The sequence below is a fragment of the Macaca mulatta genome, chromosome 3 (genome assembly GCF_049350105.2).
Source record: "Macaca mulatta isolate MMU2019108-1 chromosome 3, T2T-MMU8v2.0, whole genome shotgun sequence".
NCBI lineage: Eukaryota > Metazoa > Chordata > Mammalia > Primates > Cercopithecidae > Macaca > Macaca mulatta.
The window spans coordinates 183,781,004-183,925,182 of record NC_133408.1 but is presented as its reverse complement, the minus strand read 5'-3'; the positions used below and the strand labels follow the sequence as shown (position 1 = coordinate 183,925,182).

Genomic DNA, 144,179 nt, shown 5'->3' with positions numbered 1-144,179 from the left:
TAGGATGATGATCACGTTTTCAGCCACTGTCAGAATATAGGCCACAAGGAATATCAGAAACATGGCTGCCCGCACACTCAAGCTCCCGGGGAATCCCACCAGAATGAACTTGGTGACTCGTGTCTGGTTCTCCAGTTCCATATTGGAGACACAGGGCTTAGGTCTCCTGGGGAGGAAAAATCATTTGATCAGACTCCTTGGTCCAGCTATATTTTTCCACCCTTGCCTTCTCTATCAGTAACAGTAACAGTTATCATTTATTAATACATATTATAGTTCAGACCATGAACTGGGTACGTGAGGCACACAACGTAATTTAATTTCCACATAGCCGTGTGTGTGTGTGTGTGTGTGTGATAATATCTGCTTTAATAATGAAGAAATCGTGTCTTGGAAAGGAATTAAGTAACTGACCAAGCTGTCACTGGTAGCAGGGCAGGAATCACATCGAAGTCTCAGTCTAAAATCCATGCTCCTTCTACTATCTTGCACCGTCTGACACTTTACAATTGCCAATTCCAAAAGACACACCTGACCTTCCTGTCTCACCACCTACCCAGAGCTCTGGAAGTTCTTCCTTACAACTCCTTTATCCTTCACATACTATTATTTTCATCTACCATCCCTGGAGATAGAGAGTAGCTGTCATCACCTGTGAGGTACATGAGAAAGTGAGTAGCAGAGATTTGGGCTTTTCGGTATTAAAAATCCCCTGGACTTCATTCAAGTCAAAGGTCTGCCACGGATTTGCTATGACCTTGAAATCTTACCCTCTCTCAGATTCAGTTTCCTCTGTTGTCAATGTGAATATTAATATTTATTCAGCTTATGTCGTTGAGAATCAAAATCCAAATGAGTTAATGTAAATGAAATTGTATAAAAACTAATAACAATAATCATGAAAGGGGATTTTCCCCCATATTAGAGCAGTGATGAAGGTAAGAATATGCTAACAGGAGGGAGAGGAGGAGCTGCTGTGATCCAAAGCAAAGCCGTGAGCGAAGTAAACATGGGCCTCATTCAGGGAATGTGACGTTCTTGGGAGTAAAGGTGGGGATCACTGAGTGGAGATTTTTAAAGATAAGCAAACAAAGATGGAGATGCATTATAAAATTGGAAATATGTTCTATCAAGGTTAACAGACAGAACATAACACTAAAGTAATCAGGAAAGGTCCCTCTGACCTTTGAGGAGGTGATACTGAGGCTGGGAAAGATTCTAGGGCCCCAGCTCTTTGAAGGGCTGAGGTGGGAGGGAGCTGTGCTGAAGGAGGTGCAATTGCCGTGCTGTGATGGATGGGAAAGGAGCCAAGGAAGAAGGCAGGAAGGCAGGGTCAGAAGTGCAGGACCCCAGAGGTTATAATCGGGGATCTGAACAGCGGTCGAAAGCAGTGGGAAACAAGCAAAAGATCAAAGGTGGAATGGGACATGATATGATTTATGCAATGGAAAGATAACTCTGTCATTGCAAAATGGACTCCTTGGAGGCAAGAGTGTGAGCTGTGAGCTATGAAACTAGTTGGAGGCTACTCAGAATAGGTGACAGTGAACTTAGATACTGTGGTTCCAGAGAAGTGGATTTAAGATACACGTTAGAAGTAGAACCTTTAACAGTAATTGGTGGGTTGGATAGGGAAGGTAAGAGAAAGAAAGAAATCAAGGAGGAATCTCAAATATAGGGCTTATTACCTAGAGGTGATGCCATTTACTAAGGTAGTTAGTTAGATGGCATCATTTACTAACTATTTTACTATCTTTACTAACTGTCTTACTAACTATCACAGTTCAGAAAATCCTCTAGCAATAATTTATTGAGTATTTAATAGATGCCGGGAAGTTCTTTTCATGCAATATCCCATTTAATCCACAAAACAATGTTAATTATACATTGTTATTCTAATTTCAAAGAAGACACTGTGGTTTAGCTAGATTGAATAATATTTTCAAGTTAGACAGTGATAAAATCAGAATCGTAAAGCCCAGGGCTGACTACAAAGGCATGTCCTTAACCACTAGAGTGAAACACACTGATGAAGAATATCACATTTTGGACTCACCAGTGTATTTTACATTTAAAATTTCTGACTATTTTATGAAATGTTCTTTAATCCTGTTGAAATTTTATTATAAGCTGAGACTATTAGAGATGACCCCAAACGTTAAAAAGAAAGCAGTATGACACAAGTACATATTCAGTCAGACACACATAGCAGAAATGAATGTATAGAAATGCTTGGTAAATGTATCAGAGAATAGATAATGACTGGATATGTTTGAAATGTAAATTAGGAGGAGGAAAAGGCATTTTTGGCAGATGAACCAGAGTGAACAAAGGCACAGAGATCTGAAACAGCTTGAAATTTTCAGGAGAGCAATTCATAATTGCTACATGAGTGGGCAAATTGTGAGCGAGTGAATGAGCAGAAAAGAGATGGCTGGAGAGAGAAAGAGAGACTTTATTGTCACGGACCAGATCATGGAATAGTGAGGCATTTAAGAATCATCTTGAAGTATAGACCATTAGTAATCACTGTTTGTCAGCAGGATGACAATATCCTCTTATTATATTCTTGTTTTTGATGTGGGAGGGTGGGTTCGGATGGGACAAGGTTGCCAAACCAGAGATTCATAGACCCATTAAAAAGCACCCTCACAGCAGACACTTAAAGATACACACAAAGAAAAGAAAAGTCATTCTAGCTTATAACATTTGTCAAAGAAACAAAGATGGACATATTCAGCTATACTTCTTCACAAGTTACATAAGTTTTCACTTCTAGAGGAAGCTCTACAAGAAAAACAAAGAATTCCTTATTTCTCATTAACTAAGTAAAGGTGCACAGGCACTAATTATTGCATACTGGTATTTTTGTGTATCATCTTACTGCAAAATATGTAGAGCCTTTTTACTTATAATAGTTTTTACTCCATTAAGCATCCTCAAACTTGTTACCCCTCATAGCAGATTTACCCCTGGTCTAGAATCAAACATCTTTGTTTCTTATGCCTGCTGCTATGCACTTTTCCCCAATTTTGTCAGGGTTCCATACATACGTAGGTTCCAAGTAATTTGAATTTGATGGACTTTTAACCTCTGCCCCTGCCAAAACAGCAGTAGTTTTTGTAGCCACCACCACAAACAAGTTGCCAGGAAGATGCAGCGGTTGCAGTACGGGGATATCAGGTCATCGGGTCCATGGTAGGGATCTAAAGTTTGGGATCATAATCTGGGGCACTTATTTTTGATCCACACCAAGAGATGTCTCCAAAGTAGCAAGGGGAGCCTGCTCCCTCAGCTCACTGCATAACTGGCTGCACTTAGATTTCGGGAGACAAGAATATTATCCGGACTGATTGCTAGGAATTGAGAGTGGATAGAACAAAGAAGCATTAAACATTTTAGAGTTTAAATGTTGCTGCACTGTAGGAGCCTGAAACAGGGCTGCCTGCATAGTGAGAAAGTAATGCTCTGAGAGGGAGCACTTACCTCGGCACAGCAGCTTCTGATAGGATGATATGTGAAAACAAAGCCTTCACCGATTCTAAAATAGGAAGAAGTAGAAGAAAAAGATGCAGGTATTGAATAGATGTGAGGAACCCACTTTCTAAACCTAGAAAGAGTGACTGGGTACAGATTGCCCCACTGCTTTCAAGCTGAAAGCCAGGAAAAGATGACAGGAGAGCCCTAGGCACCAGGACTACATCTGATGTGCCTGATGTGGCACCAGGCTGGTTCTTCCAGCACCCTGGGACCGGGGTGCCCATCACCTTCCTGGTGAACACGGCAGTGATTTTAGGCACACTGAGCTGTGAAGACCTTTGGATTCTGAGGGCTTTATAGAGTACCAAGACTTTCCCTACATGTCTGTCCAGACCCAAGAGAAAATAACCTTGACAATGGCAGCTCAGTTCTCTTGTGGGATTCAAGAGAAATTTCCATTTGCCCATTGTGGTGATCTTAATTGTTTTATATGTTATTAGTTCCATAAGAAAAAAAAAAAAGTCCACTTGGGACCACACACTTTGGAAAGAGCCATATTTTTTTTTGACAGATGAAGAGAAAAATGTACTGCAGTTAAATCTCTATGTACAGACTTTCGAATATTCTTCCATCTTTGGCTTACTTGAAACAGGATGATGATGCAAGTGCTCCAAATGTGATATTGATATCCAAAGGAGACTGATATTACTATATTTTAATAAAAGTTTAAATGACAGTTTTTGTTTTAGATACTTATGTCAACTTGTTCACTAAGTAAATTTATCATGACAGAATTTATTGTTACTTTGTCAGCTGCCCGTGGGTACCATTTAACTAATAGTTCACATTCTGGTACAAAGCTCTAGTGTACTAAAAGTCACTTCTTCTGTAGCCAGCAGAACTCTTAAGTTGCCCCCTCACAAAGAAAAGCTATCAGATTCACTGTGATTTGATGCAATGGGAGATAAACATATTAAAAGTTATAAACAATTCAGTCTGGAGAGCCACACATGTTTATGGTAATTAAGCAAGCAGTCTTCAATACAATTTCTCTTATAGGACTGAAGTACGAAAACCAAATAGTAGCAAATAAAAATAAGGCATCTCTTTCAAATCTCTGGCCTCGATTTATCTCCAAGTCTCAGAAAAACTCTGACTTGTCTAAAATGTATTGTTTGATATTAATCACAATTTTTCAACATGGTTTTAAGCTGCTGTGATATGGTCGTCACTGAGGGGGACCACATTGCTCCTCCAAAGATAGAAAATGTCCATCTACTGTGAGAAGATTCTGTGAATTACTGTGACAATCATTTTTGACTCTTGGAGTCAACATTTTATACAAGCAATTCTAGAATGGAGATATTTAGTAGATAAAAATTGGCTGTATTCTAGGACATGTTGACACAATCTTATCCTAGAATTCAGCTGTACAGGCTTTCCTTGGAGTTTTTTGTTTTTCTTTTTTTTTTTTCCTATACCAATTAGTTTCAGGTTGAAATCTTCTGCAGTTCCCTGTTCAGTGTACATGGGAAGCAATAAGGAAACTCTGAGAACTTGTGTGTTGTGCCTGAGGTCCCTTGGCTATCTGCTTTCTTTTTCCAGAGTCCACATATATTTTTGTTATGTCCAGTTTTTTTTTTTGTTGTTGTTTTTATTGTAAGGAGCATTTGATTCTTTGTTATTGTTCTCTGTTCACCATTGGTTGACACTAGTTCTGTTTGGGGCACACCTCAACACTTTGGCCATTACAACTCGGTTTTAGCTGTCAATTGTTACTGGGCAGAGCCTGAAGGTCATTCAGAGGTGAAATGTCAGGGCCTTCACAGGCCTTTTCTGAGCATGCATTCTGCTCTGGATATGCACATGGCTTTCTTAGTTTTCTGGTATACACCTGAGTTATAAAAATCCCTTATTTTCCAATGTACCTTCTTCCCCAGCCTATTTTCTTCCCAATCTTTTCTGTCTGTTGCTTGTTCCCACTTTTATCCCTAGACCAAGACTGCTGCAACCAATACTTTTGCTTTTCACTGCATTCAGCAAATGGCACCTAGGAAGCTACCCCAGACCTGGGAAAACTCCAGTCAAGCAAAACAAAGGTAAACCCTTCCACCAGCCCTTTAGTTGGCTTCCAAATCGTTAGAAGATTGTCACCAATTTTCTTTGAGAATAAGGTTGATATTGCTGTCTCTCATGCACATTGTTAAATCTGCGCCAGAAGTGTGGGCTGTTATCTTCACAGCTGACACCGATCTGGGAAGTGAGAGAGGACAGGTGGGCAATTTAAATGCCCAAAACTCTGTTACTACGATGCGGCAGCTTCTGTTTTCATTAATCTTTCCGTTGTTTGTTTTAACTTTTGGCTAGAATCCATAGTTAAACAAAAGTTAATTCTGATAGTTTTTGCCATCTTATTAGTTGTTTTTTGTTGTTGTTGTGTTTTTGTTTTTGTTTTTGTTTTTATTTTTTTGAGACGGAGTCTTGCTCTGTCGCCCAGGCTGGAGTGCAGTGGTGCAATCTCTACTCACTGCAACCCCCGCCTCCCAGGTTCAAGTGATTCTCCTGCCTCAGCGTCCTGAGTAGCTGGGATTACAGGCACCTTACCACCATGGTGGCTAATTTTTGTATTTTTAGGAGAGATGGGATTTCACTATGTCGGTCAGGCTGGTCTCGAACTCCTGACCTCATGATCCACATGTCTCGGCCTCGCAAAGTCCTGAGATTACAGGCATGAGCCACTGTACCCAGCCTCATTAGTTGTTTTTATGGAGCTATGAAGAAATGGAATTCCTTAGTTCATTAATGATGGTTTTTTTATATTTATATGTGTATGTGTGTATATAAATTTACTTTATATATTGTCTTTGCCCCTTGCAACCTTGCCAAACTCTTTCATGTCTAATGCATGTATATATGTATGTAGAGTCTTTATGTTTTATGTATATAATAACATTGCCTGAAATTTAAAATTGTTTTATTTTGTTTCTTTCTCATTTGTATCCCTATTATTTATTTTTTCCGTACCCTATGATTTTGGCTAGGACTTACAGTTGAAGAGAAATGATGAGCATAAACATACAGGTCACATTTTCAGTCTTAGAGGAAAATTAGTCTTTCATCATGTTAGCTGTTGTTAGCTGCAAGTTATTCGCTAGACACCATCCTTGGTTAAGGAGTATCTTATGTAACTAGTCTTAGAGTCTTTGTCATTAATGAATATTGAATTATATTTACTGTCTTTTCTGCATCTATTAAGATGATCAATTGATTTTTCCTTTTAGTCTGTTGATAAACGAAGTACATTGATTTGAATTAGTTTTGGATATTTAATCAACACTGCATTTCCTGCATAAACTCCCCATGGTCATAATCTATTATATTTTTGTAACTTGATGGACTTGATTGGCTAATATTTTATTAAGAATGTTTGTGTGTCCATGAAGGTTATTGGACTGTTTTGCTTTTGTTTGTTTGTTTGCTTGTTTTGAGACAGGGTCTCGCTCTGTTGCCAGGCTGAAGTGCAGTGGCACAATCATGGCTCACTGCAGCCTCAAACTCCCAGGTTTAAGTGATCCTCCCATCTCAGCCTCCTAAGTAGCTGAAACTACGGGTGTACCCCACCACACTTGTCTAATTTTTTTTTTTTTTTTTTGTAGAGACAGGGTTTGCCATTTTGCCCAGGCTGGTCTTGAACTCCCAGGCTGAAGCAATCTGCCTTCTTTGGTCTCACAAAATGTTGAGATTACAGGTGTGAGCCGCTCTGGCCGGCCTCTTTTTTTTATATATGTGGTTTTGTCTTCAGGTAAATCTGGGTTCATAAAATAATATAGTCAGTATTCTTTTCTATTTTCTGAAAGACTTGTGTAGAAGTAGTACTATATTATCTTTTTGTATTTGGTAGACTTCATTAGTGGAGCCATCTGGACCTGGATTTTTCCACAAAAAGATTTTTAATCATAAAATCAATTGCCTTCATAGATAGGGAGTCAGACTACCTATTTTCTCTTATGTGGGCTTTGGCAGCTTTTGACTTTTCAGGAATTTCACTATTTCATTCAAGTTCTTTGAATTTTTGGTATAAAGCTATTAAACTATTACCTTAGTATTGTTTCTAACGTCTGCAGGATCTGTAGAGATGTGTTCTCTTTAATTGTGTGTGTCCTTATTTGTGTTTTCTCTCATTGTTTCTTGATCAGTCTAACTAGGGATTTTTCAATGTTATTGATCTTTTCAAAGCTTGCTCTTGGTTTCATTAAGCTTCTCTACTATTTTTCTGTTTTCCCTCATCATTTTTTATCTTATTTTGTTTCTTCTGCATCTTCTGTCTTTAGTTTTATCTTTTCAGTCTAGTTTCATAAGGCAAAACTCTGAGTCATTGATTTGAGACATTTCTAACAAAAGCATTTAGTGCTTCATATTTTTCTCTAAGCTGTTTTTTGTTCAATTTGAAATATCTTTTTCTAATTTTCTTTGTGATTTCTTTGACTTATTGATTAATTAGATGTATAGAGTTTAACTTTCATACATTTGGGGATTTTTCCATAGGTTTTGGTTTATTCTTTATTTCTTATTTAGTATCACTGCTCCTTATTTCTAATTTAATATCATTGTGTTAAAAGAAAATATTCTGTATAATTTCAATTTCAGATGTGTTGACATTTGTAGTCTTCTGTTGCTGAGTAGAATGTTACAAAAATGTCAATTAGGTTAACCTGGTTGATGGTATTGTTCAGGTCGTCCATATATTTGCTGACTTTCTTATTGTTTACTTGATCTATCAAATACTGAGAAAATTATGTTAACATCTCCACTAATAATGATGGGTTTGTCTATTTATTCTTTCTGTATTTTTAGTGCTATTATTAGATTATTAAAATTATTATATTGTCTTGAAAAATCAACTCCATTATTATACAATATGCTACTTTAATTCTGGTAATATACCTTCTTGTGGGAATTTATTAGAAATTATTATAGTCACTCCAGCTGCCTGACACAGTGTTGCATGGTAGACCTTCCTTATCTTTTTACATTTAATCAATTTATTCTTTTATATTAAAAATGAGTTGATTGATTGTAGAGAGCACATAGTTGGATCTTTCTATTCAATTCTACATGTTGTTCTCTGCTTTTTAATCATTGTCTTTTAGACTATTTACCTTTACTGCTATTAGGGGATGAAGTTGTATTTAAGTGTACCATTTTGCTATTTGTTTTTTGTTGCTGTTGTTGCTTTTGCTTTTGTTTTCTTTTTCTACACTTTTACCTTTTTATTAACTAATTTTATTAATTTCATCTTATACCTAATATTGGCTTATTAGTTATACCTTTGTTGAAATGCGTTTAGTGGTTGCTCTAAATTTTAAAACATAATTTTTTTTTTTTTTTGACGGAGTTTTGGTCTCGTTGCCCAGGCTGGAGTGCAATGGTGCGATCTCAGCTCACTGCAACCTCTGTCTCCCAAGTTTAAGTGATTCTTCTGCCTCAGCCTCCTGAGTAGCTGGGATTACAGGTGCCCACAACCATGCCCAGCTAATTTTTATATTTTTAGTAGAGACGGGGTTTTGCCATGTTGGCCAGGCTGGTCTCAAACTCCTGACTGCAGGTGATCCACCCACTTCAGACTCCCAAAGTTCTGGGATTACAGGCATGGGCCACCATGCCCAGCCTAAAACATAAATATTTAGTCTATCATAGTCCAATTTTAAATAATGTTATAGTCCTTTACAAAATGTATAAAAAGATTACAATGGTTCACTTCCATTTTTTTCCCTCTCATCTTTGTGCTACTGTTGTTGGCATTTATTTCTAAGTGTGTTATAAACTCCACAATACATTTACTTTTACTCTACAATACAGTTACTACTTTTACTTCATTCAGTCAGTTCTTATTTACGAATAATAAAAACAAATTTTTTTACCTTCATTATTTTTGCCATCTCTGGCACTCTTGATTTCTTTTGTAGGTTCAAATTTCCATTTGGAATCACATTTCTTCTTCCTGAAGAACTTCATTTAATATTTCTTGTAGTGCACTCACATGCGATAAAGTACATCAGTTTTGTTTATCTGAAAAAGTATTCCATGCTCATATTTGAAAGAAATTTTCACTGTGTATAGATTTCCAGATTAGATTTTTTGTTTTTCTTTTCAGCATTTTAAAGGTGTCCTCCTTTGTCTTATGCTGTGCCTCATCTCTGATGATAGGTGAGTTGTCATTTTATCTTTGTATGTGTGTATAATATTTCTTTTTCTATGCATAGCTTCAAGATTTTATTTGGTATCTGAGTTTTGGCAATTTGAATATGATTTTTTTTCTCTATCCTGCTTATGATTCTCTGAGCTTATTGAATCTGGGATTTCTTTCATTGATTTTGCAAAACTTTTAGACGTGATATCTGAAAATATTTCGTTTGCCTTGTTACTCTCTCTTCTTCCTAGACTCAAATTAAACATCTGTTAGATTGTTTTATGTTGTTGTACAGCTTGTTCTATTTTTATCCACTCACTCTTCTCTTTTTATTCCAGTTGGGATAATTTCTGTTTCCATAACCTCATGTTCACTTACTCTTCCCTGTGTGATAGTCAGTCTTAATCCCATCAAAGAAGTAATCTATTTTTTTGTTGTGTTTTTTGTTTCCAGAATTTCTATTTTGCTTTTTAAGAAACAGTTTTATTTCTGTTTCTTAAAAAAGTAAAATAAAAATTCTGTTTTATTTCTGTACTAAAATTTCTCATGTTCTCATGCACATTGCTCATGTTTTCTGCTATATCCTAATTATAGTTATGGTAAAATTCCTGTTTAATAGATAGATCCAGTCTAGATCATTCCTGGTTCTGATTCTTTTGAATGTTTTCACTTAACAAAGAGTAAGTGTTTTCTTGCTGCTTTTGAAACGTAATTTTTATTAAATGCTGGAAATTCTTGGTAAAAGAACAGTAGAGACTAGGCTATAGAGTATTTATACTTAAAAATGGGGTGCTGGTCCTTCTGTCAGACTATGTGTGTAAGTGGTTGAGGTGTTTTTGGATACTGTTACTATAATTACTTTCAGTGATCCACAGATTTCAAATTCTTCCAACCATGAACAATTGACGCTTTGTTGAACCTAAATAGGAGATTTTAATCAGTGTTCCTGTTCTACCCAAATTTTACCAAGCATAGCATTGCCTTTGTAATACAAGATATCTCCATACTTTGGCTTCTTTCCCAGAAATAGGTGCTGTTGATTTTTACCTGGTGCAAGGCTTGTGACAGGGACAAAGATATTCTTGTTTTCCCTGATCCAGCCTCCATCCTAGTCAGGCCCTATAAACCTGAGACTTGTGAACTGGTGTTCCTACCTCATCTCACCCGTCATGGCAGCCAGACTCTGCTTTTTATTTGTGACTGGTCATGGGTGGGAGTTTCTGCCGTTTTCCTAGTGGACTCCTAGTAGCAGGGCAGGATCTTAGCTTGAATGGATTTCTACCTCTTCCCTAAGAGCAAACTGCTTTTACTTCTACTTTTCCCTCAGTAGCAACTCACTTTTGTCTAGACAAGTGGCATGAAGGCTTTCTGACCTTTCCCTAGAGGTAAACAAATGTTGATTTTGTTTGCAAGGCTTATGGTAGGAGCAGAGAGATTTCCGATCCTCCTTTAGGGAAGAAAACATTTTGCTTCTATCTTGGTTCTTTAAAGATAAGTTTATTTCTTTCTATGAATACTTTAAAAAGAAAAACTGTGGTTGGGTGCGGCAGCTCACCCCTGTAATCCCAGCACTTTGGGAGGCTGAGGTGGGCGAGTTGCCTGAGGTCAGGTGTTCGAGACCAGTCTGGCCAACATGGTGAAACCCTGTCTCTGCTAAAAATACAAAAAAGTTAGCCAGGCGTGTTGGCATGCGCCTATAATCCCAGCTACTCGGGAGGCTGAGGCAGGGGAATTGCTTGAACCAGGGAGATGGAGGTTGCAGTGAGCTGAGATTGTGCCACTGTACTCTAGTTTGGGGGTCAGAGTGAGATTCTGTCCCACCCCTCCCCCCACCACACACAAAAATAAACAAATAAAAGAAAAAGAAAAATTGTGTTACCTTTGGTTCGCAGCAGTTTTATTCTGATATACCTAGGTATGCTTCTATTGTGTTTTTCTGGTTTGAGATTTGCATCTGTGTTTTGATGACTTTATTAAATTTTTGAAAATGTTTCACCATTATGTCTTACAAATTTCCTTTTTCCATTCTCTTTCTTCTTTCAGTTTGAGTCTGCAGTTACAAGTAGGTTAGACCTTTTCATCATGATCCAAATGTTAAACCTTTTTAGCATATCCCATAAATCACTAACACTGTTTTAAATTTTTCTTCTTTTTTTATTTCTCCCCTGAATCAGGTTATTTTCTACTGACTTATCTTCTACTTCACAAATCCCCTGCAGTTCTCTCTAGTCTGCTATTGAGACTGTTAATTTTATTTTTAAAAATTAAATTTAAAAACACTATTTGATTCCTTTTAGTAGACTCCAGATTTTTGATAATATTCTCCAGCATGGTTTCTCTTTTCTTAAACATGTTAATATGTTAATCAGTTATTTTATAGTTAAGTCTGATAGTGTCAATGTCTATATTTCTTTGGAATTGTTTTTATCATGAATCATAAAACTGAAAAATGCCTTAAAACCAATGTTACGGAGTAACAGTGGTCAAGAGACTAAGAAAATGGGCAGAACTTATGGTAGACTCAAAGAACTGAGAAAGCAACAGCTGCCTTTCCAGGCTTATTAAGGAACAGATCTTTTCTAAACATCTATATAGTCAGCTGGGATTTCTAAAGTAGTCTTCTCTAGGAGTAAGAAGAAATTACAAAAATAAAAACACTTCATAAAGTAGCTCCTAGATAATTGCCTGTTAGAAGTCAAATAAATCATTTCTTGAGGAGGATAACATTATGTAGAGCCTCAAATTACCCCTACAGTTTTCCAAATACAGTGTCCAACACTCAATCAAAACTTACCTGTCATGAAAGATGAGATTCAAACACTGAAAAATAGTTTTATTTTTACTTTTTTGCTTAGGAAGCTCTTTAATTTTTCATGGCAGGTGTTCTTTTCATAATTCTACACAGCTTCTAAAATCAATATTTTGAATGTGGAGACAAACAATTTGCTTATTATGGATTGAATATGTAATGAGGAAAATGGAGGAAACAAGGATATAAAAATTATGCCATATATTAAGATAATAAAGAGGAATATTTTGGTGGTGGGAGTAAAAGTAGAGACTTGCCTGGATATGTGAAAATCTAAATAGAGTTATCAAGTAGGCAGCTGGATACTGGAGCTGTGCTGGGTGTGTATAATTTGGGAGTCCTTAGTGTTTACCGATATTATAAAATTAGATGAGATCAGCTTGGGTATTAGTGTACTTGGATTTGAGATTGAATGTGAACCATCTAATATACAGACATCTAAAAGAGAATGTGGCTTCCGCATGGGAGTCTGAGAACTTTCTAATGAGGTAACAGGAATGCAAGGAGAATGTGGGATCCACTGTATCATATTCTGCTAGAGAGGCTGAGTGAGATGAGGACTGAAATTGACCATTGGTTTTAGCAATATGAAAAATTCTAGTGATTTATACACTAGTGATTTTGGGCAAATGGTAGGATCAAAACCTTAGTTTAGCAGGAATCAGGAGGACCAGAGAGACCACGGGGTGAATACCAGAGGATCTTTATTGAGTGCACTCAGACCCAGCAGACTTAACATCCAAACGCTGGGCCAAAAACAAAGACAGCACTTGACTTATATACATACCTTGGAAAGGGGGTGGGCTAGCTTGAAACAAGCTTACAGTGGCATGAAGCATAGAGGCATGAAAGCAAGGATACAGAGGCAGAACAAAGGCAGTTAATCAAATTGTGACAGGTGCATAACTCAGAATTACATATGACCTTTGCTATGCAGCCCAGATGGCTGTTATCTAGGGTTTGCTCTAGCATCTTGAATGGGCTTATCTCATAACCTTCGCTATGACGCCCAGGTGGCTGTTGCTCAGGCCTGCTCAGACAACTCATGACCTTCACTGTACCACTTAGATAAAACGGAAAATTTAAAGTTACTACTTACACAGAACAGAAATCTATAAACTCATACCATAAGAAAAAGGAAAATTTGTTTTTCTCCTTCCTATGTTGAGGGAGTGCTGGAAGAGTCTCCAGAGCACATTCCTTTGTGTCCTAGTTCCTCAAATAGTGTTTATTGAGGTTTTCCTAGGTCTGGGCTGTGCCTGTTGCTGCCTCTGGGATAAGTCAGCCCAATACAGGAAAGCTTGTTTCTTTTTCTTTTTAATTTTATTTTTTCTTTCTTTAATTTGCATCTCATGGGGAGTGATGGAAGGGGAGAACATGAGAGTGAAAGGTGCAGTTATTTCCTTCAGGGAATCTCTATGTAAAGGAGCATAGTGAAATGGGACCATGTCTGTAAGGTGATGCATAGTGTGGTCTATTTTTTTAAATCTAAAAATGATTTATTCTCAAGTGGTAGGCATGATGTGGTCTTAAGGAGTTTCTTTTTTCCTTCAGATGGCAAAGGCATATCGAATTTGTGCTTATGGAAATGATCCAGGAGAAAATGAAAAATTTATTATTTAAATAATTCAGGCAAAGATACATTCAGATTTTGCAGGGTATGAAAACAGATAATTTATGAGATACCCTTGAGGAAAAAGAACATAAAACAATAAACAAAGTTTGTATGAAAATAAACATTTATTTAGAGTATAAAATAATAGATAACTAAGTTTTACAAGGTTGAAAATACCTTAAACATCAATATTTTATAAAAATAAAAATATTTTTTTCTATTAAATATCTGATACAACTCTATAAATCTCTGCTCCCTACTGTTTTGGCTACATATTATCTGATCACATTTTCATGACGATAACTTTGTAATATCACTTTGGGGTTGATTTTGGAATCACAGGAGGTGAGTAATTTGCTCAGATGTGTAAGCCAAATGGAGATAAAAACCAAGATGAAGAAAGACCACCTGTAAAGTATAAACTTCCTGCTGTGCCTCAAATAAACAGGGTTGTGAAGCAGGAAGAAATGGTTTAGGATGGCCTCCTAGAGGGAAGTGCTTAATCAGACCTAATTAAAACTTACTTGTTGTCGCTGGGCTCTATCCAAGTCCTCCTCCCCTGTGGGTGGCAGCTTCATTTTTAAGTTATCACTCTGGCTTTTGTTTCTTTTCTTTCAACAGAGAGAAATGTACAACTTTTTTCCATAAAAGAAGTTTATTTGGAAAAGTCAGCCTCTTACACAAGGTTTTGTATCTAATATGTTCATTCTGTCAATTACAGGGGTACTTTAAATGCATTGAATGTAAGAAATATTTAGTTTTTGTTTTGGTCCATCCCCTTTTTATCCTGATGCAGAAGCCATTTCTGTACTTTTCAGGTAAGTGAAATGGGTCACACAATTTGTAGCTTTGTGTGGAGAGTAAGTATGTGTTCAACAATTCTAAGTATACCATAATTTCTTTAAGGCCTTCTCAGAAAAAAGAAGAAAATACTCAAAGCTAGGCACACTTAGCAATTTCTCTCATAGTCTTATCTTTATCTGCTTGCTTGATGCCACATTTTTCTGGCCCTCTTTAATTTGCAAAGATTGAAACTAAAAACAAAACAAAACAAAAACCCCCACCAAACACACACACAGCTCTAAGCTAGAATAAGATATAATTGAGACCTCTGTGAATCAAAGGAGAAAACTTTCAGAAAAAAAAAAATTCCAATAGTCTCATGATTTAACCAGGGTTTTGGGAAAACCTAAGCTGAATTCAACTGATGTTTGAAATGTGTTTACATTTGATTGGATGTGCTGTATTTACTAAGAAGGCACAAATATATAGTTTTGAAATTTTTAATACTAACCTTTACAGTGAGAAAAATAATACCAAGTGATTTCAGCAGGGGCAATAATTTATAACCATTCAAAATCTGTCTTTGAACAGGGGAGCAAAGTAGTAATTTAATGAAAACAACCCTCAAGTATTTACTTGGCTTCTGATAAGTATCCCAAGAAATGGTACCCAAGAAGCGTCAACAAGTACAGTCTGGCTAGAACATCGAAGATGTTTCCAAAGTTTTACGCTTCAAATTTCCTAAATATATAGATAGCAGAACCATATACCAGAAAACTACTGATGCTGGAAAAATATATTTATCAGCATTTTATAAAATCTCCAACTTTCAACCAACATTTCTATTCATAAATCTTCCAGTGACCATATCTGACAATACATTACAAATACCAAAGAAGCAAGATTACTTTTAAATTTTAAATTTATCTCAAGTTAGTTATTATTTTTCTTTTTAACACAACACTCAAAATACATGAATTCAGCAGAATTATTTTAAAAGTTAAGTTCTCTGAAGATTTCTAAAGACTAAAATGTAAGGCACATATTAAAATCTCCATGACACTGTTAAAAGCTAAGATGAAAACAAAACTAACTTCCTCCCCTCATCCTTTACCATCAACCACCCCCTCCTCAAAGCATATGGCATTTTAAACCTAAGCTATTGGTAAGGAGTGAAACAAAAATTCCATCAATGAACACCTGGTATGGTTTCCACACAAATGTCCATTATCTGCATTGAGCACCACTGGTAGATCCCAGGCCAGTAGAATATTTTCAGATATCTTGGGTAATGAACTGCTCCATTTACCCGTTAGTCGAATGGGTACAGGCTGGACTCTCCTCTTCTTTGCGGCCACTGTCTGTGCCTTTCTAGTTAGGGGAATTCCTCTGCATTAGTAACTTCTTCAGGCTCCTCAGCAAGATCTATGCTGCTCTTCTCCCTTTGCTTTCCTTTTCCTGCTTCTCCTCTGCTTTCTATTCTTTTACCAAAAGTTGATAATTGATACCTATCAGCAGTGAAGAGCTATACACCTGCAATAATTAAGATTATGCTGTATGTCCACATGTCTATTTGTAATTTCCATATGTCATTGAGATAACCTAAAAGTGGTGGCCCCAGAAGGACACAGCAGCATCCCACAATGGTAACCAAACCCATAGTGCTGGAGAACCTCTGGGTCCAATGAGGTCCATCAGTGTTCCAAATAATACGGAATTGAGTCACCAAGGTAAATTCAAAGAATCCCACAGAGCCACAGAACTCAATATAGCTGGTGGATAAAGGTGCTTGCAAATGGCACATTCCGTTCACAAAAATGGAAGCAGCAAACAAATACTGAACTTGAGAACCTGAGACCTTATCCGCTTTCTGTTGGCTGCAAGTCCCATAGAAGTCCTTGCTGTGTATCAACAAAAGCCAGAAGGGAAAGAAGGAAGGCAGAGTGCTCCTGGAATGATACCGACTCTTGTCATAATTATTAAGAAACGCCAAAGGTGTAAAGAGTCCAGAAAAATGTGAGCACATTTCCAGAGAGATACAGCAAAAAATCTCTCTGAGTAAACAGGGATAAGTACAGGAATGTATTAATTGTTTGGAAGATTAATCATTTCCCTTCTTTGGGGTGTCCTCTAATAATATCTGTATTTGTATCACCTGTACCTTTCTTTGCATCTGATTTTTCAGCTTCCTGAAGGAATTCTTTAGACCTCTTTCCCTGCCTTCGTTGGCTTGGACGTTATTGGTCACATCAGGTCTCTAGCTACACAGCAGTTTAGTAGGAAGCCCCCAAGAGTTAGGAAGCTTCCTCTCCATCCACAGATACCAAAGAAAGCCTGATTGAGGGGGCCAGCATAGAGAGGCTGCCCGCCATGGCCAGTCTGATGGCCAGTGGTCACTTCATATAGAAATGCTTGCCAATCATGGTCAAAGCTAGGTTCAAGTTAAAGGAAAGCCCAAGACCTCCAATGATTCCAATACACAAGTAAAGTTCCTGCATAATGTTACAGAAAGAAGCCACAATCAACCACAGCCTGACAAGCAACACCAACAGTCATGACTGAACAACTGTCGCATTATTCACCAAGATACTGCTGATGAGACCTCCACCTTACGTAACAGCCAGCATGACGGAGCACATCTGTAACACTTCGCTGGTGGTGGCATGGAATAGACCTTCCATCTCTTTGAAGAAAACAGTAATATATTTGAGAAATGCTGAGAGAAGTTGATGGAAATGAAAGCTTCCACTAAACTGCCCACCCCAACCTCCGTCTGAAGGGGTGTATCCAACTTAACTTCCAACTGCTGGTGGCATTTTAAGTGTAGGAAAATTCCGGCTTGTAGCACCAAGCATAGGAGTGAGGCAGTGGCAGGGGCTGGAGTTCTGCAGAGCCCGGAGTGAGGCTCGCAGGCTCGCATCCTTCTCTTGCTGCCTCATTGGGTGGTTGGAGCGCTCACGTGGCCAGTTAGTCGAGTCGCAGCTTGCTGCTTTTTCTGGTTGAGCTGGAGTGGCTGCCTTCTCATTTGCAGGCTTTTAAAAAACTCAGTTATCTACTTAAAAGGCTTTAGTTTGTTGCCTATCCTATCACAACTTTAATGCTTCCAAGCATTTTATTTTAAGCCATCCTAAGTTGTTTCTACAATTTTTTTTTTTTTTTTTTTTGAGACGGATTATTGCTCTGTCTCCCAGGCTGGAGTGCAATGGCGTAATATCGTCTCACTGCAATCTCTGCCTCCAGGGTTCAAGTGATTCTCCTGCCTCAGCCTCCCAAGTAGCTGGAATTACAGGCATCTGCCACCACGCCCAGCTAATTTTTGTATTTTTTAGTGGAGACGGGGTTTCACCATGTTGGCCAGGCTCCTCTCAAACTCCTGACCTCAGTTGATCCACCCACCTCGGCCTCCCAAAGTGCTGGGATTATAGGCGTGAGCCACCACGCCCAGCCTACATTTTTGTTAGAGTTTTTACAGTCATCATGAAGGGTATATGTGTAATAATTTTATTGAATTTTTGCATATGTAAATGTATATATCTATCGCCTTTAAAAACGGATGATGGCTTAACTAGGTATGCAATTTTTATTTAACAATATATATGTTCAGGATTCTATAGAAAGATGTTATTGTCCCTGTCGGCTAATATTTCAAAGACCAATTCTAGCTGTCATAGGCTGAATTCCAACCTGGCCCCCAAGAGTCTCACTTCTTGGTGTACATGTCCTGTACAATACTCTCTCCTTCAATATGAGCATGACTTGTGACATATGATGGGATTTCACCCCTGTGATAATGTTACACTATATGGAAAAACAGAATTTGAAGATGTAATTAATCAGCTGAATTGGATTTACACAAAAGGGAGATTATCCTGAGGGAGCCTGCTAATCAGGTGAGAACTTCAAAAGTGTCCAGACTTTCTTAGCCATCAGAGAGATTTGACACAATAGAGATTCTCCTGTCTTTCTCGACGAAGCAAGCTGCCATGTAGTGAGAGGAGTGGGCCATGTATTAAGGACTTGAGGGTGGCCTCCAGGAGCTGAGAGGAGTCACCAGCCAGCAACAAGCAAGATAATGGGTACCTCAGTCACACACATGCAAGAAAATGAATTCTTCCAATGACTGGTGGGTTTGAGAGAGGACCCTGAGTCCCAGATGAGATCACAACCCCAGCTGATACCTTGATTTGAGCCTTGTGAGACCCTGAGCTCAGAACCCAGCTATGCTTCTCACCAACAGGAATGTCAAGATAATAAATCTGTGTTCTTTTAGGCTTATAAATTTATTACAATTTGTTACACAGCACTAGAAAATTAATGCACTTGCTTAACATTTTTCTAAGTGACTTTTCTGTTTTGTTTTCTGAATCTTTATGATCCTTTCATTATACTTGAAATTCAGTCATTTTTACCAATGTATCTATAAATATTTTTACTTTTCTTTAATTTTCAGGTACATGGCAAGGCTCTTTCATCTAAACAAATTCTTCCTTTATTTAAATGATATTTTTATTAATTATAGTTAAAAGTAAAAAATATTTTTATTCAGTCTGTTCTTCAGAAATACCAATTATCCATATGTTGTTTCTTTCTTGTCTGTATCAGTTATCTTCTTGTGGATTCCAAACAGCAGATTAGCTTTTCTATAGTATTAATTTTTGCTGTTTACTGCTTTAATGTCCTTTTAAAATCTGAAATAGTTTGTGTGTGTGTGTGTGTGGACTTTACTTGTAATCCTTAGCTTCTTTTGTATCTCATTCTGCTGTCCCATCACCTCATCTTTCATTGAGCTGATGTGTTTAATTTTCTTGCAAGTACTATGGTCAGAAATTATTAGATCCGTCAATATTTATTCTCCCCTTCTTTCTTAATATCAGAAGCTCTGATTGTGCTTTAGACACATGATTACTAACAATTACACTTATCACCTTTGAGTATGTACCTGGCCAACTAACTGAGTTTAACTTAACCAGCAAAATTTATACAACAATTTTTTGCGTGTGAGTTTTTAAAAAGGTCTCTAAAGGAAGTGGGTATGCTCCTTCTTCTCTTCTTTATTTTTATGTATTTATTTATATTTTGAAACAGGGTCTCACTCTGTCACCCAGGCTGGAGTACAGTGGCATGATTTCAGCTCACTGCAACCTCTGCTTCCCGGGTTCAAGCAATTCTCCTGCCTCAGCCTCCTGAGTAGCTGGGACTACAGGCGCGTGCACCACCAAGCCTGGCTAATTTTTGTACTTTTAGTAGAGACAGGGTTTCACCACATTGGCCAGGTTGGTCTCAAACTCCTGGCCTCAAGTGATTTCCCCCACCTCGGCCTTCCAAAGTGCTAGGATTACAGGCATGAGTCACCCCACCTGGACTCTTCTTTATTTTTGATGGACAGCATGTGAGTGTGTTGGCTGAAATTCAAGCCATTTATTGAACTATGAGGTAGAAATTACATGCCTGGTGCATTAGAAACAGAAGAAGCTTCAATTCCTATAAGTTCAAGTTAGGCAGGCTTAAGTTACCTAAATCTCAGTTAATGTCTGTGTTATTTAAACCATGATTTCTCAATATTTTCTGCCTCTCACAGTTTGACTCCACTGAAATAAATGCATTAATAAGTGTTGAATATCCTTATTGTTTGTTTCATGAGGAAATTATTCCCATCAATATCACATTAAAAGTGGCTTCCACTCTGGAAGCTAAGTACAATTTTCTTATCTAACAAAAAAGAAAACTAAGGCATATATTATTTAAATAACTTGCCAGAGAGGACAGGTAGTGAGAGACAGAACAAAGAACAGGAGTCAGGTCTGCTTGATGAAGCTGGGGACCATTCTTTTTATGCACTGACAAACTGATAAAACCAAAAGTGGGCAGATGAAGCCCCCAAGTCTCTGGATATCTGAGAGAAGATGTCTACAAAGAAGCCATATTATTGAGCCCTGACATGTATATTTTCAGATATTGGTCTCTATAAAAAAAATCGTTAAGCATTTGGAGGAACACTTTGTTCAAATGCAAGGATTTGACCATCATAGTCTTCTTTTAGTGTAAGTGTGGGAGTCCTGTCTACAACGATCTTATCTCCTTTTTGGTTTTGATGATAGATAACAAGAGGTTCTTAGAGTCTTGACCTTTTATCTGCATCTTTCTAAAACTTTCTGGAGAGCAGCCATAACTTCCTTATTCCTCAAGCTGTAGATAAAGGGGTTCAACATGGGTGACACCAGCCCACAGAAGAGAGCAATCATCTTCTCTTCCTCTGCCGAGGAGGCTGACTGTGGCTCCAGGTAGGTGAAGATGGTAGCCCCAAAACAAATGCAAACCACAATGAGGTGAGAGGCACAGGTCCCAAAGGCTTTGCGGCGTCCCTGGGTAGAACAAATGCGCAAAATGTCAGCAACTATGCGAGCATAGGAGAATAGAACCAGGGTACAGGGAAGCAGGATGACCAGCAATCCAGAGATGGCCACCATGACTTTGTTGAAGGAGACGTCCACACAGGCTAGCCGTAGCACTGCTAAGGTCTCACAGACAAAGCGATTAATAACTGTGACACAGGGGAAGCTGGAAGGTGATAATTGTTTCCATCAGTGAATTTGAGAAGCCAGCCACCAGGCAGCCGGCCGCCAGCCCCAGGCACAGCCCTCCATGCATGATGAGTGTGTAGCGCAGTGGGTGACACACGGCCATGTAGTGGTCATAGGCCATGGCCCCCAGCAGGAAGAACTCATACCCACACAGTGCCAGGGAAACATAGAGCTGCAGCACACAACTGTGGAAGGGGATGGGCTTTCGGGCTGAGAGCAAGTGGACCAGCATTTGTGGAACAATACTCTTTGTATAACAAAGGTCCACAAATGACAGAACACTAAGGAATAAATATATGGGGGTATGAAGCCTGCTGTCCAGTCTGATCAGAAGAAGAATGAGGGTGTTTCCTACAATAGTCACCAAATACATGGCCAGGATCAGGGCGAAGAGGGAGACCTGAATGCCCCAGTCACTGGAAATCTCCAGCAGAATGAACTCACTCACCCATGTCTGGTTTTTATTTTCCTGACCCATGAGCTTCCAAGTGCCACACTAAAGATGTAGAAATAACCAGTCATGGAAATGAAGAATTGGAAGGTGATTCATAGGGCATATGGAGAGCCCACCCATCTGAACATAAACTCCCCCTAGAATGTCTCAGCCAAATCACCATCCAAACTCTGCTTGAACAATGCATCCAGGCATGAGGACCACAGTGGGACCCAGCTGTGCGGGGAAATCAAGGAAAAAAGAAATTACCTTCTTAAAATTCAGTTTATTGGAATATAATTTTGTCTCCCAAACATCTGCTCTCTTAAATAGGGGAAGGAAATTAATGCCATATTTAGGCTTAAAGTCTTATTCATTTTAGTAGTTGTTACAGAAGAAATGAGAAAGTTTTTTATTCACACGAAATATATGTCTGAGTTCTGACTGCTGTTCACTACCATCTAACTTCTTTTTGTTTACTGGGTTTTTCCTCTGGACCTCTCAGACACAACTCCACTCACCCCTCCTCAGTGGAATGCATCCATGAGACCTTGAACATTTTAAATAGTCTTTGTAGACATTTTATAACTAAACAGTTTTGAGTTCGTTTTCTGTAATTTGCCCTTTTACTTTTAGAGTGTCAAGTGGAAACACTTCCTCCCCACCTATCTCATGCAAGAGGCCCAGTAAGCCAAAACCAACCCAAGGTAACCAACTTCTAGGGATCAGGTGTTGCACGAAGAAAAGATACACATAACTGCTAAAATTAATCTCTTATCCCCCAAAAGGTGAAGTTAATGAAGTAGTTAGTGACATCAGATTATTACTTAATATTGATGTTTTCTCAGGGATAGTATAGTTTATTAATTTCTTGTAGAAAATGGATCAATTCTCACCAGTGAAGATAGAAAGATAGAAGATAAGGCTTTAATTCTAGAACGTAGTGACATAGGTAGTAATTTTTCTTTTTTTAAACTACTTTTTTGAGCTTCTGCACAGCAAAGGAAATAATCAACAAAATGAAAAGGCAACCTACAGAATGGGATAAAGTATTTTCAGACCATGTATCTGGTAAGAGATTAATATCCAAAATATACAGGAAATTCCTACAGGTCAATAGCCCAAAAAAGGTTAAAAGTGGGCAAAGGAACTGAATAAATGTTTTTCCAAGGAAGACATACGAATGGTCAACAGGTATATGAGAAAGTGTTCAGCATCACTAATTATCAGAGAAATGCAAAGAAAAGTCACGAGATCACCTCACATTAGCAGTTTTTTTGAACCCCAAAATAAAACTTTTTAAATATTTGCTTAGTTACTGAAGGAAGTGATGCATAACCAGGGAATTTAGACAGAGCGTGAGGTCTTGGAGAGAATCTTGCAAAAGTACATAAAGGATTTACACCAAAAATTGGTTGGTATTCCAATGGCTTTACCCTAGTCATGATGTAACTATAAGGGACAGCACACTACAGTTGAATTTATTGAAAGATTCTAGTCTCAGCCTAAAAACTATTGAAATGACTGTTAGAGATCACATGACTTATAACACAGGTGGTAGGGGTACTTTGAAGTTCATTATTATGCAGACTGCAATATTCAGATGGTTGCTCATAAAATATTCACGATTTAGTATTGTTTTATAAATAGGGTTCAAGACACCAAAGAATTTGCTAAAAACATAGAGCTTTCGGAAATTGGGTGTCAAATAAAAATTTGTGAAAATGATCACATCACATGAGGCACTGCATTCAATGCCTTGCACTGAGAATTTTCAGTCATCCATCCCAAAGTCATCAGACAATTAATGCTCAACTATAAGACTGGGGAAAAAATGCACAATGCTTAAAGGTGTAAGGTTGTTCACAGTGTGAAAAGATAAAAGGATTCAAAATCTTCATCACAAATAGGTCATTTATAATTAAGAGCAATATTTTGCTCAAACGTTCAAAGTTAACAGATTTTAATCCCCATAACTAAAAATAATGACGTTATTAATTATTTTGTTTCCTTTCTTGTAATTTTCTGTTGGGCTAGATCTATTTGTTCATCAATTTCTTTTTGTTCTGCCCCATTTTATACTAGCATAAAAAGTATTTGTTCTAGAGACATACGGGTTAGGAAACTTCCTAGTCATGAAAGGCCTGATACAAATATGCACTGGTGATGTTTACAATGTTCATCTATCCTGGTGTAAATGTATTTGTGGTACCCGCATGCTTTTTAGAGATTTACCAACAGCTGAAGAGACTACACTACATAATATACCACTAAGTGTAGGACCCATCCATTCTTCCTCTTCCTACTGCTTTGTTCCCAACCTAGGGCTTCCTACACTGTAGTTCTCAGAATACAGTTCAGATTGAGGGGGGTTGCTAGGTTCATTTTGACAGGCAAGGGAGTTCTCTAAAAAATTCATTGTAAGTACCTTCTCTGGGGGTGTTATTTTAAATCTGAAGATTTGAACTATATTTACTCCATATGGGGGCATTTGCTTTTTTCCTTCATTTTCTCCTTCCTACCTAACATCGTGATGGCTGCCGACATCTGAAAATCTTCAGGTTTAGAAGGGAATTATAACTCTCTATCATCTATCTATCTATTGATCTATCTATCTATCTATCTATCTATCTATCTATCTATCTAATCTATTGATCTATCTATCCACACACACACACACACTCTCTCTCTCTCTCTCCCCAAGAATTCTTTATTGCTGACAGTATGAATATCGAAGTTGTTTTATGTTTACTACTTTGTTATAGGATTTAAACAATGAACTAAACAACTATGTATATCACAAATAAACTTAAAATATACCAAAATGGGATGAAGAATTTCTCAGAAATGTTTCTATGGTGACCTGTTCTTTAAAGGAATACCAGTGATTTGTCCTACATTGTATGTAAGACTTACTTCAAATACCCTTTCTTTAGTGCTGCCTACCAAGAGCTCAAATGCAACTGTGATGTAGCAAGTTTTCCAGATATTATCAGTGGTGATGATGTGCACACAGGTGGCATTCATGTGGAAATTACCGTTAAGGTTGGATTCATTTACACTTGACACTTCTATAACAAAGGCTTAAAGAAAAAAGTGGACAAACATTGAACAATCAAAATGTGGTATTTTTCTACTTCTCTCCAAAAACCTATGCAAAAGGAGAGTATTTATACTTCAAGCCATGTCATTTTTGCTCAGAAACAGTGTAGTCAATTTGGGTTTTTTCTCCATACAAAATATATTTGACATTTTTAAAGGTGACAGGCATTAAACTCAAAGCAAAACCTGTTTCTTTGTAAAATTGTTCCAAATAACTTACCCGACTCAATTGCCCAGTAAATCATTGAATGGTTGGATTTGGTTTCAGAAAATTTTCTTCAGTCTTATCTACTATTTTTGTGGAAAGTGGTGGGAAGAAAACAAGCAAGCTCCTGAAGCACTCTTGGCTAGAAGAAGTCAAAAGTTCATGGGGTGGAAAGAATGTTAGGAGAAGAATTAAGTTGTGACTGCATTGATCTTTATATGACATTGGGATAAGCACTGATCTCTGTATGACATTGGGATAAGCATTGACCTCTATATGACATTGGGATAAGCACTGATCTCTATATGACATTGAGATAAGCATTGATCTCTATAAGACATTGCAATAAGCATTGATCTCTATATGACATTGGGATAAGCTTATTCTTACTGTTTTCTGAGAACGTACTCTGTGCCAGTCATTATGCTAAATATACATCTATTCACATAATACAGTAAATATAGTGTAATCACAACATCATTTCAAACTTTTGCTTGTTGTCTATATTTTACAGGTGAAAAAAGGAGGCGATGTGCCTAGATAGTGGGAGTCGGTAGAAAACGAAGGATTATCTGTGAATCTGGTGTGCATCCATTGTGCCACTCCTATCTATAGCATGACCTTGTGTCATGCACAATAATAGCCACTGTTTAGAGCAGGGTGTCCAATCTTTTGACTTCCCTGGGCCACAATGGAAGAAGAATTGTCTTGGGCCACACATAAAATACACTAACACTGATGATAGCTAATGAACTAAAAAAAATTGCAAAAATGATCTCATAATGTTTTAAGAAAGTTTATGATTTTGCGTTGGGCCACGTTCACAGCCGCCCTGGGCTCCATGCAGCCCATGGACTGTGGGTTGGACAAGCCTGGTTTAAAGGCCAAGGAGTAAATGAATGTAAAAATCAGGATATGTATCAAGAGGACTAATTGAGTTTCTACTTTTGATCTCATTCAGTTCAGAGACTGACTATTCCAAGAGTCACAGTGCACCAGAGTACACTTATCCCCACTTGCCCATAAAGGTGACATTTGGCTTTCAAGCCTCATGAGCAACAAGTCAAAAAGGAGAAATACCAGCATCTTCCTCATATAGGGATTCTTTTTGCTTTTATGATTAACTAGCCTCTTTTATGCACTTGAAAAGGTAATCATGCTTTATGTCTGATACAGTAATGAGCACAACAGCTTACAGTGGGTACATGTTGGAGAGACTGTTTTTCCCCTCTAGTAAAAATTAAAGAGATCTGATTATGGAAAATAATGAGAACACAATGGAGATGTTTGTCAAATAATACAAAATTTCAATTAGGCAGGAGGAATACATTCAAGAGCTCTATTGTACGTGATGGTGACTATAGTTAATAACAATACATGATATAATTGAAAATTGCTAACAGAGTGGATTTTAAGTATTCTCACCACAAAAGAATGATAAGTACGTGAGGCAATTCATATGTTAATTAGCTTGACTTATCCATTCCACAATGTATACAGGTATCAAAACATGTACACCGTAAATACATTATGTTGTACACCATAAATAGATACAATTTTAACTTGTTAATAACAAATGAGCTAACATCAGAAGTAGATACAGGTGAGTACTCATATTTAAAAATTAGCTTTCAGAAGAAAATTTGAACTTAAGCATAGTTTTGTGTAGGTGAAACAAGAAAAAGGTGAAGAATGATAAGAGATCCTGAAGTGACTGAAGAGATGATGAGTCTTATCCAGTTGGAAAGATTTGTTCCTTCTTAGCTGTTTCCCATTGGGAACTTAGAATCTATTCTTTGTAGTGATGAGAGCTTTTAGATCATGCCAACATATTTCCCACCATTTGCGTAGTTACTGTCACACTAGAATAAAAAAGGGGCTATATTTCCAGGTTACTTGCTAATCATGCCACAGGCAGAGGTATAATGCTGAGTGGCCACGTGGTTACCTCAAAATCCCCATACAGGTAGGAAAGAACCAGGGGTTCTTTGCATAGTCACAAGAATGCTCTCCATGTTGCCCCCTTTGGATTCCACATACAGACACACTCACGAGCTCAAGCTTTCCACACACTTCTTTTCATGCCTGCTTGCCTGTACACAGACAGACATGGAAATTTAATATTGTTAATGGACTAAACGTCTCTGAATTGTACACTTTAGTGTTGTTAATTTTATGTTGTGTAAATTTCACGTCAATTTAAAAAAATCTTCACATACTGTGATATATATATATACACATTAAATGCCTTTCTCAAAAAAAATTATGCCAGATTTAAATAAATAGATAGATACATAGATAGATGGATAAATACCTGAAAGAGAAAATTATACAAAATGAGATAATGGGGAAAGGTAAGTGGATATTGAAATGTAAATAAGAATCAACAAATGAAGAAACTTATTGTAAGCTATCTATGGGAGAAAGTAAAAACTCTAACTTTTCTCTTAAGAAAGAACTAATGGTCATAAAGGGAAAAGGACCTAGTGCTCACTCCTTAGGAAGCATAGGCCCATCCTAAAGGTTGGGAACCCTTAAATCACTTGAAAAGTTCTGGTTTTCTCATTTGAATACCCAGAACACATTTTCTTAGGACAGATTTCCACTGGTGGACAACTTCATCATGCCACCATACCCTCAGGCCTGAAGACTATGGGAGAAGGCCAGGGATTACAGGAACCAGGTTTCATCATTCATGTTGATAATTAAATGTTGAAGAATCAAGGAGAATTCCCGACTCACCTGTGGAGAGTTAAGAATGCCATCCTGTACCTTGGAAGGATGGCAGGGCTGGGAAAGTCATGGAATTTGAACAAAGTGCAGTTGTAACAGATAACTTTCTTTAACTTTAGGGATGAAATCTCAGGAGGCCAATTATATTTTGTTTATTGGATTTCTTTTATTTTCCCTCCCTCTCTGTATGGTCACGTATGCACCTAATATCCTAACCTACGTTCAACTTTGCAAATAAAAGTTTTATCCCCTTGTCCCTGGAGTATGAGGAGCTCACCAAACTAATTTCTCAAGGGTGTTACGTTTATGTCTTCAGTTATGCCACCTTTGGATGGAGAGAACTTTGAGCCCAGTTTATGGGCTTGTAGATGTAATTAAATCTCTACTTCCTCATTCCAATTGGCCCATTTCAACTTCTGTTTGAGCAATAGCTCCTGGTCCAGGCAACTTAGGAGACCATTGGAATTCTCTGTGTGCATCATCTGGTCTGAGCATGGGCAGGGAGACTTTTTTATACCAGTCCCCAGTGAGATGTTGCTTTAGAGTGGGCTGCTTGCTCTCCAGGTTTGGAATTCTACCACCACCTTCGGGAACCTTCTTAGAACTTTTCTCTTGTCTTTACTTAAAGGAAGACAGACCTTATCCTGGTTTTTAACTTAGATATTTTACTTCCTACAAGCGTTAATAATAGATCTTTAGTGAGGATGCTAAGCATTGTGCTGCAAAACCTGTAGAATTGCAATGCATTTCTCTCTCTCCCCTTACCCAAGGGTGAGAGTGGAGATTTCCATGCATGCATTGTTAATATGAAAGCCTCATATTACATAGTACTGTCTGCTCAGCTACCTGGCATCGCCCTGGGAAAACTACCTTGTGATTTCTACTCCCTGGCTTGTTCTGAAGCTGACGCAATGGTATCTTTTTCTGGCTAATGGTCTGAGAACCACTTTCTAAGTACAATGAACAATATACCTAAAGAGAGTTCCCCACCCCTGTGAGTGCTGGAATTGGAGAGAGAAATTCATTAGAGACGGAGGTAGCTCTGGATCTTAAAAACAAAAGAGATAAGGAGTGCAGGGCCGGGCAAAAGAAGAAATTTGCTTTCTAGCTCCCAAAATGTTGCTGATATCTCTCATTCAGTACTTTTTTTTCCTATTTGCTGTCTTCTTTACTTTGTGGATTTCTTATCTAATTTATTATTCTTTTTACCGTTATTTTTACAGTTCTAGGAGGAAACAAATAGAAACTCATTTGTAAAATACACGTCCTCACCTTCAGATTTTAAGAAATAATTTTTTTCTATGGTGTATAAGCAAAACAAAAATGACATTTCTTTGGACTTTTAGAGTAGACACTTGTGCCAACATCATTTTTTGTAGTATATATCTTCCTAAATTTATTTGAAATTATGAATATATGATATATTAGATTCCCACATATGAAAGTTTTTTTTTTTGGACTGCATCTTGATTCACTGATGCATTTGTCTTTCTCTACACCAGTACCATAGTTTTAATTGTAGTTACTTCATGATATGCTTTGATATGGCATGGAACAGGTACTTTCTCACTTTATTTCACTTCTTTCTCACAAACCTTTTATTACTCTTGCTTGATAGCTTTTCTTTCATGTGAGGTTTTAAATCAATCTATCAAGTACCATTTTTAACAGTGTCTTCTAGGTTTGGATTGCTATTTCCTTGAATTACATACTCTGAGAAAATTTGACTTTTATGATATTAATTGCTTTGCTGCCAGAAGTAGCTATCGCTTCATTTATTTTAGGACTTTTTAAAATGTATTTTAAAAAATCATTAGAGCTTTCTCACTAAAGGTCCTATATGTGTATCATTAGATTTATTTCATGTTTATTCTTTCATGGTTTATGTTGTTATTGCACACGGGATAGTTTCTGTTATTTTTTTTAGTTGTTGCTTGGGTATGGAAATGCTAATCTCCTTGCTGAGCTCTCAATGATTTCTAATAATTTGGTAATTGAATATCTTGGATCTTTTAAAGATATACAAATCATATCAACTGTCTTCTGTCCATCAATATCCAATTTCCACTTCTTTCTTCCAAGTTTTAATGCAATACATGACATTTCACAGCCCTCTTTATAGCCTTGGTGAGACTACTTGACTGTTTGGACAGCTAACATGCAGAAGATCCTTGAGAAGGAAAATAAATATTTCTTGTTGTAAGTTCTGTGCTTTACGGATTGGTCTTTACTTGGGATTATCTCTGCCCTATCTGATTCATATGACTGCTAATCTTGTTCTATGAACATGTATAGTATTTATTCTATAAAGCAATAAGAATGTGGCCAGGCAAGTGGATTATAAGCCCACTAGGGTTGATAATATAATATTATATAATTATAATGTGTAATATAATATATAATAATTATATATAATATGTGTAATATATTATATTTATACACAATATAAATATAATAAATATTATATAATGATATAATATAACATTATAAAATGTTAGCTAAGGCAATCCAATAGAGTATTTTTTAAAAATAATGTATCATAATAAAATATGGGTTTTCCCAAGGGATGCAAGGATGGCTCACCATAAAATAATTGACTAATGTAATGAACTACTTAATAGACTGACAGTGGAAAATTTATATGATTATTTCAATTAATGGATTAAAACCCATTCGATAAAGTATTTATCCATTGGTTTAATAAATCATTTAAAAATAGAGCTAGAAGGGAACTTCCTTAACTTGGTAGAGGTTAACTATTCCAAATCCACAGCAGTGTACTGGATGGAGAATCTCTGTATGCATTTCTTCAAATTAGAAATAAGAAAAGATACCTATTCTCACAGTTTACAATTAGACAGGACACTAGAGGTCCTGACCTATGCTATAGGAAAAGAAAATAATTAAGATTTACAAAGACTGTAAGCAAAACCATCATTATTTACAGATGATAAGATTATATATCTAGGAAATTTTTTGTAACACTCTATTAGCTTTAATAAGAGAACTGGACACAAGACCAACCTTACAGATATCAATGACTACTCCTGTAATTTCAGCACTTTGGGAGGCCAAGGCAGGAGGACTGCTTGTGGCCAAGAGTTCAAGACCAACCTGAACAACAAAGTAAGACCCTATTTCTACAAAAAATAAAAAATTTAGCAATGCTTGGTGATGCACACCTATAGTCCCAGCTACTTGGAAGGCTGAGCAGGGAGTATGGCTTGAGCCCAGGAGTTTGTGGCTATAGTGAGCTATAATTTCACCACTGCACTCTAGCCTAGGAGACAGGGTCAGATTTGTCTCTTAAAAAAATAAAGAAAGAAATCAATGGAATTTCTGTTCACCAGCAATAACCAACTAGAAAAATATAATAAAATGTCATTTATAACAGCAACACAAATTATAAAGTTGAAATTGTATAAAGTAGGGTTTTTTTTTTAACAGAGAATATACATGATTTCTATGGTACTCTTTGCCAGACCTTTCAGTCCTCTCAATCTTTCTTTCTTTCTTTTCTTTCTTTCTTTCTTTCTTTCTTTCTTTCTTTCTTTCTTTCTTTCTTTCTTTCTTTCTTTCCTTCTTTCTTTCGTTCATTCGTTCTTTCTTTCTTTCTTTCCTTCTTTTTCTTTTTCTTTTTTTCTGTGACAGAGTCTCACCCCAGTTGCACAGGCTAGAGTGCAGTGGCAAGATCTTGGCTCACTGCCACCTCCACTTCCCAGGCTCAAGTGATTCTTCTCCCTCAGCCTCCTGAGTAGCTGGGGTTACAGGAGTGCACCACCATGCCCACCTAATTTTTGTAGTTTTATTAGAGACAGGATTTCATCATGTTTGTCAGGCTCATCTTGAACTCCTGACCTCAGGTGATCCACCCACCTCGGCCTCCCAAAGTACTGGGATTACAGGCATGAGCCACTGGTCCCAGACAATATTTTTTATCTACCTTCCTTATTATTTTTCTCCCTAGCAATTAACACCATCCAACATAACATATATCTTAATTACTTCTTTTTTTTATTGTCTGTTTCCCTTAAGTTGAATGTAAACTCCATGGGGGCAGAGATTTTTGTTTGCCTAGAAAAGTGTCCAGCATGTAAAAAATATTTAACAAATATTTGTTGAACAAATGTGGAGAAAGTGTTAAAACTATAAATAGGACATTAAAGAGTTTCTGAATAACTGTAACAATATTTCATGCTTTGTTTTGGACAATTTAATATTATGAAGATCAGTTCTCCAGACAGAAGTAATCTAGAAACAATTAAAATTTCAGGTGAAATTTTTGGGAAACTTTTGACTAAAATTAGTCAAAATTTTATATGAAATATATCTCTCTATAAATAGCTGGATTAACTTTGAAAAAAGGACCAAATAAAATAGGCATGCTCATGTTATTTGATGTCTTATACACCCTGTAGGAAGACTTATTGAAAGCCAAAATAATTTAAAAAATAGAATACTAGAATTGCATGGTGTTAAGAGCAGATGAAATAACAAACAGGAATGAATAGAGAGTTTAAAGACAGAGCCAGACATAGGTAAACTTAGTACACACTAAAATTACTACAAATGAATGAGTGAAGAATTTATTGTCTAATAAATGGAACACTGGAAAAGTGTTGTGGGAAGTCAGGGACCCCAAACAGAGGGACTGGCTGGATTCGAGGCAGAAGAACATAAATTGTGAAGATTTCGTGGACATTTATCAGTTCCCAAAATTAATACTTTTATAATTTCTTACACCTGTCTTTACTGCAATTTCTGAACATAAATTGTGAAGACTTCATGGACATTTATCACTTCCCCAATCAATACTCTTATAATTTCTTATGCCTGTCTTTACTTTAATCTCTTAATCCTGTTATCTTTGTAAACTGAGAATGTACGTCACCTCAGGACCACTATTGTACAAACTGATTGTAAAATATGTGTGTTTGAACAATGTGAAATCAGAGAACCCTGAAAAAGAACAGAATAACAGCAATTTTCAGGGAACAAGGAAAGATAACCATAAGGTCTGACTGCTTGTGGGGTTGGGTAGAATAGAGTCATATTTTTCTTCTCACAGAAAACCTATAGATGGATGTGTGAGTGGGAGAAATATTGCTGAATTATTTTCCCAGCAAGGAATAGCCCTGGGGAAGGAATGCATTCCTGGGGGTAGGTCTATAGACGGCTGCTCTGGGAGTGTCTGTCTTATGCGGTTGAGATAAGGACTGAAATATGCCCTGATCTCCTGCAGTGCCCTCAGGCTTACTAGGATTGGGAAATTCCAGCCTGGTAAATTCTAGTCAGACTGGTTGTCTGCTCTCGAACCCTGTTTCCTGTTAAGATATTTATCAAGACAATGCATACACAGTGGGACACGGACCCTCATCAGAAATTCTAATTTTGCCTTTGCCTTGTGATCTTTTATTGCCCTTTGAAGCATGTGATCTTTGTGACTTACTCCCTGTTTGTACACTGCCTCCCCTTTTAGAATTCCTAATAAAAATTTGCTGGTTTTGCGGCTCAGGTGGGCATCACGGAACCTGCCGATATGTGATATCACCCCTGGGGGACCTACAGGTTGAAGAGACTTTGAAGACACACGAAGTGGAAATGTGCAGAACTAAACTAGATGGACTAGGGATGTTCGTTTGGGCACTAAAGCCATAAAGACGTGCAAGAAAGTGATTACTACAAAGATCAGCATAGTAGTTACTATTGGGAAAAGGGGTTGGGTGATTAGGATGGGGCATATGGAGGGGCTTCTGCAGTAGCTGGTAGTTCTATTTTTGATCTGAGCAGTGCTGACAAGCAGGTTGGCTAATAGTAATTCACTAAGTTACACAAGTGTTTAGTGTGGTTTTCTGCTTCCGTATTTTATTTTACATAAAAACAAACAGTAATTTTAAAAATTAAGCTATTGTGTAAAGAATAAAATGTAGAAAGTAGAGATGGAAACAGAGAAAGCAGATCAATCATATATAATTGTTGATAAAGCTAACAGAATTCATTGACAATTAGATGTAAAGGGAAGGAATCCAGAATTATTCTGAGTGTGTTCCTTTTATTGATATAGTGATGGTATACTGGGGCAAGAGACGAGCAGTTTGCCGTAGAGGAAGCAAGCACAATAGTACCAGTTTAGCTATGTTAAGAATGTGATTCATTTTCCATAACTGTTATTAAGCAAGCAATTGGACACACATGTTTGGAGCCCATGAGAAAGATCTTGCCTATCCTGGAACTAAGAAAATTAAGAACGTCATTATAGATGTGTGGATAGATAGGTGATAGATGCCACGAGTCTGGGTAAGATCACTTGGAGCAGACAGAGAACAGCAAGCCACTATATCCACAGCAATTTTATAAAGCCCATTTTGAATAACCATATGGGAGAGAGAGGATTGCATAATACTTAGGCCTATAATTTACCCTAAAAATCTTTTTTAAGTAGTTGAATATCTACTCTATGCCAGCCACTCTGCCAGGTATTTTAAAAAGATTATCTATAATCTTCAAAATCATCACACGTTAGGTATTATGGCTTCTTTTAATAGCTGAGGGAACTAGAGGTCAGAGATTGTTGAAAGCCACATTGTTGGTGAGAGGTAGGGTCAAGACACAAAGTGTGGCTGGTCTCACTCAGAAGCTCTTCGCCCTGTCCACATTATATTTCCTGAAACAAAGGAGGCGTGTGAAGTCTAGGAGGCTAGATTTCCAAGCGGACCCCAGTTTCACAATTGGAATTTTTTGCTTTTGCTTTCTTTTCACATATTTAACAGGGCTGTGATTCTTAGAGCTATAGTGCCAGAGCCAGTGTACAAAAACATGCTCCCCTTGGTCTACCTTGTCAGAAAATCTTAGGAGAAAGGACATAGCAATCATTTCTTCTTTGTAATGTCTTCCTTTGGACTGTTGGAAGGGAGGAGAAATTCATTGAATCTTCATCCTTTTTCACTAAATTTTTGCAACACTCTTTGTAAGACACTCCGCACGTCGTTGTTCCTCAGGCTGTAGATTAAGGGATTAAGCATTGGAGTCACGACAGCATAAAAGAGGGCAATCATCTTCTCCTGTTCCACGGAGGAGCCACCCACAGGTCTCATGTAGGGGAACATTGTAGCCCCAAAGCACATGCAAACCACAGTGAGGTGAGAGGCGCAGATCCCAAAGGCTTTGCGGCGCCCCTGAGCAGAAGGAATGCGAAGAATGGTAGCAACTATGCGAGCATAGGAGAATAGGACCAGTGAACAGGGAAGCAGGATCACCAGAAACCCTGAGATGGCCACCATGGCCTTGTTGAAGGAGACGTCCACACAGGCTAGCCATAGCACTGCTAAGTTCTCACAGCCAAAGTAATTAATAACACTGTGACACAGGGGAAGCTGGAAGGTGATCATTGTTTCCGTCAGTGAATTTGAGAAGCCAGCCACCAGGCAGCCGGCCACCAGCCCCAGGCACAGCCCTCCATGCATGATGAGCGTGTAGTGCAGTGGGTGGCACACGGCCACATAGCAGTCATAGGCCATGGCCCCCAGCCGGAAGAACTCCATGCTGCCCATTGCCAAGGAGACACACAGCTGGAGCACACAGCTGTGGCATGGTATGGACTTCCAGGCTGAAAGAAAGTGAACAAGCATCTGTGGGACAGTGCTATTGGTATAACAGATGTCCACAAATGACAGGACACCAAGGAAGAAGTACATGGGTGTATTGAGCCTGCTGTCCAGCCTGATAAGGAGGAGGATGAGGAAGTTCCCCAGCACAGTCACCAGATACATGGCCAGGAACAGGACAAAGAGGAAGACCTGAGTCTCCCAGGCACTGGACAATCTGAGCAGAATGAATTCACACATCCATGTCTGGTTTTCTCTACCCATGAGCCTCTGAGGACCAAACCCAAGTCATAAATCAGTAAGTCCCAGAACTTCAGGGTGGCAGAGGCTTTATGAGGTCATTTACACCAGGTAGCCCATCTAATATTAAGTGATGTTGTTTTCCAGATTATATACATCTCCTTGAATGTTCTGGCCACAATAGAACCTGTAGATGTTCGCATTCATTGAGGAAAAAAACCTCTTCTTCCTTAAGTGGGGAAGATTTTATTAAAATGAGTGGACACTTGACTTAAAAAGATCAACTGTGAAACTGGAATCTCTTCTTTTACATCCAATTGCTAATTATAAAGTTTGCTTACTTCTTTGTTGGATACCCGTTTTTCCCTCCTTACTGTCTCAGAATCCATAGTAAAGTAACCTAACAGTTACGAACACATTTTAAATTTTTTGATCTCTGAATTCTCTAACTACAAAACTATGTTGCCCCATTTTTATCCATTTATAATTAGAAACTTGGGGCTTCATCTTAGAAAGCAAACATAAAATAGATTTTTAAGTGATAAAAACTGTCAAAAGTCTCTTATCTGGATGATAAGGTAAGAGGAAAGAATGCCCAATGTCATTTTCATCCTCCTGCAGAAAAGTAGCAGAGTATGTGTTAACAGCAGGCAATGACTGTCCAGAAACTATATGTCAGTGATGCACCTACTATCTTCCCTAATAAATGATAAGAACTTACATATTTGCTAGAAGTATTAGCCTATTAACTGAGAGATAATGGTCATCTAGTTGCATATTCCCTCCGGGTCTATTTGTATTGTCCTGAATAGTGACAATTTGGAGACTACAGTGTGATGGAAAATAATTAACTGGAATTAACTCATTGAAATGAGTATTGATTATCTCTCACTCTCTTTCTCTCAATTCCCTTTATTCGTGTTCTCATCTCAAATACTTTGCTGTTCCACTCCCTTGGAAAACTTTGTCTTCTCTTATCTCTGTACTGTTCTCCTTCTATTGTGGCTCACAGAACCAAAAGGTAACACTCTAGCCTGCTCAATACCATCTCCACACTTTCTAATACTGATGATAAACAGTATTTTGGAAAGTTCAAGGGCTCTAGTATTCAAAAATGCTCTTTGAAACTCTTAGTAATCTGTGTTTGCACCTTATTCAAATCACAAATGATTTGGAAACATTTTATGGTCTTACCAAAGCCTACTCTAAATTTCCCACATACTCTATTTTTTAATTACTCTGTCTTGTGGCAAAAGAAAATGAAACTTAGACCCAGATGCTCCAACCAAATATTACCTACTTTCCATCTGTGGTCTGGTAGTGCCATTAACTGCAGATAAATAGGGTGTCCAGAGCACTTGGATAAGCTAGCAGACAAAAAGTCAATGGGCATTTGGATATGATAATCCTTTATTCACCTTTGAATAAATTAAGCTTCATAAACCATTCCTATCCCAAGAGATAATTTATGTAAGTTACAATGAGAGGAGGCAATAAAAGTACTAAATGTTTTTTAATTCTTTAAAATGTACTCTAAAGCTTCAAAAGATTAATAAATCACTTCATAATATTTCTATCAAAGAAAGAAGAAACCTACCCTTTTATAATCCCTAATGAATAAAATAGTCAAATTATGAAAGCGTAACTGGCAGGTACTGCAGGTAAAAAGAGAGAGATGCCTCATCTCAAAGGGGAAAATCAATGCCTGGGACCTGTCCATGTGACTTGGCCATAAACAGACAATATGTTATAAACTAGTTTTGAAAATTCAATGGAGTAGTAGTCAGTTCTACTATGACCTATGAAACAATTCATATAAAGGAATTTCATCAGCAAAGGGTTGAAACTAACAGAGAAGGGTACATTTGATGATGCCTTAATGGATCTCAGGTACCAAATAAGGAAACCTGGTTGAAAAAACCAACTGACATTAATCTCTTGGAGTTTTAAACCTTTTACTTCTTAAAAAAAAAAAAAATTAGTTAAAGGTTTGACAAACTTTAGTAATCCCTGATTTTTGGCCAGTAAGGCCCAAGAAGGTACTGATTAAAGATAAAATAAAAATACCTGTAGTTAGCGTGTCATATTTCTGCATCATCTTCGTTATTTTTTTTTACGGCCTCTTCCTGGGAGTGTATGAACTGCTTTGCCAATGAATTTGCATTTACCAGTTCATCTCTCATTAACTCATTTCTTGATCTGTCTAAAGGGAGCGTAAGTGCAAATCTTTCCTAATTCATTGGAGGACGGCAATATATGTATCCTTAATGAAATAAGAATATAATGCTAATGGTAAAAATAATGATTTCTTAAGAAAAAAACAAAGAATAAAATAATAAAGCTTAAAACATTTTTGAAAATGTGGTATGTAAATAAAAGTTAAGCAGATTTTCTAAAGTAAGGTGGCAATGTTATAATTGACAAAAATAGTGAAGGCGAACGGCATTCCTGTATCACCTTTTCTTCCTGAGTTTATGATTCAAGCTTCCTATGGTGATGAATTACAAGTATTCTTTTCAAAAAACAAAGCCACATGGAAAGCTTGAGTTTTTCCCAAAATGTCGATTGGCTGAGTTGCTCTCCCAATCCCAACTTCCTTAGGTATAGCCACAGTGCTGGCAGCAACATACGCTTTGGTTATTCTGATGAAGTTACCTTATGACCATCATCATTTATGAGCCAGTCAACACAAACCTGTCCTCTAGTCCACATTTCCAGGAGTTAGTGCTGCTGTGTGCTGCAGTGGGATGCAGGAAACATTACCAGCTAAGCCTGGCGATTCCTGTGAAAGCTGTCAAAGCCTTATGCTGGGTGCTTCTTTTCTCAGAGGTATCTGAAAATAACTTCCTCCTCAATTTGGCTATTCAAGCTATGGTTTCTTGGAACCAATTGCCAAAATGAGACTTTTATCATTCCACCAACCAAATTCATTCCTATTGTCACATAAGGCTTAAAAATCTAGGAAGCAGCTGTGTGTGTTAAGGAGGAAACCCTGGGTTCACGGCTCAAGGTTCCAATACAGCACTGGAGATGACAAGAGGTCAGCACTACCCCAGGAAGAGAGGGCTGGGCAAGAGGCAGGATTTAGAAGTTATTTTCTTTCCCCTCAGAGAGAAAATCTCTGCAGGCCAATTATGCTGTGTTTATTAGGCTTCTCTTTTTCTTCTTTTTTTTTTTTCTTTCATTTTTCCCCTTCATTTCTTTTTCCTTCATTCAGGAATTTCAATATGGTGACTTCTTCACCTAAAACTCTTACATATACATTTAAGAGAATTTACAAATAAGAATGTAGTGTTTCCTGAGCCCAAAACATGAGAAGAGAATTCAAAGTCCCAGTTCCCCAGGGGACATTCTTCTAAGCCTTTGTTGAAGTTTCACTTTGAGGAAGCTGTAACTTGCCCATGATGTTGTGTCCATACACTCATGATTTGGAATATTTGACCCAAGTGTCCAGTTATTCATGGATCATCTATATGACCTTTGAACATTATCTTCTTTAACATGACACTTAAGTTGTGCATTATTTATGATCAAATATCTTTTCACAACTGATGCAACTGTTTTGTGAAACCTTTCTCATTCTGACTGCTGAAAAAGTACTTCAATCTGTCAAATTATTTAACTATGTATATAGTGCTTAACCCTTATATTCTGCAAATACCACAGAAATTTACTGCATACTTTAAGCATCTCAAATTATATATCCATTGTGTTAGATATGTGCGTTGTTTCTAGTTTGTAGCTATTAAAAACAATACTGCTATTGACATTCATAGACACATACAACACACTCATCTTTCATCCCACATATGTACCCATTTCAGTTGCCTGGTAGTGTAATTGCTACATCACAAGTTAAATGCACGCCCAACATTAGCTAACATTGTCAGTTTGCCAAAACAGTTGTATAAATTAAATTTCCATCAACTACACATTAGGATTTTTATTTTTGCTTCATCCTTTCTCTACCCTTGTTATTGTCAGTTTTTTTCCTTTTTAACCATTCTCATAGGTACATAGTAGTATCTCACTGTGATTATATTTTACATTTCCCTAATGACTAACAGCGTTGTACCTATTTTCAAATATTTATTGGCCATTTGGATATTCCATTTTGTGAAATGTATATGCAATATTTTGCCCAGTTTTCTACTGGGCTATCTCTCTTTTTCTTATTGATTTTGGCTCGCTATATATTTTGAATGTAAGTCATCTGTCATAAAATATTTTCTTCCATGGTGTGGCTTGCCTTTTTACTTTCTTCATTGTGCTTCTGATGAATTGATTCTCTTAATTGTAATGTAGTTTTATATATCAATTGTTTTTCATATAGTTCTAACGTTCTGTGTCCTGAATGAGAAATCTTTGTCTACCACAATTCATCTTTGTCTATTCACAATTGCTTCTATACTACTCCCATGTGTTGCCATAAACCAAATTTCAATTTATTGTGTAGGTTTTTATTTCTAGGCTCTAGGCTCTTTTTTTCTGTCCCATTGGTCTGTTTATTTATTGCTATACCAATACTACATTTTCTTCATTACTATAGTTTTATAATAAATCTTGTTTTATCATAGTGTAAATCCTCCAACTAGATTCTAAATTTTTAAGTCGTCTTGACACTTCAGGCCATATAAATTTTTAATATGATTCTAAAATGTTCTCAAAAATTTCCAGGACAATAACTTGCTAAGATTTTAATTTGATTTTCATTGAATCTGAAAATCCATTTGGGGGGAAGTGACATTTTTATGGTATTGTGTCTTCCAATCCATGTAAAAGTTATATTCTTCCATGTATTTTGTATCTGTATTTTTAATCTATATATATGTGTTGTAGATCTCTCATTAGATTTGTTCCCAGATTTGAAGTTTTGAAATGTTGTTTTAAACAGTGTCTTTTAAATTACGTGAAAATATAATTAGCCTTTCTATATTGAATACATGAAATGGCTTTTGTGGATGACTGGTGTCATTTATATCTTATATATTTGGTAGAATTCCTTGAAGAAACACTTGATTTAAAATAATTATTTGAAGGAAAATTCTTAAACACAGATTCGAATTTCTTAAATATAAGACACACGATTTCTTCATGTGTCCATTTTGGTAAGGTTTTTTTTTTTTTTTTTTGAAATTTCTCTGTCCCATCAAACATTCAAATTTATGGGCCTAAATTTGTTAATATTTTCTTATATTTTCTAATTTATATAGAAACTGTGATAATGTGTCTTTTTCTTTTGCTGACATTGTTTTTTTCTTCCAGTTCTCTCTATCTCCTCTATTTTGATTAGTCTGGGCAATATATTATAAGTTTCACTAGAAAATAGTTTAAAATCATTTGATGCAAGGAGGACAACAAATAATCCAAATAGATTATGATACCAAAACACAGGCAACAAAAGGAAACATACGGAAGTGAGATTTCTTCAAACTAAATGTTTTCACACAAATGTTGATTGATGGAACAATCAACAGGATGAAAAAGTCACCTATGGAATGGGAGAAAAGAGTTGCAAACCATGTATCTGATAAGAAGTTTGTATCCAAAACATATAAAAAATGTAGACATCTTAATAGCAAAAAAACCCCACAAATAACCCAATTCAAAAACTGGCAAATAACTTGAATAGCTCTTTTTCCAGTGAAGACATAAAAATGACAAACAAGTATATGAAAAGGTGTTCAGTGACACCAATCATCAGAGAAATGCAAATCAAAAAACACAATAAGATATTACCTTACACCTGTTTGGATGACTATTATTAAAAAGATAACAGATAATAAGTGTTGGTGAAGGTGTGGAGAGAAGGAAGTCTTTGTATATTTGTGGGAATGTGTGTGGGAATTTGTGTGGAGAAAAGGAAATCTTTGTATATTTGTGGGAATGTGAACTGGTTATATCACTCCAGTATATATTGGATGATGATATTTTATATTGGAATATATATTATATATAGGAATATTATTCAGCCATAAAAAAGGAAATCCTGTCATTTGTTACAATGTAGATAAACCTGGAGGACATTATGGTAAGTGCAAAAATCTAGGCAAAATGTAAGATCTCACTTATATGTGGAATCTTAAAAAGTTAAACTCATAGAAGTAGAGAATAGAACCATAGTTTCTAGGGGATAGGATATGGGGAAATAGGGAGATGCTGGTAAAACGTTCCATTATCAGATGAACAAGTTCTGGGTATCTAAGGTACAGCATGGTGGTGATGGGTGTGTTAATTAATTTGATGTGGTAATCATTATGTAATGTATAAATATATCAAATCATGTCATACTTCTTGAATATATACAATTTTTATTTATCAATTAAATATGAGAAAAGAGAATACAAATAAGGGGTAGTCTCATCCTTGGAAAACACCATTTAATTTAGCAAGTAACAGAAAGAAGACAATTATTTCCTCCTTTAAGAAGAAAATTCTTAATACTATAAAAGAAAGCAAACATCATTTCAAAATTATCTTCAAATATATACGGAGAGAGCTTTTAAAATATGTCGCTCTTCTGAGCTTCTCTAGCCCAGTGTGGGACAAGTTGATAAATAGCTAGGACCTTGAAAAATCCATGGCTATTACTTCAGATCCACTTCGGAAAAAAAATACATGTGCTAGAAAAATAAATAAAATCTACCCGATCTTCTCTTTGAGAAGGAATTGCTGATCTATTAAAAAGATTTGATTGCAACAATGTAGCAATGTATTTCACAGATCTATTTTGGAGTTCTATCAAATATTAAAAGAACACATGCTTTCAAATTTGCACAAGATTTTCAAAAGAAAAAAATGAGGGATTATGGCATACCTAATTGTGTAAGATTATCATAACCATGATCCCAAAACTAGATAGGGAATATGAAAGAAAGAAAAATTCAGTCTGAATGGGGAAAATGGATAGAAAACTTTAAAAAATATATAGCAACTCCCATACAATCATATATATAAAAATATTTAATGCATCATACAAACTTGGTTTAACTCAAGACAAAAAAGTTTAATATTAGAAAATACTCGATTATTTGCCACATTATTAGTAAAAGAATAAAAGCCATATGATCATATTAATAGACACAGAAAGATATTTTAAAATTAATATATATTTGTGATTTTAAAAAATATAGACCTTACTACTGATGAAATGCACATAAAGTAGATAAGCTTAGAAACAAAATAAAAATGTCATACCCCTATATATTAGTTTGTTCTTACACTGCCATAAAGAACTATCTGACACTGGGTAATTTATAAATAAAAGAGGTTTAATTGGCTAACGGTTCCACAGGCTGTACAAGAGGCATTGCTAGGGAGGCCTTACAATCATGGTGGAAGGATGAAGGGGAAGCAAGCACACATTCCTATGGTAGCAGGATACAGAGAGTAAAGGGGGAAGTGCTACATACTTTTAGACAGTCAGATCTTATGAGAACTCACTCACTATCATGAGAACAGCACGGAGAAAATTTGCCCCCATGATCCAGTCACCTCCCACGAGATTCCCCCCACAACACTGGTGATTATGATTTAACATGAGATTTGGGTGGAGACACAGAGCCAACCTATATCAACCCATCTTTTTTAACATTATACTGATAGTCCTAACCAGTAGAAGAACACAGGGAAAAAAATATAATAATATCAGGATTGGGGAGAAAAAAGTAATATTGTTATTTTATTTTCAGATTATATAATTTTCTATATAAATAACCTAAAAAAATCTACAGATAAATTATTATAATTATTAAAACAATTAAGCACGATCTTTGCATTAAATAAAACAGTATCAGAAGCGATTGTGAATTCACCTTCTGGCCATGATAGAATAGCTGGGATGGTATTCATCTGACCTACAGAACTAGAAAACTGACCAGAATATACGAAGCAAAGGTTTTCAGACATTGGACAAAAGGCAGGGCAAAACAGTACTATCCCAGAGAAGGAAAATAAATGAGGTGAGTCATAAGTACCCTTGCTTATTTCCCGGAGAGAGTTACCAGGCCACAGCACAAAGAGAGGGAACTCAAATGGAGCCCATGGTCATCCTGAGTTGAGAAGACAAAATTTACAGTTTGGAGAAGAGTGACAAAGAAGAGAGCTAAAATGAGGGAAAACTTTCAATATCTGAAGATGGTTATCCTTCAATCTTTTGCTGACCTGATCTTTGCATAAATATGAGGAACCTTCCTAGGCCAAGGAAATAACCATCAGACCGAAGTAAAAAGACTAATCTTTAAAGCTAACACAAGGCTCAGAATAGTTCATGTGCTCTCCAGTGAGGATAGAAAGACCTCAAACACACAAGACACTGAGTAGAATCCTTAGAAAGGCATAGCCTCAGGAACAGTGCAAATTGACCCTACACTTAACACTTGGCTGGACCCAACCTAACACCCCTTAAAAGCAAGACTCGATACGTAAACTAATTCCAAGCAGTTTAAGTGCTTCCCAGAGAAAAGAGAAAAATATTTAAAGGAAAACAAAAGTACTCGGCACCAAAAAACATGAAACTCACAATACTTACAATCCAATTAAAATAAGTCCAGGCATGCAAAGTAGCAGAAAAAAAGTTCCCAGGACACAACATAAGGAGAGGGAACCAAAACAAGCCACAATAAAGAGAAAAATCAATCAATAAAAACATATACAGAAATAACAGATGATATAATTAGAAGACAAGTACATTAAAATATCCATTATAAATAAATTTCACATTTAAGTTGGTACAGGAAAGCCTACACATAATGAGGAGAAAAAAACCCAAGATATTAATGTCACAGGATCCTTGGGGTGTCACTTTGCCAGCTGTGGCCGGTGGCACCTTTGCCCAAGTTTTGCTCAGGCTCGCTGGTCTTGGTCCACCCGCTCAGACTGGCAGGCTGAGTTCAGTTTGCACTACTGGCCTGGATCCAATGCCTGCCAAGGGTGAGCCAGGCATAGAGCAGTGAGGGGTGTGTGAGCGAGCAAGCTTGGGCCTGGCCTCTATGCACACCCAGGCAAGTCAGCTACGGCAGGGTGGGCAGCTCCAGATGCTGACATTGGTGCCAGTTCCCTGTCAGGCTGCAGCTAGAGCAGGTGTACTGCAAGCAGCTTCCACAGCTGGCACTGGGCAACACGGTGGCACCTGGAAACTGGGAGACTCCAGGAACCATGGAGCCCCAAAGAAGGTGTTACAGCCCTGGCTCGGGGAGCTCCTAGGTCTGGGATCCGCGAAGGGCCACAGCTCTTTTCGCCTCTCTTCCCTCCTTCTCATTGCTCGCAACATGGTGAGAAAAGGATGTGTTTTAGCCCTGTTTGTGTTACAGCTCCTCCAGTCCTGCCATTCGGCAGGTCCCAAGTTCTCATCCTGTGTTGAGGAAGAATGAAGTATGCGGACAAGTGGAGGGTGAGCCAGGCAAAGAGGTGCTTGACTGAGCAACAGAACAGCTCAGAGGAGACTCACAGTGGGTAGCTCCTCTCCACAGGCAAGTTGTCCCACAGTGGGTAGTTCTTCTCTGCAGGCAGGTAGTCCCCGACATCTGCTCAGTTCTCAGCTGAGAGAAGATCCACAATGGGTAGCTTTTCTCCACAGGCAGGTTATCCCTACATTTACTCAAGTTTGGCTGAGTCGGGGGGTTTTATGAGCTTCAGAGGTAAGGAAGTGCATGCTGATTGGTCCATGGGCAGCCATGGGGTGGCATGAAAAAAGCACCCTAAGTTCTCATTCTGGTCTGCAGAACTGGCAGCTTGGACCCCAGGTTTCAGGCTGTCCCTGGCCTGAAGATGAGGTTTCACTGGGGACCCATTCTTTTCCGCCCAGGAGCCAGTCCGCCTCCTGCTGCCATTAACCTGCTGTCCACGGTGCCCATGGCACCCAGGCTGTTTGTGCTGAGGGGTGCCTGCAGGCCCACACTGAGCCACCCTTAGCCCCCTCTTGGCCTTCCTCCCATGCATGTTAGGCCGAGGTGGCAGAGGACTGGTGTGTCAGCGCTGCCCTGAGGACACGCACACCTGGCCGGGTCGTGACAGAGCCGGGGCTCAGCTACAGCTTTGCTCCAAAATTGGAGAGGGCACCAGTCACTGAGAACGCGGAGAGTCCAGGCAGTGGGAGCAAGCACTCTCTATCCTGTGGGGGAATGGGGGCTTCCTGGGCCCCTGAGAGTGCGGAGATGCCCAGGTCCGCTGCTGGGTGGCTGCAGCTGCACTCCTGAGGGTGGGGTTGCTGCCCCTCCAACTTGGATGGGGGTGGGGCTTCTGCCTGTTCCTGGCTCCCGCCAACTCCACGGAGCTGCAGCCCCAGCCGCATGTCCGTCACTGCAGTCACTGCAGCCGGCGTCATGGTCGTGGCCGCTCCAGACAGGCTGCTGCTGCCATCATTAACACACCCAATTCAAACTACTAGGTGATGAAAAACACAATATCTAAGATTAAAAAAAAAAAAAGGCAGTGGATAGAAGTAACAGCAGATTCGACACTGCAAAAGAAAAGATAGGAGAATTTGCTGATATAGCAATAGAAACTATCCAAAATGAAACAGACAGTTATAAAAGAGTGAAAAAGTTGAATGTGCTTCAATAAGTTGTGAGTCCTAGAGGGAAAAGGGAGGGATGAGGTGTGAGGGAAACATAATCAACAATTAAAAGCCCCACAATTTCAAATATGATAATAACAGTGAACCTGCACATTTAAGTAGCTCAACAAACCTGTGGCATAAAAAAATAAAAAAATAAAAACATAACAAAGTGCTATATTCCTAAAATGTTGAAAATAAGTAATGAAGCAAAAATTACGAAAGGAGCCACAAGGAAAAAAGGCACATTGCATACAGAGGAACACAGATAAGACTTACAGAAGAACTGAAAGATGAAAAAAGTGCCAACCTAGAATTCTATGCCCAGAGAATATATATTTCAAAAATGAAAGAGAAATAAAGACCTATTTAGTTATACAAGTGCTACAAAAATGCAGAGCCAGCAGACAAAAGCATCGTAAGCAAAATTAAGGTCATAAATCAATGAAAAAAAAGTAAAGATTAAAGCCAAATTAATAAAACAAAACAGTAAAACAAAGAAAATCAAAGTTCTTTGCCCATTTTTAAAATTGTGGTTTTTTTGCTATTAAATGGTTTGAGTTTTTAAATGTTATCAAATGTACAGTTTACAAGTTAAAGAAGTCCAATTTATCGTTGCCTAACCCCAGATTGCTAAGTTTTTTCCCATGCTTTCTTCTAGAAGTTTTATGATTTTACTTTTACATTAATCTTCTAATCCACTAAGAGTTAGTTTTCCTATGTAGTGTATATATAAAAAAAATCCTTCCTTCCTTCCTTTCTTGGTTGTTTGCTTCCTTCCTTCCTCCTTTCCTTTCTTTCCTTTTCTCCCCTTTCCCCCTTCCTTTCTCTTTCCTTCCTTCCTTCCTTCCTTCCTTCCTCTTTCCTTCCTTCCTTCCTTCCTTCCTTCCTTCCTTCCTTCCTTCCTTCCTTCCTTCCTTCCTTCCCTTTTTCTTTCTTTTTATGGGTGTCTAATTTTTCAAGCACCACGGTAGAAACGATTATCTTTTCTCCTTTGAATTACCTTGGCATCTTTATCAAAAATCAATGGACTGAATTGGTGAATTTCGTCTAGTTTTGGACTCTTGTCTATTCCATTAATCCATATGTTTACCTCTGAAGAAATATTTCACTGTATTGACTACTGCAGTATATTGACTGTATTGACTAAGTTTTAAAATCAGTGAGTGTGTCAAGTTTGTTCTATATTTCAAAACTATTTTGTCCATCCTCAGCTTTTTGTTTTTTGTATAAATGTTAAGATCACATTGTCAAATTTTTGAAAAACTCCTGATAAGATTTTGACCAGGATTGCAATGAATTTACAGATCAAATTGGAGAGATTACCATCTTAATAAAATATTGAATCTCCCAATCCTTGAATATGACATAAATATCTGTTTAGTTCTTCTTTAATGTCCCTCATTTTAAAAATGGTTTCCACTGTATAATCTTGCACATATTTAGCTTTCCCTTAAGTATTATTTCATGATTTTATGCTCTTTTACATGACACTTTGATCTAATTTTATTTTCTACTTGCTCATTGCTAAAAATAAAATATATTATTTATTACTGACATGTATCCTTTGCCATTGTTAAATCCCTTATTGGGTTTTTTTTAATTTAATTTTTTATTTTTTTGAAACAGAGTTTTGCTCTTGTTGCCCAGGCTGGAGTACCTGCTGGGTTCAAGCGATTCTCCTGCCTCAGCCTCCCAAGTAGCTGGGATTACAGGCGCCCACCACCGCACCCAGCTAATTTTTTGTATTTTTTTTAGTAGAGACAAGGTTTTGTCATGTTAACCAGGCTGGTTAACCACCTGACCTCAGGTGATCTGCTTGCTTCAGCCTCTCAAAATGCTGGGATTACAGGCTTGAGCCACCGTGCCCAGCTCCTTACTAGTTTTGATAGGGCTTTTTTGTGGCTTCTTTGAGATTTTCTATGTAGATGATTATGTCATCTGTGAGTAAAGATAGGTTGACTTTTTTTCTTTTCTGATCTTTATTCTTTCATTTCTTTTGCTTTCCTTTTTTCAGTGACTAGAACCTAGAATATTGAAATGGCGTGCTGAGAGTGAGCGTCCTTGATTGTTCCCAATCTAGGAGAGAATCATCTAATCTTTCACCATTAAGAATGATGTTAATTAATAGAATTTTGTTGATGTCTTTTTTGTATTTAGGAAATTCCCTTCTATTTCTAGATTATTTAATTTTTATCATTAATAGACATTGAATTTTGTCAAATGTTTTTGTCACCTATTGAGATGAGCACTTTAAAAAATCTGTATGCTCTTAATGTAGTGAATTACATTGGCTTATTTTTTAAAAGATTTTATTTTGAAGTAATTTTAGCATTACAGAAAATTTTCAAAAATAGCACAGAAAATTTCCATTAATATTCTCATCTTATATAACTATAATACAAATAAAAGAACAGGAAACTAGCATTGTTGCAACTGATATTATTTTGTTATTAGCTAAATTACAATGCTTAATCTAATTTCATCAGTTTCCCATTCATTTCTTTGGTCTTTGTCTTTTTTTAAAATTTAAGATGCTATCCAGGATCCCACATCGTATTTACATGTTATTTCTCTTCAGTCTCCTTCCTTCTGTAACAATTCTAGTCTTTCCTGGACTTTCATACCTTAACACTTTTGAAGAGTACTTTGCATTCCTGTGACAAAAGTAATTGGAAATAAATAAGGACGGCGTTACCACAAAGGGTCACAAAATGACTTTTGGAATATTACATATTTTGTTTGCGGTTGTCATAAACTTTCATCAAAAACTCATAGAACCATACACTTAAAATGGTGAATCTCACTGTGTGTACAATATGCACCATTAAACTTGATTTAAGAAAGGAAAGAGAAAAACGACAAATAATGTTATAAAAAGGATATAAGCACTATTTCAGTAGACATTCAAAAGATAATCACCAAAGTTATGAAGAGATTTATGTCAGTAAATTTAAAAACTTAAAAATAGACAAATTCCTAGTAAAATGTAATTCATTAAAAGCTGATGGAATATAAAATAGCCTGAAAAATTCTCAGAAACATTAGAGAAATGAAATACTTATTAAAAGTATTCCCACAAAGCTAGTTATATGGGTAAGTTCTATCGAATTTTTACAAGGAATTGTTTCTGTCTTACATTCTTTGGAGTGGAAGTATGTGATTGTGTTACAAAATGTGGTGTTCTGAGGTAGTAAGTCAGGCAATATAGGTAAGCCTATGTTTTACTTGGCAATAGATATGCCCTGACATGGAACTTTTATTCTAAAGGAAGGGATGTTTCTTTCTAGTTGGAATGAAGCCTATGATATCATATGAGCCCCATCTTCAGTCTTCTACTGACAATGGAAAGTTAGGCCAGATGATGTCTACACTTATTTCATATCTACATTATATAAGTTTATGACAATTTATCTTAAAGCAAAATTGTCATCACTCCACAGACTGCCTCCTTTTTTTGATTTCCATATGCATGAACTATAGGATTATGTCCACTCGTTTAAAAAATCAAGAAATGTAACTGTCTCCTTTTTTGATTTCCATATGCATGAAGTATAGGACATGTCCACTCATTTTAAAAATTAAGAAATGTCAAAAAAGTGTAAGAGACTGTTGAGAGCCACACTGTCTCCTTCCCCTTGTGTGGCTGCTTATGGCTCTTAAATTTATCACAGATTTGACTTTCACTTAATCTCTAGCCAGAGTACTTGGATAGCCCTTAGCACTTAGTGAATGGGCATAGAGAGTTATGCACTTACATAGTACTTAAATAATAGTTGGCATTTAGTATTTGTGATGGCCCTTAGCAAATTGTTTCTCTGTAAATTGGAGTGTGATAAAAATTTATTTTAAAGACTATTTCTGGTTGTATAATAAGCATCAGTAATTTTCAAGTACATAAAATACCAAGCGCATTAAATGTTTTGTAGCCTTTCATGTTATCTTCTGATAATGGTTTCCTTATATTTGGAATGGGAATGATAATGCCAGCTCTCCCTATCTTACTACATAAAGGATAAAGAAACAAGGCTATAATGTTCATTGAGTATAAATATACCTTCTGGATTATGTGTCCCCCTCCCCATACTTGTGTTGAAGTCCTAATCCCTAGTACCTCAGAATGTGACTGTATTTGCAGATAAGGTCTTTAAAGAGGTAATTAGGCTAAAATGAGATTATTGGAATAGACACTGATCCAGCACGAGAAGTGTCCTTACAAGAGGAGGAGGTTAAGACACAGACACACACAGAGGGATGACACCTACAAGGCAAGGAGCAAGCCCTCACAAGAAATCAACCTTGCCAACACTTGTATGGCAGACTTCTAACCTTTAGAGCAGTGAGAAAATACCTTTCTGTTATTTGAGCCACCTACGCTATGGTACTTTGCTATGGCAATTCTTACAGTAAATTAATAAAACAGAAGAAATGAGATGACAGACAAAAATACACTTTAGCAATTAAAGCTATTCAAATGCAAAGTTATATTGTCCAAATTAACAATAATATAAGTAATGTCGATTCCCATATCTCTATGTGCTGATTTTGCTCTTAATTTTTTTTTAATTTTTGCAGTTATAGGTTTTTATTTTGAGGAATAGAATTCAAAATAAAAAGAATGTATTTTTCAAAAAATAAATAATGGTAAACTCTTTACAGTAAGCTAATCTGCTATATTTGTCTTCTTTGGAAAACAAGAGTCACTAACTGTAGAGCACCATAGCTGCATGGAGGTGTTTCTCACTTCGTCCTGTTCCCCTTTGCAAAGAAAGTAAAAGATCTCTGAAGGGTAGGTGGTTTAGGAAGCCCTGGACGTAAAAGATTCTCCTATAAGATCTCTATTTGCCTACTGTTCGTAATAATAACATTTTTAGAAGCAGCGTGAGACAATGGTTCTGAGTGTAGACTCTAGATCCAGACAGCCTGAGTTTCAACTAAGAAAAGTGGTCAGGCACCGTGGCTCACGCAGCTACTGAGGCTCAGCTTTTCCTTGGCCAACACTGTCATTGTGTACAAACAACATTTGGTTATATTGTGATCAGAGTGAAACAAGATCTTTAATTGATGTTTCTCCATGAATCACAAATACTTACATCACATATTATTGTGAGCAAACTTTCAATTGTGAAAATGCATTTGACCAAAAATATAACCTGTCTGAAATATTGAAAAATAACCAGTTATTCAGTGTAAGATCTAGGAATAGGTCCATGATTACAAACAATGTAACAAACCCAACAGTACAATAATATGGTACAGTTTCTTCCAATTACTATCAAGACAAAGAAATGGAGACTAAATAAGTGTGGTAGGTCTAAGGGGGCCATGCCATACTCCACTTATCATGCTGCTATGACATAAAAATACCCCACATCTCACTCCCCAACTCAACAATTCAGCCTCCTACATAACATCCACAGTACACGCTACGTCATCTCCTTCCTGGTTGCCAGGGCAACGTAGTTTATGCCTGTCAGATCTAAGTTGGGTGGAGAACACTGAGGCAAAGCTGTTTTCTCTAAGTCATCTTGACGAGTCAAGTTGCCAGCTTTGATGTTAACCCAGAGAATTTCCATAATAGTTTCTTCCAGGCCCCCTTCACCTCTTTATTTCTTAGACTGTAAATCATAGGGTTCAGCATTGGTGTCAAAATGGCATAAAAGAGAGAGATCAACTTCTCCTGAAGGACAGAGGGACTGGAGTGGGGATGGATGTAAGTGAAAATGGCCATGCCATAGCACAGGGCAACCACGGTGAGGTGAGAGACACACGTGTGAAAGGCTTTCCTCCTTCCTTCTCTGGACTGGATCTTTAAGATGGTGGAGATGATCCGGATGTAGGACAAAAGAACCAGACATAAGGGTGTCATCAGAAGAACAATGCTAGACACAATGATGGTGACCTCGTTGGAGGAGGTGTCCACACAAGCCAGCCTGATCAGAGCTAGAATTTCACAGAATATATGATCAATAAACTTGTTTGTGCACATGGGCAGCTGAAAGGTGATGGTGGTATGCATGAGAGAGTTAATGGATCCACTGACCCAGGATGTGATGGCCAACTTAGCACACAGCGCTCCATGCATGATGACCGAGTATCGCAGGGGATCACACACAGCCACATAGCGGTCATAGGCCATCACTGCCAGGAGAACAAACTCAATCCCACCTAAGGCCAGGGAAAAAAATAATTGGGCTGCACAGCTCTGCAACGAGATGGCTTTATGTTCTGCAAGAAAATGTGCCAGCAGCTGAGGGACTATGCTTGTGGCATAGGAGACATCGACAAGGGAGAGGTTGGTGAGAAAGAAATACATGGGAGTGTGGAGTCGGCTGTCCAGTCTGATCAGAAGGACAATGAGACAGTTCCCCAGCATGGTCACCATGTACATGACCAAGAATAGGACAAAGAGGGAGACCTGAGCGTCCCAGTCACTGGACAGGCCGAGGAGAATAAAGTCACTCACCCAAGTCTGGTTATCTGTTCCCATTAAAATATTCAAGGATTATTAATCTGTGAAGGGAGTCAGAAAAAAACAGAAGCTGTTGAGTAACCATAATAATAACTTTTTTCTTTTTTTATTATACTTTAAATTCTGGGATACATGCGCAGAATTCAAGTTTGTTACATAGGTATACACGTGCCATAGTGGTTTGCTGCACCCATCAACCCATCATCTACATTAGCTATTTCTCCTAATGCTATCCCTCTCCTAGCCCCTCACCCCTCGACAGGCCCTGGTATGTGACGTTCCCTTCCCTGTGTCCATGTGCTCTCATTGTTCAACTCTCACTTATTAGTGAGAACTTGTGGTGTTTGGTTTTCTGTTCCTGTGTTAGTTTGCTGAGAATGATGGTTTCCAGCTTTATCCATGTCCCTGCAAAGAACATGAACTCATTTTTTTTTAATAGCTGAATAGTATTCCATGGTGTATATGTGCCACATTTTCTTTATCCAATAAATCATTGATGGGCATTTGGGTTGGTTCCAAGTCTTTGCTATTGTGAATAGTGCTGCAATAAACATATGTGTGCATGTGTCTTTATAGTAGAATGATTTCTAATCCTTTGGGTATATACCCAGTAATGGGATTGCTGGGTCAAATGGTACTTCCAGTTCTAGATCCTTGAGGAATTAACTCAAGATGGATTAAAGACTTAAATGTAAGACCTAAAACCATAAACACTCTAGAAGAAAACCTAGGCAATACCATTCAGGACATAGGCATGGGCAAAGATTTCATGACTAAAACACCAAAAGCAATGGCAACAAAAGCCAAAATTGACAAATGGGATCTAATTAAACTAAAGAACTTCTGCACAGCAAAAGAAACTAGCATCAGAGTGAACACGCAATCTACAGAATGGGAGAAAATGTTTGCAATCTATCCATCTGACAAAGGGCTAATATCCAGAATCCACAAAGAACTTAAACACATTTATGAGAAAAAAAAACAAGCCCATCATGAATAATTTTTTAAGAACACATATGTATATGACCCACCAGTGCTAGCCTCAGTCTTTAGATTATTCATGAAGCTAAGCTAATAACCTGGATTCCAACTGCATTATATCTACTCTGCTTCAGAGAGACAGGCCAGTCCCTAAATAAGGACATGATTTGTCTCAGGGACGTCGGTTAAAGCCTGGAGATAATGTAGTACAGTTTTAGGATTTCTACATTTTTACCATCTTCCCTTGATTCCAGTACAAGAAAAGCATGGTAATGGACAATTGTCTGAAAAATGATAAACAGCAAAGACAGACAATTGGAAAGTATCTCAAATACATGGACTAGACTCAGCTTGATGAAATATATGTATCATTTACCAAAGAAAACATTGGGAAGAGGCAAGGGTCTTGTGGAAAGAGCCTCGAATCAGAGAACCTAGGTTTTATCTAGCAGGTAGGTGATTTTTGTTTAGTGACAAGTTTCATACCTAAGATAGATTACTATTAAATGACTTATAGTTACATTTAAGGTCAAACTTAGATAGGTTATAGGAAAGTACTTGGTGTACACTAATTGGTAGTACTACTATAGTACTATGGGTGTTCGCAGTAAGATGACTTCTGCCTTGGGGTAAAGTAGCAAATGTGTTTACTGTCACATACCCTCCACAAAATCAAATATAAATTGATAGCAACCTCTGATAGATCTGAAGGCTTGGATGCTTTGAGGATTCACTGGCCTTTTTGATAGGCTTTGGTTTCTTCAATCATTAGTGGGATAAAGGAGAACATTGTGATGGCATCTTGTTCTTTGTATTTTTCTCTTTTCAACTTGCTACTGTTAAGAATCTATCCTTTAAATGCGGGTTTAAAAGAAAGCGAACAAAAAGATGAATGCTTAGACATTTTAGACACAAGGGATGTAGCCAAAGCAGGTGTTTAAAGACCCTTCTTCCCTGTCTTCAGGGAAGATGTGTTTTGGAATGGAGATTCCCTGATGTTTTCTTTTGCAAATGCTTTTTCAGTAAAACTAATGTGCTACATCATCAATTGTGAACCTTAAACAGAAACAGGTTACATTTGAAAAAGTTTTAGAACTGACTCCTTCTTATTTCATGTCCACCTATTCACTAACTTTTCTTTTATTGCAGTGTACACAGTAAGGGAGAGAAAGGAGGCAGGGGGCATTGAGGGCAGAAGCAGGGCAAACTAGAATGTCTTAGCTACACGAGAAAGACTGTCAATGCTGCAAGTCGATAAAGTATTAAACAAAATATGTAGTTCCAGAAATGCTCGTCTCCTTCATGGTTCAGAGTCACATTTATTTTTTCTAAACTCTCCCATAATGTTCTCCTCAAAAGTTTCTTCCGCCTCCAACACTTCCGCCTTTACTGCTCTGTCCTGATGCTCCCACCAGCACCCCTCAGGGTGCTTTTCTTCAATCCTGACCGGCCTGAGAATACATCTGATTGCCTCAGAGAAGACATTCTAATTAAATTCTACAACCTCAAGTATATATTTTACTGAAAAATAACTGCCAACCCTTGTTGAATGAATAGAAGATGTGCGCCAGAAGTAGACATTTTTTCCACTAATTAGGCAAATATCTTGCAGTGCCATCTTTGCAAGATGCTGATTTCAGGGTGAAGATCACCCTTCCCTGTTCTCGAAGCGTTTGCTCATCAGTGGGGAAAAAGACAGACACAGTGATTGTCACCAGATCATTTTCTCCTCTGCCCAACAGGAGACCCTGCGAGCCCGTGACTGACTGTGCTCCTCTCAGCCACCCTACACGTCTCTCCACTATAGTCCTTGTCACATTACAAATGAGTGACAGTGTCTCATCTCAGAGAAAATGTGAACTTCGGAGTCTAACAGCTTCTGTTGTGGAACCACATCTGTTTGTTCTGCTTCCCGAGACTTGGAGCAAGATACTTAGCATCTCTGAGCCTCATATTCTTCATGTGTGAAATGTGCCTAATATTGGCCAGCTGAAAGGTTCTGGGTGAAATTAAAGGAGTTGGACGACTAAAGTTCCTACAGGAGTGCTGGAACAGGCAGGTGTCTGTTATTTACTGATGATCCTTAGTCTTGATTTCACTCTCTCTCTTTCAGAATCTTCTTTAACCACTTACTCCTCCTCTCTACCATCCTCACGTTCCTCTTGCTCCTAAGCAACTCCTTCTCCCTCATTATAAAAGAAAATATACAGAAAATATTTAGGAAGCTTTAGCGTATAGATAGCATTCTAAATCCCCCTTCATTTCACATCCCTAATGACTAGAATCCATTTTCTGGATTTATTTCCTGATATTCATTCCTTAGCCAGTGGAAATTTCTACCCTCACTAATCTATAGAATTTGAATTTTTTTTTTTTTTTTTTAGATGGAGTTTCGCTCTGTCGCCCAGGCTGGAGTGCAGTGGCGCAATCTCGGCTCACCACAACCTCTGCCTCCCAGATTCAAGCGATTCTCCTGTCTCAGCCTCCTGAGTAGCTGGGATTACAGGAGCCCACCACTACGCCTGGCTAATTTTTGGTATTTTTCGTAAAGACGGGGTTTTACCATGTTGGCCAGGCTGGTCTCCCCGACCTCAGGTGATCTGCCTGCCTCAGCCTCCCAAAGTGCTGGGATTACAGGCGTGAGCCACCGTGCCCGGCCGAATTTGAAAACTTAAAGGTTACTGATAACCTGTCATCAGCAATTCCAGAGAATTTTATTCTATTTGCATTCTTCACTCAGCTTTTAACAATGTTACCTATTTGTTCCTTCAAAGTCACAACTCTGTCATGCACTTCTGTCCTGATCTCCCTCCAATCCATTTGCCTTGTGAGCATTCTTAACCTTCTTAGTTCTCCTGCTCCGTTCTATGAGCATTTGCTAAGGTTCTGTGCTCAGAAGTCGGACTCTACTTCTAAAGTTTTATTGGAAGGCTTGTTATTTCTAGCTATAATAATTAATATCAGCTCTATATGGCTCACTCTCGATTTCACATTTACCTTCTAGATTTCCCTCCAAAACTCCAAATGCATTCTGCAAAAGCTGAATGAATGTTTCCTAAATGTCTCACAAATGCCTGTACTCCCCTATCCACAAATGAAATTCCACCCTGTCCTCTTTATTTCTATCAACAGAATTAGATTTGTCCCACTCTTCCAATGAACCATCTTTTATTTTTCCCTCCTCCTCCCCATGAGTAAATCCTCTTCCTTTATATCTTCTATTGCTTATCATTCATCTTCCTCTTAATCTTCATCTACATTTCCCTTTGTCCTCATCATTCCCATTTTATAATCCTTTCCACTCTCTTTGTCAATTCAAACAGAGGATGAGTCGGATACAATCTTGGATAAGGCTTGAATCCAATCGCAAACATAGTCAGGCATAGTGAGTCTTCCCCATGTCATAGAGATGATGCTCTACATCACTACATATATGATGCCCCACTGCTAGGGAGTAAAAGACCAAAAGGTTTTCTCCTGGGAAAATTTGTTTGTACATCATCTTTTGTAAAACTTTTTTGAGTCTTCATCATATGTGGCCTCCTTTTGGAGCTCTCTACAACCTCAGCTGACGCAGAGTTCTGAACACAGAAACAGAGCACATGAAGATAAGATGCACAACTTAACAGCTATTTCTCTTTCATGCTGGTCTAAACAAACAAGAAGCTTACCTTTATACAGTGCAGCTCTCAGTGGAAATGGCATTTTTGTTTAGCGAAAGATTCATCTGACCTGTTGTTGAACACTTGGTTTTGATATACACGAAATACATCCATCTTGGAGAGGAGTATTTTCATCATCCTAGCGCTGGGGAATGGAGAACCCAGTGCCACTGGGCAGACAGTGTCCCCAAGATGGTTTTATATCCTGAGAAGAAAAATTGCTTTACTTCTTTGGGGTCTTGTTATCTACTTCCTGTCTTGATTTGGTTGTCTGACTTTTCACATAATCTGAATCCAATTACTGAGACCTAGTTTCTGAAACGTGCAATTCTGAAGTTCACCCTAGAGACATAATTTATCATGGTCTCATTCTGTTTATGCTACACCTTCTCTAGAGCTCTTGTCCCTCATATCTCAGAATATTCTTTTCCAGTGTAGTTTCCTCACTCTAGCAAGTTTCCATAGTGCAATCCCTAAGCTCATTTGAGAGATGCTGAATGACAGTCAGGAGACCTCAACTGCGGGCCCAGTTTGCATTCTAAGAGCCTTTTAACTTTGAACAATTAATTTAATTATCTTACATTTCATTTTTGTTTCTATTGAAAAGAAAATCAGGCTGGCCATGGTGGTTCATGCTTGTAATCCCAGCACTGTGAGAGACTGAGGCTGGAGGATTGCTTGAGGTCAAGTGTTCAAAATCAGTCTGGGCAACAGAGTAAGACCCCAACCCTACAAAAAAAAAAAAAGTTTTTTAGTTAACTGGCCGTAGTGGCACATACCTATAGTCCTAGCCACTCAGGAGGCTGAAGGTGGAAGATTGCTTGAGTCCAGGAGCTCAAAGTTAAGTTAGCTATGATTGTGCTACTGCTCTCCAGCCTGGGCAACACAGAAAAAGAAAGAAAGAAAAGAAAGTCAAAATATTTAGTATACACACTCTTAGGAGAATAATTGAGATGACAGACTTTAAAATAATTGACAATTTTTATTTTCTGGAAAGGTAATATACCCCTACTACATGTTCATGAAATGTTTTATTAATCTAGCCTTCTCACCTAAGCATCTTCCCCAAAAATGATATAGAATTTATCCATGGTATCTCTATTTTTTAGTTAATAATCATTCTCTTCTCCAGCCTCAGTTTTTACCCCTTCTTTTTTTCTCTGCTAATACTAAAGTCTGGAATTGAATAAACATACAACAAAAATGTACTTAAGCCTCTGGCCTTCAGAAAGCAAAATTACTTTCCTACATTTGTTACAATACTTAAGATGAGCAGGTTTCAGGCTGAGCATGGTGGCTCACACCTGTAATCTCAGCACTTTGGGAGACCGAGGCTGGCAGATCACCTGAGGTCAGGTGATCTGAGCCTGGCCAACATGGTGAAACCCCGTCTCTACTAAAAAATACAAAAATTAGCCAGATGTTATGGTGGGTGCCTGTAATCCCAGCTACTCGGGAGGCTGAGGCAGGGAGAATTGCTTGAACCCGGGAGGTGGAGGTTGCAGTGAGCCAAGATTACACCACTGCACTCCAGCCTAGGTGAAAGAGTGACACTCTGTCAAAAATAATAATAATAAAAATAAAATAAATAAATAAATAAGAGGTTTCGCATTCATAGTTTGTATTTCTGATTGAAACTTCCTAATAAATCATATTGTACTATTTTTGCCCCTCTTTAAGCCTCTGTTTGTACCCACCCTCTGATGATAGCTCTGTGATGAGCTCTCAAATGTTAATCAGTGCCTGCAATGGTCATGTCTACCTCAGTCTAGGATTAAGTTGTTTTCTAAGCAAGGCCCCCCTCCAACAAAGTGGTGGACCATAAAGATTTAGTGCCCCAACCTCTTGGGAAATTACCCGGAACTAGCATACGTTTGAGGGAAACTACGGAAGAAGGTTACAGGTACTCCCAAATTGGCTCATACACACAGAAGTAATGGAGTGTGGGAGTGGCTGCATTGGCAACACAGAGCTGATAGATTCCCCTCAGGAGCTTCATGCATTAGAGTGTTAATTGCTGTCACCACTCCCAATTCTCAAGGGCAGGGCCTCCATGCCACTCTTATTTTTCTTGTGGAAGACTGTTCTTCTCTATCCCTGTGTCCTGCAGAACCCCACTGAAGCCTTAGGTCACTCTAAAAAAAATTCATCAAAGCTTGCTTGGCAGAGTTTTAGGCTATTCCCCTATAACCCAAATCTAGCTTTTATCCTTCAATGCACCGATTCCAGTGAGCAGTGAATAGGCCTATATTCACAACGGGTTAAAGGGAAAAAATAAACCCTCTCCCTTGGCTCTAGTATTCTCTTATTTCTCCTTCCGGAGACAAGAGAGTTGTGCTTTGTTCTGCTGAGATATATGCAAAGAATATAATGGGCCACTGTGAACTTTACAAGAGTCCATGGATATCCAGTGCATGTCTCATGGTACTATTTAAGTTGCAAAATAATAGCACTGAATAAAAAATTCAATGCTTTTTATTCAATAAAAATATAATTTTTATTTTTATGTTTATGTTACACCTTCTCTAGAGCTCTTGTCCCTCATATCTCAGAATATTCTTTTCCAGTGTAGTTTCCTCACTCTAGCAAGTTTCCATACTGCAGTCCCTAAGCTCATTTGACTTATGTAGAAAAGTGAATCTTAGATGTAGAAAAAGTGAATCTTATGTTCTGCTGGGAAAAAAAGAGAAAGGAAGAAAGTTATCCAAAATAATACAACAGATTAACTTTGCGTACCTCTTCAAATTTTTAATATATATGAAGAGATTTCACACAATTTTGAGATAATGCAAGCATAGTGTCATTGTCTGATGTGTTCTTTATCCAGTATGTGCCCTTAAATGAATCATTTCTCTATTTATTTATTCGTCTACCAAGTCAAATACCGGTAATTCCTCAGTACCACCATCTACCTATCTACTTCCATTTTTAAGACTGCTTCATAGTTGTCTATCTCGAAATTGAATGAGTTCCTTCAACAAGCATTCATAAAGGCACACTAATATTTACTATAAATTCATACCCTTGGTATTGCAGAAAAATAAACATGAATATAACAAACTACTTCCTGCTAGGAATTATGCATATAATTAGAGTTGGCTACTTCCAGAGAAGCAGTTTGTTGGGCTCGCAATTCCTTGGCCTAAAAAGCATCATTTGCCATCGTTACAGTTTACTTAGCTTAACCTTAGCACACATTTTCTCACACTGTTAAAACTGACATTAAAAAGTAATTGAGGCCGGGCGCGGTGGCTCACACCTGTAATCCCAGCGCTTTGGGAGGCCGAGGCGGGCAGATCATGAGGTCAGGAGATGGAGACCAATCTGGCTAACACGGTGAAACCCCATCTCTACTAAAAATACAAAAAATTAGTTGGGCGTGGTGGCACGCCACTATAGTCCCAGTTACTAGGGAGGCTGAGGCAGGAGAATCACTTGAGCCCAGGAAGCGGAGGTTGTAGTGAGCCAAGATCGTGCCACTGCACTCCAGCCTGGATGACAGAGTGAGACTCTGTCTCAAAAACAAAAAAAGAAGTAATTGAAAATGTGTCATTCTGGAGATGGATGTTGGTAACAGAGAAGAGTGCATGGTAGTATGGCATGGTGGGGAGTGGAGATATGTGAACTCTCTGTTAAACGTGTCTATGAATGTAAAACTGCTCAAAAAATAAAGTCTATTTAAAAAGGAAAAATGGTAATTGAGCTTGTTCTAGCTTTCACTTAGGTTGTAAAAAGCTGGAAAGAGCATTGCTTCCATCCTAAAACCAGAAAAGGTTTGATAACCTACACAACTGTAACTATTCTTGAATTGATAAGAGAGCTGAGGTTGTAGGGAAACTAACTAGCATGAAATCTGAGGAAATACAGGTAACCCCAGAAAGACATGGGGCGTGAGCTCTGTGTTACCTGGGCCAGAGCATGAGAGGAAAATGAGGCCACCCTAGGTGCTAGTAAGAATTGCTTTGCCAAATTGCTGAAGGTTAAGTGTGAGGTACTGTGAGAATCAGGAACCGCAGATAAATGAGAAGTTTACATCTTTTCTCAATATTTTATTCTCAGACTTGGAGACTTGGAATGTCCTGATGAGAATGCTTGAGGGAGGGTGAAACGCCACAGAAAGCCTCCTTTACGATGCAGGTTGAGGTAAGGGCAGCAATAGTGGCTACAGGAAGACAGGAAGCCCACTCACTCTTACCAAGTCTGTCTCCCGCATGGGACGAAACCCGGAATCACTCACTGGAGGAAGGGCAGGAACGTTTTTTTCCCCACAGACAGAGGAAGACTACTGCCGAGGGAAGGAAAAAGCAAACAAACAAAAATAAACACTTTCTAGCCCTGAGTCCAGACCATGAGCCCTGTCCTAAGGCTGGGAAAGAGACTGGATCACTGTGACCCAGGGACAAGGACAAACGATGTGCCTAAGACTGAGATAGATCTGGAATAGCAAAGCATAATCCCCATTCTCTGTCACCAGGACAGCAAGAATTGAAGAGCAGGTATTGTGGCTTAAGTTTACCATGGACAAAAGGCAGCATGTGGAAAGACACAGTATGGTGTGGAGTCTCACAGTAAGAGCTTAAAACTGAGGGTGGACCAGCAATGTTTGAGAAAACCCTCCAACAATTAACTCTTCACCCCAAGCACAAGCAATGCTCAATGCTAGAGAAATTTAGATTCATTGGTGCACAGAGGATAATCAACAACAAAACTCAAATCCAGGTCAACCCCGGATGCCACTGATTCCCACATCCCCTGGACCTACCTACACACACACACAACACACAAAACTGTAGGACAACAGTGTTTTGTGGTTTTTCTCGTAGAGATTGTTTACCCCCTTGTTAGCTGTATTCCTTGGTATCTTATTTTGAGCATGTGGCTACTGCAAATGGGCTTGTGCATCTGATTTGGCTCTGAGTTAGAATGCTATGGGTATATAGAAACTATACTGATTTTTGTATTCTGAAACTTTACTGAAGTTGTGTATAAGTTCCAGGAGTCTTTTGGCAAAGTCCTTTGGGTTTTCTAGGTTTGGAATCATATTGTCACTGAAGAGAGATAATTTAACTTCTTATTTTCCTATTCAGATGCCTTATGGTTCTTTCTCTTGCCTGATTGCTCTGGCTAGGACTTCCAGTACCATACCGAACAGGAGTGGTGAGATTGGGCATCCTTGTCTAGTTTCAGTTCTCAGTGGGACTGGTTCCAATTTTTGCCTATTCAGTATGATGTTAGCTGTGGGTTTGTCATAAAAGGCTCTTATGATTTTGAGGTACGTCCCTTTTGCCTACTTTGTCGAGAGTGTTTTTTTTTTTTTCATGAAAAAAATGTTGGATTTTATAAAAAGATTTTTCTGCATCTATTGAGATGACCATATGGTTTTTGTCTTTAAGTCTGTTTATGTGGCGAATCATATTTATTGATTTGTGTATGTTGAACCAACCTTGTATCCCAGGAATAAAGCTTACTTGATCATGATGAATTAACTCTTTGATAGGCTGCTGGATTTGGTTTGCTCATGTTTTTTGAGGATTTCTGCATCATCCACCAGTGATATTGGACCAAAATTATCTTTTTTTGTTGTGTTTCTAACAGACTTTGGTACCAAGATGATGATGCTGGTTTTGTAGAACAAGTTAGAGAGAAGCCCCTTCTTCAGCATCAGTTCTTTTTTACATAGGGTAGAATTTGGCTATTAATCCATCTGTTCCATAGTTTGTTTGTATTTATTTATTTATTGACAGGTTTTTTAAATTACTGATTCAATTTCAGAACTCATTATTGGTCTTTTCAGGCTTTTAGTTTCTTCCTGGTTAAATCTTGGGAAGTTGTGTGTTTCCAGGAATTTATCCAGATTCTCCAGGTTTTCTAATTTGTGTGCATAGAAGTGTTCATAACAGTCTCTGTGGTTCTTTTGTATTTACGTGGGATCAGTTGTAACGTCATAGCCATCATTCCTAACTGTGCTTATTTAGATCTCTTCTATTTTTTGTGTGTGTAACGTCATAGCCGTCATTCCTAACTGTGCTTATTTAGATCTCTTCTATTTTTTTTTGTTAATCTAGCTAGTGGTCTATTGATCTTATTTATTTTTTTAAAAATCAACTTTTGGAATCATTGATCTCTTGTATGAATTTTTGTGTCTCAACTTCATTCACTGCTCGAAGAAATTGGAGACAACACAAATAAATGGAAAAACGTTCCATGCTTATGGATTGGAAAAATCAATATCATTTAAATGGTCATACTGCTCAAAGCAATGTACAGATTCAATGCTATTCCTGTTCAAACTGCCAATATCATTTTTCAAATTAGAGAAAGCTATTCTAAAATTCACAGGGAAAACAAAAAGAGCCCAAAGAGCCAAAGCAATCCTAAGAAAAAACAAACAAACAATAATAACAAAAAACCAAAGCTGGAGGCATCACATTACCTTATTTCATAATATGCTGCTACAGTAACCAGAAAATGTATAATACTGGCATAAAAACAGACACACAAAGCAAGGAACGGAATAGAGAACCAAAAATAAAGCTGCACATCTACAATCATCTGGTAATCAATAAACCTGACAAAAATTAGCAATTGGAAAAAGACTCCCAATTCAATAAATTGTGCTGAGATAACTGGCTATCCATATGCAAAACAATGAAACTGGATGATCACTTATCTCCATATACAAAAATTAACTGAAGGTGGATTAGATACTTAAAAGTAAGATCTCAAACTATAAGAATTCCAGAATAAAACCTGGAAAATACCCTTCTTGAAATTGGCCTTAGCAAAGAATGTATGGCTAAGTTTTCAAAAGCAATTGCAGCAACAACAAAAATGGACATGTAGGACCTAATTAAATTAAAGAGCTTCTCCACAGCAAAAGAAACTATCAACAGAGTAAACAGAAAACACACAGAATGGGAGAAAATATTTGCAAAGCATGTATCCAACAAAAGTCTAATATCCAGAATCTATGAGAAACTTAAATCAATAAGTCAAAAGCAAATAACCTCTTTAAAAAGTGAACAAAGGACATGAAGAGATACTTCTAAAAAGAAGACATACAAGCGGCCAACAAACATATGAAAAAATGCTCATTATTACTAATCATCAGAGAAATGCAAATCAAAACAACAGTGGTACATCTAACACCAGCCAGGATGGCTAAAAAATAAAAAAAATAGAAAAAAACAGATGTTGGCAAGGCAATGGAGAAAAACGGACATGTATACACTGTCTGTGGAAGGGTAAACTAGTCCAGTCACCGTGGAGAGAAGTTTGGAGATTTCTCAAACAACTGAGAGTAGAACTACCATCCAACCTAACAATCCTATTACTGAGTATATACCCAAAGGAAAATAAATCATTCTATTAAAAGGACACATGCACCTATATGTTCATTGCAGTGCTATTCACAATAGCAAAGTCATGTAATCAACCTAGGTGTCCATCAATGATGAATTAGATAAAGAAAATGTGGTACATATATACTATGGAATACTATGCAGCCATAAAGAAAAATAAAATCACATCCTATGTGGCAACATGGATGGAGCTGAAGGCCATTACCTTAAGCAAACTAGCATAGAAACAGAATACCCATGTTCTCATTTATAAGTGGCAGCTAAACATTGTGTACACATGGACATAGAAAAGGGAACAACAGACAATGGGGACTAGTATAAAGGGGAGAAAGAGAGGAGGGAAAAAACTAAAAATACTAGCTGTTGGGTACTATGCTCACTACCTGAGTGATGGGTTCAGTCATACCGTAAACCTCAGCATCGTGCAATGTACCTTTGCAACAAACCTTCACATGTACCTCCTGATCCTAAAATAAAGTTGAAAAAGAAAAAATACTGCAGGACAAGCAAAAGAGGCATGCCCATTTCAAGTCATACTCTTATTTTTTCTCAGAGTCTACTATCCTACACACACAATGTTTGGATCTAACCAAAATTAAAGATCAGAGGAAAAAGCTGGAAAAAAATGTCACTGAGCAAAAGAATTAACACAACCAGAATCAAATATGGCCTGAATATAGGAACTATCACACAGGGACTTAAAATAACTCTCTTTGATAAGTGAACAGATCCTGTGGAAAAGATGGTCAGCCTCTGTAAATGTATAAGGAATTTGTACTGTAAATTGAAAAATGTATGAAAGAATCAAATGGAAATGCTGGACATGAAGAACATAATAACAGATGAAGAATGCTGATGAGTGGGTTCAAGAGAGCCAAGAAACAATCAGTGAAGATAAAGGTAAATCAATAGGGATTAGCAAGACTGAAGCACAAAGAGAAAATAATAATAATGATAAAATAGAAGAGAGCAGCCAAGGACTGTGGTACAATATCAAACAATCTAACATACATAAAATTTGAAAATTCCAGAAGAGAAATCAAAGCAAAGTAAACGGAGAAGTATTTGAAGAAATAATGACTGAGAAAAAAAATAAAAGAAATTGGAGCTCAAATCCAAGAAGCTCAGCCAAATAGCATAACTGAAAATAAGCAAAGGAAAGTCTACATTCATGGTATTCAAACTGTCAAAAAGCTAAAATAAAAGTGAAAACCTTGAAAACAGACCAAGGGAAAAAAAAGATACATCATACACAGAAAAACAAAAACACAAATCAATGCAGATATCTTGTCGGAAACTATGCTAGCCAGAAGAAAATGGAGTTACATCTTTACAACTGTGAGATGGGGAAAACTATCAGCTAAGAATTTTACATGCAGAGAAAATATGTTTTTGAAAATTAAAGAAAAATAAATTCTTTTTCAGAAAAAAAGCAAATAAATATATTTCCAGCAGACTTAGACCAGAAGAAGTGTTTTTTGTTTGTTTGAGACAGAGTCTTGCTCTGTCGCCCAGGCTAGAGTGCAGTGGTGTGTTCTCGGTTCACTGCCAGCTCCACCTCCTGGGTTCACACCGTTCTCCTGCCTTAGCTTCCCAAGTAGCTGGGACTACAGGAACCCGCCACCACACCCAGCTAATTTTTTGTATTTTTAGTAGAGACGGTGTTTCACCATGTTAGCCAGGATGATGTCGATCTCCTGACCTCGTGATCTGCCCGCCTCAGCCTCCCAAAGTGCTGGGATTACAGGTGTGAACCACCGCGCCTGGCCCCAGAAGAAGTGTTAATAGAAATTCTTTAGGAATAGAATACCAGACAGAAAATTGGATCTATACAAGAAAAGAAAAAAGAAAGAAAAGAAAAGAATAGAATAGAAAAGAAAAGAAAAAGAAAGGAAAAAAAAAAAAGAAAAGAAAGGAAAAGAAAAGAAAAGGAAGGTAGGTCATCCTGGAAATGGTAAGATTTAAGGTTAACATAAAATTCACTTTTAAATATTTAACAGACTACAGGATAATTGACCTAATTAAACTAAAGAGCTTCTGCACAGCCAAAGCTGAAACAGCATAGCAATTATTTGTATTCATAGTTTATGTTAATGTAAAATCTTTGAAAATAAAAGTGTAAAAATGAGGGGTAGCAAATAGTAGCACACTAAGGTTCCTGTATGAATATGGAATATCCTGTGAATACGCCATTGTACATGATAAAAGGGCCTTGCAGATGCATCTAAATGAAGGATTTTTAAATTGGGATATTGTCCTGGACAATCTGGGTGGCCCCAGTGTAATCACAAGTTTCTTGTAAAGAACAAGATACGAGGATCAGGGCCAGAAGAAAGATGTGTGATGACAGAGGATCATTTATCTGTCATCATAAGGAGGACAGAGTGGAGTGGAGGATCAGAGTCACAGAGAGGTTTGCTGTGCTGTTGGTCTTGTGGAAGGAGGAGCCACGAGCCAAGGAGTGGAGGTCAGCTCAAAAAGCAGGAAAGCAAGAAATGGAATCTTCCCCAGAGACCCCAGGGAGAAACGTAGCTCTGGCAACAGCTTGATTTTGCCCTAGTAGAACCCATATCAGACTCTGACCTTTGTAATGTTAAGGTAATAATTTTGTAATGTTTTGAGTCACAAAGTTTGTGGGACTTTGTAAAATAAAGTGGAAGTAAAATAGGCTCACGTTCACCAAATATGGGGCAGTTTGAACATCAATAAAGACAATAATTGTCATGGATTAAGACACATCGAATAAATGTACATTAGTGAGTACACGACTATAATGAAAAAAACCTCACCTCATTTGTTGTATTGAAAAGTGGCAAAGAGGAAAAATTTAAAAATTTATTTTGCCTTTCTCATACCAACTGTACCTCAGAAGGATGAAATAGTGATGAGGTGGAAGTTTCTCTCTGTAAACGTATTTTAGATTATAAAGAGAAAAGGATGATAGACTCTCATCATGTTGAACCCCTAATAAATTAATAGAGCTAGGTCAGTCCTTCTCTATCGGGGGCAATATTGGCATTGCCTAGTGGGGAGGGAGTACTAGGGCCACCTAGTAGGTAGATGTTAGGAATGTTGCTAAGTATCCTACCATGCACAAAATAGCCCCCATAACAAATAATTATTCAGCCCAAAATGTCAATAGATATTTGGCACTTTTGAAAAATCCTGACCTGTGCGATATAATAACTGTAACAATCCCCAGAAAAAAAAAAAAAGAAACATTGTGTTTCTTGCTGCAAACATTGTGTGCTTCTTGCTAGAAGGACATGTGACCATCTGTGAAATACTATTGTCAGAAAAATAAATAAATAAGTCTGATGAAACCTCTGGATTAAACGGGAGATACAGAAATAAAATAACATGTAAAATTATACTATAGGGATGTCAGCAAAAAATCTAGACTGTATGAGAGATCCAACAGAAACAAATGATGCAGTTTTATTTACAAAATAATTCCAACAGTAAGAAAGCAGAATTTATAGGTTACTAAATTACTATAAATTTATTAATTGATAGAGTAGAAGAATTCTCAGAGGCATAGTAGACAATTGGAATATATGGGTCTCATTTAGATTCTTATTTAAACAAACTGTAATTTTTATATGTATTAGATATTTAAGGAAAACCTTCAGTGGTGTTTTTATGGTTATTAACTAATGAAAAACATTTTATTTTCAAATGCTTTTCAGTGCCTTTTTAAATTTTTTCTATTTAATGCCTAAATAAACAATAAAGTTTAGAATAGCATCTTATTTTGTATTCCTGTATCAAGATAAAGGTCATGCCTTCTATGGGGAATGTCTTTCACAAGCAGCTGTGAATTACAAGTGTGTGCAGTCATAAGGTGATCCAACTAATTTAATTTATGAAGATTTAAGTTACTGAAAAAGTGCAGCCTTGAAATTAAAAAGTCTACCAAATAAAAAAGATAAAAATTGAAATGTAATAGATGGAATATATGATGGTTAATATTGACCATCAACTTGATTGGATTGAAGGTTACAAAGTATTGTTCCTGGGTGTGTCTGTGGAGATGTTGCCAAAGGAGATTAACATTTGAGTCAGTGGACTGGGAGAGGCAGACCCACCCTCAGTCTGGGTGGGCACCATCTAATCAGCTGCCAGCATGGCTAGGATAAAAGCAGGAAGAGGAACATGGATGCACTAGATTGCCTGAGTCTTCTGGCCTCCATCTTTCTCCTGTGCTGGATGCATCCTGACCTTAAACATCAGACTCCACTCCAATTTCTTCAGCTTTTGGACTCTTGGACCTACAACAGTGGTTGGCAAGAGGCTCTAGGGCCTTTGGCCACAGACTGAAGGCTGCATTGCTGGCTTCCCTACTTTTGAGGTTTTGGAACTCCAACTGGCTTCCTTGCTCCTCAGCCTACAGAAGGCCTATTGTGGGACTTTACCTTTTGATCGTGTGAGTCAATACTCCTTAATAAACTTCTTTTCATATATTCGTCTATCCTATTAGTCTTGTCTCTCTAAAGAACCCTGACGAATACAGAATATGAGACTATAGTAGTCTATTTCCACATACCTAATGCCCACTCTCAGCATTTCTGCTTCCTGAGATATCAAGACTTGGATAACCCTTCCAGGAAGAATCCCAACATGCTTAGGAGGGGTCTGAAGGCAAAGGATTGTGTGATGGTTGATGGAGAAATGTCACAAACGCTGTGACCACATGACCGCTTACAGAAATGAAGATATAGCATCTTCATGTATTTTCCTCCTTGATGTATTATGTATATATTTGTATTTTTGATTACTTTCTTCTTATCTCTTTCCCATACCATTTTATATAGGGCATGTTCATGATGGTGGATTTTCCAGTTTACTACACAATGTACAGAATGTTCAGACAGTATCCTCACATTTTAGAAGAGGAATGAGATTCAGATGGCATTTCCAATCTGGGAGATGAAGTGTTTTAGCTGACATCACTTTTAAATGACACTACTTTTACTTGTCTCCTTCCCATTGCATCTAACTTCATTCAGACATCTCTAACGTCTCAAGAGTATTACTGAAGCAGACCCAGCAGGCAGGCTGGTCGTCTTGCCTCTAATCTTTTTTGCCACTATCTCATTTGCCAGAGTGATAGTTTTTAAATGTGATTTTTTTTTCAATCTATACTCCTTCTAAAAATTCTCCATGGGCTATTGTTTTCTATCAGAATAAAATTAAAAGATACTTAGACATTTGACGCCGTCCAGGATCTGACCATGTCTAACCCGCCTGCTTTATCCTTACTACTCCCTCACTCTTCTCTGCCCTGAAATTGAACTTCCAGCATTTTTTGGACTTTCATTCTTGCTCACATCTCTACAACTTTAAACAGGTTGTTTCTTGTTTGGGTTTCTTATCTTCTAGATAACTTGTTCTTACATTTCTGGTCTCAACCCAAAGGTCCTTTTATAGGAAGCCTTCTGCAATCATTTCCAGCAGATTTCCCTTCACTGTAACACTTACCACAATGCGTTATCATTGTTTCATCATCTGTCTTCCCTACAATGCGAAATTGTCCTTGTCAGGATGGTATCATATTGACTATTGTGTCCAACAACCATTTATTGACACTGACACAGAATAGATACTCCACTGATAATACTTGAAATAAAATTTTAATTTGCCAGCATTGTCATCTTTTAGGATGCCTGCCTATCTTGCAAAATTTAAGATTGCATTACTATTAATATAAAATTCAGATATCAAATGGGCTTTGAGTTCTATGTCTTCAACACTGTAAGAAAGCTTAGATTCTATGATGATGTGTTGACAAATGTAAGAAATGCAAATCAACTGACTTAAAGAAAATGCAAAAGGAAGAAAGGACTTTGACACCTTCAATGGAGTAGAGAGACCAGCTATGATCATATTCTTTCTTTTCTTTCCCCTTTCTCAGTTATGTCTTCTCCTTCTTTTATATCAGTTATGCTTCTTTTCAAAGGGAATTCCACTGTCAGACAAGCCCAGGTTACAAGATTTACGAAAGTTCACCTGTGGCTCTGTTGTGTGTGTGAGGGCAGGAAAGACAGAGGGGGCAAGAGAAGTTCTCAGTGTGGAGACTTGAGGGTAACATTTGCCCAGCTAACTGACCTTCTTTGATGTTCAAAAATTCATATTAAATTATCTTACCCTTCACTGACTTTGGCTGAAGAGTTTGTCCTTAGATTAACTGTCTTTGACCTTTTATACAGTATCTCATAATTTGTGTGCTTTTTTGTGTGTTTCTGAAGATTCAGAGAGGGCCAGGTGTGGTGGCTCACACTTGTAATCCCGGCACTTTGGGAAGCCGAGGCAGGTGGATCACCCGAGGTCAGGAGTTCAAGACCAGCCTGACCAACATGGAGAAACCCCATCTCTACTAAAAAATATGTTAAAAATTAGCCAGGCATGGTGGCACATGCCGGTAATCTCAGCTACTTGGGAGGCTGAGGCAGGAGAATCACTTGAACCCAGGAGGCAGAGGTTGCAGTAAGCCAAGATCACGCCATTGCACTCCAGCCTGGGCAACAAGAGTGAAACTCCATCTCAAAAAATAAAAATAAATAAATAAATAAATAAAGCTTCAGAGGAAGAGCTTATGAATTTTTCAGAGATTAATCATTTTTAATATTTTAAATGACATACCTATACATGCAGTAAAATTCTTCTCAAACTGTTTGGATACTGTCAAGGAGTGCCTGAAGCTTAACTTTTCTTGGTCAATAATAGTCTTTAGTACAAACAACCATTGATTATAACCCTATAAAGGTAAAACAAGACCTTGAGTTGGTATTTTTTCACTGAATTACCTCCGGCACTCAGGAAAAGACATTATGTTCACCTTTTGTAGGTCCTGCACAAAAACATTTTAGTCAGTCTTGACAATAACACTTTTCTCAGAATGTTGACTCACACAATTACTGCGTATGATGACTTACGCTACAAATTATTTAAAATGAGTCTTCAAATGTAAAAACGCATTTTGTTTTAATGGAAGCACCATAACCTTTTATAAAATGTGGATGTGTAAGTACCAGTGGTCTAAGGTAACATCCATGAATAGGTTTATGATTACAAACGATGTGACAAATCAAAACAGTAAGTAGTAATTTTTTTTCAATGATCGTCAGGCTGTAAGAGTGGAGGTGGAAGAAGTGTGGGAAGTTTTATAACAGCAATATCTAACTCCACTGTTCATAAACATAACCCCACATCCCACACCCCATCCAACTCAACCACTCAGCCTCCTACATAACACCCACAGTTCATGTTATGTCGTCTCCTTCCTGGTTGCCAGGACAACATAGTTTACACCTGTGAGATCTGAGTTGGGTGAACACTGAGGTAAAGCTGTTTTCTCTAAGTCATGCTCGTGAGTCAAGTTGCCAACTTTGATGCTAACCCAGAGAATTTCCATAATAGTTTCTGCCAGGCCCCCTTCACCTCTTTATTCCTTAGGCTGTAAATCATGGGGTTCAGCATTGGTGTCAAAATGGCATAAAAGAGAGAGAACAACTTCTCCTGAAGGACAGAGAGACTGGAGTGGGGCTGGATGTAAGTGAAAATGGCCAGGCCATAGCACAGGGCAACCACCGTGAGGTGAGAGGCACACGTGTGGAAGGCTTTCTTTCTTCCCTCTGTAGACTGGATCTTTACAATGGTGGAGATGATCCAGATGTAGGACAAAAGAACCAGGCAGAAGGGTGTCATCAGAAAAACAATGCTAGACACCATGATGGCGGCCTCATTGGAAGAAGTGTCCACACAAGCCAGCCTGATCACAGCTAGGAGTTCACAGGATATATGATCAATAAACTTGTTAGTGCACATGGGCAGACGAAAGGTGATAGCAGTCTGCACAAGAGAATTGATGAAGCCACTGACCCAGGATGTGATGGCCAACCTAGCACACAGTGCTCCATGCATGATGGCCGAGTATCGCAGGGGGTCACACACAGCCACATAGCGGTCATAGGCCATCACTGCCAGGAGAACAAACTCAATCCCACCTAAGGCCAAGGAGAAAAATAACTGGGCTGCACAGCTCTGGAATGGGATGGATTTATGTTCTGCAAGAAAATGTGCCAACAGCTGAGGGACGATGCTTGTGGCATAGGAGACATCGACAAGGGAGAGGTTGGTAAGAAAGAAATACATGGGAGTGTGGAGTCGGTTGTCCAGTCTGATCAGAAGGACAATGAGACAGTTCCCCAGCATGGTCACCATGTACATGACCAAGAACAGGACAAAGAGGGAGACCTGAGCGTCCCAGTCACTGGACAGGCCGAGGAGAATAAAGTCACTCACCCAAGTCTGGTTATCTGTTCCCATTAAAATATTCAAGGATTATTAATCTGTGAAGGGAGTCAGAAAAAAAACAGAAGCTGTTGAATAACCGTAAGAATAACTTGTTTGAATGCATTCTGTACATGCCAGCCAGCCCTAGGCAGGTACTTCAGGTCATTTATTGGCCAAAATGACAGTCTTGACCCAACATGCATTACATTTACTTTATATCAGAGAGACAAACTGTGGCCTTTACAAGACACAATTTGATGTCAGGGAAGTCAGTTAAATCCTAGAAATGATGCATTGCAACATTAGGAGTTCTACATCTTTACGAACTTACTTCAGATTCCAGGGCAACGAGAGGATTGCAAATGACAACCAGCAGGTAAAATGATAAGCAATGAAGAAGAACATGGTTGGAAAGTTAACAAATTACCTTAAATATGTCAAATAGACTCATCTTGATGGAATGTGTAAATGTACTACAAAAGTAAATAATGCATTGCAACATTAGGAATTCTGAGTCTTTACCAACTTACTTCAGATTCCAGGGAAAGGACAGAATTTCAAATGACAACCAGCAGGTAAAATGATAAGCAATAAAGAAGAATATGGTTGGAAAGTTAAAGAATTACCTTAAACATGTCAACTAGACTTATTTTGATGAAACGTGTAAATCTACTACAAAAGGAAAGATTTGGAAGAAGCAAGGCCTGGAGGAAAAATCTGGAACTGGAAACCCATGTTTAAACCTGATTTTATTGGGCAGATTCATGATGTTGGTTTATTGATAAACATTATATATGCAAGAGGACATTATTACATAACTCACAAGTACATTTAGCATCAAATGTAGATAACATATGAGGAAAGTACTTTTTGAACTGTTACTGGTAGTACAACTGTAGAATCGTGTGTTTTAATAGTAACCTGATGTCTGTGTCAGGATAGGTAAGCCAACAAACATGATTTTCCCTGCATCCTCTCCACAAATTCAGATACAAATAAAATTGAAGACCATCTGTAACATACCTGCGAGTATACGAATGGCTTAGATGATTTGAGGATCCTGCGGCCGACTGGTCTTTTGGGTAGCCTTTGACCTCTTTGTGGGATAGGATTGTAATTGCACCTTGGTCTCTCTTTTTTTTTTTTTTTTTTTTTTTTTTTTTTTTGCTTTTTTCAACTTGCTGCTGTTGCTATGGCCGTGAAAGAAAATAAATATGGATATGAATGCTTAGACTTTTTAGATATGAGGGAGGAAGAGAAAGCAGATGTCTAAGGACCCTTCTTCATTGTCCAAGACAGAGAGGAAGATATGAATTCACTTGAATGTACATTGGAATGGAGATTCCCTTCTCCTTACTTTTGCTCAGCAAGTGCTTTGTCAGTAAAACTAATGTTATAGCATCAATTTTGAACATTAAACAAAAACAAGCTACATTGTAAAAAAAAAAAATTAGAACCAATTCCTTCTTATTCCATGTCTGCCTCTTCATGAGCTTTCCTTTTATTGCAGTGTCCACAATAAGGGAAAATAGGAAAGAAAGGAGGCAGGAGACATTGAGGGCAGAAACAGGTCCGGACGGACTAGGGTCTCTTACCTACAAGGGAAAGACTGTCAGTGCTTCAACTCTCTTACGTGATAAAGGATTAAGCAAAACATGTAGTTCCAGAAATGCTCATCCCTTTCATAGTTGACATTCACATCCATTTTTTCTAGACTCTCCCTAATGTCCTCCTCAAGACCTTCCTTCTGCTCCAACATTTCCTCCTTTACTGCTCTGTCCTGATGCTCCCAGCAGCACCCCTCAGCAGCACCCCTCAGCAACACCCCTCAGCAGCACCCCTCAACGCTTTTCTAAAATAATAGTGAGCCTGAGAATACATTTGATTGCCTCAAAGAGACATTCAAATTTAAATTCTAAAAGCTCAAAAAGATTTCACTAAAAGAAAACCTGTCAACTATTATTGACTAGATTCCAGATTTGCATCTGAATTAGGCATTTTTCCATTAACTTGGCAAACACCTATAAAGTGCCATCGTTGTTACATGATGGATTTTTAGGGTGAATATTACCCTTAATTTTCACGTAGACCTGACATATCAGTGAGGGAAAAGACATAGTGGTCTTCACTGTATTTGCTCCTCTGCCGCACTGGAGACCTTGCAAGCCCGTGACTCACTGTGCTCCTCTCAGCCACCCAGCATGTCTCTCCACTAAGTCCTTGTCACATTACAAATGACTGACAGTGTCTCATCTCAGAGAAAGTGTGAACTTCAGAGTCTAACAGCTCCTGTGTTGGATCCACATGTGTTCTGTTTCCTGAGACTTGGAGCAAGATGCTTAGCATTTCAGAGCCTCATATTCTTCATGTGTGAAAAGTGCCTAATATTGACCAGCTGAAGGGTCGTGGGTGAAATTAAAGGAGTTAAAGGACTAAGGTTCCTACAGGAGTGCTGGAACAGGCAGGTGTCCATTATTTACTGATGATCCTTAGTCTTGATTTCATGCTCTCTCATTGAGAATCTTCTTTATCCATTTACTCTCCCTCTCTACCATCCTCAGGTTTCTCTTGTTCCTGAGTAACTCCTTTGCCCTCATTATAGAAGAAAATATACAGGCATCTCAACTTAGGAAGCTTTACTGTGTATATAGCATTCTAAATCCCCCTTCGTTTCACATCTCTAATGATTGGAATCCATTGTCTGGATTTATTTCCTAATATTTATTCCTGAGCCTATAAATATTTCTGCCCTCACTAATCTATAGGATTTGAAAACTTAAAGGTTACTGGTAACCTGCCATCATCAATTCCAGAGATTTTTTTTTTTTTTTTTGAGATGGAGTCTGGCTCGGCCCCCCGGGCTGGAGTGCAGTGGCCGGATCTCAGCTCACTCCAAGCTCCGCCTCCCGGGTTCCCGCCATTCTCCTGCCTCAGCCTCCCGAGTAGCTGGGACTACAGGAGCCCGCTGCCTCGCCCGGCTAGTTTTTTGTATTTTTTAGTAGAGACGGGGTTTCACCGTGTTCGCCAGGATGGTCTCGATCTCCTGACCTCGTGATCCGCCCGTCTCGGCCTCCCAAAGTGCTGGGATTACAGGCTTGAGCCACCGCGCCCGGCCTCCAGAGATTTTTTTTTATCGTATTTTCATTTTTTACTTAGCTTTTAATAATGTTACCTGTTTCTTCCTTCAAACTCTCAACTCTGTCATGGACTTCTGTCCTGATTTTCCTCCAATCGAATTTGCTTTCTTAACCTTCCTTGTTCCCCTGCTCTGCTCTGTGAGCATTTGCTAAAGTTCTGTGCTCAGAACTTGTACTCAACTTCTACAGTTTTTCTTGGAAGTCTTTTTATTTCTAGTTATAATAATTACTATCAACTCTATATGGCTCACCCTCAATTTTACATTTAGCTTCTGGATTTCCCTTCAAAGCTCCAAATGCATTCCAGAAAAGCTGAATGAATGTTTCTTAAATATCTCACCGATGCCTGTACTCCTCTATCCACAAATGAAATTCCATCCTGAGTTCTTTTTTACTATCAGCAGAATTAGATTTCTCGTAGTCTCTCAGTGAATCATCTTTTATTTTTCCCTCTTTGCCACAGAATACATTCTCTTCCTTTATTTTATTATATATCTCCCCCATCTTCTCCTTACTCTCAGCCACACTTACCCTTTCCCTCTTTATTCCCATCTTCTAGAATGCCGGAGCTTCCTTGTAAATTTCTCTAATGTAACTTCCATTCACTCCAAAAATCCTACACACTACCTCCAAGTTAATTATATAAAATACAAATTTTTACGTCATTTTAAGCACAAAAAGATCTATAATGTCTAAGTGCTTAAAGATTTAAGTTTATCCTGGGCAGAATACTTTTTATCTAATCCATAATCTACTCTTCTTCTATGACTAACTTTTATTAACTATAGCATTTAGTATCATGCCCTGTGTTTTCCAACAAAGTCTTTTATTAAAATAAGCTGCTAATACTTAAATATCTTTCGCTGATATGTTAGCTAATTTTTATTAACCCATCAAGTTTGCTGTGTTTTTCCATGGCCATTGTGGGTTTCAAAATAATTAATACTCAAAAATATATCTTGTTTCTAACGTTTTTGGATTGATGTTAGATAAAGAAAATGTAAGTATCATCTGCACTTGGAAAACCAATTGAAAGAGGAACCATGTACGAGCCAGATGATTTTAATGCACCTTCAGTTAAAACCATATGCATATTATTCTGGGCTCACCTTTCAGCTAAATATAACTGGCTTTCTATTCTTAGATCATGATGAACGGACCAGGTGCCAGGTAACATGCTTCATATCCAACCACTCCTATAGGAAGCCAAAGCTTGATCCTTACTGCTCTAATTTGTGGAATCTGTACTTCCCCTACACAAGTGACATTCATTGAAGTCAATTAACTAAGGAAAAAACGTGAGAATATTTCTTCAATTTGTCTGCGCGAACATAACTACCAAAACCTCTTAATACAAGCATGCAGCCAAGTTACAAAACCAGTGTTGGACAATGAACACAGCTAATAGTCCTATTTAGCTCTTCGTGGTGTACAAGTGTGACTTATGTGCTCTTCACAGTACTTGCCCAACACCAACAACATTACCTTTTTGCCAGGCATCTAATGTTTCTTTAGTAAGCAATAAAATTATATTTTACATTCATAGAGTTATATCATCTTTATACTCAATAAGCATCAAATCAATTTTTTTCTACATATGTTTTGAGCTTTCTTTTGACTGTTGAAAATAACCAATTCATGCTGCCTGCTCAGAACACAGTACTGAAGAGTGGCATTCCCTGTGGTTCACCTCCATAAACAGGATCACAATGAAAAAAGGAATTCCTATTGCCTGTGTTTTATGAAATGGGGTGAATGTAGGATAATCACTGTGACCATAAGAAATAGAAAACAATGTGTGATATAGTAAGAGAGGTGCTATCGAAATATTCTGTGAATGATTATCTTTCTTAAAGCCCTGTCTCTAATGCCTGAAATGTATTACATTTATGTTGAACATTGTCCTTTTTTGCGAAATGTTCAAAAATGCAATAATGCTAAATGAAACTTTTATAATATAAAGTACCTAAACATTATCAACTGGTATAACAGCTTACACTGATCCTTTACAATACATCACATAACAGTAAAAACTGGAGTTTTAGATGTAAATAACCTGAAGATTACAGAAAAAAATCAGGGAAGAGGTATGAATAGCAAAGATAAAAATTTTCTAGTTAAAATATTACCTTTATTGGAATGGCTAAGTTGAGCTAATTAATATGTGCATCACATCACATACACATTATTTTTGTAACAAGAATTCTTAAAATATATACAATAAATATACACAATTTTTATTTGTCAAACAAACATATAAAAGAAAACAAAATTACTTTTGTTGGACCCAGGTAAAAGATCCTCCATGTGCCTTCTTTGTTTATCCAGTAGTTATTAGTTACAGCAAATATCAGGACTGAAATGTTCTTCTATCTATGACAAAGGAAGACCAAAAAAATAAGTGTTTAGATTCCTCACACAGTTCATTTTACATAATAAAAAAACCCTGATTTAACAGTTAAATTTCAATCAGTCATGATCTTTCTTTAGTAAAGCAAATCTATTCATGGGCTATAGATGTTCCTGCCTTCCTTTCTCTGAATTTATATTCTAACTCCTCATCTATGAAACAAAAAGCTCCATGCCAGTCTCTGTAGCTCTCTACATGCAGGCCTGCCTTCCAGAAGATGTGATCCCTGTTCTAAAGTTGCCTTTTCCTCTCCCCTTCTTCAAAGGAACACAGGGAAAGGCAAGATGTTAAGTGAAGTTAAACATGTTACTCATAGTAAATTCTTAGGCAGTGATGTATGTTAATATTTGTTGTAAACATCTGGTATTTTCAAATTATGGAATCATTCTGCCAACTAGTCTGCTAGAATTTTCTTTAACCCTGAATAGTTGATCTCTGAGATGGGGGTGCCATCCATGCCCAGCTCTGTACAACTCTGCAGAATGCTGAGACGAAAGGGTACAGCCGCAAGCAACAATGACTTCCCACCTAAAGTTCCCTTTCAGCCTTTTACCACATCCTCCCCCTATTGCTGCTCTAATGAAATGAGAAGATGTTGGAGGAACCATGAGCCACTGTTCATCAAGTAAAAGATGAGAAGCCAGACCCATAGTTAAAATCAATCGGGCATTGACAGAACTTATCACTGTGTTGGTGCCACACAGACAGGATCATAAGTTGTGGGGCTCTGGAAATGTCTTCACGTGCTGCTGTTCACATTTTTGTTGTATTATTTTTAATTGCATTTAAATTCCATTGCTACTCTGCGGACCAAGACTGAAATATATTCAATTTATTCTTCCAAGGAATCAAATGTCCAGGGCTTGACACTTAGGCATAATTTCCTTTTGCAACATTGAGTTCCATGTTTTGCTATCCCACTCCAGTCAGTGTATTATACATTTTAAAGTATCTAACATAATTTGCCACTTCTATTGACTGGCTGCCTTAAAACATTAACTTCTCCCTTTTCCCCCGTATTAGGAAGAGGGAAGTGTTGACTTGGAAAGACTCAGGAGGTATGCACACTAGAAAAGTATTCCTCAATGTCTCACATTCCAAAAACATATTTTTGAATAATAATCCTTTCCACTATTTACATCAATTCAAAGAGTGCATGGTTAAACAAAACCTTCTAAGAGCTTTGTGAATTTAATCTGAAACATACTGAGGCTTAGGGGCATATTACCAATATTATCTCTTATTCATTATAGTGATAATTCCCTAAAGCTAAGGTCTAAAAAGCCAAAAACTTTCTCTCCAGAAAATGTGTGCACCATGATTCTAATACTCCACCGAAGTTTAATCCCATTTGCCCTTCTTGTTGGAGTCCTCTACAATCTTAGCTGAGGCAAATAGAGCTCTGAATACTCTGTAGCGTATTCAATAGTGCACATGAAGGTTAAGTCCCATAATCTACATATATTTTTCTTCCATGCTGCTCTAAATAAACCAGACACATTTCTTTACAGACTTGGGCTGTGATTAGAAATGTTCATTTCATTCAGAGGAAGGTGCATCTGACCTTTGGTTGAACACTTGGTTGTATACACTGGATGCATCCATCATGGGCAGAAGTATTTCCATCATACTAACATTTGGATACCCAGAACCCAAGTGCCACTGGGTGGGTGAGATCTCAAAGATGGTTTTAGATATCCTGAGAAGACAATTAGTCGTTCTTCTTTGAGACCTTGTTATCTATTTCCTGTCTTGATTTGGTTGACTTTTCCCATAATCTGAGTCCAATTATTGAGGCCCAGTGTCTCAAACATGGTGCAATCCTAAAATTCGCCTTTGCCAATATGTTTTATCATGGTTTCATTCTGTAAATGCTTATCTTCTTTATATCTCCTCTCTCCTGTATCTAAGTCTAGGGTATTCTTTTGGAGCATAATTTCCTTAGTCTAGAGAGTCTCAACAGTGCATTCCCTACAACACACTCTAGATTAATGAAACCTGAGTCAGGAGACCTCAACGGTAGTCCCAGTTCATGTTCTGAGAGCTGTAGACTTCAATTAATTTATTTCATCATCTTACATTTAAAATTTCCCTCAGAGAAAGGAAAATTAAAATCAAAATACTCTAAGGGAAATAATTGAGAGAAAAGACATTAAAACAATTGACAATTTATCTGGAAATGTAATATACATATTTGGAAAAGTAATATATTCCTGCTACATGTTCGTTAATATCAATCAATGTATAAGTAAAAGTTTTATAGCTATGAATTTCTCCTCTAAGTTTCTTTCCCAAAAATAATGTAGAATTCATCCATGGTATCTCTATTTTAAAAGTAATAATTATCTTCTTCCCCAACCTCTGTTTTCACTCTCTCTTCTTCTCTACTAGTAATAAAGATTGAAATTGAGAAACCCATGAAATGAAAATGTAGTTAGTTCTCCAGCTTCTGGAAAACAAAATTATTTTATTACATTTGTTTTAATACTTAGAGTGAGACGATTTCATCATTCATGGTTCTTATTTCTGATCCAAACTTCCTAAAAATTCACGTAAGAACGACTTCTACCTCTCTATAAACTTCTGTTGACACTCTCTGCTGAAATTTCTATTAAGAGCTCTAAAATATTCATCAGAGCCTGAGAAAGTGGACTTACCTATTTCAGTAAACGTTTAAGTTGTTTGGTAAAGAATGCTCCCCTCCAACAAAATGATGGATGATGGAGTTTAAGGGTTCCAGACTCCTCGGACTCAGGGGCTCAGAAATCACCTGAGACTAGTTTAGATTGTGAGAAAAACTACTGGGAGGAAATTCATAGATGGCCTCAAATTGGCTGATCCACAGAGCTACAGAAGTGTGGCAGTGTCTGACTTTGCACAGAAGGGCTTAGAGAGTCCCCTCAGGAGCTTCATGCATTAGAGTGACTAATTGTCACCACTCCCAATTCTCCAGAGCAGAGCCTCCATGCGGCCCTTCCTGTCCCTATGGAAAGCTGTGCTCTACCATCCCTCTCCCCTCAAAAACTCCACTGAAGCCCTAGATCACTCTAAAAAGTCACAGAAGCCAGCTTTGTGAGGTTTAAGATGTTCTCCTGTAACTTGAACCTGAGTTTTAGCCCTCAAAGCCCCTATTCCAGTTAGCAGTTACGGGTCTCCATCTATACCCCGTGAACCAAGTCAACTTTTATATCTGACACTAGGATGCCCTTACCTCTGTCTGTAGACAAGAGAATTGTGCTTCAACCCCCAGAGTTTTGTGCAAGAGTTTCTCTGACCAACGCAAGTGTGGATAGAAAACTAAGTATATTTTCATGGTGTTAAGTTCCAATACTAATAACATCGCATTATTTTAAGATTTTAATTAAGAGCTAAGACTATAACTAAGACCTACACAAAGAAAGTCTTATGATCCACAGGGAGAAAAAAAAGAAAGCAAAAAGTTTATCCAAAATCCTTGATATAGTTTGAATGTATGTCCTTGCCAATTCTCATGTTGAATTGTCATCCCTAGTTTTGGAGGTGAGGCCTTGTGTGAGGTGTTTGGATCATGCGGGTGGATCCCTCATCAGTGGATTGAGCCATTCCCCTTGGTGTTAAGTGAGGTCTCTCTCTGAGTTCACACAAGATCTGGTCATTTAAAAGTGTGGGGGCGGGCTGGGCATGGTGACTCACGCCTGTAATCCCAGCACTTTGGGAGGCCGAGGCGGGCCGATCACGAGGTCAGGAGATCGAGACAATCCTGGCTAACACGATGAAACCTGGTCTCTACTTAAAAAATACAAAAAAATTAGCCGGGCGTGGTGGTGGGCGCCTGTAGTCTCAGCTACTAGGAGGCTGAGGCAGGAGAATGGTGTGAACCCAGGAGGTGGAGCTTTCAGTGAGCCGAGATTGCACCACTGCACTCCAGTCTGGGCAACAGAGCAAGATTCCATCTCAAAAATAAATAAATAAATAAATAAATAAATAAATAAATAAATAAATAAATATAAAATAAAATAAAATAAAAATGTGGGGGCCGGGCGTGGTGGCTCACGCCTGTAATCCTATCACTTTGGGAGGCCAGGCTGAGGTGGGCAGATTGCCTGAGCTCAGGAGTTCGAGATCAGACTGGGCAACACGGTGAAACCCTGTCTCTGCTAAAATACAAAAGGAATTAGCTGGGTGTGGCAGCGTGCGCCTATAATCACAGCTGCTCGGGAGGCTGAGTCAGGAGAGTTGCTTGAACCCGGGAAGCGGAGGTTGCAGTGAACCAAGATCGTGCCACTGCACTCCAGCGTGGGCTACAGAGCGAGACTCCATCCCTCCAAAAAAAAAAAAAGGGGGGAGGGGCACCTCCCCACCCCCAATCTATCTCTCTTGCTCCTCCTTTTTCCATGGGATGTGCCTTCTCCCACTTTGCCTTCTGCCATGAGTAAAAGCTCCCTGAGGCTTCCCCAGAAGCTGGATAAATGCTGGTGCCAGGCTTGTACAGTCTGCAGAACCATGAGCCAATTAAACCTATTTTCTCTATAAATTACTCTGTCTCAGGTATTTCTTTGTAGCAATGCAAGAACAGCCTAATACAATCCTTAACACGGAATGGTTAACTTTCTACACCTTTTAAACATTTTAATACCTAGGAAGAGGTTTGATGCAATTTTGAAAGAACAGAGTCATGTTACCATTCTGACATATTATTTATGCCTCAAGCACTCCCCGCCCTTTTTTCTTTTTACTGGGTTTGTTTATGAGTTCTATTTGCTTATTTATTTATTTTGAGACAGTCTCACTCTGTCGCCCAGGCTGGAGTACAGTGGTGTGATCACAGCTCACCATAGCCTCAATTCTCCCACCTCAGGCTCCTAAGTAGCTGGAACTACAGGCATCCACCACCAAATCCAGCCAATTTTTATATTTTTCATAGAGACGGTGTTTTGCTGTGTTTCCCAGGCTTGTTTTGAACTCCTAAGCTCAGCAATCCACCTGCCTAGGCCTCCCAAAGTGCTGGGATTACAGGTGTGAACCACTGTGCCTGGTCTTCAAGCACCTTTTAAGTGAATCATTAATCCATTAATCATTCAGCTACCCAGTCAAATGCCTGGGAATTCCTCAGCACCACCATCTACCTGTCCACTCATTGTACAACTATCATCATCTCAAAACTCACTTATGCATTTGCTTAACTACTCCCCCATGTATTGACAAATTCTATCATCCACATGTCAACTCATCTATTTCCCTGATATCCCTTACTTAGTTGCTAAATCTTCCATACTTACCCAGTGTAACATCACTACTTCATTCCATCAGGTTATCATAGCTTCTGATATTATAGCACTGGATGACTTTGACAGAGGTTCTGTGATATTCCAGGCAATAAGGAGAAAAAGTAGATACTCTTCTCATCCTTCTCCCCAGTTTCTAAACACCCACGTAGAATTGAAATAGTTGGTTGTATATTTTCTTTGAGTCATACTGGAAAAATTCTATGGCTGTAAGGATTTAGCTGAAAATTAGCACACATTCACCCACTTATACTTTATCTGTTAAAACAGACCTTAAAAATAATTGAGTTTCTTCTAGTCTAGATTCTATATAGAGTATAGAAAAGTAGAAAGAACATCGTTTCCATTCTAAATAGGAAAAGGCCAGATAATCTACAAAATCATAACTGTTTCCGAACTCATTAGAAAGCTTAAGTTGCAGGGAAACCTATAAGCATGAAAACATAGGAAAGATAGATACCTCCAAAAAGGCATAGGAAATGAGCTCTGCCTTATCTAGGCCAAAGCATGGGAGAAAAGTGAGGCCAACATACAAACCAGGAAGAACTGCTTTGCTAAAATGCTAAAGGCTAAGTGAAGAGTACTATGAGTTTAGAGTGGGAGGAACCACAAATAGAAAAGGAGTTCATACTTACACTCAAGATTTTCTCCTCAGACTTTAAACAGTCTTTTTTTTTTTTTTTTAATTTCAGGCCAGGAGGGAGCAATATAACTAAGGACAGAAAATGTTTTGTTTTTCTTGTATATTTACAGTCACCTAATTTCACATTTTGTGAAATGGACAGTAACCTGTTTCCTAAAAGAGTCCTGTGGGTGCTTTTTGAGCTGTGATAATAGCAAAATTGTCTTTCAGTAATAATGTCAAATTAATTCTTCTTTTTTTAAATTACACTTTAAGTTCTAGGGTACACGTGCACAACGTGCAGGTTTGTTACATATGTATACATGTGCCATGTTGGTGTGCTGCACCCATCAACTCGTCAGCACCCATCAACTCGTCATTTACATCAGGTATAACTCCCAATGCCATCCCTCCTCTCTCCCCCCTCCCCACAATAGGCCCCGGTGTGTGTTGTTCTGCTTCCCGTGTCCAAGTGATCTCATTGTTCAGTTCCCACCTATGAGTGAGAACATGTGGTGTTTGGTTTTCTGTTCTTGTGATAGTTTGCTGAGAATGATGGTTTCCAGCTGCATCCATGTCCTGACAAAGGACACAAACTCATCATTTTTTATGGCTGTATAGTATTCCATGGTGTATATGTCCCACATTTTCTTAATCCAGTCTGTCACTGATGGACATTTGGGTTGATTCCAAGTCTTTGCTATTGTGAATAGTGCTGCAATAAACATACGTGTGCATGTGTCTTTATAGCAGCATGATTTATAATCCTTTGGGTATATACCCAGTAATGGGATGGCTGGGTCATATGGTACTTCTAGTTCTGGATCCTTGAGGAATCGCCATACTGTTTTCCACAATGGTTGAACTAGTTTAGAGTCCCACCAACAGTGTAAAAGTGTTCCTATTTCTCCACATCCTCTCCAGCACCTGTTGTTTCCTGACTTTTTAATGATTGCCGTTCTAACTGGTGTGAGATGGTAACTCATTGTGGTTTTGATTTGCATTTCTCTGATGGCCAGTGATGATGAGCATTTTTTCATGTGTCTGTTGGCTGTATGAATGGTAAACAGTCTTAACAAGAATGTTTGGAGGAGGGTGGAAAATCAGAAAAACCTTCCTTCATCGTGCAGGTCTAGGGAAAGACAGTAACATCTACTATAGGAGGCAGAAAATACCCTCCCTCTTACCAAGTCTGCCTCCCTTGGTGAACAAAACACGGAGCCACTGAGAAAGAGCATAAAATTCTGTTCTTTCCTAGAGAAAGATGAAGACTCACTGCTGAGGGAAGAAAACTGAAAAAAATTGCTAGCCTTGGAGTTTCTGTGGGGCAGAAAACCATTCCAGGTTCAGAGCATGAGGTGTCTCCTAAGGCTGAAGATGAGACAAGATCACTGAGAAAGCCTTAACTCTATCGCACAAGGACAAAAGTCGTTTCTAAGATTCAGATAAAATGAGAAAAATGGAGAATAAACCCTCCCCTTCTGTCACCAGGCTAGTAAGAATCAAAGAACAAATAACAGAAGTTTATTATAGGAAGAGAGGCAGCGTGTGGAAGGACATACTCTCTGATATGTAGTCTCACAGGCAGAGCTTAAAACTGAGGTGGAACAGCAATATTGGAAAAATCCTCAATAATTGAATATCCCACCCTAGGCAAAATTTGTTACAAAAATTTAGATTTGTTGGTACACTCACTGAGGATAACCATGCAACAAAACTCAAACCCTGCTTAACCCATGACTGCATTGATGTCCACACCCCACATACACAGCAGTACAGAATAAACAGAAAAGACATGCCCATTGCAAAACATTATACTATTTATCTCAGAGTCTACTATCCTACACACACAATGCTGCAGTTGCAACGAAAATGAAGATCTGAGAAATGGGGGGAAAAAAACCACTTACTGGAAAGAGCAATGGACAGAAACAGAATCAGAGATATGACTTTTATAAAGTAACTATACACAGAGGTTTAAAATAACTCTCATTAATAAATTGAAGGATCTAGTGGAAAAGACAAGCACTCTGCATAAAGGCAGGAAGAATTTCAGCAAATAATTAAACACTATTCAAAAAAATCAAATGAAAATGCTATACGTGAAGAACACAGTAACAGAAATGAAGAATGCTTATAAGAGACTCAACAGAGCTTAGAAACAACCAACGAGTCTAAAGATGCATTAATAAAAATTGGCAAAACAGAAGCACAAAGAGAAAAAAACAACAAAAATAGAAAGAGAAGAGAGCAGGTGAGGACTTCGTGACAACATCAGACAATCTAACATGCATGCAACTGAAAAGTCCCAGAAAAAATTTTTGAAAATATTTAAAGAGATAATGGCTAAGAAAAATAAGTACAGAAATTGAAGCGCAAAATTCAAGAAGCTCAAAAATTAAAACTAAAAACAAATAAACCAACACCTAGACATGTAACAGTCAAACTGCCAAAGAGCAAAAAATAAAGCAGATACCCTGAAGGCAGGCTGAGAAAAAAAGACAGATCACATCTAGAAGAACAAACATTCGAATCAAAGCTAACTTCTTGTTAGAAACTAGGCTGGACAGAGCACAACAGAGTTATATTTTTCAAGCCCTGAGGCAGGAAGGAGAAATCTATCACCTAATAGTTCTGTATGCAGAAAAAAAATTTTTGAGAACAAAGGGGAAATAAATTCGTCTACAGACAAACAAAAACTGAATAAATACATTTCCAGCAGACCTAAATGAGAAGAAGTTTTAATGGCAGGTCTCTATGCAAAAGAAATATTATAGCAGACAAAAAATTGGATATGTAAACACACACGCACACATATACATACACACACACACAGATAGAGAACCCTGGAAATGATAAAATTGAAAGTTAGCGTAACATGTATTTTAAAAATTTTATCACACTACGAGATAATTGTCTGATGCAAAAATAATAGCAATGTACTTTGTGTTCATTACTTAATGTAAATGTAAAATATATGACAATAATAGCGTACAAATATAAGGGTGCAAGTAGTAGTATACTATTTGAAGGTTATATGCTACCCATGAAAGGATATCATATCATTTAAGTTATATTCAAATGAATTAAAACGTATATTATAATCTATAGAGTAACCACTAAAAAGTGTAAGTGGTATAAAGATAAGCTAACAGCAATGACAAAATGGAATAATAAACAATACACACTTGATATGAAGTGAGACAAGAAGAAAAAGTGAAATGGGGAAAATGAAACAACATGATCCTAAATCATATATGGATCAAAGAAGAAATTTTGAAAGAAATTAAAAATACATTTAACTAAATGAAAATGGAAACACAACTTGTTAAAATTTGTGAAATGCGGTGAAAGTAGTGCTCAAGAGGAATTTACAGCATGCAATGCATACATTAGAAAAGAAGAAAGGTTCAAAATCAATGATCTAGGCTTCCACCCTAGAAAATTAGAAAAAGAGCAAATTAAATTCAAACTCAGCAAAGGAAAACAAATAATTAAAATTTGAGAAGAAATCAATGAAATTGAAAATAAGAAATCAAAATAAAACTGGAATAAAACCAGAACAAAAGCCAGTTCTTTAAAAATATCAATAATTTTGCTAAGCGTTTGGCCAGACTAATTAAGAAAAAAGAAGAGAAGACACAAACTGCTAATATCAGAGATGAAAAAGAAGACATGACTACGGAGCCCAGGGACATTAAAAGGATAGTCAAGGAATACTATCATAAGCAACTCTATGCCCACGTATTTGATAACCTAGATCAATGAATTTCTCAAAAGACAGAATCTGCTAAAACTCACAAAAGAAAAAATAAAACGTGAATAGGCCTTTATCTATTAAAAAGTTGAATCAATAATCAATGATCTTTTAAAACAGAAAGCACCATGCCTCGTTGGGTTTGCTGGTGAATACTACCAAATATTTAAGGAAGAAAATATACCAATTCTCTACAATTTGCTTTCAGAAGATACAAGCACAGGGACTCCTAACTCATTCTATAAGGCTAGCATTACCCAAATACAAGGACAAAAAGAGACAAAGGCATTATAAGAAAACTAGAGACCAATATCTCTTATGAGCATAGATGCAAAAATCTTCAACAAAATATTAACGAATTGAATCAAGCTACATATAAAAAGAATTATACAATATGACCAAGTAGGATTTATCCCAGTATGCAAGGTTGGCTCAATATTCAAATATCAGCTAATCCAATCTGTCACATCTGTAGGCTTAAAAAAAAATTACATGATCAAATAAATAGATGCAGAATAAAAACTGACAAAATTCAAAATTCAACACCTATTCATGATATAAAAAAAAAACTCTCAGTAAACTAAGAATAGAAGGGATTTTATGCAGAGGTAAAAGATCCGCAAGAGCCAATACAACATTGAAGAAGAAGAGGAGGAAAGTTGGAAGACTGACATTGCCTGATATGGATTTACTACAAAGATTTCCTAGATTTGAAAAGAATATCTATCAAAACCTACAAGTAACATCATATTCAATGGTGAGAAACTTGAATCTTTCTCATGAAGATTAGGTATGAGACAAGGAAGTCCCCTCTCACCACTGCTTTTTAACATCATACCGAAAATCCTGTCCAACGCATGCAATAAAATAATACAAAGAAATAAAATGTATACAGATTGAGAAGGAAGAAATAAAATTGTCTTTACTCACAAAGGATATAATTATCTATGCAAAAAATCTGAAAGAATAAGAAAAAACTCCTAGACCTAAGTGACTAAACGCTAATATACAAAGTCAATTACTTTTCTATATATCAGCAATGTTCAAGTGGAATGGCAATTAAAAACACAATTTTATTTACATTAACACCTAAAAACGAAACATGTACAAATCTAACAAAATACGTACAAATCTAACAAAATATGTACATGACATATTTGAAGAAAATAAAACTCTGATGAAAGAAACCAAAGAAGAATTAAATAAACGGAGAGAAATTCCATGCTTATGAATAGGAAGACTCAATATTGTCAAGATATTATTTCTTCTTGGCTTGATCTATAGATTTAATGCAATCGCAAACAAATTCCCAGAAAGCTAATTTGTGAATATTGACAAACCAATTCCAAAGTTTTTATGCAGAGGTAAAAGACCCAGAAGAGCCAACACAATATTGAAGAATAATAATAAAGTTGGAAGGCTGACACTTCCTAGTATGGATTCACTATATACCTACAGTAATCAGAAAAGAATGGTATTGATGAAAGAATAGACAAATAGATCAATAGACCAGAACTGAGAATCCAAAAATTGACCCACATGCATATAGTCAACTGATCTTTGACAAAGGAGTAAAGGGAATACAATGGAGAAAAGGCAGTGTTTTCAACAAGTGGTGCTGGAAGAACTAGACACCCACATGCCAAAAAAAAAAAAAAAAAGGAATCCATGCAAAGAGCTGACATTCTTTACAATAATTAACTCAAAATGAATCATAGTCCTAAATGTGGAAACAAAACAAAAATACAAAACTTCTGGAAGATACCATAGGAGAAATTTTAGATGACCTTGAGTTTGGCAATAACTTTTTAGGTACAACATAAAAGCCAAAGGAATGATCCCTGAAATACATAATTAATATGTTGAATATAATAAAATTAAAATGTTCTGTTCTGTGAAATAAGCTGTCAAGAGAATGACAAGACAAGACACAGACTGGGAGAAAATATTTGCAAAAGACATATCTGATATAGGACTGCAGTCCAAAATCTACAAAGAACTCTTGAAACTCAAAAATAAGAAAATAAACAACTCGATTACATAATGGGCCAAAGACCTTAACAAATGACTTACCAAAGGAGAGATACAGTGGCAAATAAGCATAAGAAAAGAAGCTCCACATTATATATCATAAGGGAAATGCAAATTAAAACAACCACAAGATATCACTACACACCTATTAGAATGGTTAAAATCCAGAATACCGACAATACCAAATGCTGATAAAGATGTCATTAAACGGAAGACTCATTCAGTGCTGGTGCGAATGCAAAATGTTACTGCCATTTTGAAGGACACTTTGGCAGTTTCTTACAAAACTAACCATGCTTGTTATGAACTGAATATTTGTGTTCACCCAAAATTCATATATTGATGCCATAGTGTGATGGTAGTGGGAAGTGAGACCACTGGGAGTTAATTAGGTCAGAGGGTGGAGCCCTCATGATGGGATTACTGTTTCGTTTTTCTTTTTTTCCTTGAGGTCGCTCAGGCTGGAGTGCAATGGCAAGATCTCGGCTCACTCACTGCAGCCTCCGCTTCCTGGATTCAAGGGATTCTCCTGCCTCGGCCTCCCAAGTAGCTGGGATTACAGGCTCCTGCCAGCACGCCCAGCTAATTTTTGTATTTTTAGTAGAGATGGGGTTTCACTATGTTGGCCAAGCTGGTCTCGAACTCCTGATTTCATGATCCGCCCTCCTCAGCCTCCCAAAGCGCTGGGATTACAGGCATGAGCCACGGTGCCTGGCCGGGATTACTGTTTTTTACGAAAAGATCAAGAGACCTAGCCCTCTCTCCTTTTGCTCTTCATCCATGCAAACATACAAGGTGATATACACCTACAGACCTGAAAGTGAGCTCCTACCAAATGCCTGGTCTTTACCACACTGATCTTGAACTTTCCAGTTTTCACCAGTGGGAGAAGTAAAAGCTTGTTATTTAAGCCACTCAGTCTAAGGTAATTTGTTATAGAAGTGTAAACTAAGACAGTACTCTTACAGTACAGTTGAGCAATCACACTCTGTATTTCCCCAATGGAAGTGAAGACTTATGTCCACACAAAAACCTACACATGAATATGCATGGCAACTTTATTCATAATTGCTAAAACTTAGAAGCAAACAAGATGTTTCCTAGTAGATGTAAACTGTGGTACATCCAAACAATGAAATATTAAGTGCTGAAAAGAAATGAGCTATCAAGTCATGAAAAAACATGGAGGAAACTTAACCACATATTACTAAGTGAAACAAGTAAGTCTTAAAAGGCTATATATTGTACGATTCCAACTGCATGACATTCTAGAAAAGACAAAACTAAGAGTACAGCAGAAAAATCAGTGGTGGCCAGGGGTTGAGGTAGAAGGAGGGATCAACATGCAGAGTACAGAGGATTTTTAGGACAGTGAAACTACTCTGCATGATACTATAGTGATGAATACATTCATTATAAATGTTCACAAACCCATGGAGTGTACAACTTCAAGAGTGAACTCTCATTTATACACTATCAAAACAATGACAAAGAAGTAAAGGCAATACAACGGGGAAAAGGCAATGTTTTCAACAAGCAGTGCTGGAAGAACTGGACACCCACATGTCAAAAAAAAAAAAGAAGAAAAAGGAACCTATACTGATTTCTTTATATAGTGTATTCCTTTATAAAGATCGGTCAGTGTGCATTGACCAATTGTACAGCTGACCTGTAGGGTATATAGGGGAAATCTTTGTACCTTCGGTTCAATTTTACTATGAACTAAAACTGCTCTAAGAAATATAGTCTATTATGGCCGGGCGCAGTGGCTCACACCTGTAATCCCAGCACTTTGGGAGACCGAGGTGGGCGGATAACGAGGTCAGGAGATCGAGACCATCCTGGTAACATGGTGAAACCCCATCTCTACTAAAAATACAAAAAATTAGCCAGGCGTGGTGGCGGGCACCTGTAGTCCCGACTACTTGGGAGACTGAGGCAGGAGAATGGCGTGAACCCGGGAGGCAGAGCTTGCAGTGAGCTGAGATTGCACCACTGCACTCCAGCATGGGGACAGAGCGAGACTCTGTCTAAAAAAAAAAAAAAAAAAAAAAAAAAAAAAAAAAAAAAATTATTATAGTTTATTTTTAAAAACCTGAAAAAAAGAACATGACAAAAAAAAAAAAAAACCCTAGCAAGATGGTAGATTTTAGCCCTAATAAATCAATAATTACATTAAATACAAGTGATCTAAGAGGACTAAAAGATAGAGATTGTCATATAAAAACCAGCAGACCTAACCATATTTCATCTATAGACTAAACTATATCTACAATAAAACAGTAAACCTAACTACAATAAAATAGTAAACCAAACTATATTTTATCTGAAAGAGTGAAAGGACTGAAAAATATGTATCATGAGAATTCTAATTGAAAGAAAGCTGAAGTAGCTATATTCACATCAGACAAAATAAACTTAAGAACAAAAAAAAATTAACAGCAACAAATAAGAACATTGCATAACAAAAAGGGTCAATTTATCAAAAACTCATAACGATCCTACTTGTATATGTACCTAAAACCAGGGTTTCAAAATTGATGAAGCAAAAACTGATAGAACCAAAAATGGAAATAGATAAATTCACATTTTTGCTTAAAAGTTTCAACATCATTATCTCAATAATTTCTAGAACAAGTCTGGAGAACATCTGTAAGAATAGAGAAGACTTGAACACTGTGAAACAATCTGATTTATTAGGCTGGTGCAAAATCAATTGTAGTTTTGTCACAAAAGTAATGGCAAAAACCGCAAATACTTCTGCACCAACTGGTAATTGGCATTTTTGGAACATTCCACACAACAATAGTAGAACAAACATTCTTTTCAAGTACACTAAAACTTTTCACCAAAATAGGCTACATTCTAAGCCACAAAAAGTTGAAATAATACAAACTCTGTTCCCTAACAAAAATGAAATTATAGTAGAAATCAACAACAGAAAGATGTGTAAAATCTACAAATATTAGAAAAATAAGCAACCCATTTCTAAATAATACGTGAATCACAGAAGAATTTACAAGAGAAATTTGAATATATTTCAATTACATGATTTTTTAAAATCTAAGTTTGCAAGATGCAACTAAACAGTGTTAGAAATTGAGCATCAAGTTCTTAAATGAGAATACAAGGAAAGTCCCAAATCAGTAATTTAAACTTCCAGGTAAAGAAATAAAACAAACCTAAATATATATACCTACTATGTAGTCACAAAAATTAAAAATTTAAAGTTTAAAAAAAGAACAAATTGAACTCAAAGAAGTGAAAATAAAGGCAAAATAAAGATACAGGCAGAAAAATATTGATAAAAGGAAAACAATAAAGAAAAATCAGTGAAACCAAAATCTGGCTCTTTGAAGAGATGGAACTGATAAACCTTTAGCCAGACCGACCAAGCCAGAGAGAGAGAGAGAGACATAAAAAGAGAGTGTGATGGAGACTGAGAAAGGCACAGAGAGAGAAGATACAAATAACCAATATCAGGAAGGAAAAGAGGACAGCCTATAAAATGGACAAATTCCTTAAAACACACAAAACAAAGCTTTCTTTAGTAGAAAGAGATAACAGGAATAACTATATATATACTACATAATTAAATTCATTGTTAAAAGGTTTTCAACAAAGAAAACATCAGTCTCAGATTATTTCACTGGTAAATTCTATCAAATATTTAAGGAAGAAATAATACCAATTTTATACAAATGCTTCCATCAATGGAAGAGGGAACATCTTTCAACTCATTACATAAGGTCAGCATTACTCTGCTACAAAAATAAGAGAAAACATTACAAAAGAAAAAAGAAAAACAATAAAGCACTCTCCCACATGAATGTAGATATAAAAATTCTTAACAAAACATTCAAATTAAAATAAAGAATATTAAAAATTATAGTACATACATACTAAGCAGGGCTTAGTCTTGGAATACAAAGCTGCCTTATTATTCAAAAATTTATATTCAAAACTTATAATGCATCTCACAACCTCATCAGTCTGAAAAAGTAAAATCACATAATCCTCTCAAATAATGCAGAAAAAAGTATTCATCACATTCAATATCCATTCATGGTTAAAAAGAAAAATCAGCAAAGCAGGAGAAAAGACCTTCTTCAAACTGGTAGATGTCATCGACAAAAACTTACAACTAAAATTTTAATCGTGAAAGATTAAATCATGTAATCATTTCATTCTGAGATAGGGTATAAGGAAATAATTTCTTTTCACATAACTCCTATTAACACTGTAATAAAGGCCCTTGCCAATTTTATAAGGCTACAGAAATAAATAAAGGATATTCAAATTGGAAAGGAAGAAATAATGTTTTGTCTCTTCATAAATGATATAATTATCTATGTAGAAATCCAATTATTCTATAAAACTAACTCATCAGTTTAGCAGGATCACTAGATATGGATCAATATTCAAAAATCACTTATACCTGTAATTACTAGCAATAAATAATTGAAAATTGGAATTTTCAAGCAGTGCTATTTACAATAGGACATAAAAACGATAGAATTAAGCATAAATCCAGCAAACTATATGCTAGGTCTGTCTTCTGAAAACTATGAAACACTGGTGAAAAAAATCAGAGAAGGTCTTTAAAATGAAGACTTATTCACCACGCTCATGTTTAATATTTTTGTTGGTTTTGTTTTTTTTTTTTTGAGAACGAGTCTCGCTCTGTCGCCCAGGCTGGAGTGCAGTGGCGCCATCTCAGCTCACTGCAAGCTCCGCCTCCCGGGTTCACGCCATTCTCCTGCCTCAACCTCCCGAGTAGCTGGGGCTACAGGCCCCCGCCAACACGCCTGGCTCATTTTTTTGTTGTTGTTGTTGTTGTTGTTGTTGTATTTTCAGTAGAGATGGGGTTTCACGGCCGGGCGCGGTGGCTCAAGCCTGTAATCCCAGCACTTTGGGAGGCCGAGACGGGCGGATCACGAGGTCAGGAGATCGAGACCATCCTGGCTAACACGGTGAAACCCCGTCTCTACTAAAAAATACAAAAAACTAGCCGGGCGAGGTGGCGGGCGCCTGTAGTCCCAGCTACTTGGGAGGCTGAGGCAGGAGAATGGCGTGAACCCGGGAGGCGGAGCTTGCAGTGAGCTGAGATCCGGCCACTGCACTCCAGCCTGGGTGACAGAGCAAGACTCCGTCTCAAAAAAAAAAAAAAAAAGAGATGGGGTTTCACTGTGTTAGCCAGGACTGTCTTGATCTCCTGACCTCGTGATCCGCCCGCCTCGGCCTCCCAAAGTGCTGGGATTACAGGCGTGAGCCACCGCGCCCGGCCATGTTTAATATTTTTAAAAATATCAATTCTCTTCCAAACTGATCTATAGATAAAATGCAAGACCAATCAACATTGCAGTAGGAAGTTCTGTATGAATTAACAAACTGATTCTAAAATTTTTATTCCAAAGCAAAGGATGTTGAATAACTTAAACAATTTTGAAAAAGAATAACAAAGTTGGGCAATTTACACAACCTGATTTCAAAATCTACTATAAATTAAATAATTAAGACAATGTTGTATAGATAAAAGAATTTACACATTAATCAAAGGAAAAGAAAGGTCCAGAAATAGATCCAAATATACATAATTAAATGATTTTTGGAGAAGGTGAAAAGAAAATTTAATAGGGAAAAGATTGACTTTTCAATAAATGGTAATGGACAATTAGACATCTATATGCCAGAAAGGGACCTGAATTCAGAGTTGGAACTATACACAAAAATTAACTCAAATTGGATCATGGACTTAAATATAATGGACTAGAGACTTAAGTGATGATTAAAATCTTTGTGGTTTGGGTTAGGCAAAGACTTCTTAGGACACAAAGAGTACAATTTATAAATGAAACAAATAGATAAATTTGACTTCTTAAAATTAAAACTGCTTTTTAAAAGAAACTGTTAAGAGAATGAAAAGACAAGCTATAGACTAGAAGATATTTGCAAAACATGCATTCCATGTAAGATGTCTGTCTATACTATGTAACAAACCCTGAGAACTCAATAATAAGAAAATAAACATCTCAATCAAAACTCTTCAGGATCTGAAAAGACCGCCCACCAAAAAGTCATTCAGATGACTGCAATACATAGGAAAATATGTTCAATATCATTAGTCCTTTTAAAAAATTCAAATTAAAACCACAATGAGATGTTACTATCAATCTATTAGAATGTCTAATTTCAAAAAATTGTATTAAATTTCATTCCTAACAAGAGTGTACAAGGGTCTTTTATCTCTACGCCCTCCCCAACATGTTGCCTGTAGTATAATTTGAAGTTGGGTAGCCTGATGCCCCCAGCTTTGTTCTTTTTGCTTAGGATTGCCTTGGCTATTCAGTCCCTTTTTTGGCTCCATGTGAATTTTAAAATAGTGTTTTCTAGGTTCATGAGGAATGTCATTGGTAGTTTGATAGGAATAGCATTGAATCTGTAAATTGCTTTAGGCAGCATAGCCATTTTAATGATATTGGTCCTTCCTGTCCATGAGCATGTGATGTTTTTCCATTTGTTTGTGTCTTCTCTGATTTCTTTGAGCATGGTTTTGTAATTCTAATTGTAGATACCTTTCACCTCCCTGATTAGCTATATTCCTAGGTATTTTATTCTTTTTGTGGCACTTTGATTTGGCTCTCAGTTTGGCTGTTGTTGGTGTATAGGAATGCTAGTGATTGTTGTACATTGATTTTGTATCCTGCAACTTTGCTAAAGTGGTTTGTCAGCTGGAGGAGCTTTGGGACCAAGACTGTGTGGTTTCCTGGATATAGAATCAGGTTGTTTGCAGAGATAGTTTGACATCTATGCAGCCATAAAAAAGAATGAAATCATCTATGTAGCCATAAAAAAGAATGTCTTTTTCAGGAACGTGGATGGAGCTGGAGGCTATTATCCTTAGCAAACTAATGCAGGAACAGAAAACCAAATACTGCACGTTCTCACTTATAAGTGGGAGCTAAATGATAAGAACCTATGAACACAAACAAGGAAATAACAGACACTGGGGTCTACTTGAGAGGAGAGGATGGGAGGAGGAAGAGGAGCAGAAAAGATAACTATTGGGAACTGGGGCTTAATACCTGGGTGATGAAATAATATGTACAACAAACCCCTGTGAAATGTGTTTACCTATGTAACAAACTTTCACATGTATCACCAAACCTAAAATAGACGTTTTTTAAAAAAATATTTAAAAAGTTGAACTCATAGAAGTAGAGAGTATGATGATGGTTACTAGAGGTTGTGGTGGGGGTGGGATACAGAGGGAAACAAGGAGATATTGGTGAAAGGGTAAAAAGTTTTCGGACAGAAGGAATACATTTTGAGATCTATTGCACAGCATGATTACTATAATTAATAATGATGTATTGCGTATTTTAAAATTGCTAAGAGCATAAATTTTAAGTGTTATCATCACAAAAAATAAGTGTATGAGGGGATGGATATGTTAATTACCTTGATTTAATTACTTCACAATATACGCATATATCAAAACATCATATTGTATCTCATAAATATATACAAGTATTATTTGTCAGTTAGAAATAAAATACTATAATAATAATTATCATTAGTAAATGTTGACAATGATGTGGAATAACTAATATATGATAGTATGGATGCAAATGCAAATGCCAAGTGTACAACCACATTTAAAAGTAGTGCAGCACTTTCTTGTGAACATAGACATGCTCTTGGCATATAGCCTAGCCATACGACTCCTACAGGAGATTTTATTTTACCCAATTGAAATAAACACTTATGTTTACCTAAAAATCTTTACTTGAATGTTTACAATAGTTTTGGTCCAATTATAAAATGTAGAAACAATGCAAATGTACTTCAAAATAGCAAATTGACATATTATGCATGCCTATAATGGAATATTAGTTAGCAATTAAAAAGAATGATCTACTGTAACATGTAACATCATGAGTGCATTATGCAAAGATAAAAGTCAGAGCATTATGCAACTCAATGCATTATGCAAAGATAAAAGTCAGAGTAAAAAAGCTACATGCTACATATATTATTTCATGTATATGATATTTTGCATAGGCAAGCATATAAAGACAGAAATCTAATTAGTGATCACCAGTGAGTGATGTCCAAGAAAATAAATTGAGCACAAAGGAACACAAAGGTATGTTTGGGGAAATGAAACTCATATATCCTGATTGTGGTAGTGTTTATGTAGTTACATGCATTTTTCAAAACATAGAACTGAGAATAAAAAGGGTGAATTTCATAGTCTATAAATCATACCTTAATAAAGAATACAATATAAAAAAGTATTCCTTATTATTTATTAATAGTAGCATAGCATTTAGGCTCAAAAAAATCAAATGCAAATTACGGACTTTGCAGTGTTGGTTCAACATCAGTTTATACCATAAAGACTTGAAGCTTTTTGATTGAACATTCTCGGTACTGGTTATTTACTTTAAAAGTTGAAAATCTAAAGCCATCTAAACACATTTATAATACTTACAAAGTCCAGGTTATAAGAAACAGATAACATTGTGAGTTACTTGAAGACAAAAAGCATTTGTAATTTATAAGTAGTATAGTTCTAAATGGATATCCTAAGGATATTTCTGAAATGATTATATTAATAAAAATCTTTATGTGTTCTTCAGTAGGCTAATTGCTGAAATAAGCAATTCTAAAATAACCATCAGTTAGCACAAAAAACCTTTCTCATTTACACAAAATTTTTACGTAGGTGATACTGGTGAAGTGGTTCTTTTGGGTAACTCTCGTCCTATCAGTGACTCCGGACCCACACCTTGTCCACCAGGGACTCTTCTACTGCCTGGGCCCACCCTGTTCTAGAGTCCCAAGATTGAGATGATTTCAGAGCAAGACAATAAGCACCAGAGGCTGGCGATCAGGAGGTTTCAACCAGCCAGGTCTGGAGGTGGCATATTTTCTGTGTATTCATGCTCTAGTGGTTAGAACTTGGTCCTGTGGCCATAGCTGCCCTCAGAAATAGGCTCATATTTAGTTTAATTCTGTATCAAGGAGAAGAAAAAAATAAGTCCAATTAGCAACTAGCCAGTCCCTGCCACAGAATTAGACACTGATCAGATCAGGTCACAACTGAAGTCACGGGTTTATTTCAGACCTCTACAACAAGCCCCTTAGAAGAAAGCCCTGGATAGTAAGAAGCCTAGGATACAGGCTAATGAATACGCATTTGGAAACATTTAGCCTGATAATTTAATTCTCTGCATAACCTTAGCTTTGGAAAAATTATACCCTTGCATACACCTATGATTTCTCACTATTAAGATTTGACTGATATTCATTCTGCCACTTATAAAATTCTTCCCTCCTAAATCTCCTTATATGAAATTATCTAACCAGTTCTTCTATACACATCTATGCTTTCTTGATCACTAGAGCAGAAGGGCATTCCCTTCTTAAAAGTTTTTGGCTGTATCTTTATTCATTTCACAACTCAGAAGACAAGGACCCAGAGGCAGACACTATGCATACAGCATGGCAGCCCAGCCATGCAGGCCCCAGACCAGTCCATCTCTCAGGAAAGTCTGTGGAAGCCAACCTACTTCCCTCCACAGGGAGGGATAAGGCCTGGGGAGTGTCTGTTCCATCTTGACACCACACACTTCACACTTCTTAACTCCCTGTCTGCAGGAGCCCAACCAGGGTCATCTTATGAGGACTCAGCAGAAGCACATGGTCTTAAGCCTCAACAGACCAGACCACAGAATCTGATCCAGATTGGAGATCCAGTTCCCTTCCAACTTGGTTTGCTCTTGATCCAAGAAACAAGTAGTGCAAAGAATAGGTTGAAATATAGGCAGGGGACAGGTTGTATTTCATAGAAGCTCATCATAAGTCAATAATCCTTGAAGCTCATCATAAGTCAATAATCCTTGAAGATAATTATGAATAATCTTCAATAAGCCTTGAAGAGTGAGTCATTCATGTCAGTATCTTCAACATTACACCATACTCAGCATAACTTTTCTAAATAGTGAGCTAGGTCATCAAGGCCTAATGTCTGGGTAATCAGACTTGAAATTTTTGCTATAATGATAATGATGCAATTTCCCCTTTTATCTGCACCTGTGCTTCAAAACTCAGTGATCTCCATATTTTCCATTTGGGATTTACCATGAGCTGACCCGGCTATGCTCACCCAGCCTGCTGAGCTCAGCCCTGCAGGCCTAAGATCACCGTCACACCCTTAGTTCAGATTCCTCTAGTGTCTAAATGGTATTAATGGAGCAGCCCACGAGATTGACTCCTTGCTTCCAATCTTTTATTCCTCTATCTCATTTGCCAGTGATATTTCAGAAATGTAAAATTTATCAAGCCATTCTTCTGCTTTAAAATCATTACTGACATCTGGTGGGTGCGGTGGCTCACATCTGTAATCCCAGCACTTTGGGAGGCTGATGTGGGTAGATCATGAGGTCAGGAGATCAAGACCATCCTGGGTAACATGGTGAAACCCCATCTCTACTAAAAATACAAAAAATTAGCCGGGTGTGGTGGCGGGCGCCTGTAGTCCCAGCTACTTGGAAGGCTGAGGCAGGAGAATGGTGTGAACCCAGGAGGTGGAGCTTGCAGTGAGCGGAGATCACACCACTGTAATCTAGCCTGGGTGACAGAGTGAAACTCTGTCAAAAACAAAAAAACAAAAAAATCATTACTGACTTCCCATTGCTATTAAGATATCGTTGAAAGATAATGTGGCATTCAGTGCCCACCATGAATCAATGCATACCCACTTCATCCTCACTACTTCCTCACTCTTCTCTGCCCTACAAGCACAGCTTCCAGGTATTTCTGGATACTCAACTCTCACCCTCTGCACTTTGGCTCAGGTTTTTCCTTTGCTCTAATTCCTTGTCATCTGGATAACTTGCTCTCACTTTCCTGGTCTCAATCTAGATCTTTTCTGTTGTTTTGTTTTAACAGGAAGATTTCTGTGACACCCCTGATGGGCTTACCCTATCTGTAATATTTACAACATTACTTTATAATTGCTTCATTGTCCATCACCCCTGCTATGCAACCCAGAATTGTATCATATTCACCACAGAATCTCCAGAACTATTCATTGTCACTGACACGTACTAGACACTCTATTGATAATGCTTAAGTTAACAGCAATAGAAGTTTTAGTTTGCTGCCATTGACATCTTTGGGGATGCTTGCCTACCTTGCAAAATTTAAGACAGAATAGTAATTAAGGTAAAACTGATATTTCAAAAGGGCTTTGGATTATATGAACCTTCTTAAATACCTGAGGTTCTGTGACAACATGGTTACCAGTGGAAGAACAGAAAATTAACTTACTGAAAGAAGAAACAGGACTTAGATTACTTCAAGGAAGTGAGATGATCAGTTACTATCATATTTTTTCTCCTCTTTCCCCTTCTTTACCTTATATATTTGTTTCTTCTTCTTTTGTATTATTTAGAAATTTTAGCAGCAGTGAGGCCCACTCTCGAGCTCAGATAACTAGGTTTAGAAAGTTGACCAGTGCTCTGTTGTATGTGTGAGAAGGAATAAGAAATATCCTTAATATGGAAACTTGAAAGTAACATTTGCACAGGTGAGGCATCTATCCTGACTCCCCAAAATTCATGCTAAAATTGTCTTCTTTTCACTGGTATTGGCTAAAGAGTGTCATTTCTTAGATTAACTATGTCTTTGATGTTTTATAAATTATCTCATAATTTATTGCTTATTTTGTTTTTTTTTTGTTTTTTTTAAAATTTATTTATTATTATTATACTTTAAGTTGTAGGGTACATGTGCATAACGTGCAGGTTTGTTACATATGTATACTTGTGCCATGTTGCTGTGCTGCACCCATCAACTCGTCATTTACATCAGGTATAACTCCCAATGCAATCCCTCCCCCCTCCCCCCTCCCCATGATAGGCCCCGGTGTGTGATGTTCCCCTTCCTGAGTCCAAGTGATCTCATTGTTCAGTTCCCACCTATGAGTGAGAACATGTGGTGTTTGGTTTTCTGTTCTTGTGATAGTTTGCTAAGAATGATGGATTCCAGCTGCATCCAAGTCCCTACAAAGGACTCAAACTCATCCTTTTTTATGGCTGCATAGTATTCCATGGTGTATATGTGCCACATTTTCTTAATCCAGTCTGTCACTGATGGACATTTGGGTTGATTCCAAGTCTTTGCTATTGTGAATAGTGCTGCAATAAACATACGTGTGCATATGTCTTTATAGCAGCATAATTTATAATCCTTTGGGTATATACCCAGTAATGGGATGGCTGGGTCATATGGTACATCTAGTTCTAGATCCTTGAGGAATTGCCATACTGTTTTCCATAATGGTTGAACTAGTTTACAATCCCACCAACAGTGTAAAAGTGTTCCTATTTCTCCACATCCTCTCCAGCACCTGTTGTTTCCTGACTTTTTAATGATCGCCATTCTAACTGGTGTGAGATGGTATCTCATTGTGGTTTTGATTTGCATTTCTCTGATGACCAGTGATGATGAGCATTTTTTCATGTGTCTGTTGGCTGTATGAATGTCTTCTTTTGAGAAATGTCTGTTCATATCCTTTGCCCACTTTTTGATGGGGTTGTTTGTTTTTTTCTTGTAAATTTGTTTGAGTTCTTTGTAGGTTCTGGATATTAGCCCTTTGTCAGATGAGTAGATTGCAAAAATTTTCTCCCATTCTGTAGGTTGCCTGTTCACTCTGATGGTAGTGTCTTTTGCTGTGCAGAAGCTCTTTAGTTTAATGAGATCCCATTTGTCAATTTTGGCTTTTGCTGCCGTTGCTTTTGGTGTTTTAGACATGAAATCTTTGCCCATGCCTATGTCCTGAATGGTACTACCTAGGTTTTCCTCTAGGATTTTTATGGTATTAGGTCTAACATTTAAGTCTCTAATCCATCTTGAATTAATTTTCATATAAGGAGTAAGGAAAGGATCCAGTTTCAGCTTTCTACTTATGGCTAGCCAATTTTCCCAGCACCATTTATTAAATAGGGAATCCTTTCCCCATTTCTTGTTTCTCTCAGGTTTGTCAAAGATCAAATGGCTGTAGATGTGTGGTATTATTTCTGAGGACTCTGTTCTGTTCCATTGGTCTATATCTCTGTTTTGGTACCAGTACCATGCTGTTTTGGTTACTGTAGCCTTGTAGTATAGTTTGAAGTCAGGTAGCGTGATGCCTCCAGCTTTGTTCTTTTGACTTAGGATTGTCTTGGAGATGCGGGCTCTTTTTTGGTTCCATATGAACGTTAAAGCAGTTTTTTCCAATTCTGTGAAGAAACTCGTTGGTAGCTTGATGGGGATGGCATTGAATCTATAAATTACCTTGGGCAGTATGGCCATTTTCACGATATTGATTCTTCCTATCCATGAGCATGGTATGTTCTTCCATTTGTTTGTGTCCTCTTTGATTTCACTGAGCAGTGGTTTGTAGTTTTCCTTGAAGAGGTCCTTTACATCCCTTGTAAGTTGGATTCCTAGGTATTTGATTCTCTTTGAAGCAATTGTGAATGGAAGTTCATTCCTGATTTGGCTCTCTGTTTGTCTGTTACTGGTGTATAAGAATGCTTGTGATTTTTGCACATTAATTTTGTATCCTGAGACTTTGCTGAAGTTGCTTATCAGCTTAAGGAGATTTTGGGCTGAGACAATGGGGTTTTCTAAATATACAATCATGTCATCTGCAAACAGGGACAATTTGACTTCTTCTTTTCCTAACTGAATACCCTTGATTTCTTTCTCTTGCCTGATTGCCCTAGCCAGAACTTCCAACACTATGTTGAATAGGAGTGGTGAGAGAGGGCATCCCTGTCTTGTGCCAGTTTTCAAAGGGAATTTTTCCAGTTTTTGCCCATTCAGTATGATATTGGCTGTGGGTTTGTCATAAATAGCTCTATTATTTTGAGGTACGTTCCATCAATACCGAATTTATTGAGCGTTTTTAGCATGAAGGGCTGTTGAATTTTGTCAAAAGCCTTTTCTGCATCAATTGAGATAATCATGTGGTTCTTGTCTTTGGTTCTGTTTATATGCTGGATTATGTTTATTGATTTGTGAATGTTGAACCAGCCTTGCATCCCAGGGATGAAGCCCACTTGATCATGGTGGATAAGCTTTTTGATGTGTTGCTGAATCCGGTTTGCCAGTATTTTATTGAGGATTTTTGCATCGATGTTCATCAGGGATATTGGTCTAAAATTCTCTTTTTTTAATTTATTGCTTATTTTGTTTCTAAACATTCAAAAATAGAGTTTGTGAATTTTCCTGAGATTGGACAATTTTAATATGTTAAACAATACCTCTTATGTGTAAAATTCCTCTCAAACTGAGTACTGTGAAGTAGTGCCTGAAACTTTTATTTTCCTTGGCTAATAATAGTCTTCATTACAAACAACCATTTTTTAACCCTATCAGGGCAAAACAAGAACTTTAGTTGATATTTCTTCACTGAATTACCTCCAGCACTTACAGAAAAACATTTTGTTCACATTTAGAAAGTCCTGCACAAAATCATTTTAATAAGCCTTGACAACAATATCCTTCTTGGAATGTTGACTCATAATTACTGTATGTGGCTACATAAACAACCAATTATTTTAAGTGAGTCTTCAAATGTGAAAATGCATTTTGTTTTAAATGCAAACACTACAACCTTTCACAAAATGTCAATAAATAAGAACCACTGTTCCAAGGTAAGATGTATGAATAGGTCTATGATTATAAATAATGTGACAAACCAAAACAGTAAGTAGTATTTTTTTCAGTTTTTATCAGAACATAAGAGTGGAGATTGAGAAATTGTGGAAGGTTCTGTTACAGCAGTAGCTAACTCCACTAATCATACTGCTGGGATATAAAATTATCCCCACATCCCACACCGCATCCAACTCAACCACTCAGCCTCCTACATAACATCCCCAGTACATGTTACATCATCTCCTTCCTGGTTGCCAGAGCAACATAGTTTATCCTTGCCATATCTGAGTTGGGTGGAGAACAATGAGGCAAAGCTTTTCCTCAAAGTGATGTTCACGAGTCAAGTTGCCAGCTTTGATGTTATCCCAGAGAATTTCTCTAATAGTTTATGCCAGGCCCCCTTCACCTCTTTATTCCTTAGACTATAAATCATAGGGTTCAGCAGAGGCATAACAATGGCATAGAAGACAGAGATCAGCTTTTCTTGAAGGACTGAGGGACCAGAGCGGGGCTGGATGTAAGTGAAAATGGTTGTGCCATAGCACAGGGAAACCACTGTAAGATGAGAGGCACACGTGTGAAAGGCTTTCTTTCTTCCTTCTCTGGACTGGATCTTTAGGATGGTGGAGATGATCTGGATGTAGGACAAAAGAACCAGGGAGAAGGGTGTCATCAGAAGAACAATGCTAGACACCATGATGGTGGCCTCATTGGAGGAGGTGTCCACACAAGCCAGTCTGACCACAGCTAGGAGTTCACAGGATAGATGATCAATAAACTTGTTAGTGCACATGGGCAGCTGAAAGGTGATAGCAGTCTGCACAAGAGAGTTGATGGAGCCACTGACCCAGGATGTGATGGCCAACCTAGCACACAGTGCTCCATGCATGATGGCCGAGTATCGAGGGGGTCACACACAGCCACATAGCGGTCATAGGCCATCACAGCCAGGAGAACAAACTCAATCCCACCCAAAGCCAGGGAGAAAAATAACTGGGCTGCACAGCTCGGGAATGGGATGGATTTATGTTCTGCAAGAAAATGTGCCAGCAGCTGAGGGACTATACTTGTGGCATAGGAGACATCGACAAGCGAGAGGTTGGTGAGAAAGAAATACATGGGAGTGTGGAGTCGGCTGTCCAGTCTGATCAGAAGGACAATGAGACAGTTCCCCAGCACTGTCATGAGGTATGTGACCAAGAACAGGGAAAACAGGGAGACCTGAGTGCACCAGTCACTGGATAAGCCAAGAAGAATAAATTCTCTCACCCACGTCTGGTTATCTATTTCCATTTAAAAATGTGAGGAATATTAATCTGCAGAAAGAGTCAGAAAAAAACAGAAGCTGTTGAATCAAAGAATCACAAGAATAACTTCTTAGGAATGCATACTGTATACGACATTCCAGCCTTGGCCAAATATTTTAGATAATTCACGAGACCAAGATAACAGGCTTGTTTCCAACACACAATGTATTTACTTTGCATTAGAGAGACAGTAGGGCTTTCATAAGGACATGGTATGGACTCACATAAGCCAGTTAAAGCCTGTACATAACGCAGTGCAATTTTTGTAAGCTTTACCTCTTTACTCACTTACCTCAGTATCCAGGGCAGGGAGTTTGTTTTCTGGTGATGTCAGCAAAAACGAAGAATAGAAAGTCCCAGACTCTACCCTTCTCTACAGAACATTCAGCTACAACTATCCCCAGACCAGAGTATCTTTTTTAAAACTCCATTACTTGGACACTAACGTGAGACAACCACAATGGAATGAAAATGGAATTAGAAGGCTAAGAAGCATAGTTTCACTTCAACCCTGCCACCTTGCCCCCTGCCAAAGTTAACACAACACCAGACAAAGAGGGTTTTCCTGGGCCCATGGTTTTTAGTAGAGGAAAAGAAAACTAGAGGCAGTCATTCAGCATCTCTAGTATTCCCAGATGCTTCTCAGAAATCCCACTCTGGGCTTACCTCATGGAGAACACTGGAGGTAACAGCATAGCTAGACTACCTGGTGTCAAGTAGAAACAAAGAAAGGAGGCAGAGGTCGTAGTGACTAGCACACAGATCATGGTGTTACCTTTGTATTCTTGCTAGCTGTGGTGCCCAATCAGAGACACTAGTCAACTTCATCGTTCATTTACAAAGCTAAGCTGGTCATCTTCAGAAGCATGGTAGGAAATGCAACCTAGCTTGAGGCCTTAGATAGCTAGTCCCCATGTCCTGTCTCAGAGCCCACACCAGTGACCTCTGCCAAGACAAGGAGATACACACCTCCACTCATTTCAGAAAGACACATGAGGTAGATCTGCTTGACCCAGGAAGTCAATCCACGGCTCTACTCAGCTAAAAAGCCCCATCAAGGACATCTATATGCCTTTCAGAGAAGCATGAGGGCTAGACCTGCTTGACCTGGGAAGTCAAACTCAATTCAGCCAAAAGTCCATCTTACAGGGAAGAAACCCCACAGGGAAGCTCCACCTTAACAAGCAAGCAACCCTCCACTGTGCTTTTCTAAGGAGTGTAGCCTCTGACCCCCATCATTCTAAGCAGCAACTTCTCCTAACTTTGGAGTTCAGCCTATAGCCCTGACCAACGGCAAATCCCTGAGGGGGTGGCCTGTCCTTCCACACCTGTGGGCATTTCTCGTTAGGTGGAACGAGAGACTTGAGAAAAGAAATGAGGTACAGAGACAAAGTATAGAGAAAGAAAAAGTGGTCCCAGGGGACGGCGCTCAGCATACAGAGGACCCACGCCGGCACCGGTCTCTGAGTTCCCTTAGTATTTATTGATAATTATCTTTACCATCTTAAAGAAAAGGAAGTGGCAGGATAATAGGATCATTGTAGGGAGAAAGTCAGCAGTGAGACATATGAATGAAGATCTCTGTGACATGAATAAGTTTAAGGAAAAGTGCTGTGCCTTGATATGCATTTGTAAACATCTCCATAAACCTTTTTAGTGCATAAAGAGCAGCATTGCGCTAGCAAGTCCCGCCTTTCGCCCAAAGGTGGTTTTCTCCTTTCTCAGTAAACAGGACATAAAATCGGGTTTTATACTGAGATGTTCCATTGCCCAGGGGCGGGCGGGAGACAGATGCTTTTCTTTATCTCAACTGCCAACAACCGCCAAGAGGCCTTCTTTCCTCTTGTACTAGTCCTCCTCAGCACAGACGATTCACGGGTGTCAGGCTGGGGGACGATCAGGTCTTTCCCTTCCCACGAGGCCACATTTCAGACCATCACATGGGGAGAAACCTTGGACAATACCTAGCTTTCCTAGGCAGAGGTCCCTGTGACCTTTGGCAGTGTGCGTATCCTGGGTACTTTAGATTAAGAGAACAGTGATGACTTTTAACCAGCAAGCTGCCTTCAGGCACTTGTTTAACAAAGCACACTCTGCACAGCCCAAAATCCTTTAAACCTTGAGTCACCATAGCACATGTCTCTTGCAAGGACAAGGTTGTGGGCAGGGTCACAGATTAACAGCATCTCAAATACAGAACAAAATGGAGTCTCTTATGTCTGCTTCTTTCTATATAGACACAGTAACAGGCTGATCTTTCTTTCTTTTCCCCACAATCCCAGAAAGCACAATTTTCCAGCCAGGGAATAAATTCTGTGACTAGTCTGACCAGAAGATATTTAAGCACCCAGTCAGTAGCTCTGTGTGATAACAGAGCCCAGTCAGTGGTCTTGCCAGACAGCAGGACCAGTCAATAGCCCCAGCCAATATCAGAGCAAAGGCAGCATCCCAGGCAGGTAGAAAATGCACAGTTAGCTTTGCCTGCCCAGGGTCATTACCAGCTGGTCCTTGAAGAATTACAGGCTACACTAAATAGTATAGGTCTAGCCCTGCCAAAGAACACCTGTAAAGGCCAGAAGGAGGGGGTACCTCTTCAAATGAAAAGATAACAATGCAAGACACAAGGATTACAAAGCACTGGGGAGTTATGACACCTCCAACAGAAACTAATAAAGTGCTAATAATGGACCCTAAAGAAATGGAGATCTATGGAGTGACAAAGAATTCAGAATAATCATTTTAAGTTAAAAAAAGTACAAATAGAAATTAAATAAAATTTGGAAAAACTACACAAACAAGATGAGAAGTTTTACAAATAAGTAGAAACAACAAAAGAGAACCAAATAGAAATCCTAGAGATGAAGAATAAAAAGACTGGACTGAAAAATTCAATTAAAAGTTTCAATGGCAGACTCAAGCAGAAGAAATATCAGTGAGCTGAAAGAGAACATTTGAAATTATCCAGTCAGAGGTGCAAACAGACAAAAGAATGAAAAAGAATGAAGAAAGCCTATAGGAATTACGGGAGACCAATCCTTTATATAATAGGAGTTGCAGAAGAGAAGTAGGAGAAAAAGGGGCAAAAATCATATTTAAAGAAATAATGGCTGAAAAATTCCCTAATCTGGAGACAGAAACCAACATCCAGGTACAAGAAGTTCAGAGATCTCCAACCAAATTCAACCCAAAAAGGAGTTCTGGAAAACACATAATAATCAAACTATCAAAATTCAAAGACAAAAACAAAAAAAAAATGATTCTAAGAGGAGCAAGAGATAAGAAACACATCACATATAAATGAGTTTCAATACAACTCTTAGCAGATTTCTCAGCAGAAATCCTGCCGGCCAGGAAAGGTTGGGATGATATAGTCAAAGTGCTGAAAGCAAAAAACTTGCCAATCAAAAATACTTTACCCAGAAAAATCTGCATTTCAGAAATGAAAAAGAAATAAAAACTTTCACAGACAAACAAAGGCTAAGGGAGCTCATCACCACTAGGCCTGCCTTATAGGAATTATTAAAGAAAGTTATTTAATCTGAAACAAAATGTGGCTAATTAATAACATATAACTTACAAAAATAGAAAATTCAGTAATATAAGTAAAACAGAGCCATACTCAGAATACTCTAGGACTGTAATGATGGTATATAAAGCAATTATATCCCTAGTACAAGTATTAAAAGGCAAAATTACTAATAACAACTACAGCTAAAATAAATTATCAAAATATACACATTAAAAGTAATGGTAAATTCTGGGCCAGGCGCAGTGCCTCACACCTGTAATCCCAACACTTTGGGAGGCCGAGGCAGGCGGATCATTTGAGGTCAGGAGTTTGAGACCAGCCTGGCCAACATGGGGAAACCCTGTCTCGACTAAAAATACAAAAATTAGCTGGGCGTGGTGGCAGGCACCTGTAAATCCAGCTACTTGGAAGGCTGGCACAGGGGGAGAATTGCTTGAACCCGGGAGGCAGAAGTTGCAGTGAACTGAGATCATACCATTGTACTCCAGCCTGGATGACAAGAGAGAAACATGGTATCAAAAAAAAAAAAAAAAAAAAGTAATGGTAAATTTCAGTATCAAAAACATAAAATGTGGCTGGGGGACTAAAAGTGTAAAGTTATTGGATGCAATCAAAGTTAAGCTGTTATCAGCTTGAAATAGTCTGTTTTAACTATAAGATATTTTATGTAAGCCTCTTGGTAACCACAAAGCAAAAATATTTAGTCAAAGCACAAAACAAAAATAGAATTAATTCAAAACATACCACTAAAACCACAAAGGAAGACAGCAAGAGAGTGAGGAAGAAAAAAAAAAAAAACAGAAAACAATTAACAAATGGTTGTAGTAAGTCATACCTATCAATAATTACTTCAAATGAAACTGGACTAAATGGACTAAATTCTCCAATAAAAAAGACATAGAATAGCTGAACAGATTAAAAAAAAAAAAGAAGAAGAAGACTCAACTATATGCTGCCTACAAGAGACTCTGCTTACTTTTAAGGATACACATGTACTGAAAGGGAAGAGATGAGAAAAGATAATCCACACAAACAGAAAACAAAATACAGCAAGATAGCTATACATATATCAGAGAAATAGATTTTAAGTCAAAATTATAAAAACAAAGAAGACTAGTTATGGTGGCTCACGCCTGTAATTCCAGCACTTTGGGAGGCTGAGGCAACTGGATCACCTGAGGTCAGGAGTTCGAGACCAGCCTGGGCAACATGGTGAAACCCCATCTCCACTAAAAATACAAAAATTAGCTGAGTCCAGTGGCATATGCCTGTAATCCCAGCTACTCAGGAGGCTGAGGCAGGAGAATCACTTGAGCCTGGGAGGCAGAGATTGCAGTGAGCCCAGACTGCATCACTGCACTCCAGCCTGGGTGACAGAGCGAGACTCCATCTCAAAAAAAACAAAAACAAAAAACAAACAAAAAAAACAGACAAAGAAAAATATTATATAATGATAAAAGGATCAATTCATCAAGAGGATATAAATATTGTAAATATATATGCACCCAACATTGGAGCACCTAAATAAATAAAAGAACTATTAAAGGATCTGAAGTGAGAGATAGATGGCAACACAATAACAGTAGGGGACTTCAATATGCTATGTTCAACAATGGATGAATCATTTAGACAGAAAATTAATGAGGAAACATTAGACACGAAAAACACATTAGACCAAATAGGCCTAACAAACATATACAGAGCATTCCATCCAACAGCAGCAGAATACACCTTCTTTTCAAATGCATACTGAACATCCTTCCATATAGTACCTAGGCGAGGAAGGATGGTAGGTAAAATGATAAACAATGAAGACAAACATGGTTCAAATCTCAAGGACTACCCTGCATATACCTACTACATCAAACATGATGAAATGTATAAATAAATTACCAGAAAAGATTCAGAAGAGACAGATGCATAGTAACAATGGAAAGACAGGGTATTAGAGAATCTGGATGTGAATCTTGTTTTTTATGACTTACCAGGTGTGTGATTTGGATTATAAACTTAATGTTTTATGTTCAAAATGGGATAATATTACATAACTCACTAGAATATATAAGCTCAAATATACATAACTCATGGAGAAACCTCTTCATAAACTGAGCCTCAGAGTCAAACAAGCCACATCCCTTTCTGCTTCTTGAGACTTGGAACAAGCTACTTAGCCTTGATGTGCTTCATATTTCTTTATCTGTAAAATATAGATAAATATTGGTTAATCGAAAGGTATGTTGGTGAAAGGTATGTTAGGTAGTAGTACTCTGGTAGTACAGATATTGGTGGTAATATGACCTCTACCCTGGGGGAGACAAAGTAACAAACGAGCTTTCCCCTTATATCCCCTCAAGTTCAGACTTTTTGAAAAAGGAAGAAAAACTGTTAATATATTTAAAGTCTTGGAGGTAACTTATACTATTTGAAGTTCCTGGGAACTTTGGGTCTTACTGAGGATTTAGGCTCTTTCAATCTCTGGTAAAAGAGGAAGGGGAGTGGTAAATATATCTTGTTGTTTTTATTTTTCTATTGTTCTGTTTATTCCTACTCACTCTTTTTATTTTTCTAAGAAAGCCTTTGCATAGGGTCTCAGAAAAAAGATGGTAGGAAAATGTCTGCTTAAGCTTTCTAGCATAAAAGGAAAAACGTGTCTGGTAAGCTTTGTTGACTATATAGCAGATCTGCCTCCAAAGTAGATATTTCATTTCAATTAATTTGGCAAACAACTATGAAGTGCCATTTTTACTAGATGCTGAGATTTCAAGGTGAGTATTACATTTCCCTGTCCTCAAAGAGCTGACCTGGCAAGTGGAGTAAAAGACACTGAACAAATTGTTATCACAAAATTTGTTCCTCTGCTGCACTATGACAGCTGCCTGGAGAACATGCAAGCCCATGACTCATATGCTCTTCTCACCCACTCTGCATATCTCTCTACTACAGCCTTTGTCTCACTATGACTGAATGACAGCATCACATCCTAGAAAAAGCAAGAGCCTCACAGCCAAATAATCCACATCCCTTTCTGCTTCTTGAGACCTGGAACAAACTACTTAGCATTTATGCACTTCATATTTCTTTATCTGTAAAATATGGATAAATATTGGTTAATTGAAAGATATGTTGGTGAAACCTAATGCATTGAAGTTCTAAAGTTGCTACACTAATGACTGAACCACTTTATTGCTCATCATTTAGTGATGATAATTGGTTGGCCTTTCATTTCATGTCCTTGATAACTTTCAGTAGCATATTCTTTCATTTATTCCCCCTCTAGCATCCTCTGGTTTTATTGCTCTTGATGGACTCCCACTTGCTCATTATAAAAACTATACAGACTCTTTTGGGGAGAAGACCTTTTGCTACATAATTATTATTTTAATTCTCTCTTTTCTTTCACATCCAGCGTTCCCAAATGATTGATATCCACTTGTTGGGTTTATTTCCTCATAACATTCATTCTTTAGGCCCTGAAAATCTAATTTCCATCTTCACTAATCTATAGAAACTGCACTCTTAAAGGTCACTTGTAGTTCCTAAAAATCATATCCAGAGACCTTCCTTCTACCTTCATTGTTTGTCTTTTAACCTATTTAACTATGTGTTTCTTAAAACTCTCAACTCTGTGAAACTCTTCCGTCCTGATTTTATTCCAAACTTATTTTTTTTCTGTATTCCTGGATAATTATTTCAAATTTTTCTTATTCCATTGCTGTAAGTATTTTCTAAGTTTCTGTGCTCAGAACTTGCTTTCTCCTTTCTATAGCTTTTTCTTGAAGGGCTTAACTGTAATAATCATTATCAACTCTATATGGCCCAATCTCAATTCTACATTTATCTCCTATACTTCTCTCCAAAGGTTCAGTTGCCTCCTTCAACAGCTTAATGAATGTATTCTAAATATTTCACCGTAGGCTCAACTTGTAGAGTCAGGTCTCTACAACCACCTGACTCCCATATTTCTATCAACGGAACTAAATGTATCACGTTTAATTTTTCTCTTTCTCGCCCCTGCATGGAATACATCAGCTTCTTGTATTCTTGTATTACATACCTCCCATCTCTCCTTAGTTTTCATTCACACTGCTAATGCCTTAACACATGCCCCATCACTCTCCATCTGATGAAATACAACAACCTCTTTATGAATCTCCCTGATTTGCCCTGTGCCAACTCCAAACCACCTTACACTGTACTCCAAACTGATTATCCTAAAATATATTCATACCTAAATTATAACCATGCACAAACATATCTTATGATGTCTGACTACAGGATTAAGTATATTCCGGACAGAAGAGTGTCCAAATTCTTGATAGTAAGTTCTACCCTATCTTTTATTTTATTAGTTGTAGCATTTACTACCATGTATGTGTTTAGAGCAAAGTATTTTACTAAAATGTCCCCCTAATGCTAAATACCATTCACAAGTATGTCAGCTAATTATTTTTAATCCATGAAAGACTATATTTAGCATTGCCTTCATTTTAAAATAATTTAACTTTAAAATAACTGATATCCAAATATTCCTGGTTTTTAGCCATAGAGTCCCTTCTTAGATTCATGGTAGATAAAGAAAAATAGAAATAGTGTCAGCATTTAAAAAGATAAATGGAGGAGGAAATGTGTTAGATGATTTTGACACACCCACAGTTAACACCATCTCCTCATTATCTTGGACTCAGTTTTCAGCTAAATAGAGACGGATTCCTAATCTGTCTTCAGAATGAAGAATGAAATAATTGCTAGATAGTGTTTTGCATATCCAAACACTTGGTGTCAGAAGTCTAAAGCTTGGTCTACTCAACTTCAGTGTTTCAGGGGATCTGAAACTATTCCAAAGCCTGTTTCTCATTGAAAATCAACATCAGTGAAAGATAATATCAAAAAAGATAGATTTTTGAGAACGTTTGATCCATTTTTCTCTGTACAAAGCATTCTGGTTTGGTTACCTGGCTTTTCACACATCTGAGTCCAATTATCTAGACCCAGTTTCTCAAATATGTGTATCTCCAACATTCACCTTTGGTAGCATAGTTTATTATGGTCTTGTTGTGTAAATTTTCACCTTTATATTTCTCATCCCCCTAGTCTTATTATAGGGCTAAGGACGCAGCTTTTGTTCAAAAGCCAGTTTTGAACATCAGCACAGGTAAGAGTCAGTTCTGTTGAGATTTTCCTCCTCTACAAGCCTGTTTTTGTGCTCTTTTCTCAGTACTCATCCCAACTCCAGCTGTTTTATCTTTTTGAAAGCACCTCATTTTCCTTTAATAATCAATAAAATCCAATTTGACATCTGCTGAGTCCTATTATCCTCATACTGGACACACCTCAAACCATACCTCTCTCTCTGTTTTGAGATTTATCTATTCAAAAATAAAGAATGTGCTCTGTCTGTTCAGAACATAGTATTGAAAAATGACATGCCTCTGAGGTTCATGTTCTTAGACATGACAACCAAGGAAAAAAGACTTCATCATGCCTGCTTTATGAATTCTGGTGGATATAGAGTAATTTTTGTGGTCAGAACAAATAGAACACAATAAGCGATATAAGAAAGTTGCCATTAAAATATTCTGCTACAAATTATCTCCTTGTTGTCATCAATAATGACTGAAATTCCAATATTAGTAATTTATTATTTTATATTGAAATTTTCTTCCTTGTGAATTTTTAGATGGAATTATTCTAAATGGAATTTTAAAAATATGAATTACCTGGCCTTATTGTGATCCTTTAAAATAAGTCATGCAAGAGCAGAAAACTGAGACCCTTACAAATGGGTAGAGATGAGGAATGACATTTAAATTGTAGGAAAAATTAGACACGAGGTATAGATAGCAAAGACCAACTCCTCATTGTTAAGATATTACTTTTGTTTGCCCTAGTTAAAAGTACCATCATATACTGTCTGTTATTAACTTTTATTAATAGTTAAACAGTGAACAGAGCCACGATGTCTTCTATGACAGACGATAAAAGCAAAAAACAAATATTTAGATTCCTAATTTATAAAATGTTTTATATAACAATACAGATAATTTAAAAGTTCAATTGTAGTCAGTTATGGTTTTTTGTGTAAATGGAGAGAATCTAATTATTTAGCATTGAACATATTTGACCTTCTGTTTTGGGGTTCTAAATAATCTTGGCTGGGACAAGTGAAAGCCTAAATACAGAAACAGAGCAAAAAAAGGCAAATGTTTCTTTCTACTAGTCAAAACAACTCAAAGTCATACCTTTATTTTTATTTATTTATTTATTTATTTATTTATTTATTTATTTATTTATTTTTTGAGACAGAGTCTCGCTCTGCCGCTGGGGCTGGAGTGCAGTGGCCGGATCTCAGCTCACTGCAAGCTCTGCCTCTCGGGTTTACGCCATTCTCCTGCCTCAGCCTCCCGAGTAGCTGGGACTACAGGCGCCCACCACCTCGCCCGGCTAGTTTTTTGTATTTTTAGTAGAGACGGGGTTTCACTGTGTTAGCCAGGATGGTCTCGATCTCCTGACCTCGTGATCCGCCCGTCTCAGCCTCCCAAAGTGCTGGGATTACAGGCTTGAGCCACCGCGCCCCGCCAGTCATACCTTTATAAAGTTGAACTGTCAAGAAAAATGGCACCTTCATTTAGAGAAAGATTTCTCTGACTGGTGTTTGAAGAGTTGGTTGATGTAAATACAGTGCGCGTCCACCATGAGCAGGAATATTTGCACTATCCTAATGTTTGGAAACAAAGAACCCCAGGACCCTCTGGATGATGAATATCTCAAAGATAGGTTTGACATCCTGAAAGAACAATTTTTTTTCCTCTTTGGGATCTTGTTATCTTCTTTCAGTCTGGTTTGATTATCTGACTTTTCACATACCAGAGTCCAATTATTTAGATCCAGCTTCTAAAATAGGTGCAACCTTGATGTTCACTTTTGATAGCATAGTTTACTATGGTCTTATTGCGTAAATGTTCACCTTCTTTATATCTCTTGCCACCTGTAGTTAAGAATAAGGCATTCTTTTGCAGTATAAAGTATAATTCTTTCCATTAGCAAGTCTTCATAGTGCAATCCCTACAGCCAATTCTAGGAAGAATAGGGCATTCTTTTGCAGTATAAAGTATAATTCTTTCCATTAGCAAGTCTTCATAGTGCAATCCCTACAGCCAATTCTAGGAAAACCAACCCTAGAATAAGATTTAGGAGACCTAAATTCTAGCTCTAGTTCACTCTCTGAGTGCCAAAGTTCTTTGAATAAGCTATTAATCAACTTACATTTCCATTTATCTGTTATTAAAAGGAAAATCATAATTTTGTGTAGATGAAACCCTTAGGGAAATAATTGAAATAGGAAGCTTTAAAGCAATTGGCAATTTATCTTACTTGGAAATGTACTATACTAATATTCCTACCACCTACTAATCAATATCAATACCTAAATAAAAATTTTATACTTCTGGGATTCTCTAAGTATTATTCTCTCTCTAGGTCAGTACTAAATATCGAAATTGAGAAGTCTGTTGAAAATAAAATGTACCCAAGTCTCAAGCTTCTGCAAAGCAGTTATTTTACATTTGCTATAATACTTAGGATAAGACGATTTTTACCAGCCATGTCCCATACTCCTAATCCAAAGTCCCTAAGAAGTCAAATTATTTCTATTTCATTCCCTTCTAAACCTACAATCCCACATTCTGTGGAAGACTCTCTAAGATTAATCAGTGCCTGACAAAATAGGCATGTCTACTTCATTCTAGGTTTAAGTTGGCTTCTAAAGATTGCCTTCCTCCAACAAAGTGACAGACCATGTAGATTAGATATCCCAAACTCCTTGGGCTCCTGAACTCACAAATCACTGAAGATTAATTGTGATTATGAGAAACACTGCTGGGAGGAAGTTGACAAGAGTTCCAAAAACAGCCAGAACACAGGCCTGACTAACGAAGCTTGGCAGCGGCTCCATTGACAATGTAAGTGGACGGATTCACCTTAGGAGCCTTAGAATGTTAATTGTTGTCACCACTCCCATTTCTCAAGGGCAGGACCTCGCTTCTGCCCTTCTTCTCCCAGTGGAAAGCTGTTCTCCTCCATTCCTCTCTCCCGTAACACCTTTACTGAAGTCTTAGGTCATTCCAAAAAGTCAGAGGAAGCTAGTACATTTCTTATGGTACAATTTAAAGTCCAATTATCGTAGCATCACATAGACATATTGAAAACTGCAAATCTGAGTAAAGTTGGTAAAAGGAAGTATTACTGGCTATTGCAAAAATAAAATAAAAAAGAATCAAGATCATCCAAAATCCTTAATTTTGTGAAAGTATGACATTTCTACAGCTCTTCAAATTTTATTGTCACTTAACCTTTGTATTTTCAGATCATTGTGGATTCATGCATTATTTTATGAAATAACACAGAAGTATTCCTTGTGCCCTTTGTCCAGTTTTCATCGATGGTAGCATCTTGCAAAGCTATACTAAAATATCATAACCAGGATATTGGCATCGATATGTTAAAGACACAGAACATTTCCATCACCACAAGAAAACCTAATGCTGATATGTTTTCATAGCCATACCCAACCCAATTCTGTCCTGCCCCATCCTCTCCATAACTCTGGTAGTCACTATCTGTTCTCCATATCTATAATTTTGGCATTTCAAGAATGATCTATAAGTGAAATCATGCAGTAAATCCCTTTTGTGATTGGCTTTTTTCACTCAGCATAATTTTATGAAGATTCATTTAGGTTTTCATGTATGTCAATACTTCATTTCTTTTTATTGCTAAGAAATATTCTGTTGTAGGTACCTTTTATTTAACCATACTCACGTTGAAGGACATCTGGGTTATTTCTGGTTTCAGGCAATAATTAATAAAGCTGCCACAAATGTTCATGTACAGGTTTTTGTGTAAGCATTGTGTTCATTTCACTGGGATAAATGCTCAGGGATACAATTGCTGGTAGTTGCTTGATTAGGTCTTGGGGTTTTTTGCTTGTTGTTTTAGGAAACTGCCAAACCATTTTCCAGAATGACCGCACTGTTTTATATTTCCGCCAGGAATGGATGAATGATCCAGTTTTTCTTCATCCTCATCAACACTTGCTATTGTCAGCCATTTTTACTCTAGTCATTCTGATGGTTTTTCTTTTAATTTTACTAACAGTTAATAATGTTGAAAATCATATGTGCTTATTTGCCTTCTGTATATCTTACTCAGTAAAATACCTCTACATGTCTTTTGTCCAAGTTCTATCTGGATTGTTTGCTTTTCTACTGTTGGATATTGGGAGTTTTTATGTACTCTAGAAAGCAGTACTTTGTTGGACATTGGGTTTGTAAATATTTTCTCCCAGTCTATAATTTAACTTTTTGTCTTCTTAATAGATTCTTTCTCATAGAGGAAGTTTTTAACTCTTGAAGTCCAATTTATCATTTTTCATTTTATGGATCTTGCATTTTGTCTCAAGTCTAAGAATTCTGCCCATTCTACATCTCAAAGTGTTTTTCTTATTTTTTTTTTTTGAAAAAAAAATGTGTAGTTTTGCATTTTACATTTAAGTATATGACCCATTTGGGTTAACTTTTTTATAAGTTGTAAGGTCAATGGAGTTGCTTTTATTTATTTATCTAGTTATTTTTGGCCTATGGATGGCCAATTTCTCCAGCATCATTTGTCAAAAAGGCTATCTTTCCTCCACTGAATTGCTTTTGCACCTTTGTCAAAGGTCAGTAGATTGTTTTTGTGTGGGTTTATTCCTGCTTTTCTATGGTGCTCCAGTTATCTATGTGTCTATTCCTTTGCATTCCAATATTGACTTGATCACTGTAAATCTATAATAAATATTAAAATTGCATAGACTGCTTCCTCTCACTTTATTTTCCTTTTGCAAAGTTGTTATTAACTCTTCTACATTCTTTGTCATTGCTATTTTGTATAAATTGTAAAATACTCTTGTCTATATTTACAAAAAGAAATCCTGCTGAAATTTTGTGTTTTCTTTTTTTATTTTGTTTTGTTATTTTTTGTTCTTACTGAAACTTTGATATGTTAAACACATATATTGATTTGTAGAGAACTAAAAGTTTTACTCTTTTGAGTTTTCTAATTTGTGAACATAGTATTTCTTTCTAGTTACTTAAATCCTTACTAAAACTTTATTTCATTAAGATTATGTAGCTTTCTACATGTTTCTGTAATTCCTGTACATAATTTGTTGGATTTCTACCTAATTATTTTGTTTCTGAGCTCTTATAAAGGGTATTATACTTTGAATTCCAGTGTCGACTTTCTCACTACTAGCATGTAGAAATACAAGATTGCAGTATATTTATCTTGTATCCTCTAACTTTGCTTAACTCATTAATTCTAGAAACTTTTTAGAGATTTCTTAGGATTTTCTGTGTACACAATTATGTTTCTATCTGCAAATACAGACAGTTTTATTTCATATTTTCAAATCTATACATTTTTATTTTCTTTCTTATTTTATTACATGGATAGAATGTTTAGCACTATGTTGAATTGAGAGAAGATATCATCATCTTCTTCCTGATCTTGGGAAAGAACACTCATTTACCACTGAGTAGAGCATTAGCTGTAGACATTTTGTTGACACTTTCATCAAGCTAAGAAGTTCCCTCCTATTCCCATTATTCTGAGGGATTTTTTAATCAGAAATATGTATTGAACTTTGTCAAATGCTTTTTCTGCAAGAATTGATATAATCGTGTAATTTTTCTTTTCTAGACTGTTAATATGGTGAATTACATTGATTTATTTTCAAACATTGCGTGTCTTACATTCCTGAAATAAATCTTGCCTTGATCATGCTGTATAACTTTTTATACATTTATTAATTTTATTTGCAAGTATTTTGTTAAGAATTTTTGCATCTATATTCTAGAAAGATATTGCTTTGGAGAATATTACTAGCTTCATAAATAAAATTGGAAGCTTTCCTCTACTATTTCTGGCCAACACTGGATAGAATTAATATTACTTCTTCTGTAAACATTGGTAGAAATTTCTGCTAAGATCACATGAGCCTGTGGAGTTCTTCAGGAAAGTTATTATTGTTTTTTAATTACTACATCATCTGAAATCAGATGAGATCAGGCATATTTGGGGAAGTAAAGACACTATAAAGCAACTATACAATCAAGTCTACAAAACAACTAGCTAACAATATGATGACAGGATCAAAATCTCACATAGCAATGCTAACTTTGAAAGTAAGCCATCTAAACATTCCACTTAAAAGCATAGAGAAAACTGGATAAAAAGATAAGACCCAACTATCTGTTGTCTTTAAGAGATCCATCACACATGTAACAACACGGATAAGCTCAAAGTAAAAGGGTGAGGAAAGATCTATCACGCAATCAGAAAACAGAATAGAACAGGGATCACTAGTCTTATATCAGATAAAATAGATTTTATATAAACTATAGTCAAAATGGGCAAAGAATAATATTATATAATGATAATGGATTCAATACAACAAGAAGACAACTATTATATAGAAATACATACATATATTATATATTCTAAATCTATCTATACATATGCATATATATATGCACCCAACTTTGGAAGCACCCACCTTCATAAACGACTTTCTCTAGACTGATGAAAAGAGTTATAAATAACTGGGGTCTACTTGAGGGTAGGAGGAGGGAGAGGAGCAGAAAAGATAACTATTAGGTACTAGGCTTAATAGCTGAGTGATGAAATAATATTTACAACAAACTCTCCTGACACATGTTTACCTAACAGACCTTCACATGTACCCTCAAACCTAAAATAAAAGTTACCAAAAAAACAGACTTAGACAGCCACAGAATAACAGACTTCAACATCTGATTGACAACATTAGACAGATCATTAAGGCAGAAAACTAACAAAGAAATTCTGGACTTAAACTCAACACTTGACCAAATGGCCTAACAGACATCTACCAAATATTCCACCCAACAACCACATTCTTCTCGTCTGCACATAGTATACACTCTAATATCAACAACATGTTGGCTGTGAAGCAAGTCTCTATAAATTAAAAAAAAAAAAAAGGAAATCATACTAAGCACACTGTAAGACTACAGGGCAATAAAAACAGAAATTACCACCTAAAAGACATCTCAAAACCACACATTCCTTGGAAGTTAAACAACTTGCTTCTGAATGACTTTTGGATAAACAACAAAATTAAAGATAAAACAAAAATTATTTGAAATAAATGAAAATAGAGACACAAGATACTAAAATCAGAGCAGAATTGAATGAAATCGAGACACCAAAATCCATACAAAGATTGATAAAACCAAAAGTTTGTCCTTTGAGAGAATGATATTGATAAACCACTAGCTAGATTAACAAAGAAAAAAACAGAGAAGATCCAAATAAACACAACCAGGAATAACAAGGATGACATTATAACTAATCCCACAGAAATACAAAAGACTATCAGAGAGTATAATGAACACCTCTAAGCACACAAATTAGAAAATCTAGAGAAAATAGATGCGTCCCTGGAAGCACACAATCTCTCAGATTGAACCAGAAAGAAACTGAAAACCTGAACAGACCAATAATGAGTTCGGAAATCAGTAATAAAAAAATCTACCAACAACAATAGAAGCAGCCCTGGACCAGATGAATTCACGACCATAATCTACCAGATGTACAAAGAAGAACTGATACCAATCTTATTGAAACTATTTCAAACCATTGAGGACGAACAACTTCTTCCTAATTCATTCTATGAAGCCAGCATTATCCTGATACCAAACTCTAGTAGAGACACAATGAAAAGAAAAACTTCAGGCCAATATCCCTGATGAACATAGATATAAACATCCTCAACAAAATACTAGCAAACTGAATCCAGCAGCCTATCAAAAAGTTAATTCACCATGATCAAGTAGGCTTTATTCCTGGTATGCAAGATTGGTTCAATATATTCAAATCAATAAATATGTAATTCACCATATAAACAAAATAAAAACAAAAATCATATGATCATCTCAATAGATGCAGAAAAAGCCTTCAATAAAATTAAACATCCCTTCATGATAAAAACTTGCAACAAACTAGGCATCAAAAGAACATACCTGAAAATAGTAAGAGCCATCTATGGCAAACCAGCACCCAAAGTTATACTAAGTGGGCAAACGCTGGAAGCAATGCCCTTGATAACTGGAACAAGAAAGGATGCCCACTGTCACCACTCCTATTGAATATACTATTGGAAGTCCCAGCCAGAGCAATTAGGCAAGAGAAAGAAATATAAAGCATCCAAATAGGAAAAAAGGAGTCAAACTATCTTTCTTTACTGACGATATGATTCTATACCTAGGAAACCCTAAAGACACCACCAAATGGCTCTTGGAATTGATAAACTACTTCAGCAAAGTTTCAGGATACATAATAAATGTAAAAAAAAATCAATTGCATTTCTATACACCAATAATGTTCTAGCTGAGAGCCAAATCAAGAATGCAATCCTATTTACAATAGCCACAAAAAGAATAAAATACCTAGGAATAGAGCTAACTTAGGAGGTGAAAGACCTTTACAAGGAGAACTACAAAACATTGTTGAAAAAAAATCAGAGACAACACAAATAAAGAGAGAAACATCCCACGCTCATGGATTGGAAGAAAATGTATCATTAATATGACCATACTGCCCAAAGCAATTTACAAATTCAATGCTATTACTATCAAATTGCCAACATCATTTTCACAGAATTAGAAAAAAAAAAAAAAAACTATTCTAAATTTATATGGAACCAAAAAAGAGCCCAAAGAGCAAAAACAATCCTAAGCGAGAAGAACAAACCAGAAGTATCACATTACCTGACTCCAAACTATACTACAAGGCTATAGTAACCAAAAAATCATGGTGCTGGTACAAAAACAAACACGTATACCAATGGAACAGAGTAGAGAACCCAGAAATAAAGTCACACATTTATAAACATCTGATCTTCAACAGAGTCAACAAAAAAAGCAATTTGGAAAATACTCCTTTCTTCAATAAATGGTGCTAAGAAAACTGGCTATCCATATGCAGAAGAATGAAACTGGACCCCTACCCATCCCCATAAGCAAAAATTAACTCAAAATGGATTAAAGACTTAATGTAAGACCTCAAACCACAAAAATCCTAGAAGAAAACTTAGGAAATACCTTCTCAATATTGACCTTGGTAAAGAAGTTATGGTTAAGTCATCAAAAGCAATTGAAACAAAAACAAAAATTGAGATGTGGGACCTAATTAAACTACAGAGCTTCTGCACAGCAAAAGAAACTATTAACAGAGTAAACAGACAACACACAGAATGGGAGAAAATATTCACAACTATGCATCCAACAAAGGTCTAATATCCTGAACAACCTATAAGGAATTTAAATCAATAAGCAAAAAGTAAATAACCCCATTAAAAAGTGGACAAATAACGTAACAGATACTTCTCAAAAGAAGACATATAAGCAACTCACAGGCATATGAAAAATACTCATCATCACTAATCGTCAGAGAAATGCAAATCAAAACCACCATGAGATACCATATCATACCAGTCAGAATGGCTTTTGTTAAAAAGTCCAAAAATCACAGATGTTGTTGAGGCTGTTGAGAAAAGGGGTCACTTATACACTGTTGGAAAGCAAATTAGTCCAGCCATTGTGGAGGGCAGTTTGGAGTTTCTCAAACAACTGAGAGTTGCACTACCATTCTACCTAGCAATCCCATTACTGGGTATATACTCAAAGGCAAATAAATTGTTCTTCCAAAAATATAGCTGCACTAATATGTTCATCACAGCACTATCCACAGTAGCAAAGACATGAAGTGTATCCAGGTGCCCATCAGCAGTGGACTGAATAAAGAAAATGTGGTGTATGGAATACTATGCAGCCATAAACAAGCACAAAATCATGTACTCTGCAGCAATATGGATGTAGCTGGAGGCCACTATCTTAATTGAACTAACACAGAAATAGAAAACTAAATACCACATGTTCTCACTTATAAGTGGGAGATAAACATTGGGTACACACAGACACAGAGACAAAGATGGGAACAATAGATGCTGAAGGTTCCAAAACATGACAGAAAAGGAGGGGGCAAGTGTTAAAAATTACCTACCAGGTATTATTTTTACTCCTTAGTTGACAGGATCATTAGAATCCCAAACCTTATCATCCATATACCCATGAAACAAACCTGCACATGGACCCCCAATTTCAACATTTCTAAATCCAGTAATAAAATAATAATAATAATAATAAATTTAAAAACCAATTTTCAAAATCTTGGCTCTATCCTCTAACAATTTCACATTAAGGAAGTTTCTTATCCTATTTGTGCCTCAGGAATAAAAGTGCCTTCCCCAAAGGGCAGCACTCAATGCTAAATGAGTTAACACATCGGAAGTGCTTCCAACCACTCCAAGTAAGAACTGAAAACTCAAAATTTTCCCTATATTGTTCAGAATTTTTTTTAAAGTAATTAGTCTAATGCTTAAGGGTTCACAGACTTCATAAGGTAATCCATTACCCAAGTATAATAACTTATTGAAGAATGAATATGACTCCAACTACAAAACAACATTTTGTGAGGTTGCTTTGTTGTGTATGCTCTTTTTGAGTGGTCTCGATTGGGGCAAATGCCCACCTGTGGACATTTGGCAGTGTCTGGAGAAATTTTCGGTTGTCTAATGAATAGAGGCCAGGGATGCTGCTAAACACTCTACATTACACGGGACAGTCCCCCACAGCAAAGTATTGTATGATTCAAAATGTCAGTAGTGCCAGGATTGAGAACTGCTCTAATCTGTGACCAACATATGGTTCTGTTGTTTCCAGAGCCAGACGAGTAGTCAGATCTAGGTTCCAAAGGGCATATTTTTCACTGTTAACACCTGTTGTATCAAAAATTACTCAAGCTGCATCCATGTCCCTACAAAGGACACAAACTTATCCTTTTTTATGGCTGCATAGTATTCCATGGTGTGTATGTGCCACATTTTCTTAATCCAGTCTGTCACTGATGGACATTTGGGTTGATTCTAAGTCTTTGCTATTGTGAATAGTGCCGCAATAAACATATGTGTGCATGTGTCTTTATAACAGCATGATTTATAATCCTTTGGGTATATACCCAGTAATGGGATGGCTGGGTCATATGGTACTTCTAGTTCTAGATCCTTGAGGAATCGCCGTACTGTTTTCCATAATGGTTGAACTAGTTTACAATCCCACCAACATCATTCTTAGCAAACTATGGCAAGAACAGAAAACCAAACACCAAATGTTCTCACTCATAGGTGGGAACTGAACAATGAGATCACTTGGACTCGGGAAGGGGAACATCACACACCAGGGCCTATCATGGGGAGGGGGGAGGGGGGATGGATTGCATTGGGAGTTATCCCTGATGTAAATGACGAGTTGATGGGTGCTGACGAGTTGATGGGTGCAGCACACCAACATGGCACAAGTATACATATGTAACAAACCTGCACGTTATGCACATGTACCCTAGAACTTAAAGTATAATAATGATAATAATAATAATAATAAAAAGAAAAAAATTACTCAAATTCATAATTTTAAAATTAGGAATATTCTAAAATCCTTTATTTACTTTTATACGATGGAGAAAATAGAAAGACAAATCAAGATATTTTTGATTAACAAAAAAATGACTATTTATACATGTTCTAAAATTATACATATTAAGTAATGTTATCCATAGCGACCAATTATCATAAAGGCCTATGGAGATTTAAAGAGAAGTCAATCTTTGAAAGCCAGATGTCCACTGCTTCTCAGCCTTTTGGCTAAGATCAAGTGAAAGTCAAATGTCCCCAAAGGGCATGTTTTATAGATAACCTTCAAGGATGTCTTCATGCCTATTGGAGACTGAATCAGATTTTTATTCTCAAATATTTTCTGGTGCTCGACTTTAAAAAACAAATTTCTTCTTAATGGCTTTCTTGGTTAGAATTTCATCTTATTTTGTCCCTGTATCAATAGCTCCTTCCTTCCTCCTATATGTCCAAATGTCTTTCATAAGCAACTACTAAGTATGAGCGCTTGTAGTCTCAAGGTGGCCCACAGGACTTTAATTTATTAGCACTGGCTGGTAAAATGCCATCCTAAAAACTTAAGACTAGGCCGGGCGCCGTGGCTCATGCCTGTAATCCCAGCACTTTGAAAGGCCCAGGCGGATGGATAACGAGGTCAAGAGTTCAAGACCAGCCTGGCCAAGATGGTGAAATCCCATCTCTACTAAGAATACCAAAACAATTAGCCAGGTGTGGTGGTGGGTGCCTGTAATCCCAGCTACTCAGGAGGCTGAGGCATGAGAATCACTTGAACTTGGGAGGCGGAGGTTGCAGTGTGCCGAGATTGCACCACTGCATTCCAGCCTGGGTGACAAAGTAAGGCTGTGTCTCAAAAATAAAATTTAAAAAAAAACAAAAAACAAAGTAAGGCTATAAAATAAAAAAAGAGAAAAATAGAAGTCTAATAGGTTGACTATGACGTACATGATATTCAGTTTCCACATACTTAATGCCCACTCTAACATTTCTTCTTCAGAATGAAGATTCAGATAACCCCTCGGGTGAATAATCCAAACAAGCTAAGGAGCTGTGTGAGGGCAAAGGGATTATGGAATGGGTGGAGCAGAAAAGTCACAAACACTGTGACCACGTGGCCAGTCACAGAAATGAGGATATAGCATCTTCACAAATTTTTCTCCTTGATGTGTCACGTGTATATTGGTATGTTTGATTAATTCTTTGTTCATCTCTTGTCTTACTATTTTATTTGGGTTTATTCATGGCTGCATATTTTTTAGATTGGTTCGCAGGTTATAGAATATCAAGGCAGGATTTTGACCTTCCAGAGGAGGCCTGGTATTCATCGAAAACATCCAGTCTCGAAGATGGATGAAACTCTAACATCATCTGAGAAGATGGCTAGTGTGTTCTAACTGTGCACAGTGTCAGATGAGAGCATTTTAAGTGGGAGGAGTTGTTAACATGAGAAGAAAGAAGCAAATGGAGAACAAAAAAAAGCAGGGGTTGCAATACTAGTCTCTGATAAAACAGACTTTAAACCATCAAAGATCAAAAGAGACAAAGAAGGCCATTACATAATGGTAAAGGGATCAATTCAACAGGAAGAGCTAACTATCCTAAATATATATGCACCCAATACAGGAGCACCCAGATTCATAAAGCAAGTCCTTAGAGACTTACAAAGAGACTTAGACTCCCATACAATAATAATGGGAGACTTCAACACTCCACTGTCAACATTAGACAGATCAACGAGACAGAAAGTTAACAAGGATATCCAGGAATTGAACTCATCTCTGCAACAAGCAGACCTAATAGACATCTATAGAACTCTCCACCCCAAATCAACAGAATATACATTCTTCTCAGCACCACATCATACTTACTCCAAAATTGACCACGTAATTGGAAGTAAAGCACTCCTCAGCAAATGTACAAGAACAGAAATTATAACAAACTGTCTCTCAGACCACAGTGCAATCAAACTAGAACTCAGGACTAAGAAACTCACTCAAAACCGCTCAACTACATGGAAACTGAACAACCTGCTCCTGAATGACTACTGGGTACATAACGAAATGAAGGCAGAAATAAAGATGTTCTTTGAAACCAATGAGAACAAAGATACAACATACCAGAATCTCTGGGACACATTTAAAGCAGTGTGTAGAGGGAAATTTATAGCACTAAATGCCCACAAGAGAAAGCAGGAAAGATGTAAAATTGACACTCTAACATCGCAATTAAAAGAACTAGAGAAGCAAGAGCAAACACATTCGAAAGCTAGCAGAAGGCAAGAAATAACTAAGATCAGAGCAGAACTGAAGGAGATAGAGACACAAAAAACCCTCCAAAAAATCAATGAATCCAGGAGTTGGTTTTTTGAAAAGATCAACAAAATTGACAGACCACTAGCCAGACTAATAAAGAAGAAAAGAGAGAAGAATCAAATCGACGCAATTAAAAATGATCAAGGGGATATCACCACCGACCCCACAGAAATACAAACTACCATCAGAGAATACTATAAACACCTCTACGCAAATAAACTGGAAAATCTAGAAGAAATGGATAATTTCCTGGACACTTACACTCTTCCAAGACTAAACCAGGAAGAAGTTGAATCCCTGAATAGACCAATAGCAGGCTCTGAAATTGAGGCAACAATTAATAGCCTACCAACCAAAAAAAGTCCAGGACCAGATGGATTCACAGCTGAATTCTACCAGAGGTACAAAGAGGAGTTGGTACCATTCCTTCTGAAACTATTCCAATCAATAGAAAAAGAGGGAATCCTCCCTAACTCATTTTATGAGGCCAACATCATCCTGATACCAAAGCCCGGCAGAGACACAACAAAAAAAGAGAATTTTAGACCAATATCCCTGATGAACATCGATGCAAAAATCCTCAATAAAATACTGGCAAACCGGATTCAGCAACACATCAAAAAGCTTATCCACCATGATCAAGTGGGCTTCATCCCTGGGATGCAAGGCTGGTTCAACATTCGCAAATCAATAAACATAATCCAGCATATAAACAGAACCAAAGACAAGAACCACATGATTATCTCAATTGATGCAGAAAAGGCTTTTGACAAAATTCAACAGCCCTTCATGCTAAAAACGCTCAATAAATTCGGTATTGATGGAACGTACCTCAAAATAATAAGAGCTATTTATGACAAACCCACAGCCAATATCATACTGAATGGGCAAAAACTGGAAAAATTCCCTTTGAAAACTGGCACAAGACAGGGATGCCCTCTCTCACCACTCCTATTCAACATAGTGTTGGAAGTTCTGGCTAGGGCAATCAGGCAAGAGAAAGAAATCAAGGGTATTCAGTTAGGAAAAGAAGAAGTCAAATTGTCCCTGTTTGCAGATGACATGATTGTATATTTAGAAAACCCCATTGTCTCAGCCCAAAATCTCCTTAAGCTGATAAGCAACTTCAGCAAAGTCTCAGGATACAAAATTAATGTGCAAAAATCACAAGCATTCTTATACACCAGTAACAGACAAACAGAGAGCCAAATCAGGAATGAACTTCCATTCACAATTGCTTCAAAGAGAATCAGATACCTAGGAATCCAACTTACAAGGGATGTAAAGGACCTCTTCAAGGAGAACTACAAACCACTGCTCAGTGAAATAAAAGAGGACACAAACAAATGGAAGAACATACCATGCTCATGGATAGGAAGAATCAATATCATGAAAATGGCCATACTGCCCAAGGTAATTTATAGATTCAATGCCATCCCCATCAAGCTACCAATGAGTTTCTTCACAGAATTGGAAAAAACTGCTTTAAAGTTCATATGGAACCAAAAAAGAGCCCGCATCTCCAAGACAATCCTAAGTCAAAAGAACAAAGCTGGAGGCATCACGCTACCTGACTTCAAACTATACTACAAGGCTACAGTAACCAAAACAGCATGGTACTGGTACCAAAACAGAGATATAGACCAATGGAACAGAACAGAGTCCTCAGAAATAATACCACACATCTACAGCCATTTGATCTTTGACAAACCTGAGAGAAACAAGAAATGGGGAAAGGATTCCCTATTTAATAAATGGTGCTGGGAAAATTGGCTAGCCATAAGTAGAAAGCTGAAACTGGATCCTTTCCTTACTCCTTATACGAAAATTAATTCAAGATGGATTAGAGACTTAAATGTTAGACCTAATACCATAAAAATCCTAGAGGAAAACCTAGGTAGTACCATTCAGGACATAGGCATGGGCAAAGATTTCATGTCTAAAACACCAAAAGCAATGGCAGCAAAAGCCAAAATTGACAAATGGGATCTCATTAAACTAAAGAGCTTCTGCACAGCAAAAAACACTACCATCAGAGTGAACAGGCAACCTACAGAATGGGAGAAAATTTTTGCAATCTACTCATCTGACAAAGGGCTAATATCCAGAACCTACAAAGAACTCAAACAAATTTACAAGAAAAAAACAAACAACCCCATCAAAAAGTGGGCAAAGGACATGAACAGACATTTCTCAAAAGAAGACATTCATACAGCCAACAGACACATGAAAAAATGCTCATCATCACTGGCCATCAGAGAAATGCAAATCAAAACCACAATGAGATACCATCTCACACCAGTTAGAATGGCAATCATTAAAAAGTCAGGAAACAACAGGTGCTGGAGAGGATGTGGAGAAATAGGAACACTTTTACACTGTTGGTGGGATTGTAAACTAGTTCAACCATTATGGAAAACAGTATGGCGATTCCTCAAGGATCTAGAACTAGATGTACCGTATGACCCAGCCATCCCATTACTGGGTATATACCCAAAGGATTATAAATTATGCTGGTATAAAGACACATGCACATGTATGTTTATTGCAGCACTATTCACAATAGCAAAGACTTGGAATCAACCCAAATGTCCATCAGTGACAGATTGGATTAAGAAAATGTGGCACATATACACCATGGAATACTATGCAGCCATAAAAAAGGATGAGTTTGAGTCCTTTGTAGGGACTTGGATGCAGCTGGAATCCATCATTCTTAGCAAACTATCACAAGAACAGAAAACCAAACACCGCATGTTCTCACTCATAGGTGGGAACTGAACAATGAGATCACTCGGACTCAGGAAGGGGAACATCACACACCGGGGCCTATCATGGGGAGGGGGGAGGGGGGAGGGATTGCATTGGGAGTTATACCTGATGTAAATGACGAGTTGATGGGTGCAGCACAGCAACATGGCACAAGTATACATATGTAACAAACCTGCACGTTATGCACATGTACCCTACAACTTAAAGTATAATAATAATAAATAAATTAAAAAAAAAAAAAAAAAAAAAAAGAGAAGAAAGAAGTGTATGTATGTTGAAGGACCCAAAGATGTGAAATGTAAACATCTGTCATGATGTTTTTCTGTCTAGCGTCTTCTTCCTCTGATGCTTGGGGTATCCTCTCTTAGGAGAGGCTAAAATATTCTCAGCGTTGTCTGCAGTAGGGGCTCAGGTTTGTGACCCGGTCTCTATTATTCAGGTGTTTTTGTGCCATTCAAGGACTAGTGATACAAAAAGGGAGGAACTGCCCAGAATTAAATGTGGTGAGACTGACACTAGAGGCAGTAGTAAGTCCAGTTTCCTGAATAACTAGTGTTAACAATTCTAGGATTATCTGGTGTACCATGGGTATCAGCAGCACACACAACCCTGTCTGGGCCCCCCACAAAAAACTGCATCGATGCTTCATAGAATCACTTCTGTAGAATGATTTTTTAAATGTTTTTCTTGATGGTAGTCAACTCCAAACATTATTCTCAGAGATTATGTGAGCTATTAACACTCCTTAATAAATGTGCTTTCTGTTGAAACTAACCAAAGTTTGCATCTGTTGCTTGCAACTATAAATACCGGATGATGATGATAATGATGATGATGATACATGGAAGCTTGGTAAAGGCCATTGCCACCACACCCAGCTAATTTTTGTATTTCTAGTGGAGACGGGATTTCACTATGATCTTTTAAAAACACCACACTTTCTTAATTACTGTAGCTTTATAGAAAGGCTTAGAAGCAAATAGTGCAAATCCTCCAAATTTGTAATTCTTTTTCAAGAGAATTTTGGCTGTTATACACCATTATAAAATACTTGAGATCAGAAAATAACTACTTGTAAGGGTTAAAAGGAACAAAACCCAGTGCTACAATGGGCCAGGAGCAATGCTTATTCCCATCAATCAGACCAGAAGAAAAAAACCCCGCTAATTTATAAGCCTTTGCATAGAGTACCGAGAGCTTCTTGCCTCAGCAGTGCTGAATAATTAACTCTAGAGTAAATGCTGCTCTCGTCCTACCTAACAAATTCGAAAAGCAAGACCCAAAAGAATCAAACTAATTCCAGGTAATTTAATTGAATCCCAGAACAAAGTTCATAAATATTTAGAGGAATACAAAAATACCTAGCACTCAAAATGACAAAAACTCACAATGACTATCAACCATGTATACAAAGGAGCAGGAAAATATGACCAATTTTAAGAAGGAAACTTTATCAGTCAAGAAAGACCCACTTGGTAGACTGAAGTGAGCGGTTGCTTGAGCCCAGGAGTTTGAGGATGTAGTGTGGTATGATCTCACCTGTGAAGTAGCCACAGCCCTCCAGCCTGAGCAACATAGTTTGAGATTCCATCTCTAAAAAAAAATTAAGATTAAAAGAAGACCCAAATCTGGTATAGGCATTTGAACTAGCAGTGAGAAACATCAAAGCAATTATTATAACTGCAATCATACGTTTAAAAGATTAAAGTCATGGAAAATATTTTTAAAGAACCAAAACAAACTTCTAGACATGAAAACATACAGTCCCTAAAAGAAAAACACAACTGGATGGAATTAACAGCAGGATTATGCATTGTAAAAAAAATTAGTGAAGTTGGTGACACAGCAATAGGAACTATTCAAAATGAAATACAAAGAGGAAAAAGAGCAAAAATCTAACTAAGCATATATAAAATATGAGAAACTTAATCTACCTAATTTACATGTAATTGGAAAAATATTTGGAGAAAGAATTCCCCCTCAATTACCAAATTTGATGAAAACTATAAATCCAAAGGTCAAAGAACCTTGGTGATCCCCAAGTACACACACACACATACACACACACACACACAAAACTATACAAAGACATATAATAATTAAATTGCTTAAAATCAGTAATAAAGAGAAAACCTTAAAAATTGTCAGAGGGAAAAAATATACATACAAAAGTACAAAAAGAATGATGAAATCTGACTTCTTATCCTAAACAATGCAAGCCGAAGATAGTGGAGCCACATCTTTTAAGTCAGAGATGAGTAGAAGAGAGGGATTGTAAATGAGCATAGGGAAGGTCTTGGAGATCACCTCCAAATGTTCATTATCTTGATTGTAGTAATGTTTCCACTGGCATATACAGATATCAAAACTTACCAAGTTTTACACTGTTAGAATGTGCTGTTTACTGTAGGTCAGTTACACCTCAATAAAGCTATTAAAAAAATAAATGTATGAAAACAAGGTCAACTTCACTAATAATGAAATGAGTATGAATCAAATCAACAATGATATTTCTTTGTCTCTTTCATGTGCCTGAATATATCATTTTGATCTTAGTAACTAATGCTCTTGATAGTCTAGTGAGAAATGACACTCAATGAATTTTTAATAGAAACACCACTTTGGAAAACAACTTGGAAGTAAGCCTCAGAAACTTTGAGCCATTAGTTCCACTTCTAGTCATATACCAAGAAAATAATCTCAAACAGAAAAAATATTTAATCCAGAATGATTTTTCAATGCAATATTATATGTAAGAGTCCAAAAACTGAACTCAAGGCGACTACTGTGAAAATAAACAACACAATGGCTTTGCACACAGAAGTTTATTTCTTCCTTACGCAAAAATGCAAGCCAAGGGGCATTCTTTCATCCACTGATCAGAGATCCATACTTGCTCTGTCATGAGATTCTGCTATCTCAATACATGGCTTTTACAGGCACTTGTGACAGGGGAAGAGAATATGACAAACTCATACGTTTACTGCTTCTGACCGGAAGTGAACCACGTAATTTTACTCACAGCCCATTGGCCAGCACTAATCCCACGTGCCCTATCCTGAATAAATGAAAGGCTGGTAACTGTGGAACATACAAAACAGCACCACAGGCGCTACTATAATCCACAAGACAAGAATTGCTTTGTAAAACATTGCCTAGCATAGCTCATGTCTTGGATATCCACCAAAAAATATTACATAGAAATTTAAATAACGTTTTAAAAGAGCTGTTAATAACATGAAAGAAAGCTTATGCTAGGATGTTTTAAAAAACACATTATAAACTTCCATATTTTACTCATTCATCTTGCAGCCTTGTGATTTCAGATTAAATCATTTAATCTTTATACATCTTATTTTGTTCATAAGCAAAATGCAGAAAATATATCTCCCTCATCAGATTTCTGCAAAGAAAAACAAAACAGCTATGCATGTTGAATTCTTAGCCTAGTGCCTAAATCTATAAGCTTGTCAAGAAATAATACCAATTTTAAAAATGTATTTTTATCTATAGAACTCATCATCTAATACATATTATATATTCAGTTTTTGGAATTGCTTATTTTTGGTTTCTTCTCAATAGAGACTCAATAGACTTTTACTTGCTTAGTGACGCATTCCTAGTATCTAGAACAGTGCTTGGTACATAGAAAGTGTGCAAAAATTATATGTCGTTAGGGGTCTATATGGCTATAGAGTGGTAGCACAAGGGAGTCTTGTGGTAATGGAATAGTTCTGTACCTAGATTGTGATGGGTATACAAATCTAAACACATGATAAAGTCACATATAACTATATATGCATATATACAAATGAATGCATATAAAAGTAGTAAAATCTGAATAAGCTCTGTAGATTATTCAGATAATCTATTTCCTGCTTGTGCTATTGTACTATAATTATGCAAGATGTTACCATGACAGAAAACAAAGTAAAGGGTGCACAGGAATTCCCTGCACATTTTTCTGCAACTTCTTACAAATCTATCCTTATTTCAAAAGGAAAACGTTTATTAAGTTGCTGCACAAATAAACGCAATTTGCAGCTATGTTTTAAAAATAGAAATTTGAAAAGCGAGAAGTAAATCTTTCTTTGGACCTTGTAACGATGGGATATTTATTTTTATCTTTCTATCTTTCTCTTAAAATTCTTAATGGATAAAAAATTAACATTAGGCCTTAATTTTTGGTTTGTTTCTTTATTTCTTCTTTAGCTATTCATTTAATCTCCTGCCACAGGAAGAGGCTTTCAAATAATCTTTGGAATTTAAAGGCATCAACCTTACCTCAACTTCAGCCCCTAATTCAAGCCCCTAATTTGCACTAAGGTGAGAGAAGGTCCATGGAGCATAGTGAACCACATGGATTCTTAGAGAAGCTGTTTGGAGGTTTTCTGATCCTCACAATCTCTCTAAAAGGCTTTCTAATCTGCTTGCCTGCCTTCTGCCACTGCAACAGTCTATTCTTCTTGCTTAGAATTGGAAAACTCATTGAAAGAACAGATTTAGTTTGTGTTTTTTAGCTACTTTGCCTAAAGGAAATATTTTCTCCTTGCCCCACCCACCTGAAACAGAAAGAGATGCTCTGTGGGCAAGTAGTTGCAAAGCCCAAGCCCACGACTAATTCTTTCCATTCCTGGAAGGCAGTGCAGCTTTTACAATCATACTCATTTAGTTAATTTAATACAAAAGAACCTCCTTTCTTCTCCTTTATGCCACTTTACCAGATGGCCACTTGGCGATAATTTTCATAAATCTGTTGGAACTAGTAATCTCCCAAGGTGCAGAATGTCTCTGATAGTACTTCAGTGAGAAGGCGGTATCAGAACCAACGCCTAAGAAAGAACTTCATTAATAATAATAATAAAGCACATTTTCACAAGAGTACACTATTTCTAAATGGTTTTGTAATTTCTTTCCACACAGCTCTATAAATTTCCTAAGCACAGAAGTCCCATAAGTTGTCTCTATAAATAAATCTCACTGAATCATGGGGAAGCTCCACAGCAAAACTCCAGCCCCCTCCAACCTCCAGTCAAGCCCAGAAAGAAAGATGGCGACGTCTATGAACAATAATTCTGCTTTTCACGCTCTTTTCCTACTTTTTTAATCTCCAGGCTGTTTGTCTGTCTCCTCACCACTTCTGTGAAGGTAAATCTCACTCTAAGCACATGTGAACTACAACATTAGTAGCAAAGAGGGTGTCTTTACCCCTAGGAGTTTCTGAAATATAACACATTTAGCTTAAAAGGCTGCAAGGACAATGGGGACAGAGGGACAGTTCCATGGAAAGCAGTCCTAAAGCTTGTGTGCGGTGGAACCTTTGGAAATGTGTGAAACACAGGAAGGTGTGTCTATGGGTTAGAAGTTCTGTAAGCCCAAAGGGGACAAAAGTGTCCTTGATGTTTATGCTTCTGTTTTTCTCATCTCAGAATTTTACGGTCCTGACCTATTCCTTTTTTATTGTGCAGTGTTGAAAGGGATTCCTCTCTCCTCATTTCCACAGCGTGAAAACTAAGGTCCCAAGAAGAAAAAAGGTTGCTTAGCATTACACAAGAGTTAATAACAGAGCACAGGCTGCTTTCCCCAAGTTCTCGGTCTTTCATCTTGCTCTTCTTACTACATGACCGTTAGAGCTGAGCTCATTCACCCACTGGCTCCCTGTGTTGGGAGACAGGAGGCAGGAACACCCCACCCAACTCTCACTCTTGGCACACAGGCCCAGGTGCAGGCATGACTCCTGATGGTGGAGGAGGACACAGCCCTCCCTCTTCAGTATAACTTTCCCACTTCACCCCCTCCTGACCTTCCCTTCAACTTCTCATTTGAAAATCAAAATTGTACTTCATATTTAATTTTCCAACAACTTAATATTTAGACAAATAATTTTAGTACATATATGTATATATGTATGTACTTGATTTGTATATACTTGATTTTGTATATATACATAAATACACATATTTATGTACTTAAGTTTGTTTGTATACAGAATAAAAGGAATTCTTTGGTCAGTCTTCCACACAAGAGATTGCACAGACCTGGAAATATAAATAAACTTTCTGTACATTAATGTGTATATTAAAAGTAAGATGGTGGAAACCAGTGGTACGGTGTTCCTATGTTTATATTGGGAACAAGTGATACTGTATATAAAAAAAAAGAGATGTTCTAAATAATTAAATAAAAAGTCTTATGTATTTGTACAAATACAAATAATGCCAAATTAGTGGCCTTAATGATGCCATTGGTGCCACAGTTGGAAAGAGTGACTAGTTGGGACTGTAAGGTAGGATACACTAAATTAACTATATTATACGAGAGCTTGGAAGATACCCCCTTAATCAGGTAATGATCATGAACATCATTAGTAATTGGATAAATTGAGATCATGTGACATCTGACAGAATGAAGAGCTCAGCTTCACAGAAGTGATGATCTTGTTAAAATGCATAACCTGAAACTAATCATAAGGAAACACCAGGAAGATCCAAAACAAGGAAATATAAAATAAGTGTCCTGTAGTGTTCAAAAGCGTCAGTCATAAAAGTCAAAGAAAGACTGAGGAACTATTCCAAACTGAAGGTTAAAGAAAGATAACAACCAAATGGAACACACAACTCTAGACTAGATCCTATTGCTATTAGCGCCACTATTGAGATAACTGGCAAAATTCAAATGGGGTATGGAGATTAGAAAGTAGTGATATATCAATGATAGCTTTTCTGATTGTGATGATTATATGAAGCTTATATAGGAGAACTTTCTTAATATTCAGGGGTGATTTGTGGCACTATTTTAGCAACTTGTTCTCACATGGTTCAGGGAATAAAATGTTCTCTACACTTTAAACTCCTGTAGAGTTTGGACAATTTAAATGGTGTTGATTGCATCCTTATAATGCCCTTTTACATACTCCTTTGTTCACTATTTTTTAATGTATTTCTAAAAAAAAAAAAGTAGTTCATTTTTTCCACATTTTAAAGTATGCTAAACAAGGATGCCTTTTATAATCAGTGTCAAAAGAACCTGCTGTTTTCCAAACAGAGGAGTACCCCAGGCTTGAACCAGAGTTGTTAAGACATTTTTAATATCCTGCTTTAAAATAGATTGGTTTTTGTTTTTCCTTTAGGAGGATGTTAGGGCATTTTTTTCCTTTCTCCACACCACCCTATTTGAATTTCTTAAATGGGATTGAGGTGGGGCAGGAGAAAGGGGTACAGGTTTAGGGTACAGAGGCTATATATTTCAGGGACCAGAAAAAAAAAAACTTACAAATGTTTCCATTAGATAGTGTAAAAACTATGACTGCTTGAGAAGTCTGTCAAAGAAAATTGGTGAAATCTTTCCAGGAATGAGTTGGCTAGCATAAATGTTTACTTCTGTTAAAAGGCAAAGGCAGAAATTGCCAAATAAAGATGCCAGAAAAATAGATTTCCTATCAATATGTCATACAATAAATTTAAATAAAGTTTTAAAAACATAAGGAATTTTGTAGCATAAACCAAAGTAGGAATGGGACACAATCTCATTCCATAAACTTTGAGCAGTGAATATAATTTAATAGAAAATACAGGTAGGGCACAGTGGTTAACAACTGTAATCCCAGCACTTTGGGAGGCCAAGGCAGGCAGATCACGAGGTCAGGAGATCAAGACCATCCTGGCCAATGTGGTGAAACCTGTCACTACTAAAAATACAAAAAAATTAGCTGGGTGTGGTGGCGCATGCCTCTAGTCCCAGCTACTTGGGAGGCTGAGGCAGGAAAATTGCTTGAACCCGGGAGGCGGAGGTTGCAGTAAGTCGAGATTGCACCACTGCATTCCAGCCTGGCCACAGAGCAAGACTCCATCTCAAAAAAACAAAACAAAACAAAAAAACAAAAAAAAAAAGAAAGAAAAAGAAAATACAATGGCATTTGCTGAGCATTTACTATGTGCTAGGCTTTCTTCACACTACATCTTATACAAGAATGTATATTTGAAGCCAGACTATTTGGTTACAAAATCTGCCTCCATAAAAATAAGAGTCTGGTTCATCTTGGAATGATGCTTAAACACTATCCCCCACTCATTCTGCCAAAGGGCCCACTCTGAGAGATTGTACAAAGGAAAGAAGTTTACAAAACACTAAGAATTCCAACTGATATCATCCTGTCTTCAAATAGTGGCCTGAGGTAATGAGTAGCCCCGAATAAGTCAGAATATTATCCTTCAAGTGTAGAAATGTTTTCCTACCTCCACCAGTGTCTTCTCAGAAACCCAAAAATAACCCCGCAGCACTCACAGTTTCCACCATTCATGGGTACCATTCCTTAATGGGATATCCCCCAATCACATGGAGAAAACCCCACACTTAACAATATTTCAAATGTTCATATTGTGGAGAACCACTTACCTGAGCAATTCTTTGGTTTCCTTATTGAATTCTAGTGAAACTTTTCTTCTGGAGCCTGTCAGGTCACCTTGCGAGGCTGTATCTGCTTTCCCTATTCAGGTTGCAACACTGCAGGAATCCCTTTCACCCACCCATGGGAGTACTACGCAGTGAAAGGGCATGGTTGGGAAACATTCAGGACCTGATTACAAGTCCCACTGCCTACAAAGGTCAGGCAGTAATGTGAAGGGGCAAAGTGGGCCTGGTACACGATGTTGGGAAGGTAGGGCAGTCTAGCCAACAGAACACTCTTCTAAAGGGGGGCTTTAGATTGTCATGCCTTGAGAATGCAGGCCCTCTGATGCTCTGTTTCCAAATTATTCAAGAGAAGCTGGGAGTCTCCTGCTTATGTAAAAACTCCTGATTCCTTAAATGTTGGAAATTAGTGAAAAGATTTAGAGGACTATCCAGTTCCCCTAAACAGACCCTTGGGGACCAAGTCCAGCCTATGGGCTGCTGATCTGGGACCTCTATTATAAGTAAATTTGGAAAACATTTTTCCGCTTGCACATGAGGCAAGCATCAGTCTCAGCTGAAAATTTCATGTATGTAAAACAAAAATGATTTTGTTTTTATTCAGTCAACTCAGTGCTGACATTGAGTTCCTATCCCACTGATTTAACAGAAAATTCTGTCATAGTCATTGATGGGGTCCCCTGGGCATCCCCTCTGGAGTCTGGTCAGCTCCTTAGGGTACCCCAATAACACATGCGTAGGTCAGCCCATCACTGCTCTTCTAGGGTCCACAGGTCCTACCCCAGGTCTCTGCATTCTCTCCTCTTGGCTTTGGTGCTTTTCCAAGGCCCTCCCACCCTCACCTCACTGTCTAAGCACCTTTGGTAATCTGTCCAGTGGCTCAGGCTTTGACTAAAGACTGACTCCTTCAGGATGCTTTGCAGAAGCAGCTACATAATTTGGGGGCATGGTGCAAAATGAAAATGTGGGGCCTCTTGTTCAAAACATATTAAGAATTCCAAGGTGGAGACAACAGAGCATTAAACCAAGGGTGAGGCTCTCCTGAGTGTGGGGATCCATGGGACTGCAGTGGTCACACATCCATGAAGTGGCCCTGACGCTTTGCTTTCTGCATTGGAAAAGTGCCTGAGGCAAGGAATTACAAATCCTAGCTACCGGACTGAGAGGTGGCAGGCAAGTTGGGAAATGGAGAGGATTACATTGCCATGTTTTCGAGAACTGGTTCAGGTTTAGACATCCTAAAGACAAGACTACAAATTTCATAAAGCTGAGAGCAATTTGCAGGCCACATCACCAAGGACTGGTTTAAGAATTCAGCACCAACCCTCTCCATCCATCCTTTCCAGCTTCCAGTCAAGCCAGAAGGAAGGGAATCAGATGGGTTCTCTCTCTCTTTCTGTTTCTCTGTCTCTCTCTCTCTCCCCCCAATGACCTCACTCTAATATAAATAAGATCTTCTCCCTGCACTGTGGGTTCCTTCACCCCCACCGCTGTCTCTCTCCTCCCTACAGCACCTTTCTCAAAATCAAAACCCTTCCACTTCCCTTATGAGCCCATTTGACCTGTTTTGCCTTTCTGCCCCAATCTCACAGGCCTCCCTCAATTCTAAACCCTGCTCCCCTTTGAATGCTCATTTCACTTGGGTCTTTCTGTCCATCTTCTCTCTTCTATATCGTTCACTTTCATCCCCGAGATAATTTAGTTCCTTACAGGTAGAGAGCATCGTGGGCAGAAACTCTTACCAACAGACCACTTGCCTTGTTGTCTAGTACTGCACTTATTAGCCACCAAAAAGACTGCTGCTCTTCAGAGCTGTAACACATGCGATGATGTGTAAGAAAGGTCATCCTAAACTCCTAGGGGCTGTCAGCACTCTGCTTGCAATCTGGCGGGGCTCCCCTCTCTCCTCCTTTCCTCCCAGGCTCGCAGCCAGTCTGCAAAGAGCAAGTCTGAGAAGGAGAGGAATGGGTGGGGGAGTGGTGGGTGAGGGGTGGAGGAACCGAGGGGTGGCCAGTAGTGGGAGGAGGCAGGTGAAATGGAAACTCCTGGCTTCAGCTAGCCCAGACCTCGCAACGGCCCAGGTCCGGGAGTCTTGGTGTGCTTGCTGGTGAAGGGGTTTTCTCAGCTACACTGGCCCCATGTCCTGCCAGCCCCTAAAACATAAACACACACACACACACACACACACACACAGAGAGAGAGAGAGAGAGAGAGAGAGAGAGACATGAGGCGCCGAGAGGACTAGCCAGTGATCTCAGCCTCAAGGACTTTGTACTGCAAGAGCGTTGGCAACTGAATTCCAAGGTCATGCTCCATCTCTACCTGCTGCAAACCCCTTCTGCTGTTTGCATTTACTGTTCCTTTTTCTGTTACTATAAAGGAGGAGAGTGGATGAGATGTTTTAGCTCTGAAATTCTATGAGCAATTGCACCGCAAAAACAACAGCAACCAAAAATGGTGGGTTTTGCTTGTGTGCCTGGAGAGAGAGTGGGGGTGGGCAGGCTTATGTCCTGTTGACTATCAGCTTCTGAGGGGAGGAGGGATCTGGCAAGAGAGACGTGCAGCTGTCTTGGCAGAGAGAATGAGAAATGAGAGAATGAGAAAGAGAGGTAACTGCAAGCAACCCTGGTCTTTTAGAAACACTCAGTCTACAATCCCCAAACACCCACCTGCCCCCACAGTTTCCCCCCCAACACCCCATTTAACTGCACAAATACACCCAGACGCTGGCTTTTCCTTTCACCATAGTAGTCATAAACTACGCCTCTGTGCTAGTAGCTGGGTGTGTTCACTTCTAGAAATCTTTTAGAAGTAAACTACCAGTGTCTGTCCTCCAATCTCAGGCCAGGTCTGTGTAGTTTTGAAGGAGACTAGATTTACAGGGAAATGAGGAGAGAATACACAGCTTGGAGATTTGAAGAGCAAAGGAGGCAAGGGTCAAGGAAATCATGGAAGAAGTCTGGAAGGATCTGTCCCTTCTCTGGTTATGGTGAACATTCACATAGGGTTTTCCATGTGCCAGACACTGCTTTAAGAGCTTTATCTGTATTAAGTCATTTAATCCTCATAAACATTCCATGAAGTAGAGACAGTCACTATCCCCAATGTTACAGATGAAAACACTAAGACAGAAGCTAACAAGCCCTTTGTGATAGGCAGGAAAATGGCTCCCTAAAGATGTTGATATGGTTTGGCTCTGTGCCCCCACCCAAATCTCATCTCGTAGCTCCCATAATTCCCATGTGTTATGGGAGGGACTTGGTAGGAGATGATTGAATCAAGGGGGCGGATCTTTCCCATGCCTTCTCATGACAGTGGAGGGGTCGCAGGAGATCTGATGGTTTTAAAAATAGGAGTTTCTCTGCACAAGCTGTCTCTTTGCCTGCCGCCATCCATGTGAGATGTGACTTGCTCCTCCTTGCCTTCTGCCATGATTGTGAGGCCTCCCCAGCCACGTGGAACTGTGAGTCCAATTAAACCTCTTTCTTTTGTAAATTGCCAAGTCTCAGGAATGTCTTTATCGGCAGCACGAAAATGGATTAATACAGATGTCCAGATCCTAATTCCCAGAACTTGTGATATGCAATGCTGCATGGCAAGGGAGAATTAAGGTTGCAGACAGAATGAAGGCTGCTGATCAGCTGACCTTGAGATGGGAAATTATCTAGATTAGCAGATAGGTCCAATGTAATCACAGGGTCTTTCAAAGTGAAAGAGGGAAGCAGGAGACTCGGAGAAGGAGATGTGACACAGAAGCAGAGGCTGGAGCCATGAAATTGCTGACTTTGAAGATGAAGGAAAGGGCTGCAAGCCAGGGAATGCGGGCAGCCTCTGGAAGCTGGAAAAAGCAAGGAAAATAGATTTGCCCCTAGATCCTGCAGAGAGAAACGCATCCCTGCCTACACCAGGATGATAGTCCAGTAAGACCTGTGCTGGACTTCTGACCTATAGTCCTGGAAGATGTAGTAAATCTGTGTTGTTTTAAGCCACTAAATGTGTGGTAATTTATCACAGCAGCCTTAGCAATGAATATACTCCCCAGCTTTTAAGCAGGGGATGTGGTGGCTTCAAAGTCCAGGCTTTTTCCCTGCTACTCCTTTCTTTGTTTCCTCCCTCATGCTCAATATCTGTCATCTATTGATTGGTTAGTAACATTCTCAACGCCTTACTGTTTTATTAAACTTATAAAAACAATGTATGTGATTTT

At 37.7% G+C, this 144,179-nt stretch overlaps 5 protein-coding genes and 1 pseudogene across 12 annotated transcripts in view; all 6 read right to left on the bottom strand.

Annotated features, from left to right (window-relative positions):
- OR6B1 (olfactory receptor family 6 subfamily B member 1) overlaps positions 1-206 on the bottom strand; it is a 1,001-nt gene extending 795 nt beyond the window's left edge. The window contains exon 1 of the mRNA XM_015135180.3: positions 1-206. This exon is cut by the window's left edge and continues 795 nt beyond it. Coding sequence (XP_014990666.3) covers positions 1-141 — 141 coding nt within the window. The 5' untranslated portion in view covers positions 142-206.
- A 14,017-nt stretch (positions 207-14,223) lies between these two features.
- Positions 14,224-21,936, bottom strand: LOC144340006 (olfactory receptor-like protein OLF3; annotated as a pseudogene).
- Positions 21,937-34,496: 12,560 nt separating this feature from the next.
- Positions 34,497-36,628, bottom strand: LOC705279 (olfactory receptor 2F1-like). The gene has a single exon (XM_001093650.4). It carries the CDS (start codon positions 35,797-35,799, stop codon positions 34,864-34,866), a length of 936 nt encoding a protein of 311 aa, XP_001093650.4. The 5' UTR covers positions 35,800-36,628; the 3' UTR covers positions 34,497-34,863.
- Positions 36,629-42,048: 5,420 nt separating this feature from the next.
- Positions 42,049-140,057, bottom strand: LOC708012 (olfactory receptor 2F1-like). Of its 8 annotated transcripts, XR_013415680.1 has the most exons (8): positions 139,958-140,049; positions 133,103-133,156; positions 83,907-84,119; positions 78,515-78,611; positions 58,027-58,174; positions 57,455-57,650; positions 52,797-52,843; positions 42,049-46,234 (listed from the first exon to the last, which is right to left on the bottom strand). XR_013415680.1 is itself a non-coding variant. In XM_077997618.1 (7 exons), exon 7 carries the CDS (start codon positions 52,818-52,820, stop codon positions 51,867-51,869), a length of 954 nt encoding a protein of 317 aa, XP_077853744.1. In that variant the 5' UTR covers positions 52,821-52,843; positions 57,455-57,650; positions 58,225-58,321; positions 78,515-78,611; positions 83,907-84,119; positions 133,103-133,156; positions 139,958-140,049; the 3' UTR covers positions 51,423-51,866. The 8 variants fall into 8 exon arrangements, 7 of the variants coding, with proteins under 7 accessions (XP_077853744.1, XP_077853743.1, XP_077853745.1 ...); XM_077997618.1 differs by lacking the exons at positions 42,049-46,234; positions 58,027-58,174 and adding an exon at positions 58,225-58,321 and having other exon boundaries at positions 51,423-52,843; XM_077997617.1 differs by lacking the exon at positions 42,049-46,234 and having other exon boundaries at positions 51,423-52,843.
- Positions 72,181-73,134, bottom strand: OR2F1 (olfactory receptor, family 2, subfamily F, member 1). Its single transcript, NM_001193960.3, has one exon. It carries the CDS (start codon positions 73,132-73,134, stop codon positions 72,181-72,183), a length of 954 nt encoding a protein of 317 aa, NP_001180889.3.
- LOC100428924 (olfactory receptor 2F2-like) lies at positions 104,953-106,338 on the bottom strand. The gene is given in 2 exon segments (XM_015135176.3): positions 104,953-105,946; positions 105,949-106,338. Coding segments are annotated over 2 exon segments (951 nt in total). The 5' UTR covers positions 106,334-106,338; the 3' UTR covers positions 104,953-105,380.
- Positions 140,058-144,179: the final 4,122 nt, after the last annotated feature.

Excerpts from the sequence above, each read along its gene's own strand:
- OR2F1 (NM_001193960.3), bottom strand. The coding sequence starts at position 73,134 with ATGGGAACAGATAACCAGACTTGGGTGAGTGACTTTATTCTCCTCGGC.
- LOC708012 (XM_077997622.1), bottom strand. The coding sequence starts at position 52,820 with ATGGGAACAGATAACCAGACTTGGGTGAGTGACTTTATTCTCCTCGGC.
- LOC705279 (XM_001093650.4), bottom strand. The coding sequence starts at position 35,799 with ATGGGTAGAGAAAACCAGACATGGATGTGTGAATTCATTCTGCTCAGA.